We start from the raw sequence: 137,093 nt of genomic DNA, 5'->3' as shown, positions 1-137,093 counted from the left end.
GCATGAGACCAGTATACCCAAAAATGAGGATAATGCTCTCTGGTTACCATCCTCGGACTTGTGATGTCACAAACAAGTTATTCTTGTATGTTACAGAAAGCCTCACAACCACAAAACCCACAATAACTTTATAAACGATAAGCTTGTTTTTCTCTTTGCCTTCCCAGAACGTCTCAGAACGGCAGATGGCACAGAGACAGGCCCAGCTGGAATCTAGTCAGGTCCATAACACTGCAGCCACTTGCTGAAAGCCCCCACAGCACCGCAGATACAAAACAACATTTATTTTAAGTCTTGAGAAGCGTCTGCTCTCATCAAATGTATGCCCAGTGGATGAAGACTTGGTTTGGAAGTGGCCATATTGCCAATCCCAAGAATTAAAAAATATATATATCATGAGTTTAGTCTTCTAAAATCATGAGACAGGCCTAAAAGTGAGGAGGTGTCTTTTTAAATTCACAATTCTTGAATTCTTTTCATTTTTCTTCTAGTTTGGGGCCTGGAAGACTTAGGTTTTCAGTCTCTTTCTTTTTTTTTTTTTTTTGCCATCCACAATTGAGAGGCTAGAAATGAAGACCATGTTTCTGGAATAATTTCATGGAGCTTTAGAAGATTTCATGGCGCCAAAATGTGGGGCGGTAAGGGAAACAGCCAGTATCAGGAGAGCTGGGCTATTTCATGGTTGATGGTCTTCCCTGGGTTACCTGCCTAATGTTCCTTAAGCAACTGCTGCACACTAGAAGTTTGTTTCCCAGGCAGCTCTCTCTCCATCTTGGCTTGTAAAGAGCTCTTCTCATGAGCACTGATCATCAGATAAAGTGCTGCAACCACATGGCTTTGTGCCATGTATATAATGTTCTGGATTGGCTCTTAAAAATGAGTTTGCTTGTCTGTTTTTTCAGTTGTTTATTTGTCCTGTATTTCCTGGAACTGTTTGCAGGCTCCTTTCCCTTCTAGCCCCAAGCTGGGGAGCTGACGGACGTATTTAGGATGAGGCAACAAGACCATGCTGGAGACAGAAAGCCCAGGGCAGCCCTTAGAGAGGATCCAGGGGACTAGAGCAAGTTACAGGTGCTCAGAAGCTAATGGTGGGCTTTATCTTTGGGAACCAGTGGGTGGGGTGTGAAGGATTTTCTGACTGACTCAGTGATGTTAATTTTAAAACTTACTGGTGTTTTTATGTGGTAGTTTGGTGAAACCTGTGCAGCATCAAGACTACAAGCCTGAAGGAAATCCCCACCTTGCAGGGTGGAAGCCTTTGTCATTTGCTAATGAGCCATACCACAAGAAGAGGCTGTTTGCTTCAGCCCCTGCTGGCTGGGACCTGCACTCATACTAAATGCTGGCAAACTTCTTGTTGGAGGGCCTGAGAAACTGCTTTCTGACTGGCTTCTCCTTCTGTTCCACCTCTATCAATAATGCCCAGTAAATGCTGAGATCTCTCTCATTGCTATGTATAAATTCTCAAGCCAGATGCTCCAGACAGGCATTTCCAGGCGATTATTGCTCCACTTGTGCAGTTGAAATCACTTAGTCTTTGGCCTTGTGCCTCACAGTGCCAGCAGAGGCATGCCGTAATTGCCCGTAAATGCACTGTCTGTCATATTATTGTTTAATTATTCCACTTTCTCACTCCCCCTCATACCATGCACGCTCACTCTTTCACTTGCTCTCTCAATATCTTTAATTGGGTGGAAAAAGTCTGTGGCTTGTGCTGTACTTTTGGCGTGAAATGAAGTGGTGCATCAGTGGATCTTGTACCAGAGTTGCAACGTTCATAGACCCAAGCCAGTTGTCTATGGCAGTGGTTCCCAAACTCTGACAGATTGCGCACCACCAATTTAAAACGATACAACCTTAAGTGCCACGAGCAAATTTTTCAGTTGTCTTAAGTACCACCAGCAAATTTTTGTCATATAAAGTAATTATCAGAAATCTGTTAACGTGTACCACTGACAGGTTGTCTGCGTGCCACTGGCAGTCCCTGTACCACAGATTGGGAACCGCTGGTCTATGGGATGGAGTGCCAATATCAAAGTGCATCAATATATTGCAGCCAGCTCCAGCAGGTTAACAGCCAGCAGACTCATGCTGTAGAGATGCTCAGGAATGGCGTTATCCTGGGAAACAAACCTCCAGCGAAGTTGGAGGTGGAAGAAAGCTTTTGTTATCCAGGAGCCTTGCAAGCCTATCACTGACCCTGCTCCTCCCTTTGCTCTCTGCTCACAGCTCTCTTTTCTCTATTCAGCAAATACAAGCTGCTGCTTTTGCTTTGGGTGCATCATGCCCTTTCCATAGTTTCCCTCTCATTTGTAAGTGAACTGCTGTACCCCACCTAAGATCAGGCAGTGGTGGGAGCCCTCCTAGCTGCATTTTCAGGCCTTCATGTTTTTTCACAGGGAATACCTGATGATTGCCCAGCTGCACCTGAAATTTGTACAGGGCTGGCCAGCCCCAGTCCCCTCTCAGCCCGTAAAGAGACAGGCCAGCTTTTGTTCTGCTTTCCTTCTGTAGCGTTACTCGCAGTGCTCACTGTTGCCTGCTAAAGGATCAGAGCATCAGTCTGTTCACTGTGGGAGTCAGAGGTCTAAACCCTTCTCTTACTCCTTCATCAGACAAGAAGCAGGATCTGGCCCTTTATGAAACTTAAGATGTTTTCATTCCAGCTCTTCCTGCCTGTGATGCTGCACTAGCGAGCCTTAGGTGGATGTTCCCAGATCTTAATGGAAAAAGAGCAGCACCCAGCAAGTTGTGAGCCACACCTGGAGAATTCGGTACTTAGGTCTTTGTTTCCCAGTTTTCAATCACTGGGGACCAACAAAACGTGCAGCTGTAACAGATTGCCAGCACTGCTCATCTGGGAGCAAAGGCCAAGCAGAAAATGCTTGGGCATTGTCAGAGAAGGGGGCAGCAGTACCTGTATTAAGTATGTAGACTTATAGCCAGGCCAGGTCTGAATGTAACTTGTCTGAACTGGGAAACTATGCACTTGTAGGTCTGGCTGAGTTGGTGGATGGGAGGCATTTGGCTAACAGTAGACTCCAGAACCAAATGAGTGGAAGAGCTTTATTCACCTTCATCCTTGCTGTTGGAGAGGAATTAAGAAAAGTTACAGAGCTGACCTGTGAGACGCAGGTGATGTGTCATTTGTGTGTGGGATATCACGCTGGCAGTATTGAAATGAAAGCAGTTGCAGTCATCCGGATTCCTTATGCAGCATTCCCACCTAACAGGTCAGCATGTACTACTGAGCACCTGGGACACTGCTTCCACGTGGAGACCAACCGTCAATGAATGTGACTTACTGTAGAACTGAGTGCAGGAGTTACAGTTCAGCATGCCCGTGTCTTGTATTTCTGGAAAACACAAGATCGATAAATAGATTTGTATAGCCAAAGGGGACCATTTTGATCTGTTAATTTGACTTTTGGCATAACACAGGCCCTGCAATCTCCCCCAGTAATGCATTGATCAATGCATTCATCAAGCTTATAACTTCTGTCTCTGATAGAAAGACATCCTGTCCGAACTGGTGCCACGATTTTTCACATTCCCCATAGGTTCCTTTGTCTTTCAGCAAAATCGTGATTGCGTCTTAGATTAGAAAACTCTGCTCTAAGTTTGGAGGAGGATCGTTGTTCTCTTTGCTAATGAAGTCTCCAGGGAGTGCGTTCTGCACTGAAGGGAGAATGAGCTGCCCATCTCTACTAAGAGCATCTTGTACATCAGTGCAGTCTGATTTGCTTGTATTAACTCTCCTTCTGCAGCTACCTCTGGAGCTGATAGCAACTGCAAGGAATTCTTAGCAAAAAAATCTGCAACCTGGGGATGTTCCTATTCTTAGATGTTTCAATCATTGGTGTTCTTCTTGGCGGGGGGGGGCTCTCAGAAAAGAGGCGCTCTGTAAACACAAACTGTAATAAATTTCTTAAAGTGTAAGAAAATTCCAGAAAGATTTGAGGAATCGGGTGATCCAGGACAGCATTCTTATGCTACCTTTGTCCCTCTTCTACTCTGAAATTTTGGGGTATGTCTCATTTCAAAGATACCCCTGAATACCTCCCCGTGCAGCAGCACACACAGGTCCCCATGCAAATTCAAATTCTCCCTGCTCATTCAGTGCAGCAGATCACATGCTTTCCCTGTGCCAGGTGGGACATCATTAATCATCCTGCGTGTAGTTAGAAAGGCTCTTTTCTGTGCTGCCAGCCTGATTTTAATAGGGATGATCAACACCTGTGTAAGCTTAACTCTGTTTTCCCCTTAATGCAGCCTTTCCCCCTTCAAAATAGAGAAAACTCAAACCTTCTGTTTTGAATGTTTCACCATAGAGAAAAGTAGGAGTTTGTCCAGCTGTGAGACCAGCCTGCCTATGGTATGCTTGGCAAAAATGCAGCGTGTTGTTGGTTACCTGTAATAAATCTCTTGTGCATTTATATTGTTTGCAGTATTGACTTGGAAAAATACATTGTTTGAACTGGTTGACTCTCAGTTCATAAAGGACGCACTTACCTTGCCTGACAGCTGGTTGGATTTGCAATTTTCCTTTGCTTTAGAACAAAAAGGGACAGAGGGAGCCACAGACACTTAAGGTCATTGCTGCTGATTTGATCTTTTTCAGAACTTTAGACTTCTGGGCACCTCCAGCAAGCCTAGATGCACATGCCAGATGTGAGATAAAAACAGAGCATTTATACTTTCCATTTGATCTTTTAGCTTAGCTGGGCCTGGCAACCAAGGAAGTATGCCATGCTAGTTACTGTGTGCTATTGCCCTGTACAGCCAATTTGTTTTTACCACTGCAAAAAAAGCCAAAAAAAAGCAGCTCAATAAAGTTAGAGCCTTATTTACAAAAGAGAAATACATTATATCCCGTAAAGGGAGACTACCCCATAATGTATTTCAACATGACCGCTATCTGCATAAGTCACTCTTAGGTTTCTTGCACCCATGAATCAACTTCATGCTGAATCCCACCCACAAACCAGGAGACGGGTAGGAGAGGCAGGAGGGATTCTGGGTCAGACAGTCCCAAATGCTGCCAGGTGGGAGAAGGGCAGAGCGTGTCTGCATCCAGAGAGAGGAATTGTCAGAAGGAAAGCGGTAGGAATAAAACTGCTGGAAGTCAGCACTTGTGGAAGCCAGAGCATGTGGGTGTGCATGTGTGGGGTGGGTGGAGAAGGAATTGTGCAGAGCTCTGCACAGCTGCTTGTGTCTCTGCAACTGCTGACATCAGTGGAGTTGTCATAAAGGTGCAAGCTAGGCATGTTGCAAAGCAGGTACAATCGGAGGTTTCCCAGGCAGGAGTAGCAGTGGCAGGTCAGCAGAAGCCCCGTGGCAGTTCTGGGCCAGACATTGAGCTCCCGGACATTGTCTGCCCAGGACACGGGGGAGAAGGGCCCACTGTGCATATTGCCAGGTGCTGGGCAAACCAGGAACAAAAGGGACCTCACTCAGCAGCTGAGCCACGTTCAAGAGGATGCGTGTTCACTAGGGAGTCTCTTCTGAGATATTACCGGTATTTACTGCTGTGTAACTTAGTACGCAGGAGATCTCTAAACCAGCGGCGAGCAAACTTCCAGGCCCACGGGCCAGAAGAGCCATGCAGTGCAGTGCCAGTCTGCTTGCAGGGTGGTTTGTGGGTGGGATCCAGCATGAAGTTGATTCGTGGGTGCAAGCCGGCATGCCAGCCCAGCCCTGCGTGCTGGGTCTGGCCATGCTGCAACCCTGCACACCAGTCCAACCCATGTACAAAATCCGACTACAGAGCGACCCATGTCATGTGGCCCAGAGGGCTTCACACGTTTCCAGAAATTTGGTGGTGAGGGAGTGATGTCAGCACAAATTGCCATGGCTTCCAGAGCTGCTTCTAGACCCGCAGTAATTAACACTGCCACTACTTCCCCTCCACCAAGTTTCTAGACCCACGGGGAACTGCAGGGGCCAGATGACATAGGTCCATAGGCGGGAGGTTGAGCACCGTTAGTGTAGACACCTACACGCAGACCAAATAAGAACAGCTCGTATCTCCTGCGATCGCTGCTTCATGAGATGACGTGCACCTGTCCCATGCGTGGTCCCATCCCTTTAGGACAGAGGAGCTACAAAGCAGTCAGTGAAACAAAGCCTGACATGTCCAACCGGTTCTTGTTTGGGTGATAAACAAGGAGCCCCGTTGTTCTGGCTTACCCGAGCTGAGAGAAGGCTCTGGCCGGACTGGGGACAGCGCGATGCTGGGGCATTGTAGGAGGAATCTTAAAAGGCCACGGGGAGCCTTAAAATGTGAAGAGGCACCATGTAAAAATAGCAATGTCTTACCCAGCCCATCCATTGCTTTCACGTGTGCTGAGTAGATCTGCTGGCTTGATCTAGCAGAGCAAACACAGCAGAGAGAGAGTGACCTGGGCTTTCGTTAAAGTCACCGGGCAGCATTGTTCTGGTAGCGAATCAGTCATGCCCAAGGTCGAAGTCTGCTTAAAAAAATTGTTTTGGTCCTGATCTGCTCCAGTTCTGAGTCAACAGTGGTCCGTGCCCTCAGTAACCTGAATTAATTTACAATTGCCAGAGGGTGGCCTGGCTCTTTAATGGAACCAGGTCCAAGCCTCCTCGTGCACAGGTGGCCATCTCCCCAGTGATGGGCTTGGGATAGATGGTCTCACTTTAAAGGGCAGGTGAGCAGGTCAAGCAGTAAAGGCACATATATATGATGGACCCGGGCGGGAAAGGCGGGACACATGCCTGCCTCTCTCCTCTCCTGCCCCCTGCCCGTGCGGAGCGCAGAGGGGCAGGGTGGAAGCGGACGCAGACTGCCCACTGCAGGCTCAGGGCTCCCCACCCTGCCGCCCTCTCCCCAGGAGCCCCGTGTGGGTCGCATGCCCCCTTCCCACCCAGCAGCAATGGGGGGCAAAACCCCATACTGCCTCTGCTGCTGCCAGGTAGGCAAGGGGTGCCTTGCCAGGGGGAGGGCAACAGGGCAGGAAGCCCCAAGCTTGCAGCGGGCAGCCCACATCTGCCCCACCCCAGGCAGAGATCTCGGGGGGACATGCCCCCCTAGGAGTGCACACAGTGGCAGGGAGCCACCCCCTTCATGCTCTGCATCCCTTCCAATGGTGAAATATGGAGCAGGCACCGTTAACATTTCCTGTGCGAGAAAGAGGACTTCTCTGACACATCTTTGCAGAACAGAGAGCTGCCTCTTCCCTCCAAATGTTGTTTGTCCCTGTTAAACACACTCAAGTCTGTTCTGCTAGTAATAGCCCTTCAGCAAACAGTTCTTGTTATCTGCTTGTCGCTGAAAGACAATCAGTCTGGGGCTTGTACAGGGCCATTCTTTAAACCAGTGGTTCTCAGCCTTTTTGGACTCGATGCACCCCTCACGGGACTCAAGGCGCTCTCGAGGCACCCCCATAACTTCTGTGAATTGAGTGGCGCCCAATTTCAGAACTTAATTTATATATTACAGTGCCTACCTCCTTGCAGAAGGGCTGGGTAGGGGGTGTGGGAAATCATCCAGGCCCTGTCCTTATCTGCTTAGCTTATCTGCTTATCTCCTCACAACTCCCGCCACCCTTCAAGGGATCTGGCAGCACCCCAGGGTGTCCCCTCCACATGGTTGCAAATGACTGCTTTAAACAGTCAAAAGTTTCCATGAGCAATTTTGAACAGCAGAGTAAACTGGTTGTCCTTATCAGCTGACATGCCAGGATCCTGGGGGGCTGAGACCAGTGCCACCGAGCTCGTTGGTGGGGTGTCTGACTCCTAGAAGATCCCTGGCATTCCTGCTGCTATCAGAGGTCGGCTTTTGTCCTTGCGGTGCATATTCTGGCAAGCCACAACAATGCACGTTGCAAATGAAGCCCTCGCTGCACTGAATTCAAGGAGGTTAGCAGCTGTCAGCGTCATTTATCCTAGTCCACCAGTTAACTATCATCCGCCAGTCTTTATGGTGGCCCAGTGGGACTGAGAGTTTATCTCCGAGTTACTCTCTCTGCATTCGTGCATAGTCTCCTCTTTTTGCTTGTAGTCTTTGTTGCCCCATTAGTTGGGACTCCCCAGCTGGCAGATGCAACTAGGGACAGCTGAGCCAGTCCAGATGGCAGAACATACCCCCCATCCTCACTAGGGTTTTATTGGAAAGTTTTAGGGACTCAGACAATATGGATGAAGTGTTTCCAGAGTCCGTTAAGCCTGGGGAAATCCCAGGTCAAGCCATGCAGGGTAATATAGAGAGATCACTCTTCTTGGTCTCAGACACAAGTTCCATAAACCGGTTTGACCCAAATCAGTTAAGTCTGATACTACATTCAGCCAGATTTATCTTAAACCATTTTGGGCCATTTTGAACTCGGTTGATGTGCACTGAACTTCTGTTCTGTTCCAGGTTTAAACCAGCTTCTGATCACATAAATCAGTTTACATGTACTTCTGTCCCTAGCCAAGGCTGAATCCCTCCAGAGGGATTTTCCCTGCAGTGCAGGTTGGTCAGCCTGTGGCTAAGGGCTGGTGTGAGAGGAGGGAGGGGAGAAAGGGAAATAGTAGCTGCCAGTGCCAGGGTAGGCTGAGATGCAGCAGGACCTGTTGCAGATCTCAGACTACCTAGAGCTGGGACGAGTCAGGAGTCATGGCAAAGGCAATATCTTTTATTAGACCAACTAGATGTTTGCAAAAAAAAAATTTCTTTATTTGCAAGCTTTTGAAAATTTGCTCAAAAGCTTGCAAATAAGTACTTTTTGTTGTTGTTGCAAACATCTAGTTGCTCTAATAAAAGATATTGCCTCTACCATTTATGATTCCTTTTGCTTCTAGTTTAAACCAATATGGCTACAACTGGGATACCTGCCTAGAGCTGGAGCTTTTAGCCTCCACTATTCAGAGGGACATTCCTAAATTCATGGTGTGATTGCTCTCACATGGGCAGGTCTGAGACACTGATCTACCTCCTGTTTTTTCCTGCTCCCCCCACACCACAGGCACAGGCACTTTATGTTAAGCCATGTCTCAGTTTCAGCTGGAAAAGACTGCGGTTGGGGACCCCCACTCCAGATTTATGCTGAAACTGGTGCCCCGGCATGCTGCTCCACACGAGCCGGCTTCAGCGAGCCATAATTAAAGCAACAGCAGTGCCAGCAGCTAAGTGCTGGGAGCGGGAGACTGGAAGATGCTGCTCTATGATGCCTGGGTTTTTTTTATTTTAAATGTTTGAGGCCTAGCTTGGTTGTGCCAAAGCCTCCATTCCTTTGAATATCATTATGTATTAGTGTAATATATTACCTTATGATTTATATTTCTAGCATGGATTCATAACAGCATTTGCAACGGTGACCCGAAATGACCGCGGCTCAGAACGATTTGTACTTCAGGGAAATCAGAGCAGCTCTCTGTTGGTCCGCTAATCCAGGGATATGGCCGGTCTCCGAGGCAGAGTCCTTAGCAAAGCTTGTGGGCTGCCGGCTACAACGCAGACTTAACTTCCCAGGACATGGTCATTTGGGTTGTGATGCTTGAATGTAACCACTAAATCCGTGTGCTCTTAAGCTCCTTGGGGGCTAAATAGAGCCTAGACTCTGACTTAGGTTCTGTGCTTTTAGACCTTTTATCTCCCGTCTTTTATTGAGCCTGACAGTCTGCAGTTCAGGTGCCTATACCCCCAAAACAATGTCAGGTCTCTTCAGCCTCCGTGCTGAAATAACTCTTCTACCAAAGACTTGTTGCTCTTTCTCTCTTAGAAGATTTTAGAGCAAGGGAGACACCGACTTTGCAAATGAATGTCAGCTCCCTGCGTGGAGGAGCAACCTTTTTGGCAGGCATGCCACTGGTCCCCTTCCTCTGCCTGATCTCCTGCTCTGCTTTCTGCTTCTCCCCTATCCGCTGCTGTGCTGTCTGTCCCCTCCCTTATCTGCTGTGTTGGCCATCCCTATGTCCCCAGAGTGCTGGGAACCCTTTGGGTTGTGGTCAGTCCTTTCAGGACTTCTGGCCTCGAACCAGTTTGACTCCATTGCTGCCCTTTGGTTCTTGTGGCCCAGCCGTAAAATGAACACTCGGAGGGGGCTGGCTTTTATAAGGTCCCTGGCCCCTTTGACCGCTGTGTCTCATCAGTGGCTTCAGACTCCTCATTAGGTAATCCATCGCTTGGTTATAAGTTCATCTGGGAGAACGGTTCCTCTTGGCAGAAGCTAGCTCCTGGTACTTCCCTTTCAATGCGAGATCTCTCAGCTCATTAAATTACCTGATATGTCCTATTATAGGCTTTTGTTTTCAGCTGCTTCAAATGTTGCCAAATCCTAACCCTTTGGCCTGAAATTTTCCTTGTCAGTGGTTCAAGCTGTTCTGTGTTTGGTAAATTCTGGTCAAATCAAGCAAACTAGCTCTGTTGTTTTAAGTGGGGGACAAAAAGCTCATGGCCAAAAAAATACTAGTGATTTTTCTTGCTGAAGCACTTGCTTCTTATGTCTTCCTGGAGCAGGGACGTGACATTGGGCGCTGCAGGGGGCCGAGGTGAGGGAATGAATATTTTGCTGTTGCCGTGAAAATCAGCTCAGATTCCTCCAAGTGGAAAGCCCTCAAAAAATCTCAGTTTGCACATGTTCAATAGAGGCTTTTTTAATTGCAGCCATTCAAGTTTCTGACAATGTTGACCCCTTTGAGCCTGTTTTGCCTCCATCACCAGTTTTTACCACTGACCAGACAGGACACATGCCGTTTTCAGAGTGGCTGAGCATGTCCCAGCCCAAGGCTACAGGGATCAAGCCAGACTTTCCCCTGTAATTGCTGCTTCATACCAGGACAGGGTTGGGCAGTGGGGCTGAGCGCCTGGAGCCTGTCTTACTTTTGATGCCACTGATTCCCTAGCTGGGCCCAGGAAGGATGGAAGAGGTAATGACTGGACTCAGCTGCAGAGGGTACAAGACCGGGACCAGCAGGAAAGAAAGGAGTAGATTGAGATGAGAAGATGGGTACTGAATAGAGGAAGAAGAGAAACCAGGAGGTGGGGGGTGGTGGGAACTGAGACTGGGAGAGACTGGCCAGACCGGTTGTGCAAGGAAGATGGGAGCTGGTCAGGGCAAGGTGGGGGAGGGATAAAGAAAGGGTGAGATTGGACAAGGAGAGGGGCAAGAGATGTGACTGGAGGCCAGGAAGGAAGGGAGAAACTGGACAAGAAACTGGGAGGAGGAATTGAGACTAGCTGGGGGCATGGGGCAACACTCAGATAATAAGTCCAGAGAACTGGAGTTATTTGGACAAGTAGTGTGGGATTGGGATAAGAAGCCTGAGCAAGAAAGGCAGCACGCAGCCAACAAGAGAAGCATTTTCATAGTCGCCTAGGATGCGTGTACCAGGTAATTATAAATGCAGAGGATGCCGTTCCATACACACATAAAATGCGTTCAGTATTGATGAGGGATTGCTCTCAGGCTTTCCTTCTAGCTTAGGCGGGCAAGCAAGACCAGGGGGCATCTGAACGCCAAGGCCTCTGGCTTGGGCTTGCATGTAGGATACCTGCCATGGATTTGGGAGCATCTGAAGCCCCAGGCTGATGAGTCCAGGGGGTAGGACACTTGCCAGTGGCTGCATGACGCACACCTGAATAATTGAGCTCTGCTCAGTTGATAAAATTCGGAGCCGATTTGGCAGATTTGGCCTGAGACACAAAATAAAATAAAAAAAAGTTATACATAGGAAAACAAACAATGTTAACTGTCAGCTCTTCATAGTAAGGACTGTTTTTGTTTGTCCTGTTTAGGGCCTAACACTTCACAAAGACTGAATAATTAATAATGTGCCCATCACCAATAGGAGAGATTGCCCCTAAGGAGTTACGTGTGGTATATTTGTAGGTTAAATGGCCTGTGCTTGGTGACCCAGACTGCTGAAAACTTTATTCTATCTTACCAACTTCTGTTGACAGAAGAGTATGTGAAAATGTCATATTGGCTAATTTGTCAAAGGATTACCCAAAGGCAATTGGCAGAACCCAAGCAGCCCAACGTGAAGAGCCTTGCTGGACTGGAACTGTCCCAGCAATGTCCTAAAAACGTCAAGAAAATCTGATGATGATATCTAGGGTGGGTAACAGTTTGCAAGATGTCTTGCCCCCTTTCAAATGCTGTCATGTTAATGACAATTTGGATTTGGGGCTTTGTTGACAAGGACTTCATTTTAGTTGTTCACAGTCAGACCAGATTTTTTAACAATTGTTCAAGTACAAAAAGGGGGAAAAAACCCACAAGCAATATATCAAGAGACAAATTATTGGGAGCTTTAAAAAGGGAAAGTCACTGCTTGAACATTTAAAAAAAATCTTAACACATTTCTGGGTTTTGGGAGAGGGACGGGACAGGAAGACTCAATTGGCATTTGTTCTTATGTTTTTCCAACTGCTATGGATCATTTTTTAAGACATCACTGATGATAATTTTCCAAAGCTTTTGGATGTTTCCAATATGTTGTCCAAGCGTTACGCTCACACCACAGGACAGGGACTCTCACACCAGAGATGCTCAATGTCTTGTTCCAGGAAGGGCAGGTTGATCTCTGTTGAGTGACTGGAGCCACTTTCTTTACTGCCCACATATTCTTTTTACTGGTAGCCTGACCTACCTTAGCTTGTGAGACTGGCGATGGAAATAATGTTAAGGACCTTGCTGCAAAGTAATAATGAGCATCAATGAGGGAGAGTTCCAAATTTATAGTAAAATACGTATTTAGCAGTATTCCAGGCTAATTCTCCAATAATCTCTCCCAGTGCAGTGTGCCTGGGTGTTGGCTTATAGATGGGGAGTCTTTCTGGATTTTTTACGTACGGTGACAGAAGGGCTCATCTTTTGGCTTCTTACACTGGAGTTTCAGGTCATGTGTGCTCTGGAAGACCTTACGGGAACCAGGTAAATCATTAGACCTGGCGAGATAATGAGGAATTTTTTCCTATTCTTGTAATGGCCTGCTATAAAGGATCATTCACGTAACCATTACATTTTTGGACTCTCTTTCTCATGCTGGGGAACTTGAATTAAGTGTCTTTTGTGTTGCAAAGCAGCTATGACAAAGACACCCACATCTATGACCTTGACACCCTAAGGTCTTGGAGGTGAGGCTGGAGCAACAGATTTGGGTTAGAACTAGATGGGTTAATTTGTGTGTTAACATATCAGTAAGCAGTTGTTGCCAAGAGGCTGTGTTCGGCTGCAAACCTTTTGTCTATAAGTCTTTAAGGATCCCTGGAAAAAAGTGAAGGAAGAAAGCTGCTTCTTTGGGATAGAGTAGAAGACTAATTTTGCAGTTTCAACATTAAATCTAATGACTTTTGGGGGTTCTTGATGACAAAACTTTGTTACAAAAACACCGTTTGTATTCAGGATCCAATATGAATTTACTGTGTGCAACACTTGGTAAATTCTCTAGTGATTGTCCTGATGACTTTAAAAGGTCTGTTTAGCAACATCTCTCATCTAAACAATTTCCACTTTTATGCTCTGTGTTTTGTCCCTTGTTTCAGAAGACAGGACTTCTGTTTCATAAATAACCAGTTTCAGTGTGCAAATACCTGAATGCGTCATTTGTAGGAAACTGGTTGCACTTGGGGTATGCCAAGTGGGTATACCCACTTGCAGTACACCAAAATACTATTTGGTATACCACTTGGTGCATACCAATGTCCCAAGCGGTATTTTGCCTACTACCACTTGGAGAGGCAAAATAATACACAAGATTATTTTGACGGTAATTTTCTGACCAGGTCTAGGAATTATGACATCTTAACAAAGATGCCAGAATCTTAGTGATTGAAAAAGAAGTTGAGTCATATTGTTTTAAAATTCTACTTTTTGTTTAGTCTATTAACATAGTTTTGCCAATACCAAATGTTAAAAATCTTATGTCATATTCCCTGGAAATCATGACACTTGATTTAAAAAATGAGATTATATATATATTTACTTTTCATCTTCTGAGCCTTTTCACTGTCACAGGGGTCATGGTGTCCTGCTTTTCTATACCAGCAGGATTTTTTTCAAACAAAAGGGAAGACTCTCATGCAATCTCATGATATCAGCAGCTGAAGGCTTTAACATCAATGCCAAGCAAGGTGAGAGTCATGAAACAATGGTGAGACGGGGACAATGAGCCAAGGGACCCTGGCAGCGAGGGATGTAACTGCCTCAAACACTTGGAGATCACGAGCAAGCTGCAATTTGGTCCTTGACACAGACTGGTGCAGTGATTCTCAGGCAGGGTGCTGGGATGCCCCGAGATCCTTTCAAGGGTGCTGCAGGTTGCTACACCATGTTAGCACTGTCAGGCATGCAAACATGAGTCACAAGATCAACCCAGAGCTTTCAAGTAGGAATCCAGTGTTATTCCGCCCTGTTGCAGCCTTTCTCTGTTCTTTGCTACAGAAGATCTGATGTATTATTTTTCTGTGGTCAAAAAAGCCAGGTGAAAATTAAAAGCTGGCATTTTCCGAGTAGGATCTTGACTCTGGCAAGGTTGGAAACCACCGTCCTAGTACAGCGGTGCTCCTTTTGGCCCCGCAGCCTGGGTGAGTGACACGGGGCCGATCCATGGGCCAGATACCTCGTGGGGTTGGGCCCTAGCGCCGTGTGCCCGCTCCAGCACACAGGGCTCCGTGGTCCGGCCTGCCGGGCTCCTTGTGGGTCTGCAAATTCGGCAACAGGGGAGTGGCCACTGCCCCCCCAACGCCACGTTTGTGGCCCCTTGGGGAGCCCAGTCAGCTGGATGACACAAGGGACCAGACCTGGCCCTAGGGCTAGGGGTCAGCCGGATGACACGGGGGATCAGCTGGATGGTACAGGGGGCCAGTTCTGGCCCTGGGGTTAGGGGTCAGCCGCATGACACGGGGGATCAGCTGGATGGTACAGGGGGCCAGTTCTGGCCCTGGGGTTAGGGGTCAGCCGCATGACACGGGGGATCAGCTGGATGGTACAGGGGGCCAGTTCTGGCCCTGGGGTTAGGGGTCAGCCGCATGACACGGGGGATCAGCTGGATGGTACAGGGGGCCAGTTCTGGCCCTGGGGTTAGGGGTCAGCTGGATGATACGGGGGATCAGCTGGATGGTACAGGGGGCCAGTTCTGGCCCTGGGGTTAGGGGTCAGCCGCATGACACGGGGGATCAGCTGGATGGTACAGGGGGCCAGTTCTGGCCCTGGGGTTAGGGGTCAGCCGCATGACACGGGGGATCAGCTGGATGGTACAGGGGGCCAGTTCTGGCCCTGGGGTTAGGGGTCAGCCGCATGACACGGGGGATCAGCTGGATGGTACAGGGGGCCAGTTCTGGCCCTGGGGTTAGGGGTCAGCTGGATGATACGGGGGGCCAGATTTGGCCCTAGGGCCAGGGGTCAACTAGGTGATATGGGGGGGGGGGAGGAGGGGCAGATGGACGATACAGGGGACCAGATCTGGCCCTGGGGCCAGGAGTCAGCTGGATGATACGGGGGCCAGAGCCCAGTCAGCTGGATGACCCGGGGCACATGTACACGGCGCTTTTGTTCCAGCGCGGCGCGGGCGGTCGCGGGGCCTACACCGGGGCCGGTCCTGGTAGCCGGGGTCGCAGCACGAGGGGGGTCTCCGAGGGGCGGGGCTTGCCAGCGCCCCGCCCGCGGTAGCCCGGGACAACCCGAGCGGAGGGGGGCGCTTCCGCCCTGTCCCAAGATGGCGGCGCGGGGCGGGCACGGGCGCGGCGAGCAGGCGCGGCGGCGGTGGGCGGGGCGTGCTGTGACGGGTGCGCAGCGACGGCGGCCGGGCCGGGCAGGGCCGGGGGGGCCCGCGGAGCGGCCAAGCGGGATGGCGGAGCCCGTGAGGTGAGGGGGCGCGGGGCGGCGGCGGCGGGCGGGTGCGTGGACACACGGGCCGCTCGCGGGCAGGGCCCGGGAAAGGGGAAGCGCTGTCGGCCCCGCCACGAGCGGCCTTCCCTGCGCGCGGGACCCGCCAGGTGCCGCCGCGCCGCGCCTCGCCCGGGCTGGGACGTTGCCGCCGTTGGCCCCCCCCCCCGGAGCCTCGAAACGTCACGGAGATTTTTAAAGGTCCGGGGCTTTAAGGGGTGTGGGATGAACCTGACCCCCCCCCCCTTAAAAAAATAAAATAATGCCCCCCACCCCAGTCGCGTGTCACGCCAAGGGCCGGGGGGCCGACAACGCCGCCACCGGCGACCCTCCGTCCTTGTGGTGCGCGAGACCGCCCCGCACGTGCCACAGAGGCTTCCGCGGCAGAATATTAACGATGACCGGGTTTTAATTGCAGGCGTCGCGATCGCTGCAGGCACCCCAAAAATTGCCGCCGCGACCGGCGCCGTTTGTCACCGTCGCTGAATGTCCGGCTGCTTTATGGGTTTCTAACGTGTTGTGTTTTGTTTTGTTTTGTTTTGTTTTTTATCCCCCCCTCGCAGGATTGTCGCCTCTCGTTAGGCATGACTGCATGCTTCTATTTATATGGGCGAAGGTTTGCAATAGGGGTGGTTAAATTAAGTCACGGCTGCATTTTTAAGTATATATTATGGGCTAATTTTTATTTAAAAATTTTTTTTTTTTGGGAAAGCTTTTAGATAGTTTGTTCGTATTGAATCGTGGATCAATTCCAGAAAAGCCCTCGGCTTGTTTAATGGGAGTTCACAATTCAGGACTGACTAATATGTGTTGTTTTTTTTTTTTTTGGGGCGGGGGGGAGGTTGTGGTTTGTTGTTGTTGTTGTTGTTTTTTTTTTGGATGTGATTAATCTTGAGCTCCAGACAAGTGCAAAAGAAAAGATGATGTGGTAGGTTGCAGCTGGGTTTCTTTAGGTTCAGGCTGACCGTCGTGCACATGCTCGTTTTGCCAGCCAGCAGGGTTTTTGTACGTAGAACAAGCAAAATGATCAAGCAACAATTGCTCGTGTATCATCTGGTAAAAGAACAAGATGATTTTGAACAAAACCCTTCCTCGAAGGATTTACAATCCCTCTCTCGAAAAGATGATGCTTTTTTGGGTTTGGGGGTTGTTTTTTTTTAATCATGTCCCTCTGATTCTGATCCTAGAAATTGCACTTTTTAAAATGGAAATATGAAGCAACGTTTCTTATTTCTCACAAGAAATAGCAGCAGAAGTGGGTCTCAAACAGTGCTGATCACGACTAGCTGCTGCTTCTGGTATAGTTTTCCCTTTCTGTCATGACATATCACTGAGGCAAAGGGCGTTGGGAGGGGTGTTCCTTTGTTATCCTGAGAATTAAATCAAGCTAATGGAAGTATTCGCGTTTACAAATGCTCGGTTATCCAAAGGTTTCTTTCAAATGGTGAATAATTGTCCAGTTGTCCGCATGTGTTCTTTGGTTTGCAAACAAAACCTGCTTTTTTTTCTCTTTCTTTTCCCCTGTGTGCGTGCTCCTATTAGCAGATCCTTGGATTCACTGTTACATGATCACGGTGGTTCAGAAAAGGAGCATTTGTGCTAAAAGAATGTATGGTAGTTCTTCTTTCGGTACTGTTGATATTAAGGAACTGTTCACAGTCGTAATGGGTGTGCGTGGAGTGTCACTTTTAATATAGACATCTGCAGTGCGTGCACATTTTAATTGAATTAAGCATGTAGAACTATGACTACAAAATTGAAGAGTGAGGCAGCTCCTAGATGAGGCTGCTGAGCAGGGGGACTGTACACAAGGACAGTATTTTGTGGGAAGACCTTGTATTAAGGTGAGGGAATAGAGTTGTTCCTCAAAATGCTTTTGGAAATTTCAGATGTGGCTAAAATCAGCAGTTAGAATTAAACCAATTGATAATTAAATTGGAGAAAATTCTCCCTTGCTGCTGGTGTCTTCAAGCCATCTGAAGAAGGATAAAGAGTCATCCTCCCTTCTAAAGTGCAATGAGAGGGCCAGCAAAGGGGAGTTTCCTTCTGCTCCTTTCCCTGTCCTTAGCTGCTGCAGGGTTGGTTCACTTTCCCCCTTCCCCATCAGATTGTGATGGCCAGTTCTCTTATCCCCTCCTTGGGGAGGGCCGCGTTTGGTGCTTTTCAGAGGTGCTTGATACTCCACTTGCTGTGATTTGTGTATGCTACTTGGGTATGTTGGAGCAGCAGGATCCTGTTGGTCCTGTCCTTTGGGTGGTGGGGAGCAGACGAATGGTGATATGTTGCACTGGCTCATTCCACTCTGTAGATAGAGTATGTGACTTGCAGAAAAGTAGGTAGCAAGCCCTGTTAATTGGTAAGCAAACTACTGAAATGATTTGAGGTTCATTAGGCTTGCTTACTTCATTGGCTGCATGCTTGTGGATGCTCTTTTGATTAAACAAATCTTTATTTCTCCACCTCTTTTCCCCTGTATATCTTTTATAATGTTGGGAGGGCCATATCTGTCCTTTGGTGGGACAGATGTATAATTTCATAAGTTAATATGGAATTCATATGCAAAATTAGCCAATTAAAGCCAGTTTACAAAGATTGAAAATATCATTGCTTACATTACAGTTGTCCTCTTTGACAGTGCTGTGTAATTTGTCTGTCTGATACAACAGGCTTGGTATGTTACAAAACGTACTGAGATGCCTATAAAAAGCAACAGGTTGGAAGGTCACATTTGAGGTCTTAGCTGCTTGTTTTAATTTTTATTTGCTGTTCAAGCACATCCCAGACGGTACTTCACGGGGAGATACCAATGGAGTAGTGTTAAATTGGGGGCATTTTCTATCAGCAAATTATTTTAACCAACATCTTCAGTCTAGCAAAGCACTGTTATTCATAAAGAGATTGTTCAGATTACAAATAGCTGGATAATGAATGGGCTTCTGTAAAGAAATTGTGCTATATTTTGTAAGTATTTAAAAAAAAAAATCTAACTTCAAACCCGATAATCCAAATGAAGAGTAAGTAGTACAGGTCAAGAAGAACTCATGGAGCTCCATAAAGTAGATCACACACTGAAATATTTATTAGGAAAAGTTTATCATGCTAAGATTCCCTCAATCAAAGTAAACGGTTCCCATTCTGGATGGTCAAAGACATTAAAAAAATGATTTTGGCTTGCCTGTATACTGGACTTGTTAACATTTCATCGGTTGAATTCTAATTTATACACCACAGCATCCGAACGCACAGAAATGGGAAACAATCGACCAAATTTAAGCTTGCTTCTGAATTCTCCCCATGTGTGCAGAAGGAAAGGATAGACTATATCCTCTGAGCTGGTGGAGTTGAAATAGAGTTTTTGTTTTCTTAATGTATATGGAATATTAAGTTGCCTGAAATATCTCTCATTTTTGTTCCATAACTTTGTATGCTGAAGAGTGTTTCACTATAGGAAAGCCATGTAGATATATATATCTCTAGCTTTTTTTTTTAAAAAGCTCATATTTAAAATTTGACACTTGGCTGCTGATGGCGCTAGCCTTGTTGAAAGGCTGCCGTTTATGCGACAAGCTGTATGGGGAGCCCAATTATTCACCATGGGAATCTATTATACCAAGGTTTAGAACAAATTGGATATAGTTTACTCTTATTTTTGCTATGCAAGTCCTTTTTGTGCCTATGCAGCTTAAAATGGCCCACATCCTAAGTATGGACAGGATTTATGATGTGATCTGTAAGACAATATGCCTGTGGAATCTTAATGATTCTACAGATATTGCATCTGGCTCAATGGACAGAGGCTTTTCGTTATGTTTGGATTGTGATTGTTCTTTCTATTGGCGTTGTATCCAGACTGAAGGAGCTGTGCACCTTGCACAATGCAGATAGCCTTTTTAATATCTTACATATTTGCATTAGAATGGTTGCATAAATATTGTAGCACATCTTGGTTCACGCTCTCACTGCCTTGACTGCTGGCATTTAAAATAGAGCCTCGATGTTAACACAGATTTGTTCCTGGCTGACACCGTTTCAGAAGGGGGTTCTGAGGCACATCATCGTTAAGTGGTGAAGTCTGTTTGTGACGAGGTACAGTGTTCACTTATCCATGTTCCAGTCTCCCACCCTTTCTGCCCACATGTTGATACAGGCAGTTGGAGATGAAACAACTTAAAAAAAAAAAAAAGAAAAAAAAAAGCATAAGCTGCTCTCATCACCAGCTATTTACAAAGCTTCTTAATTTTTGAGGTTGCAAAACTGATAGATGCTTGGGACCCAGCCCTGCATTCCCCACGTGCACAAAACTCCTGTAGATTTCTGGGGAATATTGGGTGTATAAAGAATGCAGAATCCGGTCCCCTCATTGTTTTAGGGAGACAGCCAAAATGGTCTGTGACTCGTGACATATCTTACTAAACACTGCCTGAGGGTTTATTTATTTGTTTTTTTAAAATTTTTTTTTAAGTATTTGTGTGCTGATGTAACTAAACAGAGGCATCTTTTGTGAGAACCATAAGGGACAGATGTTCTTCCAGGTAGAGAACTATAATTACTTCTGTGTATTGTGAGGTGACTTTTCAAAGCTGGTAAATGTTGTTAATAAGCATGCCAGTTACCTGTCTCTTTTGATTAGCAGTTGCATTGTGATTTTTTTTTTTTCCCTCACCAGCATAAAATGCCACATTCTGTCAAGGTTTCAATTGAATAGAATATAGTACCTTTAAAATTTCTTTTCTAGTGATACAGAAAAAGGATGACATGGAAAGCAGCTACCTATTGTTTTGACGACTTGTGTATAATTAGGAGTCAGCCTTGCACTGTTTTCATGAAATGATGTAAACACCACCCAGAAAGGATAGGCATGTTGCATCAAATGACCATTTCCAGCTTCCTAGTGTCTAATGTTAGCAAATGGGGATGCTTAAAATATAAGAGCACCTTGAATTATGTTCCAAGGAGATAATAAATAGTTAATATAAGGCTTGGTTCTTTTGTTGGAAGTTATGTTGCGCCGCTGTAATAATTTCAATCTCTCTCGCACTGAAGTGACAAATCATGCAAGGAATCATAAACTGTCTTTCAGCCTACATGTCATTATAAACCCTCACGGTAGTGTCCTACGTAATGCTACCAGCAGTGTGGCAGATATTACTAGAGTATTGCTTTTTTAACAGTATTTATGATGGTGAAAGCTTGAAGTGTGAGTATCAGGGTTGTAAAAATAAATGAGCTTTGTGGTGAAAGCCATGCAATTAAAAATGTTCAGTGAAGAAATAAAAATAATCTTGCATCTGACAGACCAGAGAAACTTTAGCTGAAATTGCATGTAAAATGTAGAAGCAGGATTTTAATGATCTCTGGAGAGTAACAAACATAACCTTGATGTGTTGTGTCTTCAGGAGCATTGCAAAATGAGGGCAGCTTTTCCACTGGATTTTCAGATGATTATTTCCAGGCTCTCTGTACACACATTCTAATCTGCATTGTTGCTGCTAGAAATTAAATGATTTCTTTTCATGACTGTTTGAATGTTTAGAAAAACCTTTGCGCATGGGAAACTTTAAAAAAAGTGAATATGTTTGTTGGTGAAAGGTTACCTGACTGGCAGTCCTAGAGATTGTAGCTCTCTGTTTATCCGCTAACATGATGCATCATGGATCGTAGCTCCTGGGGTTGCAGCTTCTTCCCTGGTCCTTTCTCCAGTCACACTAATATTGACAAATAGGGGATTTGGGGCTCTGTGTTCTTTTTAGTCTATGGCTTCTCTGCTGTCATTGCCAATAAGGGTAATCACTCAAATTCTGGTCTTTGAGCTGTCTAGTCTCCCATATACAAGGTTTTCACATTTGTTTCTTTGACTGTGTTTTTTGGTGGTGGTGGTTTTGATTATGCCTGTATTGGTTGAGGTAGAAACATTCACGTTATCTTAAAAATCCAGGCAAAGCTTTCTTGAAAAATTATTTTTAATTTCCTTGTAACAAAGAGCTCGCACAGGATAGTCTAGTTCTTTTAAGAAGAGGAAGTAATTCCAGGTGTCATTGTAATTTAAAGCAGGGAGGCTAGTTAATAGATTTGTAAATACTTGTCTAATGCTATTTGTGCATTGCACAAATGCAGGTATTGTATAATGTGTATGGAGTACCTTGGATGAATTAATATTCTTAATGGAGTCATAGGACTCTTTCTTCGTTTTCTTCTTTGCTTCTCGGCCTTTCATGGGCTAAGATCAAATGTACTTATATTTCCTTTGTAAAAATCCTGTATTATTAAGGAAGAAATCCTTTCATTGGCCCAGACGGCGAGGGTTCAAATTAGTAATTTTAAGAGGCTTGCTGCTTTCCTTGCAAGAGATCTTGTATCTGTGTAGTTGTGGATTTTGTGTTTTTTGGGGGGTTTAAAAAATATATTTTCCCACTATGACTTGAATTGAATGCAGTCGAAAAGCAGAACCATGCATGTGTTTCTTTTTAATCCTAAAGGATTATGATGTTGAGGGGAATCTTCCTTCAGATGTCTGTAAACATGACATTCTGATGGGAAGTTTGCTGGTTACAGAGAGCTCCCTGAATGTAGCAGGGAGGACTTGACTTCACTGCCAAACTATGTGGCTCTTGTAAAAGCTTGGAGGCATCAGGTGGTTTAATATGTAAACAGAGGGCTAGAGCCGGCTTAAATAGGTCTTCATAAAAATAAACAATGCAAAAAAGTGACCTTCTAAACGAGGAAGTAAAGGGCTCCCTGAAGAGCTGTGCATAGAAGTACTCCTGGAAAATGCTGATCATAGCTGAATACAAGGGACTTGCCTTGAAAACCCACTCCTGTATCGCAGTATTTAGAGGACATTTGTTTTTATTTACAGCTGCTTATTGGGGACAGATTGTGCAATCAGTACAGATTAAAAAACAAGAAAAATGCCATAATATACAGAATGATGGAGTTTCCTACAGTTGGCTTATTGTGGAGAAGGTTGAGACCAACTGACAGTTAAAGTGATTTGAACTGCTCTTAAGCTTTTAAGAACAATTTTTTTTTCCAGCCAAAATTAGGACTTAGCAACCATATTTAACAGCCTTTCAGGCTTTTGGATGTTGTATATTTCACGCCAAAGAGGATATTTTCATACTGGTAAGGTTTTCCAACTGTATTGAATTTAATTGCAGTTCATTTGTACTGAGATTACCAGGATTTTGTTACCTGTTTAGATAAACTTCTCTTCAGTCATAGGGGAGATTTGCATCAGCAAATAATGCGAATTAAAATAGCTGGAAACTTGTGCTTGAGAGAGATGGATTTATTGGCTGACTTGCTCTCTTTGTAATCCTATTGAGCAATTAATATATTTTATATCTTACCTATTTTTGTGGTGGGCGGGTTGGTCTATATTTATTTAAAGGCATATTGGGAGAATTGATTAGTAGCTTGTACATGTAATATGTGCTTTGTACTGAAGTGGTAGGCCTCCTTGTAAGGAGGCAAATGTTTAATTAGCAGTGGCCAGAGTTGCAGTTGATATAACGGGTAAATCAAACTGGATATTTTCTCTGTTTTGCCCAAAACTTTTTTTCATTTGTCTTTGAGACTTACTTGCACAGCCCTACCCAGAAAAAAGTCTGCGGGAAAGTGTTGGTTGTTGCTTCTCGATCATAAAACATCCAGATTATTGACATGTAATGTGGCTTTTTGTAAATCACTTCCTTTGAGAAGAGCTACAGCCATTCATTTCAGGCAGACATTGAGGCTTCAGTGGCAAACTTTATCTACAGTATTATAAAATGTTGTTCTTTTAAAGCAAAACCTGACTGAACCAGTTAGCTTTTGCCTGGAAGCTGGAACTTTCCCCCAAATCCAGAATTAATATATGAACAAATTGCAGAGTTGGCAAGAAACGAAATCTCTGCTTTCAGAGGGCAATGACGATTAATGTGCGACAAGGATATGTTTCAGTCAAGTGTGTGGGTAACTTTTTAGATTTCATGATTGCACCACATATTTGGTGGCATGACTATCTAGAAATGGTTTTGGATCTGTTCCAGCTTCTCTGACAGATGGGGTGCACCCACCTTCATTAACAAGCAGTTAACCCTGGTATGGCTGAATTTTGACTGAATTTTCCTTCCACCCTGGCTCTGGGATTTGGCTCTTTCTGCATTCCAGTTCCCATTGTTTGCTATTCTGTCTTCTAAGAAATCAGTAGCAGTTTTACATACTCCTGCCCTCCTGTGGTAATGATCAACAAGGCATTTTTCTTAAAAACAAAATGGTGTAAAATGGAGAAGGAAAAGTAGAGCAAGGAGCCCTTCCCATGTCAACTTCTCACACCTCCCAAGATAAACAGTCTAAAATGACAGTGTGTACAGCTTTAAAAGTAGTTTTTAAAAGCCAAAACATTTAAGAAATTTTTGAGCTTATGTGATTTGCCTTTATAGCACATTTCAACCAAAAAAAATAAAGGCTCAGAGTACTTTATAGACTCGATTAATATAACCTTCCAGCACATTTGTCATGTAGTATCTGTCTCCTGTGTGTTAAATGGGAGAAGCCAAAGCACAGAGATTACATGTGAGACTTTCTTTCCAAAGCAGGAATGGGATTGGGCTCTTTAGCTCTCACTGACTGTCAGCGGTAGTGAAATGCCTAGTTCCCAGTTGTGCCTCCAATCTGTTCATGACTTGTCTGGAGGTTAGTAGTCAGATTGGCTCGTGACCCCGAATTCCTGACTTTGAGTCTTGCATTCTGGCCACCAGACAGGGTTCTCTTTCAAGCAGGTAGAAGGCACAGCAAAACGATGCATACGATATCGTTATCACCCTGAAAGCTTTATTAAAATGACATTAATTCAAGCACATAAACATGTTAGCAACAGATCATGCAATAACATAGGCTGAGAAGATCTTGAGGTGGGGCTAAGTGCTAGAGGAATTCTCATTTTCACACTAGGAAGAAATGGATTTTACAGCCTCTACCTCCCCTGCCCTGTTTGCATCAGGAAGCCTACTGCATCAAAGCTGATAGGTGTCCAGCATGACCTGTCTTTTTATTTTAAGAAAGTAACTTTTGCTTATAAATCTTATCCTTGCATCTCTTAGTCATAGGTTTGTACATTCTCATTTCATGTGGTGTTTGTTTAATGAGGAAACTCTGGATTTGTTGCAGCTGTGACTATTAGTGTATTACTAAATATTGTCATGTCCTTTTCAGTCTGCCTAGTTTTGAGTAAAACTGATGAAAGTTGTGACCTAATTGCTGCTTTGTGAGGTGGCATGCTTGCTGTGCTTCTGATGGCAGAATATTCACCTGTAATCTAATGGGTCTAACAGAAGAGTCTAAATATTGTTCATGTGTTACATGTGTTGACCTGTCTTTTTCTCCCCCACACCCAATGTTTTGTAGCTCTGAAATGCAGGCTTTTTTCTCTACCCTGTGAAAAACAGACACTCATGGTGAAATTGCCAATATTGAACATTTTGTGCTGGGTCAGAAATTTTATTTTTCAGGTTTTTCTTTTCTCTTACAGCTGTGGGTATCTTAGGTGTTGGAACAGTGGTGGATTTATAGCTTTCAGATGCAAGTGTTTTGTTTTTTCTTCATTGACAGTAGCGTTTTAAATGTTTGACAGCTATTTAACGCTCTTTTCTGAGAAAACTAATAATGATTTGATTTCTGCTTAATTTCTGTGTTGACAAAGCACTGAATTTTTTCACATGTAGAAGTGACAAACAGGGGATAACAATTGCATGAGAGAGAATTCTGTGCTTTGCTTTACATACAAGAAAAATGCTTTTAACATAGGAGCAAAAGGGGGAATTGTCATGCTTGGTTTACTTCTCTTGGCTGTCTTTTATTTAGATTGTTCTTCAGATTTTGTGTTGCCTATAAATTTGCATCTATGTATGCTCATATACTGGGTGATATGACAAAAATCACTGCATTTGCTGTAAAAGTTTACTTTTTCCAGACATTACATTAGCTGCTTTTCTGAGTGGATTTCAGGTGGTTGTGTGTACAATTTTAAATGTGTGAAAGTATTCAGTAGCTACAAAATAAAATGCTAAATTTGCTTAATGGTAGAAGTGGTCTCCAGATCCAGCTTTTGAACCCTGTAAAGGTAGATAAAGTAATTTGTGAGATTTGACTTGGCTTATTGTAAAGGTAGGAACAACTGCAAAATTTAGAATTAAGACTGAATTCTGATTGTCCCTGCTTCCAAAACCCCGTTTTATCAGTTTGTGGGTAATATAAGGTGTTATATCAGTGTCTATGGGAATTTAGGCATGTAATCCCACCACCTCTGCAGACATGACCATAATAAATACCATACAAAAGTTAGGGTACTTTTATCTTTAAAGAAAATACATGCAGGGCTGGCTGCATTTATATTTTCTGTCTAATGTGAATACTATATTAATATAATAGAGCTGTGCCAGTACATCAGTCCCATATAGTATCAGCAGCGATATAAGTTTTGGCAGTTGGCTTTTTTTTGGCTGATATGGTTGATGGATGTCCCGTGCATGTGCACAGCTGCAGCATAAAATGCAGCTGGCCAGGACTGCAGCTTGGCAGCACGGAGAACAGCTGGGTCTGGCTGGTAAATCTGTTGTGGGGGAAGGGGTGTGGGGCAGATGAAGGCCCCAGTGGTGAGGGAGGGAGTGGGACTGGGGCTGGGTATGGGATAGAGCCTCAAGTGGCTCATCCATGGGTGTGGGGAGGAGGTGGTGGCTCCTACTGCTGCATATACCTTGGGTGGGAATGTGCCCCCAGATCAATGTGGGGGGTGGGGCTAGGGCAGGCTGCTGCTGTGGGCTGGGGCCTTGGGCAATGCTCTTCCCAGAGGGCATTTGGGCCAGGGCTGTGGTGGTGTAGGGAGGGGGCCATGTTAATTTTGCGTGGCTGCAGCCGCCGCACCCCCCCTCCCCCCATAGCCCCACTCCCAGTGCCACCACCGCCTGTCCCGAGCAAAGCCCCACCCAGGAAGAGCTCGGCGCCGCTCTAGCCTCAGCCCATCCTTGACCTGCGTGAGGATCCAGAGGCACACGCTCCCATGCCCTCCCAGAGTGTGCGCAGCAGCGGGAGCTGCCAACCCCTCACCATGCCCCCCTGGATAAGCCACTTGTGGCTCTGTCACATACTCTGCCCTGGCTGTGCTGCCCCATCCCCACTCCCTTCCCTCCCTCACCATGAGGGCCTCGATCTGCCCTTCCCCCAGAACAGACTTACCAGCCGCATGTGCATATTGGCATTTGGATCTGTATTGGCTGATATGGCGTGTTAAAAATTGGTCATCGGTATTGGCCCTAAAAATCTCTATTGGTGCATCCCTAATAAATAGCGTTATTATATGATAACATTGTTATAATTAATGCTATAATATATTCATAGTTTAAAATGGTTTGTAACAGTAAAGTATAAAAATATGAGTGTCTGTTCTGTGGAAAACAAATTGACCAGGAGAACGAATCTGATTCTTACAGATGAAGCTGCTTCATTGACTATCTTTGCTTTAGTATCTGTGGCTGTAAATGATTATCTAACATGCTGACATTCATGTAAATATACTATTAAATATAGCGTTGGAGTGATGCTGTAGCTGTCATGATCCAGGCTAATTATGAGGGACACAACAGTTTTTATGAGTGGTATCTTTTTTTTTTATTGGACCAACCACATTCTCAGAGAATTGTCTGTTAGTCTTATTGATGTAGTCTTGATAATTGAACGACAATAGCTGCTCCATTGCCCTTTGCAATTTGTCCAATAAGTTATCACCCACAAAAATCCTTATAATTAAATATAGACTTTTTAAAGTAGCTTATGCCAAATTAAACTTGTGAAAAGGACTTTCTTTTGAATTTTTCCAAGTTTCTAATCCTGGTTGCCATTCAGTGGTTCTTGATGACATTATGTGCATTTTTACTCAAATATCTATTTAGCATTTGAAACAATGTAAAGAAATCATAACTAACAAATGGAGAGCTCTTGACTGTAAACTAGGGGAGGAAGAAACTTTAACTGCAACAGATGGTATTTTTCAGCCCACATCATTGCCACAGATTTGCTGGTTCTTTATCAATTTTTTTTGTGGTCTCTTACAAAGAAAAACCCAATAAAATCTCAAGTCAAACATGATCACCGGGATAATCGCTCATATCTGTTGAAACTCTTAAGATGTGTAGCTTGCATTTAGACTATGTTATGATATAACTTGAGTAAACCTCCCATGATGAACAAGTTAGACTGGCTCGGTGTTTGAAAGGAGGACCCAAATGGATGAATCGGGTTCTGCTGATAATATTCTTAGTAAAAGAATGGTTGATATTGTGTCCTTATTGCTCTAATTGTGGGAAGCTGAGTAGGGGCAGATGGAAGCTTTCCTTGCATGCACTAAGTATGTGCACAGGTGCACTCCCCTGCTTGGCTGGTCACTAGTGCTTGCTGCCTTCCAAACACTGACAAAGGATGAGACCTAATTAATGCTTGCTCTCCTTTTCTCGGTAATATATGCTCACAGAGAAGTAGGTTAAGGAGAAGGCAGGGTAAGCTTTCACATTACAGATCAACTAAACTTGAGAGATACAGCACAGGCTTTCCTGAGTAGGAGCTCAGTTGATCAGATGCAGTGACAAGACATACACAGATGCTTATAAAAAGGAAACGGTGATTTGAACGTAGAGATAGGAAGGGGAGGGCAGTGCTGGGAGAGGCAAACAAGCAGTTGGTAAACCCATAGGACATCACTTACTGTGGGAGGGTAAACCCATCATCTGTGCATCTCAAGGTCCCTCACAGAAGCTAATCGAGGTAATGAGATGAGAAACCATAGTCCCCGTTTAAACTATTTCTTGTTCCTCAGTTCCCATTCAAATCATTTTTAAAGGTTTGCTACCAAAGAACATCTACCCTGAAGTCAGGGATGGGGTGTCTAGGGAGTTAGAACTGCTGCAGGCCTTTGTGTCGCCATCTTTTTGCTAGCCTAATGTAGGATATATATTTTTTTTCTAGATTTGCTCCCAGCTGTTCAAAATACTTGCAGCCCTAGGAGATCTTCAGGCACTCAAGTCTGAATTTTAAAGTGAGGATAGAATGTGATCTTTTAATCTTAATATTTATGACTGATTATTTTTTCAGTCTGATTTTAGTGCAAATTGCCTGTGAATTCCTTCCCTAGTCACTGTCATTCATCTGAGAAAATGTTATTGAGGATGTCAGTCAGAGTAACTGTTACTGCTTTTTGTGGTAGTTGTACGTTTTGTTTAATGCTCAGGTTTTTGCTTCCCATTCAGTTTAAGATGCCAGCAGCCCATGGGGTTCATCCTGAGATGCATTGTGTCACTAGTCACTGCCTCTGTTTCCCTTCTCTGGCTGCATCCAGACGAGCGTGGACATTTGGTTCCCTAGGGATAACTGGCAGTGGCACCCCTTCTGCTGGTGCTGGCTGTCCCTGGGGAATGCCCATGCCATGCATCCTCTGGTGCATGGCAAGTTACCCTGGGTGGGTTAAGGGAGGCTGGGGCCAACAACTGTGCAGGCCCCAGTAGCCAAACCTAGGATCCTAGGGGCAGGGGAAGGTGCAGCCGCATTACTTTTGAAACTGGGACCCTGGTCAGCAGCCAGTGTGTGGCCCTGGCTGGCCAAGCTCCAGTTTTGGGCAGCGGGTTGCCTTCATGTGCACAGCTGCACTCTTTCTGCATGGGTCTTTTTTTTACCCCGGGTGCAAGGTGGCAGTGCAAGAAATGCCTGAATGTGTGGTTGAGTGATACCACAGACGGGTCTGAGGCACCACGTGCTGCATGGCTGCGCTCATTTGGATGCAGTCTCTTTGTCTACAGGCAGAAAACAGGGGGCAGAGTTGGGAATATAATTTACTGTTGTCACTACTAAGTGTTATAGGGCAGGGGTTTTCAACCGGGGGTACTCTGGAAGGCCCCAGGGGGTACATGGCAGCAGTGCGGAAATGCCAGCAGCACTTACGGTTTTGCCGCCACACGCCACCAATGGGCCTGCCCCTCCTTCCCCGCAGCTTGTTGCTCAACCACCGGGGGATTCCCAGCTTCTCAACTGGCCACTGGAGGGTACCCCAACCAAAAAAGATTGAAAAACCCTGTTGTAGGGCTTAGGCCCCCTTGACCAGTGCCTTGCCCCCCAGTAACATCCCAACTTGGCACCACTTATGTGATCTCATTGCTGCTCCTGCTCACCAGCCCTGCCTTTATTTCTCTTGGGAGATGGTTCCCAGCTGGTGGTCCATGGGATTTCACACCTGGGTTTCATCATGAGACTCTAATCCCACCCTTACCACATCCACCGCTGTGATGACCCTTGATCTCTGGAGGTCTTGCTTGTCTTCTCGCTTGTGGCGTCCTGCTTCTTGACGGTTGCCGACCTCCCGGCTGGACGTTCTTCACAGGCCGTCCTTTGACCGTGGACTTAGGCCTTTGCAACAAAACTCACTTCAATCTTGAGGTAACCCAGAACTTCGGGATAATGTAAACGGTGACTGAAAAGGAACTTGAGGATAACGGAATAGAAAATAATCAGCATCCGCTGCTGGGCCCCTGGGTCTCGTCTCTCAGGCCCCACAGATCCCTGGCTAGGGCCTTTCACTCTACCCGCTCATGGGTTGCCTAGTGGGCTGAGCAGCTCCCCGCTGCATCCCTGGCAGTTACCTTGTAGGGCTGTCCTCTGGGTCCCTGCCCCTTCCCACCTCGGCCCCGGCTGACATGACGCTGGCTCGTCCGGTCCACTCCCAGCGCTGCCTCATCAACGGCCTTGGCTGCTCTGCACGGCGCTCCCTCCCAGGTCGGTCTCAGGCTGTCGTAGTCCCGCAGCCCCACACGGCTGCCTGTCTCGCTGCCCAGCACAACCCCTGGCTTCTGCCCTCTTCGGGGGTTCCCCGTGGGTTTTGTGCTGCTGCAGCACTTAGCCCGCTCCTCCGGCTCCCCACGCCACATGCCTCCCACGTACCGCGTTACATGGTGGGGCTGCTATCTCCTCCCAAGGCTCCTCTGCGGCATGCCGCTCCGGTTTCTTCGCCGTGCTTCGCAGCCTTGCTGGGCCCTCCTCCTGGAGCATCTTTCAGGCGTGCCACTACCTCCCCAGTGCTATGCTGCACAGCGCTCTCCCGTCTTCCTTCGGAGGCACCCCCGGGCATTTCCCTGCTGGCATGCTCTCTCCATCCTTCGTGCTCTGTAGCTGTGTTCCTGGCCACCTTTTGAATGGCCCACGCTTCTGTCTGGCCCTCCCCCCTTTTGCCGCTGAGTTGCAGGCTTAGGCAGCTCTGAAACTGCTGTGCTTGAGCCTGCTGTCTTGGTGTCTCGCCATAGCTGCTGCCCATCCCTTTCCGTCTGGTAAGTAATGGGGTGAGTCCGAGGTGGGGGGGCATGGGGTGAGTTGGGGGGGATCTTTCTTCCCCTCTTACTGCTATGACCAAAGAGAGGTTTGGTTACATTGGCTATTTCACAAGTTTAAGACAAAAAATAGTGCCTGGTAAAATGAGCAGAAATGAATTGTTTTATTGCTTTTCACACTTGCATGGCACATTTGTTTTCTAGGGATAATTTAAGAGCAAGGGAAAATAAGCACTTACATTCAGAATGTGGAAAAAGAGGGGAGAGAATTTTTTGTTTTTAAATTAATGCGCTTTTTAATTTTAATCTACTTTTTTTTACAGTGGAAACAGGTGATGCTGCTTAGATATTCTAATAAATTCTGTCTGAATCAAAGGGCTTTGGTCTTTATTACTTCTTCATGTAGTCATAGCCTTCTATTTGTAATAGGCAGCAATTTCCATTTGATTGCAAGGTGCATCTTAAACCATGCATTTTAATGCAGACTTTGTCAACTCAGTAGGTAAGACTTTTTTAAAGAGTGCTTTTTCCATATTAAGCCACCTTTAAGCGCATTTTATGTAGCAAAATCTTAAGATAAATACAAGAAGTTGTGGATTATTCTTGCAGAGTTCGGTAGTCTTTGTGGGGGGAAATCGGTTAGATTGCTGGGTATCCTTCTAAGCAGGTGTCTGATGCAATCTGTAGAGCAATAAGCAGTGAACATAAAGGACTGAAAAACAGTTTTAAGAGCTCAAATGTTGCCCCTGGTGAGAAATGCTATCTTTGTATAGAATTCTCTAAGAAAACATGATGTGCTATTTCCTAAATTAACGAAGTCTGTATTTAAATTTTTTTCATTAATGAATCCAATTTATCGAATAACAAGATTGAAAGATGCATTCATTCTCCTAAAATATACACAAGGACAGATGCTTATCTTTTGTCAACAGTGCTCCTTTAACCTAAATCAGTGTCCACAGCAGTCTTGTGTTCTTTGCTTCTCTTCCTTCCAGTCTCTGACAGTTCCTTTATAGTTCCATCGATGTTAAGCTTTTGTGTTTCGTTTTCTTCTTTAATAGTTCAACCCCTCTTTTCCCCTGAAACTGCATCATGCAGATCTTGCTGTTTTCTGCTAATCTCTAGTTTTACATTTCAGATTTGTTCATAAGTACAAAATTCTGCTCATAGAAGTTGCAAGAAATTCTGACATTTTCTGGTTTAGACGTAGGAGAAAAAAATGTGTATACTTTCGATTGATGAGTTGAATCAATCAACTCTATAAAACTCTGGTTGTTTTTGTTTGTTGGGTTTTTTTGTTTAGTTCTGTTTTGTTTTTGAGCCTGACCGTTTGCAGGCAGGCTAAATTTGTAGGAAACCAGTAGTTGTGTAATAGTTTAGAACCACATGCACGTGTTCAAATTATCGCACCAAGCAAATCTTTAAAGTGCTAAACATTATTCAAATGGAAGTAAATTGCATCAAGCAATGAGGTAAAGGCCATTAAGTAAAGTTGTGTGTTTGAAAAAACAAAAACCACCAAACTGTGTGCCTGCAGCTATTTTTTTTCCCCCCATTGGGACAGGATTCTGTTTTACCATATTTTCTTGCATGTATTCTATACCAGAATATAATATGCACTCTGTTTTTGCAGAAAAAAGGGTCTTACTTGGGTAAATAACTAAGTAGCAGCAGCAAAGGGAACCAGTCTTGCTGCTGACCCTGCTGCCAGCCTCATGTGTTGGAGGGTCCTGTGGCCCGATCTCACGTGCCAGGTATGGGCTGTGCACAAATCTTGAGTGCTGGCCAGATCCAGTGTGCTGGGGTCTGGAGCTACATGTCGGACCCAGATGTGGGCTGATCATGTCCTCTGATCTGATTCAGTGCACAGGGCCATGTCACCCAAGTGAAGGGGATCCCATGGATCTGGAAATTCAGCAGTGGGAGACTGGTGGCAGTGTTAATTGCTGCTGTTCCCAGAGTTGTGGTGGTTAAAACTGCCAGTGCAACCCTGTCTGCAGACTTCCAGACCCACGTGGATCTGTATTTCTTGCATGTAATGTGCAACCCAATTTCCACTGACTGGTTTTGGGGGGAAATGATGCAATTTGTATCTGAGAAAATACAGTATGCCAAAGACAATCCACATAATTCAAGTTCTTGGGTTAAATGTAGCCCAAAACAGGCTGGGGCTACTAGAGGCTAATAAAAAATGTCTGTGACTTAAACTCAGAAAAATCTCTCATGACCTACCGAATTCGTGATGTTTGAATTTGTAGTCTCCATGAAAATTGTGTTAGTCTCCACAAAAAAGCCCACGCCCCTTGAAAAAAATTCAGGGACTGCAAAAACGTGTGAAATTAGTGAGTGGGGGCTGGAGGAGGGCAGAAATTGCTGCAAGAGCAGAAAAGTGTGAGAAGCCATGGGGTGCTGAAGCATAGGGGGAGGAGAGGGGGCAAATCACAGGCTGAGCCCCTGACATGGACTTAGTCCAGGGGCCAGCTGGGGAAGTGAGGAGGGTTTTGGTGCCAGCTTTTAGAGCACCTGCCAGTGGGGAGGAGGGGAAATTTGCACAGAGCCAGCCCAGGAGCTTGTGGAGAAGCCCATTTCCTCTGCTGCAGCCCCTTTTGTGTGTGTTGTGTTGTGTTGTATTGCATTGCAAATGCCCAGCCCAGGACTGCCTGCCCGCCCGCCGGGGCACCTGGGTGCCTTGGTGGTGCTGTGCGAGGAACTGCCTCCCCTCCTGTTGTGTGGTCAAGCCCACAGAAGTCATTAACCATGGCTTAGATTGCTTAATAATGCATCAATTAATGACTTCTGTGGGCTTAATCCCCTGATCAACCCCATGGAAGCCATTAACTGATGTGTTATTAAGCAGTCTAGGATGTGGTTAATGGCTTCCACGGGCTTGATCATTCAGAGGCATGGAGCGGTTACTGTGCTCTGCCAAAATGGTGCTGGGTGCCGTGCTTGGATCACAGTCAGAGGGCAGCTGCCCCAAATTTGGTATGTCCCTACCTATGGGAGAGCCTAAAGAAAACTACCTTGTTTTTATTGTTTAATGTTACAGAAAGGCAGTAGGTAGCATAAATAGCAAATATATTTAAAAAGAGATCTGTAAAGTAGTTCACAAGCACTTGCCTGTGTAGCAGAGAAAAGATTTGTCATGTGGTGTTGGCTCTTTGTTTCTAGCTACTAAATTTAATTAAGGTATCTTAAACTCATTAGATACCTTCCTCCTATTACTTTGCCTTGTAGGCAGCTGACATAATTGTGAATGGGAGCAAGGGTGGATCCATAAGATAGTCTTTTTGAGATGCATTAAAGTAAAGCTTTAAAGCATACGGTTCAAAAGTTAGCATTTAGTCTTGTTAATCAGGTTTCTGTCCCTACCTTCTAATATAACACGCAGGAATCTAATTTAGCTGAATGCACCCTGTTGTAAGTGGGGAATCCCTGCGTCTCAGCTGAGTGATGATGTAAAAACTTATGTATGATGTACTGGATCCTAACGTCATAAAACAGGTTAAAGTGGTAAAGCAGTGGAATTTACACAGGTCTGATGAACAGAACAAGTGAAAGAGAGGTATACAGGAAGAACAGCTAAGAGGGGAATGCATGATAAGAACTCAATTTTTTCTTATCCTAAAATTGGATAAGAACCCAATTTTTCCCCGTCTAGACCAGCCTGCTGAGATCACGGGGTCAAATTTAACAGTGGCATAAACAAGTGAAATTGTCTTATACACATTAGGCCTGAGTTTGGTTCTTGTGGGCATCGAATAGGTCTAAGTTTCTCATTTTACATGTATGTACTTCAGATTTTTTTTTTTTTTTGACAATTGACATAAAACTAGAGCAGGGGTGGTCAAAATGCGGCCTGTGGGCCAGATGCAGCCCACCAAGCCATTCTATCCAGCCCGCGGGGCCCCTAAACCTTCCCCCCCACAATTAATATTAATCTGCGCTGGGCTGCCTATCAAGCGGCCCTTGATGGCTTGCCAAAACTCAATAAGCGGCCCTCCACCTAAAATAATTGCCCGCCCCTGGACTAGAGCCTTTGAGGTGCTTGAATTAATGCTAGCATAGTACGTGGTAACACACATGCTCAGAGGAGATTCCTTAAACTGTGTCCATGTAAGAATTACAGGAGCCTTTTGTTTGCTAGGAATTTGCATGAGATGTGAACAAGGATCAGAATGATAGGAAGTGTTTGTGCTTAAAATGGATGTGCTTCATTTTTTTTATTTTTTTTTCAGAGCTTCATGTTAATCTCCTGTCTTTCCTCAGCCTGTTGCAGAACTCCTTTCTCAAGTCCTTGGGTTTCTCCTTGATCCTGTAGCTTTTTTGCATAATGAGCAGTGTCCAGTTTTAGTGTCTAATTCTAGACATGCTCCTTCAAAGAAAATTGTCATGCTAAAAACTGTTAGGACTCTGGCATGCCTAAAACTCTATACACTGCATATCAAATATTGTTAGCATTTAGCCCCTTCTTAAAGGGGGTCGAATCTAGCTTAGTTTGAATTGTTTAAGACTGTACTGCTGTGCTCATGTGGACAGCGCCCAGCAGTACAAATATTCATACTGTCTTCTAGTGAACATGTGGCCTTTCAAGCTCTTGGGAACTGTGCTAGGAACAGTTGGTGAAATGCACGGGTTTTGCAACTGCTTCAGAGCCGTGCTGGCATGGCTAGTTTGGTTGCACTGATTCACTTGCTCTCAGCCTGGAGAAGTCTTGCTGGCTTCTTTCTCGACTAGAGATGTTGTTAATTTACAGGTTCTGTCAGTTCTCTTGTAGGGCAGTGCATCACGTTGTCCTGAATGGAAAAAATGTATGGTATCGGAATAGTCTTTGTACCAGCACTGCATTCCTAGACCAAAATAAATCCTCTCTGATTGGATAATATCAGTCAAACATACCTATTGTCCAGCTGATGACTGTTTAAAATGTGCTGATGTACAATAAAGGTTTAATTTTTCTTTGCCATCCTTACCTTTGTACTAATTTTTCCTTTTTAGCAAATAAACATGTCTGAACAGATCAGATGATTCTTGTTCTGAATTGCTTAAAAGCTTACACGGACAACTGGACTCTAATAACATTGATAAGGGAGGGTGGGGGGGCGGGCTGGCGGACCCAATGATCTTCTGAGGTCTCTTCTGCCTTGCAATCTATAAATCTGTAAGTAAGAGGTAAGAATTAAGTGTAGTTGTAAAAAATGCACGTGGTAGAATTTTCACTAATATAGGTGTGTGTACGTGTATGTATATAGCAATAGAGTAGTATGAGTTTTTATGGCTTCTCTCTCTCTCTCTCCCTTTTTTAAGCAGTAGAAGAACTTTGGAAACGTTCTAAAGAATTTATAGTGTCCAGTGGGTTTATGGCAAGAAGATAACGAATCTACTTTTATCTAATGCCAGTGAAAAATGTCATTGAGGACATTTGTTTTGTTTTAAAAAAAAAACGATGCCTCCTCCTAACAGACTTTGAAGTATCTGCTTGGAAGGCATCATTGATTCCTCCCCCTCCCCCCCCAAAGACATCTTGTTCTTGTGAAGTTACTTGGTTTATTATTCCTGTTTTCATTGCATTTTTCTAAAATTGTTAGTATATGTGACCCAGTCTTAGAAACAGGCTTATAGTTAAAACCATAGTAATGCTCACTGGTTTTATTAATTTATGGTCGGATTTTTTTTACTCGGAGTAATATACTTGATCTATGCTGCTAAATTTCACATGAGTGCTCTGTTACACTTCTGAGGGTTTTTTTGCAGTCATATATGTAGAATAGATGTGAAATCCAATATAATCACTAGTCCAGAAAGGCTCTTGGTGATAAATCATACATGCCCTAAGAATTACCTTCATAATTTGAGCTAAAAAGTAACCACCTTTAGCTTTGGGCATCCACTGAGCTCTTAGTCAGCATTTAACCAGACTGTTCCACTTTGTGGATATCTAGAAATCAGGCCTGTTTTGTATTTAAAATAAAGTGGAAGTGTGAAATTTAGCCGTCAGCTAATATTCTCATGGGAGCACGCAGGGGCTGTGTGAATGTGTAGACCTGTAAAGAAATCTGCATAGCTGCTGACCCCACGTTCTGTGTGCCGTGACTTGTCTTTCCTGTCGATGCTAACGTTGCTGTGAAAATGTCTTGAGTTTGCTAAGGGATGGTGCAGCAGCGTAGGCTACCTGTTCCCTGTTGGCCTCTTTGCTCTAATCATTGGGCCTGCCACCGAGGGGCTTCTGAATGGAAGGAAATGCAGCCATTCTTTAATCTCGTTTAGGCCTCTTCAGTGGAAATTTGATCTGTTTTCATTTGCTTAGTATCTGCTGAAAGTAGTGCTGTTGTGATGGTCTCTAGTAGTTTGTATGGTACAGGTGGGTTTTTTTATCCAGCATTTCTTTGCTGAGAAATGAACACTGCTCCCCAGTGTCTCTCCACGAACCCCACCCCCAAACTATTGCAGCAGCAGTAGCAGGTCACCTGTAAGTTGTGTCTATGCCAGTAGGGTTTTGCTGGCACGGCTCTTAACACTGTGTGGGGCCGTGGTACCCCCACAAAGAGGGGGGGTGTTTCTGTGCTGCTTCTGTGGTGTGGGGCTGAGCTGCCAGGTCTAGGTGGGCCCCACAGGAGGGGCTGTGGCCATCCTGCCCGGATCTGTGCCCCCTCCCCCAAAAGCACAGGGGCCTGGGGCAGTCGCCCCAATTTGCTGTACCCTAGGGACGGCTCTGCCCTTTCACGGCCAGCGTAGGCCACTACCAAAAATCAAATCACGGAAAATGGTCAGGCAAAAATACTATTTTTAAGCTAAGGGAAAGAATGGAGAACTAGAGAAAGGGCGGATCTCTTTTTAGAATACGAGCAAATATTTATTAAAAAAATCATTGGCTTTCTAAATACTTCCAAATAAGTCAGAATAGGATGCCCGGTGCATTTTAAAATATAAATTCTTTATATCTCAGCCAAGTGCTAGTCATAGAAATCTTCCTACGTAGGTGTAAAACTGAAGAAGCCCTATTGGTGCTAATCTTCCTTTTTCAACTGATCTAAAATATGTGTTGCTCATATTTATGCACGAGTTACAGAAGTTACTTGGGGCTGTCCACATTGAGATTCTGCTCTTCAGCCAATCTCTTTTTGGGGGTTTTATTCCTCGTAGATTAAGCTGGATCATTTCTACACCCACTGCCCCCCTCTCCGCCCCAGAGGTGGTATGTATAAAGTCTTGTGTTGTGACTGGAAGATGGTGAAAGTTGGGTTCTTTTTTCATCCCTGTTTTTAAAGCATTAGGCCACGATCGAGTGTATTGTACCAAAGCTTGTACGTGGGATAATGCTTGCTGTCTTGTGCTGGATTGTTGCAGCTGTGTCAGAGAAGAAGCTGCGGTGTTTGACTGTAGTTGGACCATTGGACATTAAAGCTTTTATATATCAGGATGCTGAAGTGGATCTGTTGGAGAAAGGAAGTTGTGTGGAGTTTGCAGAGCTCTTATTTGCTGTTTAAAGTCAGCACACATTACCTTGATGTAAAGGCTGAGATGTCAGTATGGTGGCCTTAGCAAGTTGTTTACTGCATGATTCCTGAAATAAGTGTTAGTAACCATGCAATGCTTTTTCTGAACAAGTTTCAGTCAATGTCCATCTCTACCCACATTTCTGGTTCACCTGAGTCCCACTTCAATACCTTATTAATACCTTGTTAAAGGGTATGGTAATAGAGAGGTAACATTTTTATTTTGAACTTTCTTCCTTTTGTGTAGTGATTAAACTTTCTGATCTAAGCCAATGCCCTCATATGCCAGAATTATTTCAGAATGATATAGGAAACTTGATACTAAAAAGAGCCTTGCTTGAATGGTGCTGGAAAGATAGGACTAGAAGAGCCCTTTTAGGCCATACGTCATGTTTTCAGGCACCTTTTGCTCCAGTCACTAGAAATACTTGGATTTCAAATACAGTGGGATGAAGTCTGCCCTCTAAAAACCATCACTACTATTTACAGTTCTGTGAACCTGTTGACATGACTCATTTAGCATGATTAGCTAAGATTAAATATATGATATTTTAAAAAGCTGACATGGCATTTAATAATTACATATGCAGTTTCTGGGAGCAAGAGTTCTCCAGGCTGCACATGTTTCTAGCATAGCAATTGGAGACTGGGCATCTATAATTACTACAAGAAAAGAGAACTAAAAGATGGTAATAAAAACCATTAGGATTTTCATGACGCTGGATTGTCCACATGAAAGATCAGGTCGTCAGCAAGTTGCACGGTATTTAACAATTCAGGAGAGAAAGTTGAGAACAAAGGGTAGTTCTTGTTTATTTCTGGATGTGTAGGCACACTTCTCAAAGCAAGAGCCCTGAGTTCACAACTAAGTTTTGTGGAAAAGGTGAACAAAGTCAATGTAATATTCCATCAGTGGCCTTGTAATTAAGATTGTTTGTTACCATTGCAAATCCCTGATTTTTTTTTTCCCCCCCTCATACTCCTCTGAAAGCTTATCTAGTTTAAATTTTCTGCAAATTAAGGTTTCAGAAGCAATTACCTATGAGATAAAAGTTAAACAAAAATAGTTCCACTTCTAGAGAAATGGGAGGGTGGAGGGGAGAAGGAAAGCCTTTTCTATTAGCATAATTAATAACAAAACAAAAAAGCAACCATTGTTGTCAGTTTTAAAGCCCGAACAGTTATCAGGGGAACTATTATTGTGGAAGAGCATTTTGAGCATTCATATCTAAGTTTGGTTTAGACTTCAGAGATGTGTCCTGAAAATAGGATGGACACTTAATATTGTACTTTAAACTGTGGTTTTCTTGCCTAATGCATAATGTACAGGTATGGAGTGCTGCAGCGTGTCAGGCTAACTTGCTGCTGTATGTGCGTGCTGCTTTTTGAATAATGGTGCAAAGACTTTGAAAAGCTTGGAGGAGAGGTTCTGCGTTCTGCTTAAGAGCTGCCCAGGAGCAGGGGGATAAGGTGGGGGACTGTGGTTAAGAAGCTTGCTGAAATTGCTAGTGGTTTCTCATGGAAAACTTCATGCACTCTATAATTAAAGTTCTTCCCCTCTCCCCCCAGTATTGAAAAAAATTAATACTGTTATAGAGTTTATGGTGGTACAAAGCTCCCACTGATACATATGGAAAACTTTATGCACTCAGTGGAGTATTTCATGCAAATCTGTTCTTAATTTTGAAGTTTTGGATTTCCCCAAGCTTTCCCAGCTGGCCCTGTGTCTCCATAGCTTCTGAGCTGCTGAACACTGGAGGGAAATGTAGGTTCCTAAGCTAGGTAAGTGGCATGCTATGGATAACAAAATGAGGGTGGCATATGTATATGGTGTGTGTGTGTCTGTAACCTAAGTTACCTTAAGTGCTTCAAACCCTTTGCAGCTGCAATGTAGGCTGTGCTGCTGGTTTTGAAATAATACAACATTGGTGCTGACTTCACAAACCCTTTGCAGATATTCAGTATGGAGCTATTTGTGATAAAAGGGTTATGCTCAGCAAGAAGTATTTGAAAGATTTATCCTTAACTTATTAAAATACTATATAAAACTCCCATCCAGAAAATGGAATGAATTTAAAAAGCTCAGGTTAATTATAGGATGAGCATCTGGCTGGGGTCATCTGAACCCAGCACTCTTTCCTGTCTATGCAGGGGGTCGGACTCGATGATCTACGGAGGTCCCTTCCGACCCTAACATCTATGAATCTATAGGTTGCCACGTGTGTTTAGGCATGTGGAAAAAATGTGTATGATAAATGGCTTCGGAACTAGTATGTGAACATTTAATTGAAAACTGTGCTATAGTATCCGTGTATACATAAGGAGATGCATGCAGTCTTAATTGTGTCACTTCCTGACTTTTGAGTGCTTTACCCTGCATCTTCCATATTCTCTCAATATGGACTTTTATAGCATTAATATAGTATTTGGCCATTAGAAGAAATGATGTATATACTGATACTTTTCTTCCACATTTAAGAAGTGAAACTTTTTTATTTGAGAGTAACTTTCTAACCATTTTCCAAAGTTAAGCTTTGCTGTCCTAAAATGTTTTGTGGTGAGTTACTCTTCAGTCGGATGAATAAGAATGGGGGTTTGATGACTACGTTCAGTACAGTGTTAGATTGCATTTGAATGCGTCCTTGCGGGCAAGCCAGTGAAAGTGCTCTGTTCCTCTTTCTCTTGTTTACTCTGTCTTGAGGTACAAGTCTGTGACCTGCTTTAAGACCAGCATTTCTCAAACTGTGGGTTGTGACCCAAAAATGGGTTGCAAGACTGTACGAAAGGGTTACGAACAAACTTTAGAAATGGATCAGCAAACCTTAAAAATGGATTCTCCTTTAAAGGAGAAAAATGTGGGAAGCGGTAAGTTTTCTCTGACTGTTGTAGGCTGGCAGTCTTCCCCCCAATAAACTGTGGGGCTGAGGGCGGGGGCAGCAGGTTAGGAGTTGGGACACCGGTAATTTAATTTCTACTTAAATTATGTACTGGGTCGGGACTGGCCGTCGATGCTTACAAATGGGTCCTAATTCAAAGAAGGTTGAGAACGACTGCTTTAGGCTCTTGTTGGTTCCAGCTTATGATAATGTAAATGAACTGTTACAAAGAGTCAAGAGTTTTAATACAAAAGCATTAAGTACAGATTCTGAAAAAAAACCACTGTATTTACATGAATACAAAGTGTCGTGTCGTGTCGTGTTCCCCCCCCCCCCACACACACATTTAGCATGCGGGCAGAAGCCCCTCATCTTATAAGTGTACAGGGAAATCTCACTAAGTACTTTGTCTAGCATTAAATTGCTGTCAAAAGCAGCATGTGCTCAGCAATGGAAACCAACTGTGAAGTTGATTAAATGCAGTCAACACTGAGCACACCTATAAAACATATGCCCCACATTGGGCAAACATGTTGCTGAGAACCTACGACAAAGATATAATTGCATACAGGGTTAGTGCAGGGATAGGTTAGTGCAGCCCATCTGAGTCAAAGAAGCTCAGTCCCCCTAACTGCCAACTTTTTTTCCAAGTCATGGTGAGCCCCTACACCGTATACATTTTTACTTCCTTTTGGCTAGTACTCACTGTACCTGACCCACTTGTTTGCTGCATACCATCCAAAATTATTAATTTCCTCATGGACATTTCCATGGTGCTTCCTCTGCCTATATCCCTTCTTCCACTCCACTTTTCTTCCTTGTTTGAGTCTTCTGTTTCTCACCTTTTTGCCATGTTTCTTTCCTTTCCATTCATCTCCTCTGTCTATTACTGTTGACCAATATCTATCTTCTCCTTTTACCTAGCCCCTGTGGAAAGGGAGAAGGCCGGCCCCCCCCCCCCCCCCCCCACACACACACAGATGGGAAGAGCAGCTGGAAGGGAGAGCCTGTTCAGCTCCTTAATCCCTGGACCGGGATGTGCTCAATCAGGTTCAGTACCTACGAAATAGGCAGAGACATTAGTTGCGAAATGGCACAACCCTGACCCCAGCTCAGTTCTTGACTAAATTTCATATCCACATGAAAACACTGCATTCACTTCTTTGAGAAGCTAAAAGAATTGTTTTAATGTTGGCAAAAGGAAATAATGTTTTCCCAAATCTTATTCTCAAAGTTGGATCTTTGAAAAAATGGTCTGAAAAGCATTCAGCCTAGAACACAAATTTCAGCCTCAAGACTTTGTATAATGAAGTTACGAGTAAATGGGGGTGGAAAAACTTTTCACGGAAGCTGTTGAGCGCCCCAATTTACAGGTGTTGCTGCTTGTTCCACCCATAGTGTGCACTGCTTCTTTATCTTATCATTTTTACATCTACTTTGCTGTTAGTAAAAAATATTTGGATTTTCTGGAAAAGTTTGTTAGTAGTCTTATTCTGCACCTTTCTTACTGCAGGGCATAGTGAGCCTGTGTTCATGTAGTGCCTGTAATTTAAAATGTCCCCAAAGTAATTTAGAAATTGTTTCTTTTGATTCCTATTTGTAGCCTCAGAATTTCTTGAAGCAGAACCTGTAGTACAGTGATGTGATGTTCTGGTGGAAATGTGGCTGCTGTTTAGCAATGCACAGCTATAAAGTGCAAAAGCATAAGGACAGGAAGTGAATAATGCAATATCCGCCTGAAACTTCAAGGAGAATTTAAATAGGCAGAATGTAATTGACCTTAAAAATGCACTCAATAATATGAGACATCTTACCAAGAAAGCAAGCAAGGTGTTGAATTTTGCTTCTGTCAGACACCTTTGAGGTAACTAGACTGCTCCAACATTTATCCAAGCCTAGTTTTCATAAAACAAACTTTTCCAGCAAGGAGAACTTGCATCACACCCCAGCTCTCCTGTACAATATGAGTTTTCATTTCTGCCTGGGAAAAACGTTACAATCTTTTCATTCGCCTATGCCTGAAGAAGGGTGTGTGCTCCCGAAAGCTTGCAAATAAAATTTTTTTTGCAATTGTCTAGTTGGTCTGATAAAAGATACCGCCTCTACCACACTGACTGCTTAACTCAGTAGTAGGATTTAGCTAGGGAGAAAAGAGCTGACCAAGAAAGATGGGCTTCGTTTGGTAAGGTGGTTACAATCCCTGTTTGCTCCATCCAACTGAGAGGTTTTTTAGTAGTTAAGTTCTCTCACATGATATTGAGGTTCTCATAACGCATTTGCTTAAGAGGAAGGGTATTGCAGATCAGTGTTTCTCAACCAGGGTGCCTGGGGTGCCCTAAGATCCCTTCAAGGGTAATGCGGTGTGCCACATATTTTTAGCGCTGTTAGGTATGTGAACGTGATTCACAAGATAAACCCAGAGGTTTCAAATAGAAATCTGTTGTGTTAAAAATGTTCTGACCTATTGTCTTTCTGAGTTCTTTGTAACAGAAGAATAGCTCCATTATTTTTCCATAGTCAAAAATGAGTGAAAAATGTGAGAGCTGACATTTTCGGAGGGTTGTCTCAAGTCTGAGTGGTGCCCTGCATCTAAAAAACTTGAGAACTGTTGGTAAAAGCCTTGGGGAAGCTGCCCGAGTCTCTTAACTGTACCCACATGCCACTCTAGCTTGTACCAGGTTAGACTGTGAGAGCTACAGAAAAGGATGCTATAAGCTCAGCAGCAATGGGGAAAATGTCTGTTCCAACTGGAAGGGTGCTGTGATACTTTTGCTGTGTCTATTGAAACCATGCAGCTAGTCAAATAAAAAGAGTTAAACAGAACAAAATGAATACATAACACATAAAATAAATAGAAAGCATTGCCCACAAGAATTCTTGGAGACTTCAGCATTTAGGAATGGAGGAGAACAAAACAGGATAAAACCAGAATATTCTGTTGTTCAGGCCTGAAGTACCTGCAAATATTATGATGGTCAAAAGCTTGCTTTTATCTGTTGCAACTGTGCACTTGGTTCAATAAAAGTGATTGCCCACAACAATTCTTACCGCTTGCATGTTTTCTGGACCTTCATGTCAACAATACCTCAGCACTGCTAGGTCTTCAAGATAAAACTTATGAAAAGGATCCCATCCTTTTTTTAAAGTTATAATCACAGTATATGCAGGCTTCAAATGTTGTTTTTTAAACAATTAAACCTATGAAGTAACCCTGAGAAGACAGAGTTTAGTACATTTTAATATTTAATTTCTCAATTCACGTCTAATGAATACCAAATATGGCTTTTATTCAGTACAAATTAAGCCGATAATGATAGTCATATTTTCTTTATAAAGAATATTAGTCTGTTCAAGTCGGTCTTTATTTCATGGAAGCAATTTGGATATAAAAAATATAAATGCCTCTTAGAAGGAAGTGATTTGAATTAGCCAACTACTATCTAAATACGGAGTTTCTGATTTCTGCCTGCAGTTTGTACTCCCTACATATTACAGTTAGACTGACTGGAAAAGAAATCTCTTGTAGGTATTACTGCTTCATTTTAAAACAAAACCAGTATTGAACCACTGCCATTAGCCTTAATCCAAGGTTTTCTTTCTTTTAAGATGAAGATCAAACGTCCTAAATAGTCCTAGTCTTAACAAATGCAACAGTATGCAGATATTGTGCAGTGACAAGCTGCCTTCTGTTAATGTGACATTGATTGTTTAGATAGTTTGCTTGCTGAGATCCATTTTTCTTTTTCAGACTTGACGTAAAAGCACTTCTTAGTTGCATTTTTAATGTGCTTTCCTTAAGAATTCTTCTTTTCTGAGAAAAGGCCATGTGACTTGTAGAGATTTGCTATTTCTGGACAGAAAACTCAAGGCACTGAAAGTCATCCAATACTGAACTTCAGTATTTTGGGTCGCAGCAGAGCAGTAGCTTCTGCAGTCAGATGCATAGGTTTAGAAACCAAACGAAACATATTTTTTGGCAGAAGGATTTATAATGCTAGTATAAGTGAAAGATGGATGCCTAATGGGCAGGCAGTTTGGAAATGTGGTTGGAATAGTGCTGTGCATGTTTCAAGAGGTAGTATCTGGTGAGAACTGAACATCTTTAGGGATGCTGATGTATTGTGCGGACAAGGTAGCAAGTCACTTTTCAAAGAAATTAAATGCATAATGAAAAACATAAATCATTGCACTCACCATCTTGTTTCATGCACACTTCCTTCCCTCGCCCTCCTTTCCCACCTTGGTAAGATGGCAAATTTTGGAAGTTTATTGGTAGCCATGGTGAAATCTCTCTCGGAGGAAAGGAAGGAACCCTTTTTAATGTTGTAATCTTCTTTGAAAATTAGATAGTGAAAAGGCAGATTGTATGGGATTTTTTATGTCACAAGAAGTACAGTTTAGGAGACTGTTCACAAAACAGGCATAACACAAGCACTGGCAGTATGGCTTTCTTCACACTTACGTGTTTTAGTGTTGTTAGCTGATGTATTATAACCAGGGATCCTGGTTTTCTCCATTTAAAAAGCCCAAAATTCTTTGATTGAAAACCCCCAAATCCGCTTTTTTCTTCAATTAAAATGAAATGCCACATCCTATATAGATAGTGATATCTATATAGGTATCAGCTGAACACAATGTTCCATTGAAACATTTACAATTTTAAAGCAGTTTGGAAGCCTTACCAGTGCCTCAATCAGTCGTTATAATAACATCAGTTCTAAATACATTTACATTTTGGTGTTTGATTTTGGTTCTTTTATCTTTGAAAATCGGAGCTCTCTCTGTCCCTTCACTCACCAGGATGCAGATCCAGCTGCAGCTCCCAACCCGCAGCCTCTGGCTCCTAACCCAGTCTGTGCCCTCCCCCCCCCCCCCTGTTGGAAGGAGCACCCAGCTGCCAGGGCTATGGGACCATCCTGCCTATTTCCTGCTCTTTGGGCACCAGCCACGGCCCACCACTAGCGCTCCAGCCCTGGCTGCTGCACATGGGATGGAGCAGCTGCTGTGGCCAGTGCAGAGTGCCAAGCCTGGCCTGCTGCTCCCCTTCTCCCACCAGGTAGCACAGCTGGAGCAGAGCAGAGCTGAACAGAGACTGTGGGGACTGGGAGAGGATGCAGCCTCCCACTGCAGGGTTTGGGAGTCCTTGCCCTGCTGCTTTTCCCCTGGGGGTCTCCACAGGCCAGCAGGCGGGACCAGGCACGGGAGTGCAGGGAGGCTCAATATCGCTGCCACCACTGGTGCTGGGAGCCCTGTGCCAGCTGTGCCACCATGGCGAGGTATCCCTGTTTGCCTGGCACCAGTGGGGACCAGGTGGGCAAGGGGTGCCATGTCATGGTGGTGTGGCTGGCATAGGGTTCCTGGTGCTGGTGGTGGCAGCAGCACCGAGCTTCCACTGCCAAGCTGTGCCCCTTTGCTGCTGCTGCTGCCAGGCAGGCAGGGGGTGCCTGGTCATGGTGCGGGGACTGAGCCTCCCTGACCTAGTTCTCCCTCTTGTCCGCTGGCCTGCAGACACCTCCAGAGGGAGGGCAGCAGGGTGGGGAGCCCCGCAGTGGGCAGCCTGCATCCACATCTGTGCATGCACAAATCCACACGTGTGCAAACTGACTGTATTGCTGGTAACATGCACATGCGCATACATTCACATGGCATCACCTGCATCCCAGCCCCAAGCAGTCCCTTGCAGGCTAAAGCTCTGCCAGCCTGTGAGGGGAAACTTGTCATTTCCTGCATTTGCCTCCTTTTAAAGGAGGAAATTACATTTTTCTCCTTTAAAGGAAGAAATCCATGTTTTTCCATGGCAAACGGAGAACCCGGATCCCTGATTATGACTAATGCCTACTTTAATTATTTTGCTCTTGGCCTGTGGTTAGACTGCCAATAGCAGTTTCCATTTTGGTGGTGAATTTTCTTTCTTCCTTTTTTTTTTTTTTTTTCTCCCCTCCATGTAGACAGTCAGAACAATACTAAGGCCACCAGATTTCTTCAGTTGTCAAGTCATGGTTTTCAAGTCTCACAGCTGTGAAAGATTATTCTGATTGGCATCACAGATATCCATGGCAACAGTAATATACTGTGCACTCAAAACCTGCTTGCTGAAAAACCACATGCGCAGAGCTGTCTGTCTCCGCATTAATACAGACTGCTTCCATGAATCAGATGTGAAACGCATGGAACATGTACTTTTTTTTTAGTAAACCAGTGAAATGGTATTTTGCGATTGGAGCGTATGTTGGGCATCAGGGGGGTTCGTTTGTCCGGGATAGGAGAGAAAAGAGGGAAACAACTGTTTGGTAGAAATAACTCCTAGAAAGATAATAACATTAATTGAAATCATACTATACATGAGTATATAGTACGTTTATTATTGTGCCCAATGATGGACTCGAATCCCGTTGTACCGCGTGCTTCATGAATGCAGAATGAAACATGATGATTTCTGCCCTGAAGCGCTTACAGTCCAAGCAGCTTCTGAAGTTATTGCTGAAGGCAGTAGACAGACTTTAGGTTTCACAGGCATAGCTAACCATATGTAGGAGACCTAAACAGGATGCAATAGATTTGGACATTTTTATAGTACAGAAAAATCAGTTGAGCATTAGAAATACTTTTCATGATTTTAAAGATGTGATTGGTTTAGCCACAATGAATAATATAATCCTTACAATTTATAGCATTATGTGGACAGCTGAAAGTGGCTGTCAAGCATGTGCTGGTTTCTAAGAACCTGGTTACTACTTTTCCCCCTTGTTCTGCTGTCCTCCTTGCTGTTTTCTCTCTATCTCCTGTTCTTTTGTTAATGGAACACCAGTTTGTGCTTGGTTGTTGTATGGCTGGGGATTGGGGAGGGTGGCACCAGTCGGGCACATCTGCAGAATAGAGTCCATCTTTTCATTTGCCCTGGAAGGGCAAAACACCCCAAAAGGCACCCCATCCCCAGCCAATGAAGCTGGATGTGCGAGGGCTCGTGTTGCCACGCTGAGTTCAGTGAGGGGGGTAGCAGCTTGAAATTTCCCATGGGATGACTGGTAATTGGCTTGAGTGAAACGAGTTAAGCAGTCTCAGCTCATTGCATCACAACGACAGTCAACAGCCAGCAATAAGAAGCAGGGCTTTCACTTTCCAAAATCAGCTGGTGCATTTCATAAACACCAAATTTGTTAGTTTAAATCGATGGCTTTTTTAAATCATGGCAGTACGATAGCCAGTTACTGTTCTGGGGCCTTTGCACATGCCACAGAATTTTCCTTTAAAGCTGCTAAAGTGCCATTTTACACTGCTTTAATGAAGTTGCTGTTTACACGTTCAGCGGCATATTCCGCTTTTATGGTGTTGCTGTTTGCAAGCTTGGCGGTGTATTTCACTTTTACATTACTTTGGTATGGAGCAAGATAAAACCTTCTAGGTGTTTTAGTTTGGTGTACCTAGGGAAGTGCAACAGTGCGCAGGGTGCTGGAAGCTGATGTGCTCGGGGGTTAGCGGACCCTGTGCAGCTCGGGCTGTGAGACCCACCAGCCGAAGAGGCAGGTAAGGATTGGGCCCCCACCCTTGGCTACATGCCATGGACGTTTTAGTTTGGTTTAATTCCTCATAAATTGAAGAGGTGTTTTTAAAAACCCACTGTTTCAGTTTAGGGAGAACGAAATCGAATTAAATCCCCGTGGTGTGTACAAGCAGCCCTGATGTCTACATCCCTTCTGAATGAGGGTTTGTGTTTGTAGAAGTGCAGTCACCTGGGCACTGATTCAGCAGTTTGTCCCAGCTGGTGGTGGCTGCAGCAGCAGAAGCCTGGGCGCCACAGCTGCGTATGAAAAGACTGTAGTTCTCATGTCTGAAGCTCAGAAATTATGGAGAGAATGTGCTTTGTTTGCAGTGGACTAGTTGGCTTAAGCTGTTTGGGTTTTCAAATGACAATAGAGTGGCTGCCTTGCGTGTGTGGTGCAGAACAGGGAAATCATTTGCAGTCATTTTAGCTAACTTCTCAAACATTTTGTTCTTTGCTTCCATATGTGCCCACGTATGGTGTATTGAAGATTGTGGTGGCAGTGGTGGGGGGAGCGCAGTTTTCCATACGGTTCATTTGTGAAAGTTCAAGGGTTCCATGTAGTTTATAGTTTCAAAGGTGTGTAAAGCTGTTTAAAATTTTGGGTCTCTTTTCTAGTGTCATGGTATTAAAACGACTAGGTAGCATTTTGAACTTAAATAAAAAAAGTGTATAAAATACGATTAAACAGAATTGGCTCCTCAGAGCTTATTTCTCTCTCTTAAGGCCTGGATTTATTGCTCATCCGCTCTGTAGTAATGATACTATACTTCAGGAACAATCATGTATTAATTTTGGAGTGTTCTGTTCACCTAATTGATTATTGGTTTTAAAATATCTGTTTACCCAAAAACACAGTATTATGATCCTGTAACTTGGGTTGCAGGAATGGAACTGACAAGTGACTATTCTTAAAAATATGGCCTTTTAGTAGTCTTTCATTAGCAAAGACTATTGTTGGGCAGTCCAACTAGTGTGCAAGAAGGTGAGAGGGAGAGAAGGGGACTTTTACTTCTAGTGTTTTTAATAGTTAGCACTGTTTTTTCATGTTTCTTAGTTCTCTCCACCTGTGGGGAGATGGTAATCTTTTTCCAAGTTGAGTTAAAAAAGCCCAAGGGCAGTGGCACTCCCAGAGCTCTGGGAACCTCTTCTAGGTTGGCGGACCTCCTCCGGCGGGCATTAAACTAGGCTCGTCGGGGGAAGGGGAAGATGAGGGCGGAGGAAACATCAGAGTGCCAGACCAAACAGCACCCACAACTACAGCCCAGCCCAGACCAAGGAGCGAAGCGAATAAACAGGTAAGAGATAGGGGCCAGGGTAACGCTGGGACTAGGGGGTCAGTACACACATCCACAGGAGGCCTCAAATGCCTCTACACAAATGCTCGTAGTATGGGCAACAAGCAGGAGGAACTCACCCTCCTGGTGGCTGACACCAGCCCGGACATAGTGGGGATCATGGAAACGTGGTGGGACTCAACGCATGATTGGGCGGTGAATGTCAAGGGCTATAGGCTGTCCAGGAGGGACAGGATAGGAAAGAGAGGTGGGGGCGTGGCACTCTATATTAAGGAGGAATACACAGCCTCGTCAATTAGCAAGGAGTCAGGGAGGGGCACTCTGAAGTGCTTTGGGTTAGAGTACAAGGCAGTCAAGGGGAAAGAGACTTAATGGTGGGAGTGTACTACAGACCTCCCAACCAGGGAGAAGAGCTTGACCAGGAATTCTTGGGTCAGCTCACAGAGGTAGTGAAGGCTAAGGATGTGGTAGTCATGGGGGACCTGAACTTCCCAGACATCTGCTGGGAAGAGCAGTCAGCCAGGTCTGAACGCTCACGTAGGTTCTTGGCCAGAGTGCAGGACCTCCATCTAACCCAGGAGGTGCACAGCCCCACCAGGGGAGACGCCTTGTTGGACCTAGTGCTGGCCACGGGTGATGACCTGGTGAGGGGGCTGCAGGTGCTTGACCACCTGGGCGACAGCAATCATCGTCTGCTGGAATTCACCATCCAGCGCAAGGTGGCAAAGGCATGCAGTAAGGCAGCGGCCCTAGATTTTAGGAGGGCAAACTTCAGCGAGCTAAGGAGGACAGTTGGAGAAGCGCTGAGGTCCCGGAGGGGAGGGGAGCCAGGTGTCCAAGGAGAGTGGTCGCTCCTTAAGGAGACGATCCTCCAAGCCCAAAGGAAGGTAATCCCAATGAGGATCAAAGGGAGCAGGAGAGCACACAAGCCTCCGTGGCTCACCAAAAGCATCCGGGAATGTCTCCTTGCTAAAAAGGAGGCTTACACCCAATGGAAAGAAGGGGTCATCACCAGGGAGGACTATTCTGTAGCTGCTCGGGGATGTAGGGGGGCAGTTAGGAAGGCCAAGGCAGAGATGGAACTGGGAGTAGCTTCCCAGATTCAGGACAATAAGAAGTCCTTTTTTAAATACATAGGGGGTAAAAAGAAGGTCCCAGGTAATGTGAGGCCCTTGCAGGACGCGTTGGGAAATTTGGTCGTCACACCAGACGGCAAAGCTAACATGTTTAATGATTTCTTTGCCTCCGTCTTCCTAAGTAGGGACCAGAACAGCCACCTCCCTGCTGGGCCCCCCTCGGGTCCTGGGGGAGGCACACCTGGGCCACGGGTTAGCGAGGATTTAGTTAGGGAGCTTCTGGAGGGGCTGGACGTATTCAAGTCAGCCGGTCCAGATGATCTCCACCCTAGAGTTCTAAAGGAACTGGCCGAGGTCATTGCAAGTCCCCTGGCACGGCTTTACGAGCACTCGTGGTGCTCTGGTGAGGTACCGGAGGACTGGAAGAGGGCCACCGTGGTCCCCATCTTCAAAAAAGGCAGGAAGGAGGACCTGGGAAACTATAGGCCGGTTAGTCTTACCTCGATCCTAGACAAGCTGTTTGAGAAAATTATGCTGGCACACATCCAGGAGGGGCCAGCTGGGGACTGCATGCTTAGGGGCAACCAACACGGGTTCATCAGTGGCAGGTCCTGTCAGACCAACCTGGTGGCCTTTTACGACCAGATCACGAGATCATTAGATGCAGGGGTAGCAGTGGACATCGTCTTCCTGGACTTCCGGAAGGCTTTTGACACCGTCTCTCACCCCGTTCTCATTAAGAAACTGGGGGGCTGTGGCGTAGACACCCACACAGTCAAATGGGTCGCCAACTGGCTGGAGGGCCGCACCCAGAGTGTGGTAGTGGATGGGTCCTTCTCAACCTGGAAGGACGTGGGCAGTGGGGTCCGCAGGGCTTGGTCCTCGGGCCCGCACTGTTCAACATCTTCATTAGTGATTTGGACGAGGGGGTAAAAAGCACCCTGTTCAAATTTGCTGATGACACTAAGATGTGGGGGGACGTGGGCACACTGGAAGGATGCAACAGGCTGCAATCAGACCTAGACAGGTTACAAGGGTGGGCGGACGAGAATAGGATGGGTTTCAACACCGACAAGTGCAAGGTGATGCACCTCGGGAGGAACAACCGGCGCCATACCTACAGGTTAGGGAACTCCCCTCTTGTCAGCACGGAGGCGGAAAGGGATCGGGGGTCATCATTGACTCCAAGGTGAACGTGGGCCGACAGTGTGGGGATGCAGTCAGGAAGGCCAGCCGCACCTTGTCATGCATCCGCAGATGCATCTCGAGCAGGTCCAAGGAGGTGATCCTCCCCCTCTATGCGGCACTGGTCAGGCCGCAGCTGGAGTCCTGCGTCCAGTTCTGGGCGCCGCACTTCAGGAGGGATGTGGACAGCATCGAGAGGGTCCAGAGGAGGTCACTTGTATGATCAGGGGACAGCAGGGCAGGCCCTACAAGGAGAGGCAATGGGACCTGAACCTGTTCAGCCTCCACAAGAGAAGGCTGAGGGGGGATCTTGTGGCCTGTTACAAGCTAGTTGGGGGGATCAGCAGGCATTGGGGGAGTCCCTGTTCCCCCGAGCACCACCAGGAGTGACCAGGAATAACGGTCACAAGCTGGCAGAAGGTAGGTTTAGGTTAGATATCAGGAGGCGCTACTTCATAGTCAGGGCGGCTAGGATCTGGAACCAAGTTCCAAGAGAAGTGGTGCAGGCTCCTACCCTGGGGGTGTTTAAGAGGAGGTTAGATGATCACCTTGCTGGGGTCGTTTGACCCCAGTACTCTTTCCTGCCATGGCAAGGGGTTGGAGTAGATGATCTGCTCAGGTCCCTTCTGACCCTAGAAACTATGAAACATGGGGGGAGGCAGCTGTTGCCCTTGGCCCCTTGTGCTTAGCCGGCCCTGGCAGGACCCTGCTGCTGCCCTGCTGGAGCCTCAAATACCCTTTCTTCCCCTCTGGGCTTTGGGTAGGGGTTTAAGTCCCCTGCTGTCTCCCTCTAGCCTGTTTCTTGTCACCTGTGAACGAGCAGCTAAATGTCATTAGGCCGCTCTGCTTTCCTCCTTAACCGCTCCCCCGCTTTCTCTGCTGCCTGTAACAGGGGTAAGGATTCCCTATCTGAAAATTTCTGTTATTACTGATGGAAAAATATTTCCCTTGGTTTGTGAGTATGAGGTGAAGTTGACATTTATCAATGTTTAGCAGTAAAAACTGAATCCTGCCAAGCCTAGGCATGATTCAGAAGATCACTGTAGGCTACTACTATCACACAAACTATATGGCAGTTATTACATGCTATATAAATGTTGCAGGTTGTATTCAGCAGTAGTAAAATAACCATCTTTTAATACAGTTTTTCAAGGGTCTGTATTCTCAGTATTCATGCCGATTTGAATAAAATATTGTTTTTTTGTTTGTTTGTTTTTTAAATTTCAGTCACCCATAAGTCTCTGCCACTCTTTTTAGGCTCAAAAATCAAACTGGAAAAAAACAAATCGGGTTCCATTCTGCTGATTTCCCCATGGTTCATCCACTGGGCTAGTGCCTTTGCATCACTACACAAATCCCTGCCTCTTGAGCTGAGAAAGTAATGGAGAGCCATAGAGGTTGTCATTTTTTTGAGCCAAAGGTGAAGGAAGGTACTAAACCTAAACACATGTTTACCAGAGGGATTTGCAGGTACTCTCTGATAACAAGGGAATGGAAAAAATGGAAATCTTTTGGGATCCCTTCCAGGCCCTCAGTCACTTTGAAGTTGGTTCGTGCATAATTAGGGACCTACTCAAATCACCATGGCGTGGATTTTGCAGAAACTGCAGAATTGGGTGATCTGCAGGAAATACGAAGGGGGCTGCCAGCACGAGGAGGAGCAGGCACTATGGCTGTTGCCCCTGCCCCTTGTCACTGATTGGGTGAGAGGGCTGCCTATTATACAGCCTTTTCCCTTCCCACCAAACAGTGACAAGGGGTGTGGCCACATGATGGACAGCACTGTCCCCCAATCAGGGGTGGGGCCACTTGGGCCCCTTGGCCAATTAGAGTTGTGTGGTGGGAGGAGCACCAAGATAAGCCTGTAAAATGTGGCCAACCTCCTGATTTGCTTGCAGAATTGAGCATCTCCTTTAGTTGGGTGGACCCCTTACGCATAATCTAGTCGGGCATAGGAGGGGGGAGAGGATGGACAATTCTCAGTGAGGACAGAATCGTTTGGAGATTTTTATTTCCTAAAATTCAAGCAGTTTCCTCTGAGCATGTGCAGATTGCAGTTTTTCAAAGGCATTTAACTTGGTTTTACAAGGGTGGTAAGAGTTTCATCCTTGGCACAAGAGGCCTCTCCCCTTGCCAAGTGTGTCACGTCCCTGGTTTAAAGCATAGGTGCACTAGAGCAGTGTTTCTCAACCAGTGAGACATGAAGGCTGTCTGTCTAGGGGGGACGTGGGGAAGTGGTGGGCTCGCCGCTGGCACTTCTGCTGCTGTGTGCCGCCGGCACTTTCGGATTTGCTCGGGGGAGTCTTCCCCCCCAACCCGCAGCCTGGCTCGTTGTTTGTTTTGGTGGGACCAGGGTTTCTGGGGCCAATGGTTGGTGGGACGTAAGGTGGAAAAGGTTGAAAATTGCTGCACTAGAGCAGTGCAGAAGAAAAGTTGCCTGATTTTAGCACAGTCAGAACAGCATTTTTCTCTTCTTTGGATTTAACTGAACAGTTTAGCTGAAATCTTTCCAGAAAAAATTCAGCTCACCATATATAATTTCAGCCAGATTGGTTGAAGTTTGGCTGTTACAGGTTACTACAGACAGGGTCCTTAATTCTGGGAAGTGTAGCAGAGCTTCAGCAGGTGACACTGTATCTGTCTCTTCCTAACCTCTGATCTGAAATTGCGTATTGGTAGAACTATTAACACATAAGAAGAAACTACGTTGCCTTCATAATAACCAGGTTTGGAGAATCTGGCTGTAGCCTCCCCTTACCTATATATCATCTTGTTTCCAGATTTGAATGTGTTTATAGTGTCTGGTCTGGTTTGGAAAGCTTCCTCTTCGAGTAGAACATCTCCTCCATTGCTTCCTCTCCCACCACTTATCCTTAGTGTGTCCAGGAAGTAGTCATGGCAGCTCTTTCTTGGAACAGCAGAAATGTTTAATCTAGAGAGGCAAGGTCTGAGAAGGTCTGCTTTACATCCAGCAGAAAACTGCAGTCTCAATTTAAGAAGTCCTTGAGAAAGTGAGGAAGCTGAGGTAAATGTGTGGGTGTGCTTTATCTTTTATCTTTAATCTTCTCTTGTTGTGTTCTAGTTGTGCACGGTGTGGATATGTGTAACAATTTCAGTGTATGGCTTGTACTATAAATCTTCAATTTCTGAGTGTTTTGCATGGCTCTGACCCCGTGGGTGGTATGGGGGCATGGGCCAGCCCTGGCTCTGGCCCCACAGAGGGAAAGGGGTCATACCCCAGCCCTGGCTCTGGCCATGTGGGGTAGAAGGGGACATGGCCCGGCCTTGGCTTGGCCAAATGTGGGGAAGAAAGGTGGCCCAGCCCTGGCTCAGGTTCGGGCTTTGGAATTTGGCATTGTGGAAGAGGTGGCAGTATTTAATTGCCACTGAATTTCCCATCTGGTGGGGAGCCTTGCCATGGCTTGGTGGGCTGGTCGAAAACTGAGCACCGCTACTCTGAACAGTTTAAAAGATGTGTCTTAAATATACAATAGAAAAGTATGGTAGTTTGGCATTAAAATAGTATCAGAGACTTGTTAAAAGACTGTTGGAGGCGGTTACCAGTGTTTGTGTTAAGAGTTGATTCTTCTATGTATTTCTTTAAGAACCCCAAAAATCAAACAGAACACCTGCAAAAGGATTACAAGAAGACAAGGTCGAGTAAGTGTTAAGTCATTTAACGGCGTCATGAGATGCTGTATACAGACAGAATTGGATGAAGCCAAGTATTACATTAACACCCTTTATCCGAGTTCTCCAAGGCATTGTAAACTCCAATTTCAGAGATTATGCAAGAACATCTTGCATACACACACACACACACACATTCACGATGCTGTTGCAGTAACAAGTTACAGCAGAGGCCTGGAAGTTGTCTTCAGAGTTTTATTCACAGCTCTGATATTAGAAACTATGATCTGCAGAATAGTAGGGAAATATTTGCCTTCTAACCAGTATGTAATTTTAGGTTTAGCCATCTAATCTCTGATCCTATTTTAATATGAATGACTGTTTCTTGGCTTAAAAAATAGTGTACGTGCACAAGAGAGCTATGCATAAGTATGCAAATATGCATTTTAAAATGTAGATGGATGAGCCTGCCTGTAAGATTTTGGTGTGTTCAGTTCTCATTGAGTAATTTAAGTATATATCATTTATTTTTTTTTCTGTCATTGTAACATTAATAGAGAACATCAAACACCAGAAAGGGGATGTAGCTCCTAAGGTGGTGGTGGTGGTGAGAAGATTGAAAACAGCTTTTGTGGCTGAGACCAACAAGGCCCTTTTGTTAAAAGCTAAGGAACTCCCCATCATCAACAAATAATGCAAAACAACAAAGTTGCGTTTGTCGGCAAAAAGACTGATTAACATGGAAGGATAAAAACACTGTTCCCTTCAATTGACCATTTATTTTTGGAAGATTGCTTTAGAATTTGATTAGGATTTTGCAATTACTGAATATTTCTTGGAATCATTTACTTTAATTCACAGGCTTGGATAAAACTGGAACTGGACCCGGAACATGGACACTGTTGTAGAGAATATAGGGAGAGCTAATCCAGAAGCCAATTATCAAATGGTGTATAGAAAAATGAAGATACTCTGAATGGGTAGCTGCAGAATAACCTACCCCCCTGCAGAATAACCTGTCTTTTGGAGTGGTTTTCCTTATTACCTTGGTTGCAGGTTTGCTTGTCTTTTAGGCATCAAGTTATGTCCTTTTCGATATTGTGGGGTGGGTGAAGGGGGGCTGCATGATTATTTCAAGCCTACAACTCCTTTTGTTTGCATTGCAAAAAATACCAAACTTGTCATGGGTTGCAAGGTCCTATCTTACGTAGGGAGTGTAGTAGAGGGTCGTAATTCAAAATAGGCTGGAAGAGATCACTTAGTAAGAAATGTTCATAAGTCTGCTATATTATCTGGGATTGGAGATTTGAACTGAAGACTTCTAGAGTTGGCTGTGGGAGAATTTGTAGTCTGAAGCAGAGCCAGTCCTTCATGCTAGAAGTGGACTTTATGCTCTATGCTTTATGCTCTAGCATTGGACTTTATGCTCTGTGGACTGAGTTTAGAGGAAGGCACTTTGTGGTTGTGCGCTAGCAAGGGTTCGCAACTTGTGCCTTGTAATGAAGGCAGTATTATATTTAAGATGTTCAACTTATTTGTGCTTTGGTCATAAAGGTTAGAGTAGTTCCTTTGTTGTCGAGTAGGTATTCCAGAACAATGTTGTTTGTTTGAATGTTAGGATTTGATTCTTGTGGGCAGTCATGAAAGGGGTGGTTACTGATTTGATGCTGCAACCCTATGTTAGCTATTGATGCGCTTAATATTTTAAGACTAAGTAATGCTCACATTAACATTTGCTTCTTTTTTCTCCTGTGTTGCAGAAATTCTAGTAAGGAGCATTTGACCATCTAATCTCCAACTCTTGAACCTTCCAATATCAGGATTAGAAAAGAGTGCCTTCAGAATCAATATGTAGCAAAAGGGTATTGTGCCACTGAAGCTCCTCCCTCAATCCAGTTGTTTGTATTTTAAGGATCCTTGTAGCTTCAGCAGCAAATTATCACATTAAAAAAGTGGATTTCATGTGGTGCTCGCAAAACATTGAATCGCCATGAGTAGTAATCTAGGAAAAGAAAAAGACTGTAAAGAGAAGGATCCAAAAGTCCCATCTGCAAAAGAGAGAGAGAAGGAGGCCAAGGCGTCTGGAGGGCTTGGGAAAGAGAGCAAAGAAAAGGAGCCTAAGACCAAAGGGAAAGATGCCAAAGATGGAAAAAAGGACTCCAGTAGTGCGCAGCCTGGGGTGGCTTTTTCAGTGGACAACACGATAAAACGACCTAATCCAGCCCCAGGTGCTCGCAAAAAATCCAGCAATGCTGAGTTGATCAAAGAGCTAAATAAATGCCGGGAAGAGAATGCGATTCGCTTGGACTTAGCCAAGAGGTCTATACACATGCTTCCATCGTCTATCAAAGAGTTGACACAGCTAACGGAACTTTATTTATACGGTAACAAACTGCAGTCCTTACCGCCGGAGGTGGGCTGTCTTGTGAATCTGGTGACACTGGCACTGAGTGAGAACTCGCTTACCAGTTTGCCTGACTCTCTTGATAACTTGAAGAAATTGGCCATGCTTGACTTGCGGCATAACAAACTTAGAGAAATTCCTTCGGTGGTGTACAGGCTATGTTCTCTCGCCACTCTTTATCTACGCTTTAATCGTGTAACTACTGTGGAAAAGGATATCAAAAACTTGTCAAGACTCACCACGCTTAGCATACGAGAGAACAAAATTAAGCAACTACCTGCTGAAATTGGTAAGCACTTATGCTGTTCAGAAGCTTCTGGTGAATCTGTAAGTTAACACTAATTGAAACAAGTGCATGTATGGACGATTGACCTATGAAATGCCTCCCCCCAGTTCAGACTTGCGGTGTTGTGTGGTTGGTCGTTTAGCTCTCACCTGCATTATTACAATACTTGATTACATCGACTATAACCCATTTAATGTATGTATCTCAATTTAGAAAGATCTTTCCTCTGGTTCCTAGTCTTGCAACTAGAATGGCAGGGGAAGGGTTGTACCCTGTTGTGCCTTGCTCTTTAGCATAAAGAGCCCTGCCTTATCCTGTTATATCGTCTATCTAAGCGGTTGTCAACCTTTTGCACCTTACGTCCCACCTACATAAGGTCAAAAAATTCTGGTCCCACTCGTGGACGAGTGCAGGGACAGATTGAAGTGTGCAAAAGCGAAAGGAGAAGTCCTGCTGTGGTATTTCTGGTTTCGCTGCCGCGACCTGAGTCCCACCTAGAGGACCTTTGCGTCCCACCAGTTGAGAAACCCTGATCTATCTGATGTAGCAGAAAAGATTCTAGGTCACATTTTATGTTAAGTTTCCATTTTTAATGGGGTATAAATGTTTAGATAGTATAACCATGTTATTTATGGTCTTGGGTAATGTGTTATAGGGCTTTGTAAGCATGTGCATGTCAGTAGAAAGTATTATGGTGGTTGTGCGCCAAAATTATAAGCAATCTGGATGCTGTAATAATATAAAATAACTGGTATATTAACAGTTTTTTCTTTGAAAAGAGGTATATAGGTTGTAAATAAACCTTATGAAAATTTGAAAGAAGACAAACTATCAGTACTGAAGTTGGTAAGTAGTAGTTTGATCATTAGAAGTAGTAGTAGTAAGAAGTAGTAGTAAGAAATTGGTAAGAAGTAGTTTGATCGTTTCAAGTGATGATTTATGTACAGGGATACTATAACTCCCAAGCTGTCTGATCCAGAAAAGCATCTGCTCAGGAAGTGATTTTCAAGCAGGTTCTTAATGGGATTTACACATACATGTCAACTATTTTAAAAACAGGCAGTAATTAATATATTCTAAAAACTGGAATCTTAAAGATGGAAATCTTTCAGGGTTGTGTTTTGTCATTTAGGCATAGATTTCATATATTTCATGGACACTGGCATCGAGTCCAGCCCTCTGCCCCCAGGGTAGGAAGTCAGCAGGGATCATAGGATCCCAGCAAGATAATGTAGATTTTCAAAAGTATTTTGGCCTTGCCTCACTGATAGTAGTCTTTCCTGAGTCCTATTTTCAAAAAGGATCTTTCTGTTAATATTCCCCTAGGCTAGTTAGGGGGTTCAGAAATTGGTTTAGGGGGTCCCCTCAGTAACTTCTGTAAAGTTGGGGAAGACCATTGTTTTAAATCCTTAAATGACCTCTGTCAGATTATGCATTTTGTCAGTTTGCCCTTGCAATCCAGCATACTAGATTGCTCACCTCCATAGCAGCAGTACCCACTACACACTTCCCAGCCCAAAGCTGCAGATCATTTGACTGGCAGCATCCAGTGCAACAAATTGGATCCACAGAATAACTTGGGCGTGTACAAGTGTTATAGGACTGCTGACGGCCGGTTTCAGTTTCTAGCTCTCTGCAGGTGCTACTGGAAAAATCTTTAAGGTAAACACTAATATATTAGTATGTAAATAATGTATGCATTTTGTGTTATGCTATGCCAGAGCAGGCAGCATGGACCTACAAAATACATTCTATGTATTTTGCATAGAATACACTGAGTATTTAAATTGTCTTTAGTTAGCAAGCATTGTGGTTTTAAAACTCGGGGCTTATGTAACATGCTGTGCTGCTGGCTTGTCCACAGGGAAGGAGTGCCAACTACAGCTGTCAGTGAAGAGCAATTGATTTAGCAAAACTGCTAGAAAGCTGTGCTGAAGGTCCTGCGTTCTGTGCCCACGTTGTCATATGGTAGTGGGTGTGCTATAACGTGTTGGTCTGAACAGGAAATAAAAACTCACCCTGTTCCATGAAGTAGAGGGATAGTGCTCCTATTCTATCATGAGAGGCTGTATTAAAAAGGGCATAGGTGGCTGGGTGCAAAAATGAAGCTCCAGCATCTTTTTGTCCTCTTGATGAAAGGGCATTGTCATGGCCTTCATGCCAGTCCAGCATGTAATAATGTTTTTGACTATGGTGGTTTCATCATCACTGGGCACCACGGGCATCCTTTGATTAGTTAGCACAAGGTGGTCCTTCTCTTCTCTAGTTTAAACATTAATGGGAGTTCATTATCTGGAGTTTCCAAATGTCTAGACGAACTCCCAGCAACTTCTAGCAGAAGTTTTTACTCGTCTCTGAGTCTGTGATTCTTGACCAGGGGGCTGGTGACACCCTGGGATGTTGTGACGTTTTGTTAAGTGTCACAGGGTGCCACACAATATTAGCACTCCTAGGTATACAAATATCTACACACAGTTCACAAGGTAGACCCAGAGACTTGAAATAGCAGCCTGTAATGTCAAAAATCTTGTGACTTATTGTGGTCTTTCTGAATTCTTCATAACAAAAGAGTTGCTCTATTATTTTTTTCTTAATCAAAAAATGAGTGAAAGCTAAGAGCTGGCATTTACAAGGGGTACCTTGGGTCTAAAAAAGTTGATAATCACTTCCGTAAGTATATGACTGCACTTTGTATTTTTAAACGGTACCCTATTTCCATTTTTCCCATTGTTCTATACTTTACCCTACTCCTCCTGTCTATTGACCTCCTTATTTTTTACCATCGTAACATTTCATTAGTACCTTCTTTTTGTGTTAGGGCCATTAATCAAAACAGTAATGAAGATTGGTCTCCAGTCAGGTATTTGAAGACGTCTTCCAGTGGTTGATACTCCATTTCCAGCTGTTATCTCCCCGTTAGCCGGTCTGGAGTTCTCACCTTCCAGATAAGTTTATGTAATACTCCATCAAAAGCTGAAAAACGAGTTGGAAAATGTGCTGTCTCAGTTTTTCTAGAAAATTAGCTATCTTTCTTTAAGGTAGCAGGTCTGGCTTTCTGTGCCATGTTCCATTTTCCATTTAACTCCATATCTTTGATTATTCTCACTTTCAAAATTTTGTTTGAAAGTCTTGAAAACTATTTTAAGTCAGATTATGTCTCTGTCATCATCAGTTTGTTTACACCTCCCCATTTTCAAGTGCATGTACTACATTTGCTTCCAGTCATATGATGGCACCTGTGATTTTTCTAGATCTGTTCATTAAGGACGCTTACTGATGGGGCTGCAACTCCCAAATGGATTTCTAATGTGGCACAAATTTAAAAAGAAAAATAATGCAAGTGGGTGTGAAATTTCACTTTTCTATAAAAGAAAAATTAAGCACTGATCTTAATACCACATCCTTATACGTAGTTAGAACATCACCAATGCGAAAACATTGTTCAGATATGATCAAAACATGGATTTCACATGCATTCATTTTGGAAATAAAAAACCCAACAGTATTTGTTTCCCTAGGGGATTTTTTTTGAAAACTCAGCGTGATACAGAGAACAGTTTGATTTTCATATCTATCTTTAACCTGCTTTTCTGTCAAGAGTATAAATGATCTGTAAGCCAGGTTTGCTTTTCAAGTGTTAGAATAGCTCTTGGGAGTGACAGTTTTTTGCTGGTAAAGTTAGAACAAGCTAATTCTGACCCAGTGGACAGATATGCAGGGACCAGTTTGGTTGTAGTGCATTTATCTGTCATCCCACCTGATGGACCTCGCTGATGTTTTAGCAAAACTTGAAGTATTTTATTAATTAACAAACGTACTACAGTTCCTGCTCTTTCTTCTCCAGTATCACTATTTTTTTTTTTTTTTTTAATTAAAAAAAAAAATTTTTTTGTGGGTGTAGTGCAAATGTGTAAACTTCTACCTGACAAGTGTTTAGATACCAAGCACCTGTCTGTAGAATTCAATTAATTGTCAACTGCAAAATTAGGGGCAACTTCTCACTCAAATGCTGTTTCTCACCTTTAGGGTTTTTTTCATTGTTTTATTTCTGTAGCACCTAAAAGTTTTCATAGCACTTAGGAATCACCAAGGCTGAAGGACTCTCAAGGATGGTTGTTTGTTTTTAAATCACTCATTTTAATTAGTATTTAAGTAAATATTAATGTAAACACTTTGTTTAATTGTATATTTTTAGTTAATTTCTTAGAGAGGTTTATTGTCCTGTCTTGTAACTAGTTGATTTGTAAGTTATTTTAGCACTACTTTTTGGTAACAAGGAAGACCTGCTGTATCTCGATTCCTTCAACTCGCTTAACTCACAGTTATGTAGCGTCTTAATTTCTATTTTGTAGTATGTTTTTGGAAAAAGGTGAATCATTCATCCTTTTTCCTAACTTAATATGATATTATTTGTGCCGAGCTCTAACTGGGAAGGACCTGCAATTTTTATTTCACAATTAAAAAAAAATTAAAATAGAATTACCGTCAGTGTAGGAAGCCGGTAAGAAAAAATGATCAGAATAGGTTTTGCATTTTAAACAAGCTGATTTATTAAACAAAGGAAGTATTACCAGTCGTTAGTTAGTTAGACTAATTGCTTTTGGTCAAAGTGTCTGTCAGGCTTTTAGAACTAGTGTTTTTCCTTTGCCTCGCTTTATTCAAAGATGGTAAGAGGAAGATGAGCTCTCCTAGCCTTCAATCCCCAAAGTGCTTCTTAGTTTTAAAGTCACTGAACTGAGCTAAGCCAATAAGTTGAAATGAAGAAAGTGTTGTTTTCTGTATCTGCAGAAGCTATGTCTGTCCAAAGCTGGGTTTAGCACTTCAGCAAACTCAGGTTGAAGCAGCTTAGCCAGTGTCTGCCCTCTAGGTCAATGGTTCAGTGGTTAAATGTTTTTAAAACTTTGGCAACAAACATATACTGCTTGAAAACTATTTTAAGTTGATTGTAGTAAGTTTAGGCCTCGGTACAGGCAGATTATTTAAAAATCTGATTAAAAAACAACTTCTTAAAGTTTCATCACTATTTCTCCACCCTCCTCTTAAAAATATTTGTCTGTGAACATGTGGTTGTCTGTAAAGAGTTATGTTAGTATTTTTTTTTACCAAGCACCAAAATGCATTTGATATTTTGAAGATTGAATAGGACCAGTTGCCAGTGCATATAAAAGTTATGTTTACACTATACTGTAGTCTATTAAGTGTGCAATAGCATTATGTCTAAAAAAACAATGTACATAGCTTAATTAAAAAATACTTTATTGCTAAAAAATGCTAACCATCATCTGAGCCTTCAGCGAGTCGTAATCTTTTTGCTGGTGGAGGGTCTCGCCTCGATGTTGATGGCTGCTGACTGATCAGGGTGGTGGTTGCTGAAGGTTGGGGTGGCTGTGGCAAGTTCTTAAAATAAGACAACAGTGCAGTTTGCCGCATCGATTGACTCTTCCTTTCACGAAAGATGTCTCTGTAGCATGCGATGCTGTTTGATAGCATTTTATCCACAGTAGAACTTCTTTCAAAGTTGGAGTCAATCCTCTCAAACCCTGCGGCTGCTTCATCAACTAAGTGTATGTAATATTCTAAATCCTTTGTTGTCATTTCAACAATGTTCACAGCATCTTCACCAGGAGTAGATTCCATCTCAAGAAACCACTTTCTTTGCTCATCCATAAGAAGCAACTCCTCATCCGCTAAAGTTTTATCATGAGATTGCAGCAATTCAGTCACATCTTCAGGCTCCACTTCTAATTCTAGTTCTCTTGCTATTTCTACCACATCTGCAGTTACTTCCTCCGCTGAAGTCTTGAACCCCTCAAAGTCCTCTATGAGGGTTGGAATCAACTTCTTCCAAACTCCTGTTAATGTTGATATTTTGACCTCCTCCCATGAATTACGAATGTTCTTAATGGCATCTAGAATGGTGAATCCTTTCCAGAAGGTTTTCAATTTACTTTGCCCAGATCCATCAGAGGAATCGCTGTCTATGGCACCTATAGCCTTACGAAATGTATTTCTTAAATAATAAGATTTGAAAGTTGAAATTACTCCTTGATCCATGGGCTGCAGAATGAATGTTGTGTTGGCAGGCATGAAAAAACAACATTAATCTCGTTGTACATCTCCATCAGAGCTCTTGGGTGACCAGGTGCCTTGTCAATGAGCAGTAATATTTTGAAAGGAATCTTTTTTTTCTGAGCAGTAGGTCTCAACAGTGGGCTTAAAATATTCAGTAAACCATGTTGTAAACAGATGTGCTGTCATCCAGGCTTTGTTGTTCCATTTATAGAGCACAGGCAGAGTAGATTTAGCATAATTCTTAAGGGCCCTAGGATTTTTGGAATGCTAAATGAGCATTGGCTTCAACTTAGTCACCAGCTGCATTAGCCCCTAACAAGAGAGTCAGCCTGTCCTTTGAAGCCAGGCATTGACTTCTCCTCTCTAGCTATGAAAGTCCTAGATGGCATCTTCTTCCAATATAAGGCTGTTTCGTCTACATTGAAAATCTGTTGTTTAGTGTAGCCACCTTCATCAATTATCTTAGCTAGATCTTCTGGATAACTTGCTGCAGCTTCTACATCAGCACTTGCTGCTTCACCTTGCACTTTTATGTAATGGAGACGGCTTCTTTCCTTAAACCTCATGAACCAACCTCTGCTAGCTTCAAACTTGTCTTCTGCAGCTTCCTCACCTCTCTCAGCCTTCATAGAATTGAAGAGCATTAGGGCCTTGCTCTGGATTAGGCTTTGGCTTAAGGGAATGTTGTGGCTGGTTTGATCTTTCTTCTATCCAGACCACTAAAACTTTCTCCATATCAGCAATAAGGCTGTTTCTCTTTCTTATCATTCGTGTGTTCACTGGAGTAGCACTTTTAATTTCCTTCAAGAACTTTTCCTTTGCATTCACAACTTGGCTAACCATTTGGCGCAAGAGGCCTAGCTTTCGGCCTGTCTTGGCTTTCGACATGCCTTCTTCACTAAGCTTAATCATTTCTAGCTTTTGATTTAAAGTGAGAGACGTGCGACTCTTCCTTTCACTTGAACACTTAGAGGCCATTGTAGGGTTATTAATTGGCCTAATTTCAATATTGTTGTGTCTCAGGGAATAGGGAGGCCTGAGGAGAGGGAGAGAGACAGGGGAAACGGCCAGTTGGTGGAGCAGTCAGAACACACACAACATTTATCGATTAAGTTCGCTGTCTTATATGGGCGCGGTTCGTGGCGCCCCAAAACAATTACAATAGTAACATCAAAGATCACAGATCACCATAACAAATATAATAATAATGAAAAAGTTTGAAATATTGCGGGAATTACCAAAATGTGACACAGAGACACAAAGTGAGCAAATGCTGTTGGAAAAATGGCGCCGATAGACTTGCTCGACGCAGGGTTGCCACAAACCTTCAATTTGCAAAAAATGCAATATCTACGAAGCGCAATAAAGCGAGGTATGCCTGTATTACATTTGTGTCCTTTGATATCAATACAACTGTTATTTCTCCATACCCTAGGGCTTTATTTCCATCTCTAAAGTAAACTGTTTTAAGCCTAAACAACATCTTGAAAGCTTCCCTTTGGTTCCCTTGTGTTCTTACCTCGAAAGCTGAAGTTAAACGTTAAGAAAGGCTTATTGTCTCTCTACCTAGCTACGTTGGGCGTCAGCTGTCTGGGAAAATGTCAGGGCTCTCCATTCACCAACTCATAAAATCCAACTCAACTGGCTAGCACCCACTCATAAAAATCCAAGGATAAATGTAGAAATCTGGCTCCAAGAAGGGCTCCAGTTTAGTAATCGTACCAAGTAAACCCTCCATTCTAGTGAGGTTTTGAAGATGAATATTAGAATGGAAGAATGCAAATGTGATAGTGAGTCAGACCATGAGTATGAGAAGTATGAAGAACCAGAGGAAATGTCTTGGGTTGAAGCCACTTCAGTTTGCAGTCTGTTACTTAAGCTAACCTTGTGCATTCCTTTTATCTTGTTTTTACTACGTTTTCCATGTTTCTGGTAAGAAAAGTCTTGCATAAACAGTTTGAGATTTGTTTTTGCAAAGATAAAATGCTGCCTTTTATAACACGTATGTGTGCTAAAAGGAAAAAGGCATCTACAGCAAATTTTCAACACAATTGAAATTGCAGTTGCATAGCTTCTAGGTCTTAGGGCGCCAAATATTGTGTTTTCTTTCTGTGAATGCAGTCTTTATTCTAAGGAGAAGCTGTTCTGGGTTTTGCTGCAAGGGAAATATTTTTGGATTTCAATAGTGGGAGCCTGCCCATGCTAGACCTGGGTGCGTCTAAAACGTCCATGCAAAATTCGCCCAGACGTTGAGACTGCTTTGGCTTTACGCCACTTTGCATCTAGTTCTCGTAATAGCTGGGCTTGCACCTGTTCAGTCTTCACTGGTTTAGACAGGAAGCCATGGGTGTAGCAGCTGCACTGTGGTGTAGCCTGCAATCCTCTTTCTGTCCCAGAATGCTGTGCAGCTGTTCAATAGCTTGTGAGTTCAGGGGTCTCCCAGCACTAACTTTCATTTCATTTCAGCAGATCTGATAGTGTAGAGGAACTGATTTAGTTTGTATTACTTATGCTCGGAAACCCCTTTTTCCATTCCAGAAGACCGGAAAAGAACCAAGATGTGTTTCTGGCCTGGTTTTCTTCCCAGCTGGAGTAATCTGGAAGCACAGCATGGCCATAGTGGGCAGTGTAAAAATATCTTTGATGAGGTCAGAGGTGCCAGCCTGGAGCTTGAGGTAGAGGGGGTGGAGAGCAGCACTGATGTGTTTGGGCAGCTCCTCCGAAGTTACACACGTAGCTCCGTATTGGATCCAAATCTCATCACTCCGTTGAACTGTAGGAAAGGGTAAGCATCGAGAACTTTTACCGTTGCCATTTCTGCCGTGAGTGGGCTGCTGACCTCCATACAAACTAACATAATTTGGCTAAGTGACAAGCCACACATGTGAGGTCCTATTTTCATCCAATTTGGAGGGGCATGTGATGCAGACGTGTGTCTTGCACTTTCCCTGAACTTGTTCCAGCCTCCAAATCAGAGATAAGCAAGTTGTAGTACTTGCACAGAGATTATTTGCATGTGTGTAGCTCTGGCTGTCATGTGCTTCTCTTTGGTGTGTGCTTAGAAGGCTGCGCTGTGGTCACAGATGCTCAGGTGTAGAATAGGATTGCTCAGATGCAGATTATGTGTTGCTCAGATGCTGTGCAAGTTTTGTTGGAGAAAAATTCTCATGAGCAGCTGACCTTGGAGGAGGAGGAAGTGGATCTTTTTACCTTTTAACTCAGTAGACTGGTGGTTACAGCACATGCCCTAGAAGTTGGAGATCTATCGGTGTTGTTATTCAGAGGGGCTTGAGCCTGCATCTCCCACTGCTGAGCATATTGCTGTAATCACCAGCCCATCGCTTACATGTTACATGGAGCACTCTCCAATCCTCCTTTGAAGCTAACCACTGGGCAGTCAAGAGGTGAAGAGAAGAGAGACCTGGAGGGAGGGTGGCTTAGTGAGAGAGATGCTGCCCTAGACGGGGGGAGGCCTTCAGTCCTGGTCCCTGCCTGTGACAGCCTCTTTTGGACCATATATGGTCTATTTGTTAGACAAAGTGGCTAAGCCATAGTGGGATAGTTTGTCACATTATGGTTGATCCACGCCAGAAGATAGCCGGGTGATCCAGGCTGACCTGGACAAGCTCAGCAAATGGGCAGACGAGAACCTCATGGTGTTTAACACTGAAAAATGCAAGGTTCTCCACCTTGGGAGGAAAAACCTGCAGCACCCTTATAGGCTCGGCAGTGCTACGTTGGTTAGCACTACAGAAGAAAAAGACTTGGGGGTCATCATTGACCACAAGATGAACATGAGCCTCCAATGCGATGCTGCGGCTAGTAAAGCGACCAAAATGCTGGCGTGCATCCATAGATGCTTCTCGAGCAAATCCCGGGACGTCATTCTCCCCTTGTACTCGGCCTTAGTGAGGCCGCAGCTGGAGTACTGCGTCCAGTTTTGGGCTCCACAATTCAAAAAGGATGTGGAGAAGCTTGAGAGAGTCCAGAGGAGAGCCACGCGCACGATCAGAGGTCAGGAAAACAGATCTTACGATGACAGGCTGAGAGCCATGGGACTCTTTAGCCTGGAAAAGCGCAGGCTCAGGGGTGATCTGATGGCCACCTATGAGTTTATCAGGGGTGACCACCAGGATCTGGGGGAACATCTGTTCACCAGAGTGCCCCAAGGGATGATGAGGTCGAACGGTCACAAACTCCTGCAAGGCCGTTTCAGGCTGGACATAAGGAAGAATTTCTTTACTGTCCGAGACCCCAAGGTCTGGAACAGTCTGCCAGCAGAGGTGGTTCAAGTGCCTGCATTGAACACCTTCAAGAGTAAATTGGATGCTTATCTTGCTGGGATCCTGTGACCCCAGCTGACTTCCTGCCCTTTGGGCAGGGAGCTGGACTCGATGATCTCCCAAGGTCCCTTCCAGCCCTAATGTCTATGAAATCTATGAAGTCTATGATCTATCTGGTCTTCCTCCTAGGTTTTATTTTGGGCAGTTGTATGCAGGCCTGGGTGACCCAATTCCTTCACAGGTAGAATCTAAAAGCCCACATGAATGCTAAGAATTGCTCTTACATGGCTGCATAAGCACCACTTAGGTGTGTTAAGGTGAAATAGGATTTAGCCCTTAGTGTGGAATAAAGATTGAGTTGCTTGGGAGGAGAAGGGTGGTTAGAGTAGATTTTCAACTTTTGCAAGAAAATAATTATTTTCTGTTATGAACTTGGCTTGTGCAAGTTCAAGGGAGCAGGGATTATGCTTTTTATTTTCGAATTTTTTTTGAGTGCTAGATGCAACTAATTCATGGTGTAATATTTATATAAATATTACTAGTCATTGCACTGAATGCTGACAAAACATAATTGTGACCATTGGTTTAAAAGACTAAATACTTTCTAATCAATAATTTTTCTACTTAAAGGGTGTTTATTAATCAAAGAGCATTAGCTGGTAGCTCTTATCTATTCCTTACAGCAGTCAGCAGTAAGCAGAATGAACTTTCTGCTAACCGCTGTAATGATGCAGTCAGATCTGATATAGGAGAAAAGTACATTTGGCCGAAGTTAAGATTGCTTTGTAATATTTTTCTGAGGTCAGGACATTTTATCTTTTAATACCTCTCAAATAGCTTCATAGGCAGACTAAAGATTATTTTGCTTTATTCTGCAGCAAGAGAGCCCAGTGAGGGATTAATAAATATCAAAACTATGGAAAATATTTGTAGTATGTTGCCAGTACAGGTGAATTTAGATTTTATTTACTTTAAAAATAACTTTTTAAGCAAGACATTTAGATACATCCCTAAATAAAACATTAATTAATGCTAGAGTGCATAATTTCACAAATATTTGCAATTTGCATTTTCTTTCTCTTTGTGCTGTCCAACAAGAACTCTTTATCCTTTTGGTGTGTCATCTGGTTCTAGGATTTATCATGTAGTAAAGGATTTCAGAATTTTCAATCTGGTTAAGTATAGGCAGATAGTGAACAGTCATGAGAGTTAATCCAGTAGAAAAGGGACTACATTGTAAATCATGTTTATAACCCAAGAATATTTCCTTCCCAATGTGTGAATTGTCACAGGAGATAATGTAGCTCATTTGATATTGACATACACTTTTTCTCCCTACCTTATTATGAGTATTAATGTGTATTGTCCATGTATGTGGTTTTAACAGTTATGCTCTGTTTTTATGTGTAAACAAATGATAGATAATAAATTTTGGTGTTTTTGTGACAGCCGTTCAGAACCAGTCTCCTAGGTTAAATACAGACAATCAAGAAGCCTGAGGCTGAATTGATTCAGTCTTTGCAGGTTAGTCTAAACTGCAAAGATTGAACCAATAAGCAATGAGCAGACATTCGCTTTTGATTCAGGAAATGCAGCCACATGCCTGCAGTGGCTCAAGCCAGCAGCTGGGGGCACTAGAGCATGGCTCTATGGCATGTAGCCAGCATGGGCTGTGTGTTCACTTTCTCTTCATGCTGCCCCTGAGGTCTCTGGAATTTGCAGTCCAGAATCACATCAGCAGGACTCTGCAAGGTTGCTCATCACTTCCTCTTCCAGCTTCCAGGTGCTTCTGGGATTTGCAGTCCACAGTTGCAGCCAGCACTAAGTTTTTAGCAGGGTAGGGCAGCTCCGTATTTGGGAAAAGGGAAATTTAACCCCCCTTCCTGGCCCCAGGCCTCAGCAGGGGTTTCCCTTCAGCGGCCAATAAACCGGCCAGTATGCCAGGCCTCGCTGCTCCAGGTAGGGAACAGAGGGGCAGGGCCAGTCCCGCTGTCTGGAACAGATAGCACAGCCCAGCCCAGGGCTGCAAAGTGCTGGGGACTCTGATTTAACTTGAATCAGGAAGGAGTCTGGGACAGAAGTTTCATAAACCGTTTTGATCTAAATCCATTAAGTCTGAGACTACCTTCAGCCAGGTTTATCTTAAACCACTTTCAGAAGTTTTGAAACTGGTTTGTGTGCACTCAACTTCTATTCTGTTTCAGGTTTAAACCAGTTTCTGATCACTTAAACTGGTTTATGTGCAACTTCTGCCCCTAGTGCTAATGGGACCAAGGTTTCTCTCTCAGATATGAAGACACTTCTTTAAGAATAACAATATAATTATCAGAAACCTACTTAATTCACAATGAGACAAAGTAATGTTTGTGTCTTGGTCGTAGCACGAAGAACTGATTTTGCTGGCATTTCCTGGTGGCCCCGCTCCTTTCTGCTGTTTGGCAGAGAGGTCCTAGGGAGGGAGAGAAGGGATATGGGGGCAATTGCCATCTTGGCTGCTGGCTGCCCTGTGTGTGACCCCACCCTTGGTGCCTGATTGGTGGAGAGGTCCCCAGGAGGAAGAGGGATGAGAGGGTGGCTGCCTTCTTGGCTGCTGTGACTGCCCTTTGTGCTGCCCTTCCCCTTGTGGGTGGGCTGCAAGATGGCAAGCATTTTATTTTTATTAATTTTTTTTTTTTAAAGTTGATATTGTGGACAGTCGTGGATTTTGCCATTTCCTCAAAAGCTGCAAAATCGTGAATTAAGTAGGTCCCTAATAATAATCAGTCAGTGTTTCGGTCTGGCTCTTCAGTGGTGCCTGTAATACTACGTGCCCTCGGCGAGAGGAGAAGATGGTGAGGCGGTTGTTACTTTTGCAGAAAGTTTGTAAACTGTGATATTGTACCAAGAGTTAACCTTTGACAATTTGCCAAAAGTAGACCTTTTTCTTATGCTATAGCTTTTGGGAAGTTGAAAATCGGCTTTATAATAGATATTATTTTAATTGTAGAGAAATGATACACTTTTGATAATGCATTTTATGTGAAAATTGCTCCAACTTAGTGGATTTTTCTGTTAAGTAGGTTAAGAAACACAATTTTGTTTGTTTTAATGACAGATAATTTTGTACATTAGTTATCATTTTGTTAGCCATACTGAAGGAGAGGATTTTTTTAAAGCAAAGACAATCGCTTAATACTTTATTCTGTTCTTTGCTTCACGTTGCTCGGTCCCTAGTTAGAATTTGTCTAACGGTGTCACCAATACTATCTTCAGTACGTAGTTCATGTTTTACTTCGCCTGTTATATGAATGTTAGAAAACAAGTTCAGTTCAACTTGGGAGATTCATATGAACAAGTTTTCTTACCTGTGTTGTTTGCATTGCTGGATCACAGCTTCTGCAGTGGGCTTCTGTGCAATTTGAGAACCGACCCGACCAGATAATGGGAGAATGCCAGATTTTCCTTTGCTACTTTTTTCCACAAGACTTATTTTTAATTGTTGATTATCAGACCAGTAACATCACCACTGTGCACATTTTGTGTTTAGCTGATTTCAGATTCCCCGAACATTTTCCACAAAGTCAACTGAAGTTGACACACCAGGAACCACATGAGAGCACCCACAAATGTTAGCTCTCAAAATATGGATTCCGTGAATAGTTCAGATCTTGCAGCTCTTCTTTTCTTAATCTCCTGCCAGAACCTTTCCTTGAGGGAAGGCATCATTTTACAGCAGTACCAAATTTTTGATGCTCTGCTCTACTTTTTCCTCCCCCCCCATAATAAGGCAAAAATGCTGTCTTTTAGTAAACTTAATATTCACTTCACTGGGCACCATTCAGGCCACAAGAAATTCTTTCTGAGAATACAGGGAGGGACCATTGCTGCAACTTTTAATTTTTTTTGCTACTGAAACAAATTGCTTAACTATATTTCCTGTCCTCAGCAGAAAGAACTGTGCAAAAGACTGGTGCTAGGAAATATTTATCACCAACAGTTATTTTTCATAATGACTGTTTACTTGACTTATCCCTTTTGTCTTATGCTTTTGAAAAAAATACTCTTAGATAGTATCTGTATTCATCAAGCAGATTACAGCATTTAGTTGAATGTGCCCACATTATGACTGTTGACTAGTTGTAGTCCTGCTGGTCTGCAAGTCTTTCAGCAGGTCCACGTACTCTGTCCTACTGTAGTTGGTAAATCACTTGTGTGCCTTGAAGATGGGTATTTTTTCATCTTGACTAGTGTAATTGCACCACTATTCTCAATGACAGGAGCAGTTCACTTTCACTTTTTTTCTCCCATCTTGATGAGAAACCCTGCCTTGTGGGAGAATTTTTTCCTTGTCCATTGTGCCTCAGGGAGACCTTCCTTTCATGTCTTGTCAGGCGCTTGCTTTTGCTGAATTTCTTGTCAGCTTGGAATGGTAGGACAACGGTGAGCAAAATGCTCCAAAGACTTTTGCGTGTCTACAGCTTTCCTTTAAAAAAACCAAAACCAAAAAACAAGTAAAATGTGGTTTCACTTCATTTTCTTTAATTTTGGGCCATGGTGGTTTGACAGCTTCTCACCACACGCGCGTCCTGAGAGCAAGATGCATACAAAGTGAAACTGCCAACCAAATAGCATTGTCATACTGTATGGTTACTATACTACATCTCCCATTTTTTCCCTGAACTTGCTTAATGACTTCATGATATGACTTCAGGTTCAGTCTGCTATCTTTCTAGAATCTAATAATTACTTTTGACCATTCTTGGATTTAGTTGTGTTTAGTTAAAATAAGTCTGCTACATACGTCATTACTTGTACTAAAAATCTGTCTAAAATATAACCGGTGTGCTTAATTCCACACAGGCCTTTAGGTCAGAGGCCAGTTGTCCCACAATCTGTTAAATAAACACTGAATTTTAATTTTTCTCCCCCAAATCCAAATATTTTTTACGATATAAGACAGCCGTGTCAAGCACAATGAATTGCCTACACATTTGTTGCAACCAAGCTTTACTGTTGCCAAAAATCTCAGCAGATGTAAGGAAGGGAGTTGCATGAAAGTAACTGCAGAGGTTCAAGTGAATGTTCAAGGTTAGCAGATGTTTTGGACCTGTCATGCCTACTTCTAGCCCTGGAGAGTTTGCTGAGAAATGGGAATTGTGCTGTATGCTGAATTTAATATAGTCATTGACTTAGGGGCCTTCCTGGAAAAGGAACGGTCTCACAACTTGAGGCTGTCTCCTGGAACTTGAATCTTATGCCAGGTAAGAATTTTGCTGGTGGTAGATCGGTGTCTTAAGATGCTTCCAGGATTCATAGGTAACCGTAGGTGTCTTGTTATGGTGTAACAAAGTGTTAAATGATTCCCTGCCACACCTCTGCATTTGTCCTGACCCATAAAACAGGCATCCTACATCCCCGTAGTCTAGTGGGGAGATGGGCTCCCAAAAATCTGATGTGTGGCACAACACAATTTTTGCATAACCAGTTTCTTTCCTGTTTCCTATTCCTTTATTTTGTCAGGTTGCTGCTTATATTCCATAAGTATCTGAGGCCAGTTCTTTCTCAGATTGCTTCTGATGAATGTGAGGTGGAATGTAGACCTGAGAGAGGGGAGCGTAGGTCCTGTGAGGTAGGGGCAATGTGAGCACTTCCTTGCTCGATAGCATGGTGAACACAGATGGGATTCGGTGCTGAAATGCCATATGCATTATGTAGCACTGAGCAGGATAGAGCTCTGAAGGGCATAAGAGCAATACTTGTGAGCAAACTGAGAATTGCAGAGTAATACAACTTTCGTTAGACGGCATGCATTTCACTTCACTCTTTTTTTGAAAGTCTGCTGTGCCATTTTGTATCTCAGACCAATCCCTACTATAGTCCTAAGGAGACATAATCAAATTTCATGGCATTTTAATGTCAGTTACAGTTTATCCTAATGTCACCCATGACCTAATAATCAAAGAGGTGGTGCAGGGCATGATATCAAGGCCGACTCCAAGCTAGTTCTTCTGAGAGACCTTTTGTGCGGGGCAGGGGGAAGAGTTCAAAAAGGAAGTGAAAATAGCCTTGCAGGGTATACTCCTAAAATAGCTGTTTTCTCTGCAGTAGGCATTCACCACGGTCCCAAAGTGTTACTCACACAGTGATGCTGTGCAAGAAAACATTGACCTCATCATTGAAGTTGTTAAAATCAGTTAAGTTACTTTCCGCTCCAGAGAAACAAAATGTGGTGGGGGGAACCCAGAACTGTTTAAAAACTTTGGATTGTGTGTTGCTGATGACATTTTAGAAACAGGCAGAAATCTCTGAGGATAATCTCCTGCATATAAATGTGAGTCAGAACTATAGTTTTACCAGTTAAAAGCAGATATAAGTCAGAAAATCATCCAGACATTTTTTTTTTTTTTTAGGGTTTAACGCAGTTTTGTGGTTTTATTTAAACCTTGCATTCTTAGCTGTACTTGATTATTTAAACTGTATTAGTCTGTAGGGATAGATTTCTAAACTTTAGAAACTTAACTTTACAAGCTGCCACTTTGAACTAGCAGTCAAATAGTTTTCTTGGTTTTCCAGCTCAAGAATTCAGCAAAAGAATTAGTATTATTTTGTTTCCCAAGCCTGTGTGTTCTTTGCACTCTGAAAAAATGTCTAGGTGCCCTTATCTTCTTGTAGCTTACTGTAAAATTAGAATGGGATTTCTTAGAGTTCAGTTCAACATCCATGTTTCCACTTCTGGTGGTCTGAGAAATGCAATTAATAACATAATACTTAGCTCTTTTACTGCTTGTGTCATTCCTGAGTTTGTTCTTCAAATCAAAATGTACATAGATAGTTGAAATGTGTTTGGGAATTTATGCTTTATATTTAACTGTGTTTTCCAGGGATGCTGCTGATGAGGTTTTGAATCTGACTGATTTAGATTGCTATCCTATTATGGCTGATTCCTCATCTGAAAACTTAAGGGTGGCACAACACCTTTCTTTTAAAATCATAGCTAAACATATTTGATCATTTATATTTATCTCCCAAAGTGTTAAAAATATGTCTAATATATTAGGGGTTTTGTGCTTTTACAGGTGAATTGTGTAACCTTGCAACGCTGGATGTAGCGCACAATCAGCTTGAACATCTTCCAGAGGAGATTGGGAATTGCACGCAGATCACCAAACTTGACTTGCAGCACAATGAACTCTTGGACCTGCCAGAAACTATAGGTATGTGTTAGTGAGTTTGGGAGGGGGAAAATGCTTGTTTCCTGATTATTTAAGGCATTGACCACTAAAAACAGTATATCTAAGAATTAATTTCATGTAACCTATAACGATAGAAGGCATAAGTGTCCTGTTCAATGCATTTTCATCATCAGAAGTGCCAAGTGACAAACAAATAGGAAATGATATTAAAGCCATCTCCAGTGACCCTGGGGAGTATCATCTTACTGGGCAAAGGGAGGATGGGTAGGTTCCTGTCCTTGTTTTTTTGTGATTTAGGCATGTTAAGAATAGGAAGAATGCACATTACAAAAGTAGATGTCTTAGCTTTTCCAGGGATTTCAGCAGGATGGAGTAGGTTTGTAATTAATGACTTAGATGCCTAAAAGCGACTTAGTGCATGTCCAGACAAGTGTGGGTGTTTGGTTCCCCGGGACCAACTAGCAGTGGTGTACTTTGCGCCTCTGCTGCTTGTCCCCAGGGAATGTCTGTGCCACATGTGCTTTGGCACACGGCAAGTTACCCCAGGTGGGGTGGGGGGCTGAGGCCAGCACTGGGCTGGCCCCAGCAGCCTTACCTGGGGTCCTGGGGGCCTCCCAGGGCTGCATAATGGTGGCTGTGCCCTGCGGAGCCTGGTCAGCAGCTGCAGTGCAACTCTGGGTGGCCCAGTGCTGCTTTTCAGCAGTGTGCGCTGCTCTGCCTTTTTCTCCCCCCATGGTTGGTTTTTGTTGTTTTTTTGACCCCATGATACCCCAAAAGTACTTTAAGACCATGAACAGTTCAGCTGAAATGAACAAAGGTAGGGACCATGCCTCAGTGTTTTCCTAAGGAGAAGACAGGAAAATGAGGATGGATAGAACATGTGTCTACAGCGAGACTTGTAGGCTTTGGAATAATCCCCCAAGTGAGAGGGTGGAAACCTCATAGCGTGAGCCTTGTAAAGTTCATCTAGGAAAAGAACCAGAAAGTATATTGTGTGAAACAATCTTGCTTTGATACAGAATGGAGAAAGTTGCATCCCCTTAACTTAAACTGTATCGTCTTCCTTATTGCAGTGTACAAATGGCTTGTTCTGCCTGAGTTTGGAATGAATCCTTGCTGACTTAAGTTGAACCAAAATGAGTCTGTCCTGTAGAAGCATTACTCTTGTTTTAACTAAACTGCATAGCTTTATCTCTCTTTCTTTTTTTTTTAAGCATTTCTTTGCTTGTTTCTCGAACTTTGCCTTCTGGGTTTTTCCACTTTTTACAAGAAAATATTCTTTTAATTATCATCCTCAGTAAATTTAAAATTTTACGGTCTGTATAAAATCTTTCAACTGATGTATATCAATTCCAGAAGGCAGTCTTGGATGTTTTTAAAAATCATCTTTTGACGTAGTCTTCACTGAAATGTCTCATTTGATATTTTAATATTTTGGATGATTTTTCTAGCGTTTCGAATGTGGCTTATCTCTAGAACAAGCATAAGTAAAGGGATCTCTTCATTCTTTAGCCTTTACTATGTTTACTATAAAGAATGACTACCGAGTGGAGCTGTATTTGAGATGCACTTCATTATGCCTTTACCAGCCGGATGGAAACTCTTTGCAATGGTTATAGGTGGCTTATCTAGAGAACTATGAAAAAAAAATTGCTCCAGTTAAATGGAGCTGTGATAATTAATATTGGCACTGGTCCCCCAACTGCCAAATTTCCAGACCTGTACAGATCTATATTTCTGTTATACAGTATACATCCCAATTTCTACCAGTTGGTTTCTGGAGGGGAGGCAGGGGTGCATTATACAGGAACTGTACATTCGATGGCCTCCCTCCAGCTATTTTGGGGGGGTTGTAGTTTCTGGTGGGCTAAGGCCCACCATCATTGTGTAACAGAGACCTGTCTCACTCGGGGATAGTGAGGATGCTCAAAGGGGAAGGTAAACAGGGCATGTCTCCCTCCTTTCCACTCCTGCTCCTCTTCCATTGCAGCTTCCAGCATTCAGAGGCATAAGACCTTCTGTTTTACATGTTGTTCTGTCATGTTCGATACTTCCTGAACTGACAATTCAGTTGAAATAATTTGGGGACTTGTGAATCGTGATACTGAAAGCTTAGGGTCACCTTTATAATATTGCTATCAGTAAATCAACTCTTAGCAGGTAGAGAGAGGTTGTCTTTGCATTTTCTTGATATTTTGTTTTCCAGCAGCATTGCTTTAAAGCTTTTCAAGACATGCTGGTAGCCCTTCCGTGGCCCTGCCCACCCCAAACATACAGCTATACCCACGCTGTGCTTATCTGAACAGAACATCACTGCTTTGCATTTCAACAAACCACCAAAATCAGATTATAGTTTTGAGCTGCTGGAAAACATCTCTCTTTCTTATCAGGCAGTATCAATTATATTTGAGCATTTCTGTTAGAAGATGTATGTAATTCAGAGTGCAGTACGTGTACCATATGAACTATAGTTCACAAGCAATCGGAACTTAAATACTTGGAAGAAAATAAATTCCAGTGATTGATAATGATCAACCTACATTCTGCACGTTGCACAGAGTCGGTCGCAGCTAGTTCAGCAGCGTTGGCACAGTTCTTAGTCATCAGTTTGGTTCAACATTAAAGCGAGTTGTGGCTTGATTTTTAGATTACAGCTTATTTAGTTGCTAGAATTATTCAGTAAGGTAACTTCAGCACCGAGATTAATAACCTGGGTGAATCACTTTGACCTTGGAGTCCAAAATCTGGTTAGCATTATTTCAGGCTTTTGTGTTTATTAATAAGCTGGCGAACTTTCTTTCCTACTTTTGAATATTTCTTCTTTCACTAGTCCCTTTCTCTCTCTTTTCTTTTCTGTCTTCACTCTGACATCTACTTGGTGTAAGCCATGCTGAGTGTTTCTTGCAACATGCACATATTGCCAAGTTCCAGCTTGTTTGCTGTATGAGCACTGTTGAAGTTTCACTGATTCAGTCAAACTTAGTCTACAGCCCCCCCACCCCGACCAAACACATCTGCTGATCATAAGCACAGTGTTTAATTTAGCATCGATCTATTATATAGAAAGTATTGTTTGAATTGTCACTTTTGGTAGACCTGTCTTTAATTTCCTCAGAACAGCTTGATGTGAAATCCTGTTTTGCTTATAAAAGGAACTTGTCAGGTTTTGTTTTTACACGTTGGTTCATTCTCTCATAAATAGATGCTTACTACCCAGTTAGCGTACTGCACCTGGCTTTATCATGGATGGCTTTCCTGGTGACCTACAAGGTATTTATACAGGAAGAGAAAGTTTTACGTAGTGGTAGAACTGCACTGGAGTAATGAGTCCTTGAAAGGAAAGGATCTTGCTGTATTGCTGGGTTATGGGAGTGGTAGGGAAGGGCCTGTGTACCAGCAGTGATTAAAGAGGTAACAAAGCCAGTTTATTCACGGTGTGGCAGCCTGTGCTGCTTGTTTCAAGAAATATGCCTAAGTTTCTTTTAAGCACACGCTTTCATACAGTAACAAATGGCGGTTTAGATATTACTTGTCAGGAAGTGAGCTAATGTCTTGCTTTGTAGATATTGAGTTAGTGTTTTCATATCGGTATTTTTGTTGATTGAAAATAGTAGAGTACTTTTATATATTAGATCACTTCCTGTAAGAAAAATATGCTTTGTGAAACAATATAGCGTTCCAAGTGCCATAAAGCAAAAGAGTGAATTTTTAGGCTCAAAATTAAAGTCGCAATACAATAGGTTCTTAGTGTTTCTGGGTTTCTTTTGAAGAAAAATTTTTATTTCTGATGAAAAGGTTGAGAAAAATAAGCTTTTAATTTATACAATTGATATGGCTATCTTGCCCATTCCCGGAGGTACCTAAATTAAGTAAAGAAAAAAAACATTTTATTTTAAAATTCATGATTTATTTGACCTTTGAGAAACAGAGAGCAAAGCTTTTATATATATTGCAAGGTAGTTTAAAATATAGTGTCCTTAAAAACTACATTAAATTTGTTATCTACCCTTGATAAGTAATTCCATTTCTAACTAGAGATCTGTTTACAGACTTCTTATTTTTTAAGTATATTAAAATAATATGAAAGAGAAATCGAATAGGTAACATTAAAATTTGGGAAAGAAATTCAAAATGCATTTTTTTTAAAGTAACAAGCCTATTTCATCATTCTCCGATTTATTTATGTATAGATACGTATAGCTTGATCGTAATCAAATGGGACCAGCTAGCTAAGCAGCAGTGCTGCAGAAAAGGACCTGGGGTTACAGTGGACAATAAGCTGAATAGGAGCCAGCAGCGTGCACTTACTGTGCAAAAAGGCTAACAACATCCTGGGCTGCATTGGTAGGTGTGTTGCCAGCAGATTAAGGGAAGCAATTATTCCCTTTTTCTGTACTGGTGGGGCCACATCTGGAGCCCTGTGTCTGGTTTTGGACCTCCCACTACAGAAAGGATGTGGACAAATTGCGGAGTCCAGCAGAGGACAACAAAAATGGTTCGGGGGCTGGAGCTCGTGATTTATGAGAAGAGGCGGAGGGAACTGGGCTTATTTAGTCTGCAGAAGAGAAGCCTAAGGGGGTGGGATTTAATAGCAAGCTTTAACCAGCTTATCTCACTGGGATCCTTTGACCCCAGCTGACTTCCTGCCCCTGGGCATCTTCTGATGTCCCTTCCAGCCTTAATGTCTATGACATCTAGCTGAAGGGTGGTTCCAGGGAGGATGGAGCTGGACTGTTCTCAGTGGTGGCAGATGACAACAAGAAGCAATGGGCTCAGGGTGCAGTAAGGGAGGTTTAGGTTGTATAATTGGAAAAACTTTCTCACTAGAAGGGTGGTAAAGCACTGGAACCAGGTTACGCAGAGAGGCGGTGGTATCTCCCTCCTTGGAGGTTTTTAAGGCTTGGCTCAACGAAGCCTTGGCTGAGATGATGTAGTTGGGAATGGTCCTGCTTTGAGCAGGGGGTTGCACTAGATGAACTCCTGGTGCCTCCCAACCCTAATTTTCTATGATTCTATGAAATGCCTTATTTATGAGTATTTAGTGCAACAGTGGTTTCAACTGGAAAAACAGAGTAATGCATTTTAGTTGCTCCAAAATAATTCCTTAAAAATACAGAGAAACACATGGGGGGGGGACTTTGTCTAGTGTGACACCAGTGTGATCCTATGGACAGCTGTCCTTATGGCTGTCCATCAGATGCATACAGCCCACAGGGGGGCTAATTTGCTGCCCCTAGGCTCTCACCCTGCTGCTGCTCCCCCCTAGTGCTCTGGCTGCAGCAGCGGCTGGGGTCTCCAGGCTCCCCCTCCTTCCTTTAGGTTCCACTTCCTGCCTCCACCCCAGACTTATGGTTATACCTTAATTAAATGTTGTTGAGAAATGAAAGTGGAACACTTAAACAATCTGCACCAGAAAGGTCTCATTTGCATCAGTTGTGAACAATTGCAAAGAGCATTTTTGATGCTCTCACTCAATGACCGTCATTGCTAGGTGTGGTTGTGCCCGTCTGCAAAGTGTCACTGCTAGTTACTGATCTTTCTAGCCCTGATTGAGCAAAAGCACTTAAGCATGCATACTGGTTATGGTTGGACTGTTCAGATGCTTGAGGTTAAGCACCCAATTAGATGCTTTATTTGATTGGGCTAGAGTGCTCAGCATCTTGTTGAGTCCAGTCCCGTTTCCATGAACACATGAGAGACCCAGTCAGCAGCACCTGATCTGCTCATCGTACTGTCTCTGAGCCTGTTGGGGTTCGGTATTTCTTACCAGATTTTGCTAGCATTTAACAAGCATGGTGTTATACCCATTCACTGGCTGCCTGCAAAAAGGAGCTTCCCTTTTCCACTGTTCAGTGTGGAGATGTTTGGTTTTGTCCTCTTTATCTACCTCTCGTTATTGCATCCTTAAATAGAATCAGAATGAAATGACTGTTTCTAGTCCATCTCGTTGCTGTAAACTGGTTTCTGAGTAATAGTGAAATTCACTGGAGTAATATCTGTTTCCCTGCTGATGTTTGGAAAAGTTTTGAGCCAAAGTAAAGACTTGAAAAGTGTCCAGAGGCTAAGGAAGACAGCAGAATATAGGTTTTCAGTTGGAATGTTTTCCAAGCGTGTGGGTTAGAAATTACATTTTTATCAAATGAACTTGTGCAGAACATAAATTGAATTTATAGTTAGGCTGGTTGCCAGAAAGATTTGTACTGCAGCTGGCAAGTGAGTAAATGGTATCTCAGTATTTGCCATAAGAACTGTTTTTTCATTAGCTAAAATATACAATTAATCCCTGCAGCGTAATTGGGGAAATGAAATGAGCCTATGAAGAAATTGAGGGAGGGGGGAAAAGAACTCCACTTGCACTTATCACCTCAGGCACCCATCTGCCATTTGGCTACATTGCTCTCTAGGTATTTATCATTTCTCAGTAAAGCTATTTAAGTAGATTTTTTTCCCATTTCGGAAAATATAGCATATTATATGCTAACAAGGGAAAAAAATGGATCAAGAGGTAAAAATACCAGGAACAGCTTAATTAGTACTGTATAGTTTAAAGATTCATTTGAAAATTGAAGAAATTGCTGTTCTGAATTTTGTCAGTTTGCCGTGAAACACCACAATTTAAGATCTTTTTTCAGTAGAATATAGTATCATCAATTTTATACATGAAGAAATTTAAATTTTACCTGTTTTTTCTGAACAAACACATATTACATGCTGAATATATTTGTAGTATCCTTCGTATAAACTAGGTTTCACTTTGTTGGTCTGAACTGTGGTTTACTAATTCAGAATGTCATTGGTTTGATGTGTGTGTGCTTTTAAGGTTCCTTATTTCCCATATAATACATTTTATTTGCAAATCCTTCCCTCTGTTAAGTGAGGGACTAGGATTAATGTGTTTAGCAATTATAGCGTCATCAGATTACATTTAAATATGGAGATCAGTTTATACATACATAACAATCAAGGTGCAACTTGGCATGTGTAATATTGTTTTGTCAAATATGAAGAAAGCAAAACCCACTCGTATTCCTGCAAGGAGTGGGCATCACATGAAATGAAACAAATTTGATGGAGGAAATTAATTTAAGACAGGGCGACTATTAAAGGATTTGCTTTAATTCACCTTCTGAAAGAAATTTTTCGTTCTTTGTACAGGGCGGAGAAGTGTGAGTAGGAATATTGTGATGGTACCTTTTGGCCTTGTAACCTATAAATTGAACTCCCATTCCTCGTGGGGTGTTGCTTCCCTTACTGTAGCATGCTCAGAACAGTCGCAGCTTGGATTAAGGGTGTCTTAATCCCATTGCATGCCTCGGGGCCTATTGGTTCCATGCAGGGTTTCCGAAGGTTTTTTTTTTCCCTTGGGACGTATAACCTGGGTTCTCTTTTTCTTTCTTCCCCTATCCCTGGAGGTATTTGAGATTGGCCACAGGACAATGAATGGGGTTGACCACCACTCCCAGGGTCAAGTGCAGAGAACCTTCTTTCTTAAGTGGCTGGGTGATGTGTCTTGTTCACATGCTTAGGGTTGCACTGATCACCAGATCTGGGGAAGGAATTTTTCCCTAGATTAAATGGGAAGGGACCTTGGGTATTCTTTATTTTTCTTTCTTCTGTGGCATAGGGCATGGTTTGCCTGCTTGCATCCTCTAACTATATCTTACTGAATTGGCTCCTTGCAGTTGCAAGGCTGGTGGGCTTTGGCATCTGTTTTTTTCTGTTTAGTGCAGCTAAAGTCTTTGGGCTTAATATAGAGCAGAGCGTCTCAGCTAGGATGCCATACATATATCAAAGTATCAAACTGCTGTGGAATGCCACACAGTGCTGGGCACTGTTAAGCATGCAAATATGATTCGCAAGGTACGCCCAGAGATGTCAAATAGGAATCCGTAGTGTTAAAACCCATTTTGACTTGTGGTCTTCCTGAGGTCTTTGCAACAGAAGGATTACTCTCTTATTTTTTCCATAGTTCAAAAAAGAGTGACAGCTAAGAGCAAGCGTTTTTCAAGAGGTGCCTTGGGTCAAATGATGGCTGGGTGCCTTGAGTCTAACAAGGTTGAGAGCCACTGATATAGGGGTATCTGGCTGATATTTGCTTGCTTGTGATCATGCAGGCGATCAGATTACCATAGATCATCTGATGCTCCCTTTGAGACTTAGACTCTGAGAAGCTGTTCAGTGGTTGTAGATACTGTTCGACTGACATCTCTAGTGACTGAAATCTGAAGTGTAAGTATGGTGTAGGGAGCTCCTCCTTCAGCGCACTGTGCCTAATCCAGACCAGTAATAATTTTAAGAATATTAAAACACAGTTTTGTGGCTTATATACCTATTAGTCTCTTTGCAGACTGCCCAAACTCTGCTATATTCAGTAGAATACTAGTTCTCAACTCTTTTGAGGCCCTTAGATTAGGGGTGGGCAATTATTTGGGCCCATGGGCCACGCAGGGGGTTTTGGTGAGTTGTTGCGGGCTGGGTGAGCGCTGTTCTTCTACCACCGCACTGCATTGCACTGCAGTACCTTACCAAAACTCTCAGGGTGCTCAGTGGGGTGGGGTGGGGCTGCAGATGGGTGGGGAGCATCATCTGGGACCGTGGAAGGTGGGTGGAGCTGGCGCTGGGATAGCGGGATGGTGACAGTGCGGGGCCAGGGCACAGGGCTGAACCATGATCTTCTGCCCACATGTCCCTGCGATGGGCACCAGTTCCATAGGCAGGGGCATGTGGGGAGCCAATCGTGCCTCTGTCCTGGGTCCCAGCCCTGTCCTGTTGCTGCCCTGCAGTCCTGGGGTCTCCACGGAGCTGGGACTCGTCCAGCCTGCTGGACGGGATGGGGCTGCAGGTAGGCAGGGGGCTTGGTCCAGGAAGGAACTTGGGGTGGTGACAGCATAGGGCTTGGGGCAGAGCTATGATCTACTTCCCACATGTCCCTGCCTGTGGTACCCATGCCTGTTGCAGAGGCATGTGGGCAGCAGACTGCATTTCTGCCCTGGCCCAGCCCCATGCTGTCACTACCCTGCAGTCCTGCCTCCTGATCCCAGTCTCACTCACCTGTCCTGTTCCCCCTCCACCTGCAGCCCCATCCCATCTGCTTGGCTGCGCACCCTACCTGTGCCTGGGGTGGGCCAGCCAGGGTGCCTGGGCAGTGGGGCTGGGTCCAGCTGTGGCAGCAGTTGGAAGGAGCTGTTGCCACCAGGGCTTCTAGAAAATGAGTGGCCCTTGCACTGCCCCCTGTACCAGGCCTGGGCACAACCAGGGGACCCACTGCAGGCTGGACAAAAATCCCTTGGCAGGCTGGATCGGGCCCACAGGCCATATTTTGCCCACCCCTGCCTTAGATCCTATCTGCTTTTGTAATCAGTTGTGGTACATAGTAACTCTGTGAACCTGTTTGATACCTTTCTCACATGGTGCCATCTCTCAGTTCTTTCTAATGAATAAAGTCAAGATGCCATATTAAGCTGATGGCAGTATTCTTTTTGTTTTTTGAAAAATAACAAACAGTTTGATATGTGCTTCTGGTTTCCTGCCTGTTAAAGATGGCATCTGGTGCCATTTAATATGTGCAAAGAAGATAAACACTTTGTAGAAAAAGATCTGTCGGTGAACTATAGGATGTGTGTTCTAATGCAACTCCTTATGGTAAGTTGAATCAAATCAGAATTGAAAATAAAGTATCTTTAATAATTGCAGAATATAAGGTGTGGTTCCAACTATATTTGTTTAATATAGGGCTTTTTGTGATACAGACCATAGTGTGCAGCAAATGTATATTATTTTAGATAAAAACCTTGAAATGGGAGGAGAGATGGGCCCTTGCAAACAGGAAGAGCTTTGCATTTTAATGCAATTATTTAGCAAAATGACTTGGTTCTAGTGAGCAGACTTTTAAGTGGGTCTGAGTGCTTTCATTGCATTAGTGCGTTAAGCTGCATAGTGCAGAGTGACTCTTTCCCATTTAATGATATACTTTGCACTTCTGCCATACCCTTCATTTAAGAATCTCAAGCAACTTAGTGAGGGTTGGCAGCCTGTGACACACTCACCACAAGTGGCACAGGGAACCTCTGTGTGTAACATGTGGCAAACCAGGGAAAGGATAGGCAGCCCAGTGGCAGATAGGTCTGGGAGCAGAAACCAGAGCAGCAGATCACATAGGGAGCATAAGATGGCACAGAAAACAGAGTAGCAGATTGGGAAGGGGATGGGGATTGGGGTGGTGCTTTGGGACGGTGTAGGGCTAATTTGTTGCGCACCTACCAAAAAGGTTAGCTCCCACTGGCTTATACTAACAGATGGAGGGAGGCAAGCAGGTTGATGAGGAAGTCTGTGCATTCGTTGCAGGGAGTCGGTGGTAGAATTAAAAGTTGCATTTAGGAGTTCCCAGCTCTTGCTGCTGAGAGTGCTAGTCCATGCCTCTAGTGTTTTGAAATATTCTCAGCAGGCCAGGTTTTGTTCCTCCTTTCCCAAACAGGATCAGATGATGTATCAGTAACTGGAGAACTACATAAAGTAGCCATCCTGCATATTGGTAATATAAGATGATGCCCCCAGTAATTAGATTTGACATATGGGAAATCGGAAAATGTTATAATTTTCCAGGTGTAGAATCTGATTATTGGAGGTTTGCCTTGAATTTGACCCCTTCCCATTGCTATCGCAGGGAGAATAAATCTCATGGAATCAGGTGGAAAAATCAGGTACCCCCCAACTTCTTCCCCCTGCGGCCCCTCATTATTTACCTTATCAGTCATTGGGCTGGGCTCCAGCAAAGCTGACAGCATTTCAAACCATGGCAAACCCATAGCTTAGCACTGCTCAGTATGTTTGTATACTTTAGATAAGTCCCACAAAGGATCCATATACTAATTATTCCCCCACTCATGACTGGAACCAGGTGTTCTTGTCACAGACTCTGGGATGCTCCAAAAACTTATATGAGATGAGGCACAGGGCAACCTGGTCCAGCTGAGAGTGGGGGGGTCACACTATTCATATGCTTCAGACTGAGAGCAGGGTAACAGGGATTCTAGATGAACTGTTTGGGGCCCCTCATGATAATGTTTGCCATACATTTAAAGCTGGTGAAGAAACGGGAATCCTTGGAAATGGAAAAGAGAGGCACAGCTCAGCTGTGGGAGTGAATAGAAAATCAAAATATATTCGGTCTAGTGGCTCACCATGACTTGGGAAAGAGTCAGTGCTATGGGGGACTGAGTGCGTTGGGCACTACCATGTGTCTTACTCAGGTGGGCTGCCCAAAACCTATCTTTGTGGTAGGTTCCTTCAATGTGATTTAGTCATACTTAATTATGGCTGCATTTAATCAGCTTCATAGTTGGTTTCCATTAGGGAGCACATGCTGCTTTGGCAGCAGTGTAATGGTAGACCAGTGTATTTAACGAGGCTTTTTTGTATGTGAATGTAAGGTGAGAAGTTTTTTCCCCTCATGCTGCTTGCGGGAGAGAAAAGCCTCGTCTTATATTTGAGTAAATACAGTATTTGTACAGGCTTGCATTTCTGCAGGCCTTCTAGCCCTTCCCTCCTTTTGAGGATCATCAGAAAACAGCAACCAGTGTTTCTTTAACTACTTGCATGGGTATATGAAGTTATACCCTGATGTAATGTACATTAGTACATAAACCCAACATAAATTACAGTAGGAGCAGGACCAGGCATGTTTATGGCTATTCCAGAGTAACTCACACATAGGCAGCTCTCTCATTGCACTGTCAGCAGGCATTAGGGAAGCAAGTAATAGCTTATTTGCCTTTACCAAATAGCTACTGTCAGATGCATGTGCACAGATGTAATTAACTCAAATCTCCACTGGATTGATTGGATGAAGGTGTTCTGGTTTAGGGATTTGCATTTGTCTACTATTTTTTTTTTACAGCTCGTAAAGCCAGTAAATATTTAGTCTGTATAGGGCTTGAGCTGCCTGCGATGGTCCTCAATAAAAAAAATATATATTTAAAAATAAAGTTCTGCTTACAGTAACATAACTTTAGTGTCACATGTAGAATTTTTTCATGTTTTTCCATGTATAGTCCTTGTATTGATTACATGTGCTCCTCTGTGAGAAGTAGTGTGGCTTACTTTGGAACCCAGGGATCCAGCTGGCTTTAGGGAAAGCTGTGCACACTTAGCTTCTCTGAAAATCCAGCCTTTTCACTCCAGTAGCTCTGCTTCTGAATTTATTTTAGAAATAAGAAGCAAAGGAGCAGGGGGGATGGCAATTGTGACCTTTAAGTTTATTTGTCTCCTGGGACTGAAAGTAACAGACTGTTGCAGAGGGTTGTTGGGTGTAACCATATTGGTTTAAGGACATAAGGAGGCAAACTAAATATAGACATTGGATTTAATGGCACATTATAACTTGCCTGCCATCTGATAACCCCAGGTAACCTGTCTGCTTTTAACCAGCTACATTTTGTTGCCAGGTCAACATTCTCCTTTCCCTCCGCCCCATCTGCCTGTCTCAAACTTATCTCCCATTCCCTCTGATCCTCACTGCTGCACATTTACCTTTTCACAGACGTGCTTTTTGCATGTTGCCTTCCATTCCACCCAGGAAAGCTCACACAACACCAGCAGACTCTCCCTGTGCTTGAAGAAGGGTGTTTGTGCCTGAAAGCTTGCAAAGAACAATTTTTCCAACTATTTAGCTGATCTAATAAAAGTTCTCACATTTACCCAAAGAACTGTCAGACTGTTGCAGGGGAATACTTCCCCTTAAGATGGTAATACGGATTATTGCATCTTTACCCCCATGACCAAGACCAAGGTGGAAGGAAAACTCAGATTGCACACTGCTCTCCAGTTGTGTGGCAGGGAATGAGTGATCCCATCACCAAGTTCTGAAAGAGATGATGCATTAAACTGTAAGTCTGGTAGGAAAAGCTTCTAATAAATCTGTCCAGCTGGGGGTCATATTGTGTATTGCTGAAGAATAGTAAATATAGTACTCTGTGTTCAAGAAGGAGGGACAAATACAGGTCTGTTAGTCTGACCCAAGTAGTAGGCAGAGTGTTGGAACAAATTCTGAAGGAAAGAATAAGTATTAATAAATGGTTAATTATCATGCAATTCCATTATATAAATGGAAGATGAGACAAAATGTGCTAATAGTACGATGTGTACGACCATGTTCACATCTGACTGTTAAGCCTAGCTGCTTTGCTTGGCATAGGAACTGTAGCAGATGTAATCTAGCTGGATGTCAGCAAAGCAGTTGATACCATGCCATGTTGGAAATCATTAGTGAATTTGGAAAAGAGTAGATTAGTGCAAAGAATTGAGAGGAACTGACTTAAAGGGGAGATGACGACAACAGGTTGGGTTGAAAGTGGAACTACTGGACTGGAGAATGCTACTAAAAGGAGTTTCTCAGGGACTGGTTTGGGGACGAATATCATTGGATTTCTCTTGATACAGCTAGCACAAAAGCAGGATATGTACTAATAAAATTTGCTGATGAGACAATTAGGAGGCATTACCACAGAAGCTTATAATGTAAAGGCAGAAGTGGATGTTCTTCAGGACTGAAATGATAGACGTTAGATGAAATTTAGTAATACAGCATGCAAGGAATTCCCTTCGGGACTAATAGCAGTTTCTGCTACAAGCGGGTAGTTTTATCTCTTGGAAATGAGTGTGATATGGATATGCTAGTTTGATCACAGGATTAGTATGAACAGCTAATATTATTGGGCAGTACAAGTGGCAAATACATTTCCAGGTGAGTTGTTTCCAGAGAGAGAAGTGATAGTGATGTGGTAAAAGGCATTGGTGGGATCTCACTTGTATACATTTCTGTTCACCCACATTTAAGAAAGATGAAATCCTAGTGGATGATCAAGGGAATGAAGGTCCTGTGTTTAAGAGACTGAAAGAGCTTTGTTCATTTAGGGCAGTTATAGACGTGCTCTTGAGGGGGCTCTGAGAGCTGCTCCAATTAAAGTGCCTGGAGTGTCGCATGTATCAGTGTTTCTGTGCTGAAAAATGGCCGTAGAGGAACTTTCACTAAAGGTTGTTGAATGAGCTTTAGTGAAAGCGCCGCCGCCGCCACTTTTCAGCACAGGGACGCTGATGCACATGATGCTGGAGTCTGCTGGAGCACAGTAGTTCCCACAGTCCAGCAGACTCAGTGAGGTCTGCTCCAATGCTGTAATTACAGTGCATCAGAGCAGCCTCTCTGCATGTGTATAGGTGCCTTCAGTTTTTAGCAAAATGCAGTCCGAGAGCTAGAAGAACTATTTAAGTGAATGGACAGTGTTGGCACAAACGCATGTGAATACATTTAAGAAAATTGAAGAAAGTTCACAACTATTACAGCAGTAAGGGTCTGGAACAGCCTCCTGGTAAGAGCAGTGGAGCAAAAAAGTGTAACTGCCATCTTAAAAGTGGTTGTGAAGAGGGCTGTAATGATGCAGTTGTCTGTAGCAGCAGGGGACCAGACTCGTCTTAGAGAATCCTTTCCAATCATGTGTTCCTTGGCAGAATGACTACGTTTTATAGTTAATGAGCCTGAACTAGTGACTATATTGTTAGAGTCAGAAATACCTTTGCATGGCGATGCCGTACAGTCAGAACAGGTATTGGGCCTGCTGCGTTCTGCTGGGTTTTTTTACTTGCTGCCTTCACTTGCTTGTGCGTTTCCCTAGGAAGACAGATTACAGGGAAAGAAGCAAAGATGAGACTTGGGGGGAAGTGGCTTGGGACGTTCTACTTTTACACTGTCTGGTGATTTTTTTTATTAAAGGGTTTTCTAATATATATTATTATTTACTAGGAAATATGGTGAAATTCTGCCCCTCTGGCAGGAACTGCTTTGACATTCCTTTGTGCTCTCAGTATCACATTGCTCCTGTGAACAGACACACATGCACCCTGTATTAACGGTCTTGTTACTGGCATAACTACATTTATATTGCTAAGCAACAGTCGGCACCATGTATCCTTCGTTCTGCTACTTTGTATTCTAGTCTGTGCTGAAGTGCCTAATGGACTTGGGCTCAGAATCCATCAAAAGCTAAAGGTTTGATCAATGAAGAAAAAGTGATTGATGTCTTATATTTTGTGTGATGTTTGCCTGTTGTTTCCTTACAGACTAGACTTTAAAGGCTTTCTCAGCTCTGAGAAGGGCAATTTAAAACCTATGCTTTAATGCATTCCTGGAGAGTTGAACCTTGATCATCTTAATATCCTCTGCCGCGGTATTCGTCTTACATGCGGCTTCTTATAAATGTAGTTAAAATGTACTACCTAGGCATGTGGGTCAAACATTTATTTACAAAGAAAATAAACGCATAGCTTAGTGGGTCTTAAGACTATGATAGGCAGCTATAACTATTAATTTAATTTGGAAGAGAATCTGCATAACATTAATCAACACCTCTTATGCACGTAAGATATATGTAGTGCCAGTTTAGGTCTTTTTTAAAACTAGCTTCTATTAAAGAACATTTTTAATGTACTACTTCAATATGTTTAAGAAAAAAAGTGGACACATGTTCAGAAAAAAAAAGAAATCTGAGGAGGATGTTAAAAACTATAAATGTTTGACCAGCTGAACAGCCACTGCTTCCTGACCTTTTGCATTGACTTTTGCCAAGTTACAGAATCCCACCTTTACTCTAGCCTGTGCAATAAAATTATAGGTCCTCTTCCCAGTAGGAAAAGCCCACCTATGAGGTCAAGTGCTCTGAAAATCACACTTACCATGAACAACAAGCTATAAGAAATAGCAAAAAGACTTATTGTGAAAACAAGGGATTTCATAATAATCAGTAACCATATGCTGAGGGCAGACAGGGATATGAAAAACAAATAGAAAGGTATAATAAATAACAAAATTTGATCTTACCCCGATGCCTTAGCACTAAAAATTGGGTTGATCAGAAGTAGAAGCTCAAAGTCCCTTGTGTTACCCAGCTTTTCTGATTGGGAGACTAAAGTACCCAATGGCTGGGAAGTTTTAGACCCCATTTGCCTCTCCAGTCATGACTTAAGTATGTTTTCTTGCACCTGATTACTTGCGTATTTTTTCCACTGAATACGTGGAAGCATATAACTTCCAGGTCCCAGACGTACATCTGTTTATCATACCAGTCCTAATGCAGTTATTTTTAGGAAGTGTGTACATCATTTTAGTTTAGTTCAGTATCCCCAGTTATCAGAGAGAGAGTGAGTTATAGTTTGGTAGTGTCAGAGTGATGTTTTAAACTGTGATGGTGCAAGAGTTGCCTCTTGGATTATTCCTGCACCATCATGACTATTGTGTCATTCCAACACTACCAAATGTGTAAAATACTGAAATCTGGCAATTCAAGTGGAAATGCACACTCTTTAAGGGGAAAAAAGCTGCCAGATTACACAGCAACATCTTTCTAAGCTTGTGAAGAAACACGACAACATCTGCAAAGGACTCATTATCTGCAGCCTTCTAGCTAAGCCATTCAACTTCATATATGCAACACAACTATGCTGGAGAACCTCAAACAAACTGAGAAACCATTTTCTTCACCTAACCTACTCCAAAAGGGATCCTATTTATGCAACTAAATTAAGAGAGATTAACCGGGAGACATTGCCGGCTACAATGCAGCAGACACAACATACGACGGAAAATACCTGATGACAGCCATCTAACACAAGGGTGCACAACCTCCAGCCTGTGGGCTAGAACTGGTCTGCAGCAGAAATTTGGTGGCAGGGGAATGGAAATTTGCTCCCCTGCTGCCATATCTCTAGGTGTGTGAGGCCTGATCCCGGTGCACTGGGCTAGGCAAAGCTGACCCTGGGCCCCAGGGCCTAGTCCTGGTGTGGAGGGCTAGGAAGGGGCAGCACTACCTCTGTCCCCCAGACCCAGTTTTGTCAGCCCCCCTTTGCTGGGGACGCAGTCCCATGGTGGGTTTGGGGGGGGGGGAGGGGGCAGTGCCAGGTCCTCAAGACCCAATCCTGGGATGTGGGGCAGGGAGGGTCGATACTGAGCCCCAGGGCCTGATCTGGCCCAAAGGTGGGCCCCTTGCTATGCATCTAGTGCCCAGGGCCAAAAGATTATACACTACTATTTAAATAGAAGAAGAAAAAGTAGATTTGGCCATCACAATAGAAGCTACCTCACAGGCAGCATACCAGACACTAAACACCACGTAACATTAGCTATGAATAGGTACCAAATACTGAATGGTAAATCTTAATATTAACTGTAAATATAGACCCGATTCTTGAAACTATTTATGCATGATGTTCCGTGAACCCCCAAACTATTGACTGCTTGTACCGGGGGGGGAAACTAAAAAAAAATACCGCTCTTGCTGATTTTTTTCACTCTCTCTATCGCAAAACTTACAGAAGAATTGCTCTTGTGTTGCATGTAAAACTGCTCTGTGAACTCTTACCGTCCCTCTTACGGGCGTGGTATTCTAATATGATGTATGGGAAGCGGGAGGCACGGAAAAATTAAATTTCTTGCCTAGCATGTCAACGGATGAATCAGAAACGCAACACAGCTCCCAGACCTGGAGCTGAACCACTGAACTAATTATGTCTTAATAATGTTGTTTTACATTTGTAGGAAACCTGTCTAGTTTAAGTCGTCTTGGCCTGAGGTACAATAGGCTGTCGTCAATTCCGAAGTCGTTTTCAAAATGCAGTGAACTTGAAGAACTGAATTTGGAGAACAACAACATTTCTACTTTACCAGAGGTGAGAGGCACGAGGTGCAGGTTGGGGTGAGTGTGGTCAGGAATTTTTCAGTTTCAGGACGTCAGAATAAAGCGGAGGAAAAGGTGCCGAAGGCTCACTTTGGTCTCTTGCCTCAGCTCAGGCAAGAATGTCCTGTTCGTTCTGCATGCAAAGAATTGTCTTTAGCATCTTCGTAACGCGGGCTAGTGTGCAGTCTTATACCCGTGTTACCTGTTACCTTACCACTGCAGTACGTCTTTCTTGACGACACACCACCCAGTGGCAAAAAGAAAACTTGTCAGCATTTCTTTGGTGACCTGGGATTGTGCATAGGGCTAGGAAGGAGCAACTCTTCTGCTTTGTGCTTCTCCAGTAGCTGCCAATCCAACTAGTCTCCTGCCCCATCCCAGTCGTAGGATATGCCAGTTTCCTTAACCATCATCGCACTCAACTTTGCAGGGAACATGATGCTCCTAGGGATTTGGCACCTAATTTCCCTCTAGAAGGAATACATTTCAGCTCAGTTTGTGGTTTGGAGCTGGTGAGAGAGACGAGGCCTGATTCCAGTAAACTTAAGTACTCTCTCTACTCTGAAATACCCACAAACATCCCATTTTTTTCTCCCTGTGATACAGATTGTTATTGGCAATTCAGAGCACAATCTTAGATTGGGGTTTGCAGAGCCCTGCTAGTTTGCGCCTTTGCTCTTCCCATGCCTCAGATTGACATAACAGGACAGCAGTCTATCAGATTTCATGGTGATGATGGCTTTTTGCACTGGCAAATGTTTAGAAGCCACTTTTTAAATTAAAGCTTAGTGTGTGAGTAAGAATCGCTCAACTTGTGAATTCACTCTAAAATCAGCAGCTTATTGTTTGGGTTTTCTTTGCTCCCTTGGCAGAGCATATTGCTTCTATTTAGACTTGTAGAAAAGTAGGGCTGGAAGGGCCTTTCAGAGGCCATCCAATCCAGCTGCCCATGTGAGGCAGATTCATCCATATCCAAACCATCCTATACAAATCCATTGTTTAACCTATTAACAAAACTACAGCATAAACCCTGACACAACCACATGGCATAACACCCTCAACTGCCTCGGGTAAAGCAGGGGGACGATGGTGGCCAGTGTCCTGCTGTTGCAAATAATAAGCCTGAGATATCCAATGAAGAGGGCCGTGGCTCCTGGTACAGAGGAACGCAGAAACCCCGACAGTCCTTACAAATCTGACCATGGCATAAAAGCCCATACTCATTCCAGTTATGGCAATCAGTCTGACCCTGAACAGAAGGGCAAGACGCTCTAGCCAGGAACCTCTGGGTTTAAGAATCAGCAGCAGCTTTGATGCTTCCCAGTCAGTATCCCCAGCCTTGGCTGCTGCCAACACCCAATGGTCCTGAGGAAGTTGAAAAAAAGAGTGAATAAACCCTGTCATAGGAGGGGGAAAACATTTTTTTCTGGCACCGTGGGGCAACCAGCAAAGCCCAGAAGCATGGGAAATACCTGTAATACAACACAGACATCCTAGAAGTCACATTAGTCTTCTGCCATTCATGTGCTTCCATTGTGTGGGAATAGTTTCTTGAGCTTCCAGTATTGTGCCCTTTTAAAAGCTTCCGGCCGTCCTGGGTGCCTTTATCCTTCGGTCTTTCTTCCCATGGCACCATGTCTATTAACTCCCCTTGTGTGGGTTGAATTCGGCCTTTTTGAAACCTGGCATCTTAGTCCTGCTAACCTTGTGCTTTCCCTGTCTCAGGATCATGAATTCTATCAAATTGCAATTGCTTCCTCCCAAATTTCCCATCATGTTTGTTTTCCACCAGTTTTTCCCTATTGGTAAGGACATGATCCAAGATAGACAATTTGCTAGTTGTATCCTCAACCTTCTGGAACAAAAAGTTGTCCTCCACACAAGTTAGGGTCGTCTTGACACTTTATATCTGGCTCTTTTGTTCTTCCAGCAGATGTCCAGCAAGTTGAAGTCTCTTACCGGTACCATCTTATAACTTTTGAATTGTTTTGTCATCTCCTTGAAAAGTGCCTTATCCACCTCTCCATCCTGACTTGGTGGCCTACGATAAAACCCCAACAATATATTATATATTGTGGCTATATCTTTCACCTTATAGCTTCACCCAAATATTTTGATCTGCTGTCTTTGCCTTCTGAACCAGGGAACAAGTGTATGTTTTTGCCATACAAGGTGACACCATCACTTTTTCTTCCAACCCTTTTCTTACAAAATGAATTGTAGTTCCCAGCATTGACGTTCCAGGCGTAAAAGCTGTCCCACCAAGTCTCTGTGATACCAATCAGTTCATAGTTCTTTTTTGCTGGGCTATGACTTCTGGCTCATTTTGGTTTTTCACCCCATATTTCTTGCATTTGTATATATACATTGGACATATATTGCATTTTAACCTAGTTGTTTCTCTTTTGCCTCTCGTTGCTGTCTTCTGGCTTTCTGGCCCTTTCCCAGGATTGAGTTGCTACTTCTAGTCCTTTTCTACCCCTGGATTTTTTCTCTATTACCACCCTCCCCTGTGAAACCTAGTTGAAAACCCTCCTTGCTAGGTTAAGCAGACAATGCCCAAAGGTACTCTTCCCTGTTATGGCAGTCTTTCTGTGATGGCACAAGCATAAACAGCACATTTTACAATTCGCATTTATACTTCACTATAGGAGAATCCTGTTGGAGACAGAAGGAGCTTTGCCACAGACCTAATTGGTTTCAGGATTTTCCCTTATGTTTTCTAGGGGAAAGTCCTTCCCATCTTGTAGAACTGATTGGAGCTTAAGATTTCAGAATACGCTGAACTGAATTTATTCTACTATATTTCAAAGCCTCGTCTAAATGTTACCACCACGTCATTTCAGTTTTTGGACTTGTTCTACAAAGAACCACATGTTGCTCTTGAATTGCCTGTATCAAATAATTAAAATCTACCTCAATTGGATGAGTGAAGTGGGAGGCTTTACAGACAACAAAAGAGCTGAAAATAAATTAGGGAAGCTTTAGAAGCACCCAACTACAATAATTGCTTTTCTGCACAGTAATTATCTTAAGTTCAGGAATGATTGACTAGAAACAGAATTGAACAAATATTGAGGTAAAACTGACTTATGTTCACTGTTGAGAGAAAGTAGCCTGGCTGCTTTTAAGAACAAAGCTTAGCAACTCCACCCAGGCTTCTTATGAAAGTAACTGCCCTGTGATTGCAGATACAAAAGTGATTCACTAAAGAACTGATTACGTCTTCTAAAGTAAGCTTACTTGTAACACAAAACTCCCTAGACGTAGTTCTGCTTTACCCATAGGGGTTAATCTGACAGTTAGTTAGTTATACATAAGTACAAAGGGGCAGCTCAAGTATTCATGTGGTAATGTAATCCATTTAAAATTAAGCATCCTTGGCTACAGTATAAAGAACCTTTATATTTGTAGAGAAAATTGCTGAATTGCAAAATGTAGCCAGAACTCATGACACAATGGCTAATAAATATTATATTGTAAAAGGATGGTTTAGGAAAAGAAGTCCCACAGTTTCCATAAATATTGAATGCATTGTTCCTGTCTAATGTGTAACTAAGCTTTCCTTTTTCCTTTCAAAAACATTTTAATTGTTAATTACTTGTGAACTCTTAGACTGCACCAGATAATATATATTATTATTGTTAATGTCTTTGCATAGTCATAGATATAAAAAGTGGCATTTGAAATGCAAAGGTCTGTTTGAAACAATAAGGTTTAAGTGTTGGGCAACCCCGGAGCACTATTGCAAAGTTCAGAACCAGGAACTCCAACCATATAAAACTTGCTTAAAAGGAGGATATCCTCCTAGAAGACTGTTAAATAATGATTAGATTTTAATACGACTAATATCTCTGCAATGTAAAGGTCTATTGTTTAAGTTGGGGGGGTGGGATCGTGCAGTGATTTGACTGAGATAAGTCTTTTGTGTGTGTGTGTGTGTGTGTGTGTTCAAATGTCTGCAAGTTTTATTGGCTCACAACAGCATGCAGTAGATGAAGTCGCAGTTTAATCCTCTCTAGCAGCCGAAAAACACTTGTGGGTAAAGCTCATTGACCATTGAGGCATATTTTATGGCAGCTGTGATGTAGTTGTGACCCACAAGTGAAGAAATTTGAATTTGAGGTTGAAGTTTTTTGTGAAACTGCAGCTTTTCTGTCCTGATCCTAGCTATTACAATATTTATGATATGTAATATCATTCATAAATGTCTAATCCCTGCCATAATTAAGCAAATGGGGCTGAATTTAAGGTTGGCATAGTAACAAGCAGAGATGAAATTTCAGCTGTAGAATGGCATTCACTGTTTATTTCTGTAGTGCCAACTGTGCGCGCCTAGCAATTTACTGCCCGGTAAGAACCTGCGGTCTCTGTCTGACGGCCTTATAATCTAATTACACGCAAGAAAGCCCAGAAAGGCAGATGAGAAGATGAGCAGTGGGTTTGACTAGCAGCTTAGCAACCAGTTTAATGCTGGCTTTTTGTTTTGTATCTCTTTATTCTTTGTTTGTCACAAAATGGCAAATATAGTTAAACTTATGGCAGGAATACGATTCCCCCCCCTTGTTTCCGAGAAATGCAGATATGGGGCTGGTGCAGGGGAGGTGGCAGAGGTGTGTAAGTGGGTGGGTGAGTGTGTGAATGTGATGTCTTCTGGACTGTTTTGGTTAGTGTATATGTTATCTGAACTTTAAGATGCTTTTAAAATACTTGTTTGCTTGGCTGCAGTGGCTGAAGTTGTAATAGTCTGTAAAGGGAATTCAACGTTGTGTCAGGTCTATTCATAAAATAGACTTTTTTTAAATACATCTGTGTTACTATAATAACACATTGAAAAGCAGTGTATTGGTTGCCATCTACTTGAGTCTGCATACAACAGTTTAGCACCATTAGTTTTGTACTTTCTACACAATTGCCATGAAGCTTGTCGCAGTTCAGAAATACAGGCTGCACTTCATCTAGTAAATGCTGGTTAGACATGGTGTATTTTTGGCTGAGCTTTCTAGTAACAGCTGTCTGCTCTCTGGATTGCTTTAGACAGAGCTATCAGTGTTTGCTGAAGGCTGAGCAACAGGTTATAAAACCATTACTTTTTTTCAGAAGTAGTATTTGGAAAGAAAAATAATAGCTGTGTTTCCAAATGCTGGTATGTTGCCCTCTTGTATACTGGTACAATGTGGGCATGTCAACATGTTCATTAATGTGCTGTAATTATGGCACATTTGGTTTAGCACCTGTAATAACAGCGTTACTGCGCATTAAGTTTAGTTTGGTACCTGTAATACTACAGGTGTTAGTGTTGTGGTACCTGTAATACTACAGGGAGTAATTTAGGACCTGGGTTTTTTTTAGTAATAATAGGTACTAAGTTAATGTGCTGTAATCAGCGCTACTGCGCATTAGCACAAAAGCATGCTTTTAAAGTGATATTAATGCTCATTAGACTAAATCCTGCTGCACTTTAGCATGGTTTTTGCCAGCTGCACTAATGCGCAGTAGAATTTGTCTTCTGCGCATTAAGCGTCTTGTTTAGATGTGCCCTGTGTGTGGGAGCAGAGAAATAAAGGTAACACTAGAGATTGGGAGAGAAATTAGTTGGGTGGGCTTTTACTGAATTTAAGACTAGCTAATATTACAGCGCTTCTATTTTTGGGGTGCGGTGGGGGAAGTTTCTTAAAGTGAAAGAAAGGATGCATGTTCAACTAAATGTAAAGTCCTCAACTCGAATAAATAGATGTGCTGAATGGGTGCATGTGTTCCTTCTCTACAGGGACTTTTATCCAGTCTTGTGAAGATGACTAGTTTAACACTAGCCAGGAATTGCTTCCAGTCGTACCCCGTGGGTGGTCCATCACAGTTCTCTACAATCTACTCTCTCAACATGGAACACAACCGCATCAATAAAATCCCCTTTGGAATTTTCTCTAGAGCGAAAGTGTTAAGCAAGCTGAACATGAAGGTGAGGCACTGTCATGCTAATGTTTTTAAAATCCAGAGCAGAGGATTGAATTGATTTCTGTGAACTCCAACTATGTAAAGAACAGAAGACATATAAGACCCAAAGAAAGGCACCTTTGCCTTCGTCGCATATTGCAGGCACAAATCCTTTACCAAATATTTTACTGACTTTAAAAGAAAAAAGCCGAGATTATTGAAAGTAAAATGTTTTTTATTTTTTAAACCTTTTTCTGCTGTTAACTTCAGCTTCGACTTCAGTTTGTTAAATGAAAATCATTGTGCATTAAATTAGTTGTAGATTCATATTTCCAAGCACACGCATTTGAGTCTTGGACTACTACAAGGCAATAGTTCATTTCAGTGAAATAGAAAATTATGGAATTTACCAGTATTATTGGCTTTTTGGTTTTGTATAAGTGTGGGCTTTCTGTACAATGATCTAAATTGGGATTGTGTTGTGGGGAATATAGCTAGTGAGCACAGATAGGAGTACTTTGCCCCTTCTGTGTACTGTGCTAGGTGCTGTATGTGTTTGATTTAAGGACATATTTTTGTTTCTAGACTGCTAGACAGGTTACACATGCAGAAAATAGACTGTATGAACAGTTGAATAACACTGAAGCAGTTGGGTTGGTTTAATGTATGACCAAGTACAGCCAGACATAACAATGTTTCTTAGACATGACAAACAATTTCTTGATGTAATTTTAAAAAACGCATTTGTTGATAGATGATGCAAGTTATTTATTCCTAGTTGGACAGCATTGAAAAGATAGGAGCTTTCAAAATGTCTTTTCTTCAAAGAGCTTGCGGACTGAAATACAAGCTTAAATGGAAGTGCAACATTAAAGGTCGGAGGCAATGACTACTAGAATGTGTTTTAGAAGTTTTTAATATTATTACCAAAACTCTATAACTCTTCTTTAGATATTGGATCCGTTTTTATTAGCTTAAATTCGTGTCGACTTCAGATAAAATGGTATCTTGAGGATAACTGAATTATTAAAGTTGGTGTCTTGATGTGTTACCTTGGAAAGGGTGTTCTGTTTGTAGTTGCAGTGCAGGAGAATGAGACGAAAGGAGAAACATTTTCTGTGGAAGACTGAATTGATCTGCATTTTTAAAATTATTTCAGAAAATACACATGGGGGGAGAGAGTATCAGGCTATGTGGAAGCTGCAGTTAAGATTGGCTGTTCTCAGGTTTAAACACTTAGCAAAATGTTTGTGGGTCTCTAACGTAGATAATTATTCTTCCGTAAAGGTACCGGGCAGTCTTTAATTTGTTTACCAATAGTTTGAGCAGCCTGGCTACTGGTTAGTTTGAATTCCCGCTATCCAGTGGCTTAGACCGAATCGTATTTCAGGCAGTCTGGGTAACTCGAGGTTGTGATTCATTCCCAATGGTTGTACTGCATCAGCAGTTCTGGTGCACCTGTTGTTTGCAAACACCAGGCGTAGAGTTTTTATAACACAGGTTCAGTTCCTGACTGGTCCTGGTGTTCCAGCTGCCGGTCATAGGCCTTGAACCATAAATAACACTGATTCTTAGAAAGCAATGTAAGCGTACTTGACTTTGCTGAGTCATTAATGGCATTGGTGCCCGATATGGGTCAGTTTTGTTTTGTTCTCTTCCAGCTCCCCCTTAAGGCAGGTATTCATGCCCAAAGTGTTCATATTGGACCCAAGTATACATACTCTCGAAGAAAGTAAGGTGTCAGACAACTGCGACAACTGAAATGTCAAGAGTTCTTGCTCTTCTAGACTGCCCTTCTTTCCTTTTGTCACATTGGTAACACAAAGAAAGCTCTGTCTGAAGATTGTATGGTGCTCATCGCATTTTTGGAATTCTTCTTTAAATGTTCCAATATTTATCAAAGTTTTTCTCTGTAGATTTTAAGTAAAAAAAAAAATATATATATATATATATTTTTTTATTTAAAGTAAGTGCTCCATTTTAATTAATTCTCCAAGCTGGCTGCTTTTCAAATGCAAAATCTAAATGTTTCATGTCTTCAATCGTAGGACAATCAGCTAACTTCTCTTCCTTTGGACTTTGGAACTTGGATTAGTATGGTAGACCTGAACTTAGCCACTAATCAGCTCTCAAAAATTCCTGAGGACGTCTCTGGGCTGGTTTCCCTTGAGGTGAGAACATAGTGAATATCTGAGTAACCAAATCTGCAGATAATAATTTTCTCTGTTTCTGATTTAAGTGATGTTATTTTGGGTAATCCATGAAAAAAATGTAAAGAAGTATGTGTGCATTTCAGATGCTTAGGTCTTACTTGAATAACCTTTTTGGAGTCTGGTGCTCTTGAATGCTGTGTGTATGCATCTCATGTATTACTTGCTTTGAAAAAGAAATGCCTCCCAACCGTATGTATAGTGTTATGGAAAATAAAATGAAATCAAACTAGGTTCCGTGCTCAGAAGCTTTGGCATAGAAGTAAAGGAAGCCAAAAAATCCAACGAAGGGATAAACCTTAACCATATGGACCAAGCGTTAACCATAAAGGTGGGCACTTGGGATTCTCTTGGACCTTCTTTGGGCAGGAAATTATGTAGACAGATGCCAGGAACTAAGATGAGCCTTCTCTTTTGTTCTTACTGGGCACGTCTACACCAGGCGCTAACTGCTCAGTAGCCTAATAACACTTTGCAGTAGTGTGCTGGGCAAAAACCATGCTAACACGCCACTGTGCAGTAGTATTAGGCTACTATGCAGTAAGCATCACTAAAATCCCATGCGCTGGCACTACTGCACAATAGCATGAGTTGCTGCACATTGATTTAGTACTTGGTTAGCCAAGTAGTAAACTTAATGCATAACAACTATGGTGCATTAATGAATGTGTAGACGCGCCCACTCAGATGGAACCCTGTAAGGGTGAGCAAAGACAGATGGGCTTAACTTCCTGAAAGGGACAGAAGGGCATTTGAGCAAGTAGTTCTGCACATTAAGGGAACTTTGAAACCGTCAGCAGGTCACTGAAAAGAATCTGTTGATAGTGCCAATAAATAAACGCCACACTTAAAGTTTAAAGCTGCTCCAGTATAACTGTTTGTGCTGTAACTTTTCTTCCAATCAGCTGACAATTTTCTATAGTTTGGGGGGAGGTTAAAATTTTATATAAGTAGGGTGTGCTCAATGATCCAGTTCTCTTTTGCTCAAGAATCTTTCTGTTTATAATATCAAAATCAGCAACTTCTGGAAAATGGACAATGAAATGTCATGCTACTCAAGCCAGAGATCTTGCAAGCCCATTAGCTTTATTTTCCCTTAAAATAAAGATGTGGGTACAAAGAGTTGTTTATGCAGTGTTTTTAATGCAAAAACTGAAGGTTTCTGCAGCAGTGCAAAACAGAGGGCTCCTTGGGGATTAGATCACTGGGCTCTGAGGATCTGCAGATCAAACTGAATTAACATGGTGTTGTGGACATTTGGAGCTACTAAAAATTAAACGTTGCATGTCGGTTTGCTCATTAGTAAAATGTCATAATTACCTGCCTCATGGTAATGAGGCTGAATTGCTTTTAGGGATCTTTTAGCTCCCCTGGTGAAAGGTGGTGTATTAGTGCAAATTGTGAATAATATAATTATTTATGCGGCATCATAAGTGACCCTGGTACTTGAAAGCATAGGCAAAGACGGATTTTTTAGCCCAGGGGAACTTCATCTAACTGAAATGAGAACAAATAGGAGGTGGTGGCAACCCCAGGATGACTAGGAAAGGGGACTGATGAATGATCACTTGAGAGATGAGTGCATGTGTGTAGAGAATTCCCAAGCACTTCATTATACAAGGTTTCAGGGTTCCCTTTTCAAAATCCACTTGTGGATGGACTTACGGAGGGTGTGAGCTTGGTAGATTAGGGAGGGTATGGAAAGCAGAGGGGACAACAACAAAGAGGACAGTGGGGCAGGGAAAGAAAAGGAAGTTTGTAGTAGGTCTGGTTTTCTTCACTTGTTAGCTCGGTTCTGTTTTTATCTTTCCTGAAAAATGCACAAGATTACAGGTAATTCCATTGAACTGCAATCTGTTCTTGTCAATTTAAATTTCAGTAATTTAACTTTGTAGAATATTGTTTTAATTGCTGATTTTTGTTTCCTTATTTTTTACTCCCACAGTTTTAGCATGTGCCAGTTTTTTGCACTGAATACCATGTAGTTCCAAAGTGTAAAGAGAGTTTTATTGTTTGCTTATTATATTACTGAAAACATATTTTTTTCTTAAGGTTCTTATCTTGTCAAACAATCTTCTAAGGAAACTTCCCCATGGCATTGGAAATCTGCGGAAACTGCGAGAATTGGATCTAGAGGAGAACAAACTGGAATCCTTGCCAAATGAAATAGCTTACCTTAAGGATCTGCAGGTAAAGCAATGAGTTGAGATGTATTGTATAACCCTTTCATTTACACCAAGCCAATTTGAAAGTTCTTACTTAAACTGATTGTACTCATCACTCCTAGGAAAGGTTAAGGAAGGAATTCAGATTAGTGTAGGTAATCAGTTATCAGGACTCTTCCCGCCGTTTCCGTCATCCTGGTTAATTTTGTGATCCAGTTAGACCATGTAACATTGAATAAAATAACAAAGTCATTACTGGAATAGCTCAAGATTTCAGTAATGTTTATAAAAAGCTGTTACATTTCTTTGATGAAATGTAGGTCTAAAAGTATAAATTTACTGTTATATTTAATAACATTCAACAGAAATATTGAACTCTGTAAAGACCTAGGGATTGCTCCCTCTTCTGTTAGCTGTTGGTTACAGAAGGCACTAGCTTCTGCAAGCTGTTGGTTTACTAGCTAGATTTTCTGATATTTCTCTGTCTGTCTGAAAGTATGTAGTATTAATTTAGTATTTTTAAAAACTTCCCCTCCAGAAACTAGTTTTGACTAATAATCAGTTGACCACCCTTCCAAGAGGAATTGGTCACCTTACCAATCTGACGCATCTTGGGCTTGGAGAGAATCTTCTTACACACCTTCCTGAAGAAATTGGTAAGATGCTGTTTCTGCTTTCCCATTCAGTATGATAAAGCAATAATTGCCAGGTGGAGGCAACCTCTGGCCTGCAGCCTATGTGGCCCACCAACTTATTTCATCCAACCTATGAAGATGGGATGTAGGTGGCCCGCCTTTGGACCAAAGCCCATTAATTTAGCCTGCTGTTCCTAAAAGGTGCCCTGCCCTAGAGCCCTGAGAGAGACCATATGATATGCATCTCGTATGTCCACAAAGCACATAAGTGCCATACTGGGTCAGGCCAGTGGTCCATCTAGCTCAGTATTATTTTGTCTCTGACAGTGGCAGAAATCAATGCTGTAGAGAGAGAGCATTGAACCATTTATTGCTAGAGTGACCTATCCCTATTTGATATCCTTTCTGGCATTCACAATTATTGGTTTAGAGATGCTAGAAGAAACATTTCCAAGTTTCTCCACATGAAAAACTTATCACCAGAAGAACTCCTGTCTCGGGAAGAGCACTGCAACGTGTTTTCTCGTAACTGTTTCATAAAACTACAGTAAAGGAAATTGTCTGTTTTTTGCTGATTTTAGTTATTCTGTATATGAACAGTTTACAGAGGAAAACCAAAGTGGAGTAATATGTTTCTCTGTGTTAGCACCTGATAAAGTAGATTGTTGTCTGCGACAGTGCATGGCTCTCTGAAGCAGTTAGTCCTGAAGGGGGCCACCCTGCCTTGCCTTCTGCCTTCCTCTGTGAGTGTGGATAAATAGCATTTTAAAATTATTCCACTTCAGAGCTGAGCCTCTGTAACTGTTCCATCCATCCACTTTAATTGGAAGTGAAAGCACTGTAGCTGTAAACCTGTTTTGTTAAGGTTTTAAAGTCAGGGCAGTTTCCACTACAGTGGTATAGAACATGGGGCTGTGGGCAAACCCAGTCTCCCAGTGCCATCTCATCCAGCCTTTGGGGCTGCCTACAGGTCCAAAAATTTGCTGGGGGGGAGTGGGTTGCTGCCCAGTTTCCAGATCTGTGGGGGTGTAGGTTTGCACAGTGGCGCAGGGCCTGACCTGCGTGTACAGGAACCAGCGCAGAGCTGATCCAGTCTGCTGGCCAGCCCCTTGCTACTCATCTGGCTCACAGGGCCAAAAGGTTGAGCACCACTGGGTTGATCTATCTGCCCATTGCTGCAGAGAAGCAAGCCAGCCCTGGCTCTTACTGGGGTACAGATGGGTAGGAAGGTTGCTGCATCTGAGACCAGAAGTCGACATGAATAATTTCCTTGGCAAGGAGTCTCCAAGTGAAATAATGCTTTTGATTTGGAGAGCTTCTGTTTGAATGCTGCTATAAGCCATGAGAACCAAGAGGGAGATTTGCTTTTATATTTGAACGTTTTCTTTTAACCAGGTACACTGGAGAATCTGGAAGAACTGTATTTGAATGACAACCCCAATCTACACAGCCTTCCTTTTGAGCTGGCTCTCTGCAGCAAACTATCAATAATGAGCATTGAGAACTGCCCACTCAGCCACCTTCCGCCTCAGATCGTTGCTGGAGGACCCTCGTTCATCATTCAGTTCCTAAAAATGCAGGGACCATATCGTGCCATGGTCTGATGCAAATCGGATTGTCCCATACACTGTACAAAATCCAAACTGCATTAATGTTACCATTATTTATATATACAATATGTGCATCATGTATTGTATTATATATATAAATAATGTAAAAGGCAAATCTGAGACTGTATTATGTGTTTCTGCTAATAGAGGAATCATAGCCATTTAGATTTTTTTTATTCTGTAAAAATGCTTGTCTAAGTTTTCTTTGCTGAATTTGATGGATGTTTGTCTGAGTAATCTGGAAATGCCAGTTCACATAAAGTGATTGCCAACAAATTCAAAAAATTAAATTTAAGGGAGAAAAATAATTTTGCTTGCATCTACTTTCAGTGAAGAAACATGCACACAATCTTACAGAGTTGAACGTTTGTTTCCCTCCTCCTTTTGTGTTGAACCCAGTAGGATCGTATGTCCTGAAGTTGGGATTTTCTTTAACTTATTTTGAGATCTGAAACAAACGGTGTTTTTATATTGTTTACAGTCAGAGTAAATCACTGGATTTTGTTTTGTTTTGATTTGCTCTGTTTTAATCAATCATATCTAGAATTTATATGCTTCTGCTGAAAAATTTTTATTGACCGGTTTATATACTAAAAATATTCACTCATCAAAACAACTGGTAGGGTGGAAAAGATGCAGTCAAAAAGAGCTTGAATTCTTTTAAGTCTTGCTTCTCTGTGGGCATAACATATCTGAACCGAGCCTTTTGTGGTTGATCTTTTCTAGCACAATTAACCTTTTCAGATTGGTAAAAATATCAAATGGTCTCAGTGAAAAGCAGTTCTTATTTTGTGAAGTTACAATTCCATAAGGTCTAACAATAGAGTTGAATGGCAAGGAAATAATATATACGAACCTTTTTTATTATAAAGTTATCATGAATTACAATGAGCAATTTTAAGGATTCCTCACAGTCCTTGTACAAAAAATGAATGTGTCTTACTTTTAAACACTGCAGTTATTATATGTAAGTTTTAAGGGTGGTTAACAATGTACTATGGTTTTATATCTTGACTTGCCTTGTACCTCCTTCCATGATGGAACCTCTGTGTCCAAGCACAATATCTTCACACTGTGCTGTTTTGCTGCTGAACTAAATGCACTTTTCCCCACTGCTTGGGGCACTTGCTTCAAAATATTCAGTTCAGTACCACGGTTATGCTTTTATATAACCTCATTCTGTCAACTTCAGTATTAAAACCGATGTTATAAAGAGGCACTTTTTTTTTTTTTCATTTGTGCATAGATGGTAGCTCCATAGAAATACTGTAAGTGGTTCACACACAGTTCTGTTCCCTTTATCTTGGTTGCTTCAAGGCAGAACATGCTTCAGTGAAATGCACACCACTGCTGCACGTGCAGTGCCAGTTCCCCTTCTTTTCTTTAAGAAGATGGAAAGTCTAAGGGCAGTTGCATTCCAGTTGTTCACTAAACTGTCCAGTTGACTTGCATAATGGATTGCTGCGGGGGTGTCGTGAGCTAGTGTATCTTTTGAACAAAATGCAATAGTCAATGCCATGAGAAATGTATTTCCCATGTGGAAATTTGAGGATATGATTTCTGGCTTTAAGATTGTGCTTAATTTTATGTATTGCCTTGTTCCGGTTTTCCTAACATCGACTGTAACTTGTGTTCTGTTTTGTTTGATGTCTTTTCATTAACAAGGAGCCTCTTGAAAGGCAGGTGGAGATATAAAACCTTAGAGGACTTAAACATGCTGTAAAACTATCGTAGATGTCACTGGATTTTACAAAGTAATGTCCTTTCCCTTCCCTTGTATTTTTTTTTTACATCTACTGTAGCTTTTCAGTTTAGATTTTAGTTTATGAAAGGTGTATGTTACATTTATGCCTGGAGTTTGATCTTTCTCAGCAGTAAGTTGGTAAGCAATTGAGATGCTGAAATGTGTCGTTTCAAACTGTAATGGAGTTTCTGCATTTACTGTTAAAACCTACGCAGTACTTCTCAGTTCATTTGGGGACAACCTTTTTTTTTTTTTTTTTTGGTTAGTTGATGAATTTCCTCAAAACAAAGATGACTTTGCCTCGTGTCTTTTAAGTTATATTGGCTGTCTTCCCCCATTTGCTCCTCCAGTTCCCCTTGAATGAGAGTTTATCCTTTAATTTATAAATCATCTCATCTCTGCCCTTTGCAACAGGGCAAGATTTTAACAATGAAATATAATACAAGAAGAATCATTTTAGAGACTTCCCAAAAGCCTGAAGTAGTAGTGTATCGAACAGCAGGGTGCCAGTCCTGCCCTTCCCACCTCCTGCCCCCTGCCAGTGGAATACATGCTTCCGATTATCATAGGCTAGAAAGATTCAGGTATGGACGTTGTTGGGCTGTATTCACGGAAGTGAGATTGTTTAGGATGTAAATATTGTGATCAGATTAGTTAAGATGCATGATTAATGACTCTGATTGAGCTGACCCCACCTTTATAATACTCCACAGGATGAGAACTTGGTTACCAAAAGTGCTTGTTACAGTCTTACAAATAAACGTGCAGTCTTTTGATTTCACTTAGAGGAATGAATAAAGTACTGAATCAAAATATAGTGATGTTAAAAAGAGGATATTTTTTATCAGAGTATCCTTGTGCTAGTGTAGTTGTGGTAATGCTAAATACTCCCGAGTCGTCTTTGGGAGTGTTTTTAATTTTTTAGAAATTCGGAGGTGAACATTTGGGAGTGTCTAGAGGGAGAGGTGATTCAAAGCAGCGCGAGAGACGTTCTGGGGCAGAAAAGAAACTTCAAGAGTTCAGAAGGTTTTCCCTATAACTCGAATTATGTACTTTGGCTATTAAATGAGTATCTTGGATTTGGGAATAAGCTTTAGCAAGCAAAATAATTCTGTATTCTGAATTCCTGGTTTTCCAGGGTGTTAGATTGTCACCTAGGTTTCTAGGTTGTCTTTTTCTGCCAAATACCATATGCTGGAATTCATGCTCTCTTGTATACATTTTAAGATTTTACATCATGCTGGTCAAATTAAAAATAAGTAAAATAAGATATGGTATATTCAATCATGAGCAAGTTGGAGGAATGGGATTCTGAAGGGTATTTAAGTAGCAGGTGGACAAAGGGCTGTTCCAGATGTTTCGATTAAAACTTACTTCCCTTGCCATACTGATTTGACTAGTGTTATCTCCTGAAATGCGTTAAGGCCAGGTACAGACTTTACACTTTAACTGGTATAAGTGATTAGAAATGAATTTGTAACTGCCAGAGAAGTTCAGCACACACAACCAGTGTATACCCATAACAGAACAGATTAGTTTTTGTGCACAGACTGGTTTTAAAATGGTGGTACCTGGTCTAAGATTTGCCCCGTCTCCTTTCCTTCCTCCCTCCCTCCCACCTCAAGGGCGAATATGTGTTTGGTTCAGCACCGAGCTAAACTACGCTGCTTACAAAGAACTGTGTAGCTTCGATTCCGCCCCTGACTTCTTGAATGTCTGTACCTAGCCTGAGAGACCATAATTCTAATAAGTGTGACAATCTTTAGGTCCCTGGTCTGGATGCAAAAGCAAATCATGACTTGTATTGCCTAATTCGGGCAATATTGGCAACCAATATGGGGCACTGTCATGGAGCATGCCTTGACTAACAAGCAAAATACTGTGCTACAGAATATAGTGTTATGGAAATCTGATAAAGTAGAAAATAGACTAGGGAGCATTTAAATGTAAAGGAACAGTTGTCAACGTGAGTTGTGTTTTGAAGCACGTACTTGCATTTTCGTTGGCCAGGTAGAAAGTTGACTGTGGACTCTTGGCTGGAAAAAAAACATTTTTGTTTATAAACACTATAAAAATATTGAAGTTGCCCCTCTGACCACCTCATTTAGCTTTCTGAACAGGAACATTTAGATGAATATCCAAACATTGGTAACTGCAGTAGAAATACTGTGTGTGAAAGTAGGGTGACGTGGTTCAAAATTGGCACTTTGAGGTTGCCACATGCTACTGGAAACTTAAATCCATGTTTTTTTATTTTAAAACAATCTAGTAATGTAGAATATTTGGTGCTTCAGTGCCTCTCTCTTAGACTTTCTGTGCAGTTTTGTCCATCTTTAGCTGATGTTGTGTAAGAAATTGCATGTTCAGACTTCTTGAAGGTAGTGTTTGCTCATGTAAATGGTTTAAAAAGCAGTACTCTAGGTGGTTAGCACTTAAACCCACTGCATCACCTAAAGCGCAAAAACTTTCAGTACCATATTTAATTCTGGAAGTCTGCAAAATAGCTTTTTTTTTCTTTTTTTTTTTTTTTTTTTAAATCTCTGAAGGATCAATACAAACTCATTAACATATCAAGGGACAGAGGATGTCTTCATTCATAACCAAGGAATCTAAATGCAGCAGAGTGCTTTTGTATAGTCAATATTGCACCTCAGTTGTATGTTGAACCGGCATGCCAGAACTTGCTTTTAATTAGACGTGCAGTTGGCAGTGATTTGCACAACACACAAACTTCAAGGCACAGTTAGGACAATTACAAACAAATTATAGCATCTACAAACAGTATCAAATGGTTTTTGTTTTTATTCTAGCAAAGATCAGAAGATCATGTTTATTATTATGATATTTAGGTCTTAACCGGGACTGCACAGGATTTTTGCTGTGGGAAATATACCAGACCATGATAATTTGTGGTCAAAAGCTAAATAAGAGTGTAAACAGTCTACAAAAATGTACTTTTAATCTGAATTATTGTAATGTTGATTATGTCTATATAAAAGATTGCCTTGCTTTTTTATAAAGTCATTCTGTATCAATGCATTCATTATAAATATATTTGTAAATGAGCTGCCACCGAGTCTTTTGAAAGTTTTCTAGTGTTAAAGTCTAATTTAACTTGGAGGTAAATCATAATTTTGCAGTGTCAGCGACAACTGAGAACTGCGTTTTCATTATATATACCTCTTCACTCTTTTGAAGATACTTTTTTTTTTCCAAGTCAAATACAAAGTGAAATGTATACTGATTTCAGGAAACTCCAGAAGTTGCATGACGGTAACTGCTCTAAATATCAGATATGTAAATTGCACACCTTTATAAAGCAAATGTTTGTACAACCTTTTACTTTCATTTTGTTCTAGTGTCACAGTAAGACATAAAGAGGATAGGGTCACTGTTCTCTTCAGAAGGAATAACAAACCTTGACTCTGGATTTTAGTGGAAAATGAGTTCCTGTGAACAAAATAGATGCCTAAAGTGCGTAAGAGACACGAAATCACCTAGATTTAATCTCTTTGGTTTAATAAAAGAAAACATTTCCAAACTGACATGATGCAGTGTTGCAGGATATCTTCTAACTGTGTAGCTTATTACAATACATAGCCACTGTTCCAAGTAGCTAGTGCTTGCATTTTATTCTTCAAGCAAATAGACCAAAAAAAAGAAGAATTTTAATGCTACTTTGGCATTTCCAGAAATGCCAGTGGCCCCATTTAGGAGACATTGCAGCCGTCCAGTATTTAGGTGATCTTGAGATGTGCTCTGGAAAGAAAAGGTTGAAGTATTTTGGGTCATTACGGGCTGGCAATTTGGGCAGAAGCTCATACAAAAGTCTCCAACCGTCTCAACAGACAGTGGACAGAGATGGTGGGCAACTGCTGATGCCAAGAAGCTTGCACTTACCTACACTATCCCATATATCTTGGCTGGGTTGAGCTTTTCTTCACCCAAACTGATTCAAGCTTGGTGAAGCATTGGGGAAAGAGACCGCAGCACATGGGTCTGATGATAGGGTAATACATCTAATTGGTATCACCAGGTTTAGGACACTTGAGAAAACGCTTACCGATCTCCCTGGATGCACATATGCACATTTTAAAAATACTGAATTAGAGAATGAAAAATAATTTGATTTTACATCTGCTGCTGCCTCCTTATTCCCCTCTCTTCCATCCACGTGTAGCTGCCATTCTCACGTGCAACCCCATTCCAGTTTCCTTCACTGGCTTCCTGTTGTTTGGGTTTAAACTTCATTGTGCCAGATGATGAAAGGCAGAACTACTTCTGTGATTACATTTCAGACCTTTCAGGTTCCACCTCTCCTGTTTAGTCTGCCAGTGATATAAGTGGTTAAAAAAAAAAAAGTCCTGCCAAATTTTCTCAGTTTAAAAAAAAAAAAGAGGGGTGGGGGGGCTTGACTACACTTTTTTTCTTCACACCTGGTATTCTTTCTGAAGTTTTCTTTGTACACTTTTTTTTTTTCAATAAGTTTCAATTTTCTCCAGAAAATTGCCTTTTTGGAGGGCTTCCATTACAGCGTCTGCAATCGCCCACTTTCTGTTTTGGTCAACAGCGCATGTCTCCCCTCCCTATTCTATGTCTAGGCAAATCAGCTCTGTGCCTTGTTGATTCCTGTCCTCTATGTGTGTCCACTCCATCTACGATCTCTCTACCCCTTGTTTCTCCTGTCAACTGTTTCCTAACGTCCAGAAATTAGATGAAGAAATTGCCAATGCCAGGGCTCCCAAAAATGACCACTACTTCTCATGAATAACTTGAAGAGCTCCTTCCACTGAGCCTCCAACCTCCCTTGTCTACCTGTGATTAAGATTTTTTTCAGCTCTTTGTGGGGCAGAAACAGTTCCTTGCTTTGTCTTGTACAAAACTACACGTATTGGAAGGGCTTGAGAAATAAGCGTGACAAAATGAAACCTGCACAGCACCACCCACCAGATGTCTTGATGAACATGAAAAATACCCCACTGCTTCTCTTGGTACATATCAGTGACGGTAGGAAACAGCCCTGGCAGGGCAGTCCCTGTCCCTTTGCCGGAGGCAGAATGTGAACCCTAGTATCTGAAGTTATCGGATCTTGCAATAAAAGCGTTAACACAGTGCTAACGGTGGACTCCAAATTTAAAGTGAATATTTAAATCCTAATCAAAGTTGGCTTTGGAATGTTAAAGAAGGGGTCTGCAGGCTGGATCGGGCAGTGAGGCGCTCTGATCCAGGGTGCGGGATCAGTGAAAACACGGGCTGTGGTGCCCATCCCCTCCACAGCGCTTCCCTTGCTGCAAAGGGGAAGGGAATCTGCAACAAGGGTGTATACAGACAGCTGAGCAAAAGCTTCCAGACTGCAACTACTGCCAGCAAAAGGTTGCCAACCCTATAGCAATAGTTAACAACAGTACTAACTATATTTACCAGGCAAACAGCCATTTATATTGTAAGATACTGAGTACTGTCAGCTCCTGCTATTGTGGGTAAATACATTCCTTCATGATCTTTGGGTGCAAAATATAACTAGAAATATTTCCCAGAATAATCTCAAAGCATTTTGCTTTTGTCAGTAGGATTCCTTCATCTGAAAGTACCAAAGTACCTGCAACTCTTTTTTGTCTTCTCCTGGGGAAGCATTTCTCACTGGGATTGCCTGGCTCTTTATTTCATCCAGAGCACAGGCCTTGCAAAGATGAAAGGCCTGTTCTGAAGGCAGAGGAAGGGCGTGGGGTAGGGGAAGAGAGCGGGTGCGAAATGCTCCTTTCCATGTGTCCCTTGGAGAAGCTGCTTTGTGATCTATGAAATGTTGTGCAGTCTCTGTTCGATGTTGAAAAAGCTGCGACGCGGCCTGGGTTTGTACAGAAACTTGCCAGATTTCCTACCAGCTCCCCTGCCTGGCGCCGTGGCAGTGCGGTTTCTGCCAGGCAGGTGTGAAGCTGACACCCTGGCAGCCCTTACTCTGCTCTGGGGCGGTAGGGGGCTGCGAGCACTGCAGATTGCTTGTTTTGTGTCTGTGGAGCAGACTGAAGTTATCCTAACACAAGCTTGGTAGCGTGGTCCAGAGTTAACCCTCGCATAAAGTGGTGTAACTTTGAGAAGCTCCGAGGGCACAGAACACACTTTAACATGCAGACGCTCATGTTTTAAGGGCCCATAGTATAATGTGCAACTTCACCCTTATTGAAACAGGCTGCTTTGCCGTTCCTAAATACGAGCTGTACTCTGACCTGAGTTGCCAGTCTAGGTGGTGGGAAGCTGCTGATGTGGATGCTCTGTAAGGCTGTTGTGTCTGGTTTGACATTTTGGGCATCCCCCTTTTCTAAATGTGCTCAGTAGCAATTACACCTGGGCTTCCAGTTGCCACTTCCTTGCATGTGTAGCCCTAGCTGTCATTCAGCCTAAGCGAGTAGAAAGTCAAGTTCAGAGAGAGTTCAGCTCTAACCAGCCACAGGAAGCTTGCAGCATTTCTTATGAAGCTGTTTCTCCTCTTAATGCTCGTGCTGTTGCATGCGAGTCGCGCTGACAGATCGAGCAGCAGGTTCAGAAGCAAAGCAATGATTTTTCTCAGTAGCTCTAATGGGAGTTACTCCTAGCATCACAAGGGGAGAGTGGGCATGATGATTTGTGATGCTAGCAATGAAATAATTTCTTGAAAGGATTGATTCAAGGCAGCAGTTGCCTGAAGGCAAAGATGGAAGTGAGGCAGGAGGGTTCGCTAAGATCCTCTGTGTTGCAGTGAAATGCATCTTCGGGGGCTGAGGGAGGACGGTTGATCCAGAGGAGCAGAAATTTGCTGGCGTAACCTCCATCCAAGGTTTCATAAGCGACCCGTGACACTTAAAGGCTGAGGAAGAGCACTGCCTGGCATCACCCTTTGTGCATTTGCGGGAGGGGGGTTGGCTCCAATTTCTCCCCAAACTCCTGGGCAAAATGCTCTCGCCACTGCCAACAATGGCAAAACTCCCCTTGGCGTCAATGGAGCCAGGGTCCGACGGGGCAGAAGCGGAGGGCTTAGAGTGAACCCCAGAACAAAGCTGGGTGCCACCGCCTTTTCCAAAAGGGGCGCTGTCTGTACCAGGAGGTGGGCGCTCCCACGGATGTCCGTAGGAGATGAGTGCTTCCCAGAATTGGGCCCCTGCGCACCGATGCAAAGCCAGAGCAATGATGCCACCGGCCGTGGCAGGCAGTGTGAAGGAGATGCATGCATGACGCCATTGCACCGATCCTTTGCATCCTCTTCCCGATTCATTCGTTTTCATCCTCCTGTTAGCTTGCCCGTGGCAAGTATTGCAAGTAGCTGCTGAGTCCTTCGGGTGAGCGTGGTTGTGTGCAGGGCTGCCTCTGATTTCCAGACCCTCTATGGCAGATTGTGCTAAGCAGTGAGCTCTGTCTGGGTGGGTGAACTGTGTTTTGCCTGTCACCTTCTCCGAAGCGTGTGCTTTGCATTATCACCTGCGTATGGCAGCTGGCTGGCTGAGTGGTGCTGGGAAGTGCACAAGCCCTGACAGGGTTGCTGTATTCTGGACAGCTCGTGCTCGTGCTCGGGTGTGAGGCATCTTGGGGTGAGCTAACCAAGCCAGGCAGGGCCTCGTGATGATGTATGACTCTTCCTTAGTGGAGCAATGGGTTTTCTACTAGCAGGACCTTGACTTCGGAGGACTTACTATCTGGGTCAAGTGCCTGTGGGATGGGGTGCAGTGGCTTGAGTCTGGTCATCTCTCAAGAGAGCAATAACGATGAGTAGAGGCCTGGGAGGCAAGACTCCCGAGGTAGGGCTGAAAGAGCAAAGGTTATTCAGTCTGGAGAAGAGGAGACCGAAGGGGGATGTGATAAGTCTTCAAGTACGTGAAGGGCGACTAGAGAGGGGATGGAGATGGGCTTGTCTCTGGGGCGGTAGGGGACAGCACTAGGAGCAATGACCTCGAGCAGCAGCAGGGGAAACTTAGGTTGGAAATTAGGAGGAACTTTCTGGCTGAGGATGGTCGAGCAGTGGCGCGGGCTGCCTGGAGAGACTGAAATCTTCATCTGTGCAAGTTTTCAAGAGCAGGTTGCACAGACGCATGGATGGGATGGTTTAGGCTGGGACCATCCTGCCTTGAGCAGGAGGCCGGACTAAACCTTGCAAGTTCCTTTCCAGCCCTACTTTCCCACGATCCTCTGATCCCCACTTCCCCACAAAAAAAAAAAAAAAGCACGGGCAGAAACAGAAAAGGGCAGGTGCTTTTTCAAGCAATATATTGCACATTAAGCAGACCCGGCTGGGTGCAGGGCACCCGCTTTTCCCTTCAATCCCATCTCTGTCTCGGACCCAGGATTCAGACAGGGTGAGATGAAGCCGTGGGATGTGGGGGGGTCAGGACTACCTGTTGCTTTCCAGATCAGTGACTCTCCCGTGTTTTTTAAGAGTCGAGTGCAGGTGGTGAAGAAATTCCTTTGCTAAAACCTGCGCGGTTTTCTTAATCGCCATGTTGCCGCTGAAGGATGTGGTTAAGAAATCAGCATGCTGACAGCTTCCCGTCCAAGTAACTCCGGGCTTGGGAGGGCAGAGGCACCAGTGCCAGGGTCTGCAGGACCCCAGCGGCCAAGAAAGATGTTGGCGATGGGCTCTCGGGAGGCACCTGAGAGCCACACGCACAAGGGAACGGCTGTGCTCAGAGCAGGGTTTTCCAAGGCTGCTAGATGATTTCTCTGCATCATTTCCTTTCACCGCAACATGGTGAAACCGGAAACAAAGGGAAGCACCCAAGCTCGCACCCTTCTACTGCGGAGCCTCCTTTGTCCTGAAATTGCTCCGGCGCACTCGGCTTTCCGGGGCCCTGCGATTTCAACCGCTCAGTCTCTGGCCATTTTGTGTGCCAGCCTTCAAAGAACGGCGGTGCTTGTTTTACCTTTAAAGCTGTCCCGTGAATTTGGGATTCGTTTGGGTGGAGAACGAATGTGGCTACGGGACCTGAACCTGTTTAGCCTCCACAAGAGAAGGTTAAGGGGGGACCTTGTGGCCTGCTACAAACTGGTCAGGGGGGATCAGCAGGTATTGGGGGAGTCCCTGTTCCCCCGTGCGCTGCCAGGAGTGACCAGGAATAACGGTCACAAGCTGGCGGAGAGTAGGTTTAGATTAGATATTAGGAGGCGCTACTTCACGGTCAGGGCGGCTAGGGCCTGGAACCGGCTTCCAGGGGAAGTGGTGCAGGCTCCTAGCCTGGGGATTTTTAAAAGGAAGTTAGATGAGCACCTTGCCGGGGTCATCTGACCCCGGTGCTCTTTCCTGCCAAGGCAGGGGGTCGGACTAGATGATCTTCCTAGGTCCCTTCCGACTCTAGCTACTATGAAACTATGGCAGGAGCGTGGAGCCGATTTGGCGACATTAGGAGCAGCGCGTCCGGCTCGCTTTTAGGGAAGTGGTTCTGCGTGCGTTCAGGCGGGACCTATAACACGCGCCTCCTTCGCTGGGGTGCGGCCCCTGTCTGCCCCTGCACCTGGGTTCATGTGGAAACATCCTTCCCGGGGTGCCTAGATGGTTTCATTTGGTTATTTCCAATTTCTGCAGTGACAGGGAGCTGGCACTCTCCACTGCTCTTACCTGTGGCATGTTATAGGGTGTTTCTGGGTTTGCACCTTGTAGCTGTATCTGAGGGGTTGAAGCGGTTTGGGTAAATGATTGCAGGATTGCAGGCCCAGGGTGGGAAGGGGGGTCCCTTACAGTCCTGTGCTCCTAGCAGATCGACGTGACCAGTCTTAGCCTTTCACTTGTTTCCAGACTTCTCTTCAAAGAGAGATGCACCCCAAACCCAAATGGTGACACTGTGCGGTTATGACAGAGAAGCCGTGCAATGAATAGAGTTGAGGGGAGAGATGCTGAAATATCTTGAACCAGCGAAGCACTCTCCTCTTTAAGCGGCAGCCCATCTCATGGAGCGATTTCTATTGTCCGGACAGCTATTCATTTCGTCTCAAAGAACTTGTTAAGAAAATCTGCCGGGCTGTACAACGAAACCTTGCGCGAGGAGATCCCAGCAGGACAGGGACAGAGACCAAAGCAACAGGCGGCAGGAAACTCGCCGACAAAGACCAGAGAAGCAGCTCGTGCCGGTTCACCTCGACGCACAAGGGTTGGTGTGGCAGGACGTGGGATACCTGTTGTGATGGATCTCAGTCTGGGTGAGCTGCTCCGGCAGTGGCGAACGTTCACGTGGGTGAGTAGCTCCGTGCTGCCTGATCGGTGCGTGTCATAAACAGTGTCCCCACGTGCATGGAAAATCAAAGGGATTAAGCATCTGCACAGAAGAGCAAAAGCGATATATTTTATTGTCTTGTTCGCATATCATAAAAAGCCCATCCAGCTGGTAAACCCCCAGGCAGGGTAGAAATAGATGGTTGTGCAGCAGGCTCAGCAGCTAACCACACAAATAGGTGAAATCAGCACAAAAGGAGTAAGGCCAACTTCCATGGCGGCTGCTGCCCACCCTGCGTTCCCCGAGCGCCTGCCCTGAGCTGAGCAGGAAAACCTGCATCAGCGTTTGTGCGCGCCACGAACCTTCACGCATTTCACCCGGGCCTTGCCTTTCCCTTCCAGCACCATCAGCAGCGCCTCCCGCACGACAACTTGCAATCCAGCCGCAGGCAGCGATCCTGCTGATGTTGCTGAGAGTTTTGTCGGTAAGTGATGTTACAGGGTCAGGCTCTCGGAGGGAAACCTGTCCGCTAACGGGAGCCCCCGGTCCTCTTCTCTCTAGTGAAGACTTCAACAGGACAAAGAGCAAGGCCCAATGTGCAGCATCACTTGTTGACACGGGGATGGGCAGGAACATATGGTGAACTCATTGTTAAGGCATTTAGTCTGACCTGTATAATGTCGGCCTCACACTTCCAGCCCACGACCCCTGCCTTCAGCCCCGGGTCTGCAGCGTATCTTCCAGCAGGGCGTCCAGCCCTCAGGTGCTGCTGCATCCATCGTGGCTGGTGGCTTCAATGGGCAAGTACCATTACCGCGTTTTTTTCTAGATCTCTTGTTCTGTGCCCCGTGTTTGCTTTTTGTCTGGGTCCCCGTCAGAAAGCCTTAGTTGCCTCTAAGCTCCTAAGGGGCAAATTTTGTTTTCCTCCAATTCGGAGGTTCTCAAACCGTGGTCCGTGGACCGCCACTGGTCCGCCAGCTCCATCCAAGCGGTCTGCAGAAAGGCTAACGCTGACCAACATTACACCCGACTTCCCCGAACGTTGCTCAAAAAAACCCAGGTCCATCCGTTGCATTTGAAAGGTAAGACTACTGATACTCCAGTATGAGTCGTGCGCGCTTTGATCCGCAGAACAAGAAAAAGTTATTAAGTGGTCCGCCGAGACCCTCAGCATCGTTATGGATTAGAGCAGTGCTTCTCAAACTGTTGTTTTTTGGGGGGTTTTTTGCAGACCACTTGAAGTGTGCTGTTTTACCCTCGAGGAAGAGAAGCTGCTTTGTAGTTGTCGGATCTGACCCTTCCTCTCCAGCAATTCTGGACGTTAGATTTCGTCGGCCTGACCGCATACGTCTCACCTGTCAGGCACCAAGTATTTTCTTAGCTATTGCCCTAATTACTGTTTCCAGGGACTCTCTTACCATATATAATTACCCTTTATGTCATTACTAGAACGTAGATGGCACGAGTCTTTTCATTTGCTCTCTTTAAAATTAAAAAGTCAGATAGTGGCTTTGTCTGGAAACAAGCTCCTGACCTAGTTCACGGCAGAGGCGTTTGACACGAAAGCTGCAGGCTTAATTAATGACCTGGGATCAGCAGCACAGTTCACCTTGTGAGGAAGGTATCTAAAGAGTGTATTGGGCAAGAGGGTGTAGTCAGACTGGTATCACCGCTGGCTAAGCCACCTTGTCGAGTGGGAGAGAAAAACCAGGATAGGATTTTTTCTGTCCTTTCTGTTCATGAAGTGTATGCTTGAAGCTCAGAGATGTGTGTGTGTGTGTGTGTGTGGGGGGGGGGGTTACAGATGAGAAAGGAGAGTGCTTCATCATGGATCTTTTCTTCTCCTATTTGATTCCAGGGTTTGAATAAAGAAACCCCAGACATCTGTGATCGGTTATGGTGGGAATTGAAGAGAATCTGGGCGTGAAAAGTGCAAGCAGAGTGCACTGGTCTGCTGCAGGTACAGCAGGATCTCACTGGGGGGGCGGGGGGGGTGTCACACGAGCATTACACACCCTGGGAATTGGGTAAGACATGCAAAGCACAGGAATAAGAGGGGCTCACCATCTGCACCACAGTCTAGCACCGAGGGAGTGAGGCTCTGGGCAATCCTCAGCCTGAGACGTCACGGCCCCATCTCCCACTTCTCAGGGATGGACCCTGACAGCCAGCCCATGCACGAGGTTGGTGGGGGGGCACCCTCCACAGCTCCTATCGAAGCTGCCCCCCCCCCCCCGAGATGCTGAGCATGCAAGCTGAATGGGGCCAGAAGGACAGCAAGAAAGGGGGAGCGTGACTGTAGCCCAGTGTTGAGGACAGTCCCCTGGGATGTGGCGGGCCTTTCCCTGGTGCCAGAGTTATTTCTGTTTTCAACAAATGGGTGCATAATGCAAAAGCAGGCTCTTGCTTGCTAGTTCCCCTCTGTCTGGCACTCTTGGCTCTGTGCTGGCCCTCTGTTTCATGACAACCTCTGAAGTTTTGAAGTTTGCTTTAAAAAAAAAAAAATGACACAAAAACCCTTCCAAGCATTTTTACGAAATGGCCCCGTGTAGGAAGGTCCTGTTTTTCAAATCAGGGATGGGTAGAGATGAGGTGGTTATTAACATGCCTTGCTGACAGGTGCCGGGAAGAAGCTAATGGCCCACCCCCTATGCTGGGATGGAGGCAGACAGATGCTGCACAAACCAGAGTAGCTTTCCTTGGTGCTTTCAGGGGTGAAGTTGCCCTGATTTAGGGGGCTCTGTCTTCTACCTGCCACCCTTTTCTTTTCCCAGTCTAGCACTGATTATACTAATATAAATGTACCTACTGTTGTGGGTCTCGCTCGCTCTGTTTGGAAGTGAGAGGGGAGACCGCTGCAGATCTCAAAAAGGGCCCTTGCGGTGAAAACCTAATCAAAAAAATCAGCACAGCTCAGTGAAATAGTTTGGCTTCAGCAAGCAGCTCATTTCAACGACAAATAAAGCATTTTGTCCAAAATGTTCGGGCTAGTTCTGCCGCCTCCGTCTGCCCTGTCCAGTTGCACAGCAGGCAGTCGAGGGCGGTAATAGCTTCTCACTCGGCGTCTGCGTGTGCGTGTGTATAATATACGCATCGTTTAGTGCCACGGGGCCACTGAGACCTCTGCGCTGAACTAAACACTAGAAAGGAGGGCGAAGAGGGATTATTTTAAGATTTAATTTTCTTTGTAGCAGAGGGAGTCATAGCACTGTGCTAGTCTCCTACCGAAGGGGGAGAGAGAAAAACTCACCTTAAACGTGCAGCGGCATTACCTTTCTCGTGCAAAACATACTTGGGGAGTGAGATATTTAAGAGCCTCGGTGCTCTCTCTCCCTTTTGTGCGGGCGGCGGGTTTCCGATGGCTCGGCCTTCGCTCTCAAGACTGGGAGGCTGGGCAGTGCCGTCCAAAAAAGCCAGTCGTCAGCCCTGAGCGGTGCAGGAGCTGTTTCCCTGGCTGCTAGCGAGCTGGGCACTGCTGTGAAGAGGGGAAAATCTCAGCTGAGCTCTCTGCCTGCAATGAGCCACTGTGAGCGGTAGGTGCCACTGCACCCTTGCTCTGCCCTCGGTCCTGCCTGGCTCCCTGCGCGCATCCAGCATCACATCTGCTCGCCTGCCGGACCAGAGCAGGCCCCGTTACCTTCCCTCGCTCCCAGCCCACGGGGCGCTCGGTGCAGCCTGCACCGCTGTCGCTCATGCCAAGGGCCCTGGCCGACGCGTGGGCAAGGCAGCCTCCTCTCGCCTGGGAGGGCCCCTCTCCAAGCAGCCTGATGGAAGAAACTTTTTAGCGTGAATCACGGTGCAGCTTGGCCGTGAAACTCGGGCACGAGATGCCCCAGAGAGGATGATGTTCATTTGGAAGACAGTGGGTCCCACAGGCCGCGGCCGGGGGGCGATGCCGGGGTGCTGGGCCCTACCCCGCGCCTGGCCGGCAGCGTTGGGGTGATAGCCCAGGTGTGCACGCGTGCTCTCCCTCTCGGACGGCGCGCCGCTGGCCCTAGGAGATGCCAGGCCACGCGCCGCCCCTTATGCCCGAGCCCCCTGGGACCATGAGCTCATTTACTGGCCTTTGGCAAAATGCGAACGGCCTCGCTCTGCCCGCGGGCGGGTGCAGCTCCAGCCCAGCCGCAGCTCAGCACCCCTTTTGCACGTCTTACCTGCTGCAGTGGCCACACGCGTCTCCTTGCTTTGCGCAGCCGTGGCAGGCGGGCTGGGAGCTGCTGTTTTGTTCACGGCTGGTCCCTTTCTGCCTGCAATGACGACGCGGCTGTGCTGCGGGTGCGCGGCACCCCCTCCCTGCTGCATACACAGCATGGGGGGCTGTCCCGTCTTCTCTGCAAAGGCCCTGGCTGGAGCTGGCTACCTGCCTGGATCCTGGTGCCCGCCGGGCCAGGACTGGTGCTGACCCTCCCGGGGTGGGGGGGAGCGGGTGGGCACAGGGGCGAGCCCTGGCACTGCCGCTGGCACCCCGCGGGGCAGGAGCCCGATGGGGCCGGCAGAGCGGGGGTGTCTGGGGCTGGGCAGCGAGGCCGCGCTGGGTGTGAAGGGGCCGAGTGGAGGAGTGTGCGTGAGAGAAGTGTGCATAAGGGCTGAAAAGGTGTGCAGTGATGAGCAGGGAGGGAGACTGGTGACCCAGGAGAGAGGTGCGGGCATGCAAGAGTGTGTGTGTAAATTTAGACAGGCAAGAGATAGGTGGACATAGGAGCAGGCGTGTGTGTGTGTGTGTGTGTGTGCGCATATATGCCTGAGCAAGGCTAAGCAGAGAGAGAGTGTGTGTACATGTATGCCTGAGCAAGAGTGAGCAGTGAGTGAGAGAGAGCGTGTATGAGAGTGCATGACGGATGTGTGTGTAAGGGCTGAACAGGTGTGCAGTGGTGAGCAGGGAGGAAGACCGGGGGACCCAGGTGAGGTGTGTGCGTGCGCGCAAGTACATGTGTGTAAATTTAGACAGGCAAGAGAGAGGTGGATATAGGGGCAGGCGTGTGTGTGCGTGTGCATGTGCGTGTATGCCCGAGCAGGAGTAAGCAGAGAGTGTGAGTGTGTGTAAGAGACAAAACCCGGGGAGCGGCAAGGGGCAGGGATGTGTATGTGAGCAAGGAGTGCGTGTGTGTGTGCACACCGGGGTATGAGCGGGGGGAGTGAGTGTGTGGGCGTGCGCGTGTGCACACCAGGCGATGGGGGGGAGTGTGTGGGCGCGTGCGTGTGCACACCAGGCGATGGGGGGGAGTGTGTGGGCGCGCGCGTGTGCACACCAGGCGACGGGGGGTGCGTGTGTGGGCATGCGCGTGTGCACACCAGGCGACGGGGGGGGTGCGTGTGTGGGGGCGCGCGTGTGCACACCAGGCGACGGGGGGGTGCGTGTGTGGGGGCGCGCGTGTGCACACCAGGCGACGGGGGGGGTGCGTGTGTGGGGGCGCGCGTGTGCACACCAGGCGACGGGGGGGGGGGTGAGTGTGGGGGTGCGCGTGTGCACACCAGGTAATGGGGGGGGGAGTGTGTGGGCGCGCGCGTGTGCACACCAGGCGACGGGGGGGTGCGTGTGTGGGGGCGCGCGTGTGCACACCAGGCGACGGGGGGGGGGTGCGCGTGTGGGCGCGCGCGTGTGCACACCAGGCGACGGGGGGGTGCGTGTGTGGGGGGGGGCGCGCGTGTGCACACCAGGCGACGGGGGGGGGGTGCGCGTGTGGGCGCGCGCGTGTGCACACCAGGCGACGGGGGGGTGCGCGTGTACACACCAGGCGACGGGGGGGGGCGCGTGTGCACACCAGGCGATGGGGGTGAGTGTGGGCGCGCGCGTGTGCACACCAGGCGACGGGGGGGGTGCGCGTGTGGGGGCGCGCGTGTGCACACCAGGCGACGGGGGGTGCGTGTGTGGGGGCGCGCGTGTGCACACCAGGCGACGGGGGGGGCGTGTGTGGGGGCGCGCGTGTGCACACCAGGCGACGGGGGGTGCGTGTGTGGGGGCGCGCGTGTGCACACCAGGCGACGGGGGGGTGCGCGTGTACACACCAGGCGACGGGGGGGTGTGGGCGCGCGCGTGTGCACACCAGGCGACGGGGGGGGCGCGTGTGCACACCAGGCGATGGGGGTGAGTGTGGGCGCGCGCGTGTGTGCGCGCGTCAGAGAGAGCACGGGGAGCAGTCGGGGGGGGGGGTGGTGGTGAGAGAGAGCAGTGTGGGAAAGTGTGCACGGGTGAGCGGGCGTGCGCGTACAAGTGAGCGGGGGGGGGGGTGCGTGTGCGCGCGCAGGCGGCGGGGCGCGGGGGGCAGCGAGGTGCGCGTGCGAGGGAGCGCGCGTGGGGCCGCGGCGGGGGGGGGCGCGTGTGCCCGGCGCGCGGGGGGCCGCGCCCACGCGGGGTGACGCGCGGGCCGGCCGCTATAAAGGCGGCGGCGGCGGCGGCGGCGGCGGCTCCGGCTCCGGCTCCGGCTCCGCGCCCGCCCCGCGCCGCCCCGCGCCGGAGCCGGCCGAGCCGCGGGCGGCGGCGGGCGGATGCTGAGCCTGGCGAGCCCGTGGCCGGGGCCGCCGGCGGGCGCCATGGAGGGCGGCTACCAGCCCCCGCGCCCGGCGGGCGCCAACGGGAGCCTGAACGGCAGCGCGGCGGGGCCGCCCTACCCGCTGCACCTCACGCTGGCGCTCGTGGGCCTGGCCGGGCTGCTCATGCTGGTCACCGTCTTCGGCAACGTGCTGGTCATCATCGCCGTGCTCACCAGCCGGGCGCTGAAGGCGCCGCAGAACCTCTTCCTGGTGTCGCTGGCCTCGGCCGACATCCTGGTGGCCACGCTGGTCATCCCCTTCTCGCTGGCCAACGAGGTGATGGGCTACTGGTACTTCGGCAAGGTGTGGTGCGAGATCTACCTGGCGCTGGACGTGCTGTTCTGCACCTCGTCCATCGTGCACCTCTGCGCCATCAGCCTGGACCGCTACTGGTCCATCACGCAGGCCATCGAGTACAACCTCAAGCGCACGCCGCGCCGCATCAAGTGCATCGTCGTCATCGTCTGGGTCATCTCGGCCGTCATCTCCTTCCCGCCGCTCATCTCCATCGAGAAGAAGAGCGGGCAGCCGGCCGACCAGCGGGCGGCGGGCTGCAAGATCAACGACGAGAAGTGGTACATCATCTCCTCCTGCATCGGCTCCTTCTTCGCCCCCTGCCTCATCATGATCCTGGTGTACGTGCGCATCTACCAGATCGCCAAGAGCCGGACGCGCGTGCCGCCCGGGCGGCGGGCCGAGCCCTCGGAGAGGCGGCAGAACGGGCTGGCCGACAAGGAGGCGGTGCCCGCCACCACCCAGCTCAACGGGGACAAGGCGGCGGGCGGCGCGGAGGCCAACGGCCTGGACATGGAGGAGACGTCCTCTTCCGAGCACCAGGAGGCCCGCCCGCGCGAGAAGCCGGAGAAGCCGCCCAGGGGCAAGGCCAAGACCAAGCTGAGCCAGATCAAGCCGGGGGACAGCTTGCCCCAGCCGGCGGAGGAGGAGCGGGCTGCCAAGGGGTCGCGCTGGCGGGGGAGGCAGAACCGGGAGAAGCGCTTCACCTTCGTGCTGGCCGTGGTGATCGGGGTCTTCGTGGTCTGCTGGTTCCCCTTCTTCTTCACCTACACGCTCACGGCCGTGTGCAAGAGCTGCTCCGTGCCCGAAACCCTCTTCAAGTTCTTCTTCTGGTTCGGCTACTGCAACAGCTCCCTGAACCCCGTCATCTACACCATCTTCAACCACGACTTCAGGAGGGCCTTCAAAAAGATCCTCTGCAGGATGGACCGCAAGAGGATCGTGTGATGCGCGGACGGTGCAGGGCTTGGCCACGCGAGAGAGAGACGCGCGGGTCCCTCGGGCTGGTTTTGCAGGTGGGGTCGTCCCCTCCTCTTCGAAACTGCGACGAGACGAGCGCTGAACGCGCCGGGCAGGCGAGCGAGGCGCAGCCTCGGCGGTCGGGGTTTGCTCGCCAGTCGCTCAGTGGATACGTTCGTGACTCGCACGCTTGCCCCTTGAAAAACTGACACGAAACGCTGACATCCACGCCCGAGAGAGGATTGCACAGCCCCGGAGGCACAGAGGTTTTTTCCTTTTTTCTTTTCGGATGTGTAGTTGAAAGTTTCAAATCCTTGTATAAAAACAAACAAACAGTATTGCATCCTGTATGTCTTAATTTTTGTAAGGCCGTCGGCTTCGAAGTGAATGCTTTCGATAGTCTCAGCAACTTGAAGCACTAAACAGCAAAAACACCACGACTAGTGGAGCCGTCTCATCAACTCAGCAGCCTGATAGTATTATCGAGGTTTCCGAACGTGCTCTCGGATTTCGGGGGATAAGGCTTGCAAAGGCAGACCTGACGACATTGGGCATTGTTGGGTTTTTTTGATGTAGGTCCCTTATTTGTTTCCTTGTTTGCCTCGCCTGTTGTTTAGTCTTGTTAGGAAAGAAACTTTCTTTACCTGCTAACTGAAGGGCGGGGGGGGGGGGGGGATTAACTGGTCCAAAAGACTGAGAACAACGATCTCGTTTTGCTTCCAGCGGGATGCTTGAGAGCAGTCTGCTTCTCCGAGGGTTAATAGAAACACGTCTCCCACTACATTGCAGCACTGAAATGTATTGCTTTTTTCCCCACCCGGACTGTAAATAGCTCACATTTTAAGGTAAATATCAGGGTTACACGTATCACGTTATCTGATTTGTATTGATTTGCTTTTTCTTTTCTCCGTGCCTTTTTAATGCTCGCTGTATTTCCTGCACAAGAAACAGGGCTTCACGCACAGAGGCAATGCTGCCTCATTGCACACCCTGATAAGATTTAAGGTTTTTAATTTTCTGGTGTCATCCTCAGTTGGAGCGGTTGAACTCCCCCTCTCCGAGCTGAGGATTATCTGAGCAAAACTTTAAAAGGTGGGGGGGGGGGAGGGAACTTTTTCAGAGAATCTGCCCCTATATTTTGTAGTGTAAAGATGCGTTTTGATTTTTTTTTTTTTTTTAATTGTGGAAATGGCATTATGGTGGACTGGGAAAGGAGGAGTTAATGTTGCTTTTGCACTGTCTCCCTTTTACAGCTGTATCTTCTTACAGGGGGGAAAAAAAAAAAGGAAATCCAACATCCTGAAGACAGTTTTCTGAAGGATAGTAAAAGGAGAAGAAAAAAAAATTCCTCCTTCTCTGCCATTCCCAATAAACTACTGGGAAAAAACAAACTTTTACAGCTTCGTTTCATAATGCCAGGTCAAAGAAATAAATTGGAAAAGGGGAAGTTTGTTGAAATCTCCTTAGTGCCAACTGTATCGGATGAGAGGGGAGATGCCAAATGCACAGACACGAAGGAGGAAACCCCCCAGCTTTCTATGTTGACGTGCCCGGTGTTCGTTTTGCTCTCTGGGTTTTGACTTTGTAACGAACTCCCAGGGGCCCATGCCGCCCCGGGGGTCGGAGAGCAACGTTTACATTCATTTAGGTTTTCAAAATCGCATCCCTCGAGAGGCGAGGGAGGGAAAAAAAAAACCAAACCCCTTTCCTCTACCTTTTAAAGAAAAAAAAAAAAGTCGTCAGACGTTGCTATAATGGATTATTATTTTTATTAAATAAAGACAAGTTTACAGATCAAACGTAAAAATCAGTCTGTACGGTCTGTTGTCCCTGAGCTCAGGGTCCCGCCACTTTTTTAAAGCAGCTATGAGAAGAGGAGCTGCGTTTCTTTTTTCAAAGCCACGAAGGCACCGGCGGCTCCACAACGGGGCCGTGCATTGTGCTGTGGCGTGATGACGAACGGGTCCTTGGCGTTTCGCTTTCTTCTTCGGTGCCGCGGCGCGAGCGTTCGCGTGCTCCTTCGAGAACGGGGCTCGGGGTTGCGCGGTGTGATGCGCCCTTTGCAAATGGAGCCGGGCGAGATGTTTCCCCCCGGCCAGAATATCTGTCTGGTTCGGTATTTGCAAAGAGCTGACGGGGCTCTTAATAATTGGGCCCTACATGTAATCGGAAATGATTAGAGCAGGAAGGGATCAGCGATGGGTGCCGTGGAGCCGCATCCCTCCAGCCACCTGGCCTCGAGAGAGCGCTTCGCTGCCTGGCTGCAAGGCTCAGGCACTGGGGCGGTTAAAGCAAAGCTGGGGAAACATGCCCTTTAGCTACTTTCCGGAAGAGGAAGGAAGTCTTTCCCTTGTGGGAGATGGTGCTGCTATGTTGCTATCTGCCTCGGGGATCCTCCTGGGTCCTGGGCAAACATGCCGTAGGAGAGTGGGACTCTCCAGGCCTTCTTCGTGTGCTACGATTTGCTCAGAGAGGGGTCCGGGGGGCGTTGTGCATGCTGATGGTGAAGCACACGCAGAAGCGTTTGCAGGATTAGGGGCTCAAGAGGGCAGTTTCCCCCCTTCAGCCGTCTTGGGTATGCAGCTTGAGGCACCTTGAAAGGAGCATGCCTGGTTGCCGAACACGCAGCTGAACGCCAGCCGGGTGGGCGCCTGTTTGGGCACCCCTCGAATCAGCAGTCGCACACATTTGCTTTTTGACTTGTGAAAGAGAAGGCAGGGCCGCATGGCCCCGTGGAGACCAACCAGTTCAGAGAGGCCTGAGCTTTCAGCAGCCAGTCGCCTATAAAAGCCGGTGCCTTTCTGAACTAATCCGTCCGGAGCAAAGGTGCCACCCTGCCCTGCCTTCTGATTTGAGTAACGCAGCCGAACTGCCTCCCTGCTTTATAAAAGTAAGCGAACAGCAGCTCTTAATGCGGTCCGGCGTTGATGGTTCAAGGCCACGACGAAGGGACCCTCTTGCCTGGAGAGGTGGAGGAGGGAGACGGTGTAAGGGCAGGGGAGAGGGGTGGCAGGTGGGCCGGGAGACGGGACTGGCCCTTGTTGGGTATAGTTCGGGGCCGTCGGCACAAAGTTGTGCGGGTGGGACCGTGCGAGGTTGCCCTGGGGGTCCACATATGCCATTTGCCCGGTCCGTGTTCTGCTCGGCGCTCTCTGCCCCGCGGCACAGGCCGGCCGGCTGCCCCTCCGCCTCCCCATCGCTGCAGTGCAGGCGAGAGCCAGCTCTGGGGGTGCTGAGTGTTAATCCATGAACAGTCTTTCATGCGCTGCTTGCAGACCACGAGTCTGACGCCAGCCGCCTCTCCTCCACCCCCAGGGACAAAACACAGGCGTAAACCGAATGCCTGGCTGGAGTCGTCTGACCTCGGTCCTTTTCCCGCCTGGGGGAGGGGGTCGGGCACGATGATCCTGCGGGGTCCCTTTTGACTCCACGTGAGCTATGAACGGCTCCATCGCTGTTGGCTGGGCCTGCGGTTATTCCCATGTGTTTGCTGCAGATCAGTCCGGGGAGCTGATTTCTCCAGCATATTAAAACCGTCTGTTTTATTTTGGGACAGGTCCTCGCCGCTGGCAGCTTGGGCAGAGCTGGCTGTTTGTTACTCCCTCAGTCTCGGGCTGCGTTCACCTGCTGGGTGCTGAGGGTCCTGAGCTGCGGTCTGTGCTCCCTCTGCCTGCTTGGAGGGGGTGGGAGGGCCCGGTTTCTAGCCCAGGCTGACGTCTCCCTTCGCCCCTTAAGGCTCTGGAGGGGTCCCCACATGCAGGGTCCTGCTCCCCCTGCAGAGCCCCGGGGGTGTCGAATCAGGCCCTTGCTGCCGCGTGCCAGCGACATCGGGAGAAGGAGCCGACGGCTCTCACAGCCTCTTTGCAAGCCCCGGTTCTTCCCCAGCCTGGGATTGATTTGCCTGCCCTGCTGCTGGGCCCTCTCCTGCTGCATCAGGTCTCTGCTGGACTTTGCAGCATACTCGACGCTTGCACTTCTCTCCTCTGCCCGTCTTCCCTCAAGCAGGAGAAAACCCATTCGTTGCCATTAGCGTTCCCGGCTTTTTTTTCCCCACAGGCAGATTGCACGGATTAATGGACTTTAGCTCATCTTTATCACCTTGCGTCTGCGGGTTGAAAGGTTAGTGGTGCCTCTGCCCCTTGCAGGCCGGACGCCGAGTGGGGCGGTTAGGTGTAATAAAGTGGCAATCTCCTGGAGAGGCACCAGGTCCCATGGGAACTGAGGGTCGTAAGGCTGAATAATTGCCCTGAATGCAAGGGGGAAAATGATGTCAGCTCTCCACGGCCCTCATGCCAGGGGGCAAATTGATCACAAGGGACCCCCTGGGACCCTCCGTTCTCTCTCTTTGTAGCCTCAGATCATCAAACGCGAGCGACTCACTGATCACACTCGATCACGCTGGGGGTACTAGGTTGCAGCCCTGCCTGCAGGCCCACGCAGGCCGATACAGGGATGGGTGTACCTTGCTTCTTGCACTGGCTTCTCAAACAACAGGGAACAGCTAAGGTTGGGCAGTCGCATCGTGGAGCTGCGCTGCCGTCTCCAAGACAAGATGGGTTGGAGTCCTCCACATACACGCCAGCCAGCTGTCTGGGTGGCTGGGTCGTGCCCGGCGTCCCACGTCCACAGCTGACATGGCACAGAGATCCCTCCCGGGCGACAAGCAGGAGGCCGAGGCTGACCGCGAGTATGGCTCCCCTTGGGGGAAGCTTGCCGCGGCTCTCACCTGGGTTTGAAGCCAGAGCGTGGCAGCGCAGACGTGGGTCTTGTGGCTGCACTGGTTGCTAGCCGCCCAGTTCGGGAAAGGCAGTCTGGGGGTGCGTTTCCACGGCAGGAGCGCGCAGCCAGGGGCTGGCGTTTCATCCGGCCGCTGGATGTAATTTTGGTCGTGGGGCGGGGAGGGAAAGTTTCATATAGTTTCATCACTGTTCGGGTCGGAAGGGACCTGAGCAGATCATCTAGTCCGACCCCCTGCCATGAATGCTGGGGTCCAACGACCCCGGCTAGGTGCTTATCTAGCCTCCTTTTGAAGACCCCCAGGGCACCACTTCCCGGGGGCAAGGCCCGGTCCTGAAGTCCTCCTACTGCGCCCAGTCTCGTTCTTCCCTGTGGGTTTTGGAGGGGTGCATGCTGCTGCCTCAGGCAGACCATTTTTGAAGTGCTCTGGGCTCCTTTGGGATTCAGCAAACTGCATAAATGAGAAACAGCCCGGCCAGGCTCCCGGCCAGACCAAGCCTTGGTCCAGCTGACTCCACCGCTGGTACCTGAGGGTCCTGGTGGTGGGCGCGCCATCCGCAGCACCAGGCAGCCAACCCTGGCACCAAGCCCCTCGAGCCCTGAGATCTGCCCCCCTCCCCGGGCTGCTGCCCCTGTTCCTAGTGCGGCAGCAAACTGGGCCCAGCGCCCTAGAGAGGTCCCTCCGGGTCCGGTGGCTGGTCATGGGGAGGAAGAAGGAGAGAGGTTCTCATCAGAATAGAGGGTTTGGCTTTCCCCGTTCATTAGGCACTGGGAAAGTTCAAAGTCTGCAGAGATTATTTCTTCATTGCAGCCGGCGCCTTGGCGGATCCCTGCACTTGGAGCTGGGTCCTGGTTTCTATTATAAACCTCATGTCACAGCTGATCTGCAGTATGTGTAGCAGGCATGGCTGCGGCTCTTTCCAAGCTGTCGGCACGGTGAAAACATAGGCGCTTTTTGGCTGGAAGACCCCCCTCCCTCGTCCTCCTCTGGCAGTGAGGAAAGCCGGGCTCTGGTCTGACCTCTGGCGAGCCACAGTCTGAACCCACTGGCACGATTCCCCTGGATGCCAAAGGGACCAGATGTTTGAGGCCGTAACTTTGCAGTGGAAGGGATCGACATATCTGCTCCATGCCCAGAGGAGAGCAGGCAGGTCAGGGCGGTGTTTGGGGCTCGGGTGCTGTGCAGATGGGCTTACGCTTCTTCCAGTTCAGCAAGCACAGAGTGGGCAAGGCCGGCGGTGGGAGGGTGCTGCCTCGTGCCATACACACCTAACCTATCAGCGCCGCGGGTACCTCACAGTGATATGTGACCCAACAAGTGTTGACGCCTAGCACATTTGCCCCTTGGCTCTGGCACATCTTATCTCAATCTCTTATTTTGCTGTGTAAACCCCCCTTCCCCCCAGCATGATTCACCCCAGGGTGTGACCGGTACATTGGAAAAGTGCAAAGGTGCACGGTGGCAAATGAGTTAGCGTATAAAAGGAGCACCTCTGACCCAATAGCTGAATCTCAAAGCTCATACCAGACCTGAATCGAGCCTGTGAGGTCCCGAGAAAGGGTCGAAGAGCATCTTCTCTTCCATTATGTTTAATGGACGAGCATCACTGCACTCCCAATACTCAGTCCTGGCCGTGACCCTGATCTCTGTGGCTGACCCTCCCGGGCTGTTTTAGCTCAGCTAGAAGCCTTGGGGAAGAGCGTCTTTCAGCAAACATCACAACAACATTTGCCTTTCTACTTTGGATAGTTCAGGTTGGGCTCAGCCAGGCATCCGGGTATCTGAGCGGTGACCTGAGCCTTCTTGAGATTCACTGGTGCCCCTAGGGCAACACGTGAATCTAGGTCAAAACATTTCCCAAACCCAGGAGCATTTGGCTCTCGGGTTTTTGATTTTTTTGGCCAGGCCCTCGAGTCACTGCTCAGACGTCCTCTGGGGATCAGCAGGAGTTTTACCTGTGCAAAGGGAGTGCGGGAACTAGCTTCTGTTCTTCGTGGATCTGGACCAGTTCTTTGTTCTTGGCCATCACTAAACCACCAACGTGGGGCCAAAGCATGAGGTTGTTGCTTAGGAAAATGCCTGTTGGCTCCCTATTGCTAGTTTAAGTCTCCTTTTGTGGAGAAAACCCCCAGGTACTGAAGGGCTCTAACACAGTGCTCAAAGGGAGAAGGAGACCCAGTGGTTAGACACATGCCAATGGACAAGGCAGTTCTTCCGCAGGAGCGGGGAGCGACTGGGAGACCCAGCGTCCCAGTGCAGTGCATTGATGTCGCCAAGATGCCTTTCTGGAAAATGTCTTCAGACACAAGTTATTGGACTCAGTAGGAGCCATTGGGGTGGGGGGTGGGGGGTTGAATCCCATGACCCAGGCCATAAGGCCGGACTAGATGGTTTAACAGCCCCAGATGGCCTTACTAGTGGCAAAAGCCATAAAACACCAGGCAGGGGGAGACACCATGATCAACCAAGTGGTTTTGCTTACCTGGCAAGGGAGATCCCCTTCTTCTCGGCCTTGAATGACTTGGTGTAGTTAGAGGGTGAAGGCCTGTCCCTTGCGCTGCGGGCAAGCCGACTCCTGCGAAGGGCTACAAATGCCTCCCATGCGAGGATCTCGGCTACACAATTTATGGGGGATTGCTCCTGGGCTTTCCCTCTAGCTTGCTACAAGCTAGAGGCAAACACGACTAGGAGGCATCTGAACGCTAAGGCCTCTGGGCTAAGGGCTTGCAGGCAAGACGCCCGCCATGGTTTTGGGAGTATCTGAAGCCCCGGTCTGAAGAGTCTTGCTGGGGCCTGTGATACACAGCAGAGCTCAGTCAACAGACTTTGGAAATGATTTGGCTGATTTGGCCTGACACAAAATTAAAAACAAAAAAAGTTACCCAGCGCCACTGAATCTGCAGGAAAGGCCCTGGGGGTTACAATGGACAAGCAGCTGAATATGAGTCAGCAGTGCACCCTCGTTGCCAAGAAGGCTAATGGCATCCTGCGCTGCATTAGCAGGAGTGTTGCCAGAAAATCAAGGGAAATAATTATTCCCTTCTACTCGGCACGGGGTGAGGCCACATCTGGAGTCTCGTGGCCAGTTCTGGGGCCCCCGCTACAGAAAGGATGTGGGCAAGTTGGAAAGAGTCCAGTGGAGGGAAAAGAAAATGGGTCGGGGGCTGGGGGACTTGACTTGTGAGGCGAGGCTGAGGGCACTGGGCTGATTGAGTCTGCAGGAGAGAAGACCGAGGGGGATTGAATAGCAGCTTCCAGGGCAGCTGCACAGAGGATGGAGCTGGGCTGCTCTCAGTGGGGGCAGATGGCAGGACAAGGAGCAATGGGCTCAAGCTGCAGCAAGGGAAGTTGAGGTTGGATATTGGGAAAAGCTTTCTCACTGGGAGGGTGTGAAGCACTGGAACAAGTTACCCCAAGAGGTGGTGGACTCTCCATCCTTGGAGGTTTGCAAGACCCAACTAGACAAAGCCTTGGCTGGGGTGATGTAGCTGGAGCAAGGGGGGTTGGACTAGATGTGACCTCCTGAGGTCCCTTCCAACCCTCATTTTCTATGAATTTGGCCCATATGGGTGAAACACAGAAGGCAGCAGCTCTACTGTCCTCCTCTAGACGAGCGCTGTTAAGCTCACTTTCAGAGCACACACAAACATTTGATTAAAATCAGCTTATCACCTCTCCCATGCAGGGGGCCACTCCCTTGTCATCTGAAACGGCTTTGCTCTGTCAGATGCTTTTTTTTTTTTTTTTTTTTTGAGGCTTTCCATAAAAAAAACCCATTTCCCACTGATGGCTGAGCATCTGCGACAGAGTAACGCCTGCCCTAGGCTGTATTTGTTTGCAAGCCACATGTTGTTGCAGTGCCCGTGTGTGACGCTCCAAAACCTCAGTGCACGCTTTGGAAGGCGGGGTGGGAATCTGGTGCAAAAAAACGTATATGACAGGTTGGGGACAGTCTCTGACTTGCTGGCTAAACTAATAGGCTGTTAGGGACTGGAATAACAAGCGCGGAGTTTTTCTGTCTCTGCAAGTGCTTTGTGTTAGGACAATTGATTGGAAAGCCAGAATAGTCCGTTCCCAGCAGAAGCGGAGATGGCGAGATTGCAGGCGGGACAAATCTGCACGACTCCTTGGGCTCTACCAGGACTATGTTGATCTACGCCCATTGAGCCTTTGGCCCTCTGGTTGCAATTGCATCGGCATTTATGACCTCAGGGTAAGTGATGCATACGTCTGCCGCTCTGTGGGGCAGAGTGCTTCTCACGCACACGTCGGAGCTGAGCACGGTGCCTGTAGCACTGCGTGGGGAGGAGTTCCCGTTACCTTCACCCCTCTGCAGCTTTGCAACCCAGCTACATCGCGGACCCGTCGCTCAACTCCCCCAGGCCCACGGGCCGGGGAAGAATCGCTGGTAATAGCACTTTAACATGTCTCATGCTCAGTAGATCCGACAGCGCTTTAGAAAAGGAGGTCGCCATCATTATTGCTTGATTACAAACGGGGAAACTGAGTCACAGAGCAGGGACGTGGCAAGGAGTCCGGGGACAAAGCAGGGTCTAGCACGCAGCTTCTCCCGAATCCAAGGCCGGGGGGTGATGTTGCTCTCGGGATGTCACTGCCCGTCTCAGGCTATGGGGGTGGGTGTTACGCTGCAAGTCCCAGCAGGGCTGGACGCAGGCCTGGGCGACCCGGGCGCCCGCCTGGGGCCTGGGCAGAAGGGGAGCCCCAAAATGGCAAGGCGGGGGGATCCTGCATGCCTCAGCAAGCACTTTGCTTGCATATGTGCCAAGACCTTTGTTTCAGACACTGAAGGCATGACTCTGCCTAGGTGCAGGGCACGGCTTTTCGGGGCAACCACATGCCATTTCCCCAGGCGGCAGAGACAAGGGTGCCCATGCTCACACCTGCCGCAGCGCAGTTCCTCCATGGCTGGGGTGGCGGAGGAGGGGGGGTGAGGCAGTGACTAATCTTTGCCCTGAAATATAAAAGAAACAGGTTTTTTTTTTTTTCCTTTCCAGCAGCGAATGCTACAGACCACACACCAGGATATCCTTATAGACGTGGATCCAGGAGCCCTGCTTGAAAACGGTGAGTGTCACCATCCTGGTGGGAGCTGGTGTGAACGCCGAGTTTATTAACAGGGTTACTTCCCTCTTCTGAGCTCGTGCAGGAGCTCGGGGGCGGGAGAAATTGAGCTATTTGTAAAACACGAAGGCGGCAGCGATATTTCCTGCCTCAAATAATTTGCAGCTGAAATCATTTGCTTGGATATCCACCTCTAGGTCGCTGTCCATGCTCCATAAATGGGGCCTGCCTCTTTCTACGTGCACCACCTCATGCTTCTCATTGCAGCGCACGTTGAAAGGCACACGTCTCGCCTCCTCCCCAGAGCCACGTGTAGGCTGGCACCCCAAAGCGACGACCAAATCCTTCATGGAAGAAGAAGCATAAATGCAGTAGCAGTATAATGACCTTCCCCCCCCCATAACCTCCATTTCATTGGTGTTGCCTTCTGGTGAATTAACTTTTCACCAATAAAAGTTAGGGGCTGCCTATTTTGGAAACGGGCACTTGCAGACTCCAGCAAGTGTGAAATGGGCCCCCGGTGAGATGGGTGCTGGGCAGTCGGCGGTGGCAACGTGCCACCGGTTGTAATGGTTCGGACAGTGAGCCAGAAATCAATGTTGTGCAGGACAGATACGGGAGAAAAGCAGCATCGATTCCCCTCCCGTCCAGAGACGCCCTGGTCGTCTGCACCGCTCAGCCCCCGCGCCCGAGAGGGCCTGGAAGTGCGGCCCGTAGTAAACTTCGAGGTGGGTGGGGAAAAAAAAAAATCACAAGTCTGCCGAGTTGTAATTACAGCCGTGACAGAGGCAGCAAACTGCAGACTTCAA

At 45.1% G+C, this 137,093-nt stretch overlaps 2 protein-coding genes and 1 long non-coding RNA gene across 3 annotated transcripts in view; all 3 read left to right on the top strand.

Annotated features, from left to right (window-relative positions):
• The first annotated feature begins 15,716 nt into the window (after positions 1 to 15,716).
• Positions 15,717 to 110,569, top strand: SHOC2 (SHOC2 leucine rich repeat scaffold protein). The gene is made up of 9 exons (XM_090057413.1): positions 15,717 to 15,812; positions 58,036 to 58,968; positions 76,376 to 76,513; positions 94,074 to 94,204; positions 99,983 to 100,171; positions 102,195 to 102,317; positions 104,409 to 104,546; positions 105,060 to 105,177; positions 106,552 to 110,569. The coding sequence occupies exons 2-9, from the start codon at positions 58,266 to 58,268 to the stop codon at positions 106,758 to 106,760; spliced, it is 1,749 nt and encodes a 582-aa protein (XP_089913539.1). The 5' UTR covers positions 15,717 to 15,812; positions 58,036 to 58,265; the 3' UTR covers positions 106,761 to 110,569.
• A 14,441-nt stretch (positions 110,570 to 125,010) lies between these two features.
• ADRA2A (adrenoceptor alpha 2A) lies at positions 125,011 to 127,912 on the top strand. The gene has a single exon (XM_090058231.1). The coding sequence runs from the start codon at positions 125,166 to 125,168 to the stop codon at positions 126,450 to 126,452; it is 1,287 nt and encodes a 428-aa protein (XP_089914357.1). The 5' UTR covers positions 125,011 to 125,165; the 3' UTR covers positions 126,453 to 127,912.
• A 7,027-nt stretch (positions 127,913 to 134,939) lies between these two features.
• Positions 134,940 to 137,093, top strand: part of LOC149860126 (uncharacterized) — a 4,334-nt gene continuing 2,180 nt past the window's right edge. The window contains exons 1-2 of the long non-coding RNA XR_016443473.1: positions 134,940 to 135,415; positions 136,218 to 136,287. This is a non-coding gene — a long non-coding RNA (uncharacterized LOC149860126). The remainder of the gene's footprint in view (positions 135,416 to 136,217; positions 136,288 to 137,093) is intronic.

The sequence above is a fragment of the Crocodylus siamensis genome, chromosome 7 (genome assembly GCF_052110815.1).
Source record: "Crocodylus siamensis isolate JL-2025a chromosome 7, ASM5211081v1, whole genome shotgun sequence".
Lineage (NCBI taxonomy): Eukaryota > Metazoa > Chordata > Crocodylia > Crocodylidae > Crocodylus > Crocodylus siamensis.
This window is presented reverse-complemented; position numbering and strand designations above follow the sequence as displayed.

Bases quoted from the DNA above. Each gene is read 5' to 3' on its own strand.
- ADRA2A (XM_090058231.1), top strand. From the start codon at position 125,166: ATGCTGAGCCTGGCGAGCCCGTGGCCGGGGCCGCCGGCGGGCGCCATG.
- SHOC2 (XM_090057413.1), top strand. From the start codon at position 58,266: ATGAGTAGTAATCTAGGAAAAGAAAAAGACTGTAAAGAGAAGGATCCA. The intron at 100,172-102,194 runs GTGAGGCACTGT...CTTCAATCGTAG, and splicing joins TAAGCAAGCTGAACATGAAG to GACAATCAGCTAACTTCTCT. The intron at 104,547-105,059 runs GTAAAGCAATGA...CTTCCCCTCCAG, and splicing joins CTTACCTTAAGGATCTGCAG to AAACTAGTTTTGACTAATAA.